This window comes from Bufo bufo, chromosome 11 (genome assembly GCF_905171765.1).
Source record: "Bufo bufo chromosome 11, aBufBuf1.1, whole genome shotgun sequence".
NCBI lineage: Eukaryota > Metazoa > Chordata > Amphibia > Anura > Bufonidae > Bufo > Bufo bufo.
The window spans coordinates 47,576,955-47,721,133 of record NC_053399.1 but is presented as its reverse complement, the minus strand read 5'-3'; the positions used below and the strand labels follow the sequence as shown (position 1 = coordinate 47,721,133).

Below are 144,179 nucleotides of genomic sequence, written 5' to 3'. Positions count from 1 at the left end.
TCACAGGTCCCTATTAAAACCGTATGTCCAACCCACTGTACCCTCCTCTTTGCCTCCTCCTCCGATTGTTGTTGATGGTAATCTTGAATTTCAGGTCTCTAGGATTGTGGATTCTCGCATTATCCGCAGTTCTCTCCAGTATCTCGTTCATTGGGAGGGTTATGGTCCTGAGGAGAGGATGTGGGTCCCAGTGGCGGACATTAAGGCCACTCGTCCTATCAGGGCTTTCCATAGGTCCCATCCTGAGAAGGTGGGCTCTGAGTGTCCGGAGTCCACTCGTAGAGGGAGGGTTACTGTCACCGCCAGCTCTCTGAGAAGCTCTGGCAGACGTTCTTCTGCACCTCTTGCATGATGTTCTTTGTTTTTGTTTCACTTTGTCATCTCTTTTCCTTCTCCCAGCTGTCATCTATTTACACTGATTGCCTCCCTTTATAATCCCTCCCATACTGCCTCACTTTGCGGTTTATACTACTTCCTGGATTGTGTTCACTGCTAGATGCTGCAACTGCTGGTTCCTCAGATAAGTCTTTTCCTTTATTTGTGTTTCCGTGCTGGCTTGATTCTAGGTGATCCTGACTCCCTCCGTATTAAGTGCAGGGAGCCGGTGGTCATGTCCCCTCACTATTATAGGGTTTTCAGGGGTCACACAGTCTAGGTACGAGGGCATGCAATTTTCTATCATAAAGATCTTTGCATGGGCAGAGCAGTCAGGGAGAGCTCTAGGGGTTTTATAGGGCTCACCCATATGTTCCTTAGTTTGAGATCAAGTCAGTCGGATGTTTATTTATAACTTCCAGTTTTCTGCTACACCATCCGTGACACCCTTGCTTTGTTACCAGAAAAAAATGAATTAAAATGGAAAATTTGCCTAAAAATTGAAATTCTGAAATTTCATCTCCATTTGCCAATAACTCTTGTGGAACACCTAAAAGGTTAACAAAGTTTGGAAAATCAGTTTTGAATACCTTGAGGGGAGTAGTTTCTAAAATGGGGTCATTTTTGGCTGGTTTCTATTATGTAAGCCTCACAAAGTGACTTCAGACCTGAACTGGTCCTTAACCACCTCCTGTCCGCCCATAGACTATAAACGTCCGGGAGGTGGTTCTCTATTTCTGAATGGACGTTCCAGAACATCCATTTAGAAACTGAAGCTGCACGCTAATCGTATAGCTGATGATCGGGTTGCCCGCTGTCAGTGACAACAGGGCAACCCAGAAAGAAGGCAGGGACAGTGCCCAGGTGTCACTGCCTTCTGAATCGCTGCATACACAGCGCTCACCGAGCGCTGTGTATGCAGAGCAGGAAGCGCTAAGCGCTTCCTGTTCCGGCCCGGCGGTCATGTGATCGCCGGGACCGGAGAGTGCAGGAGCTGTGTGAGGTCCTTCAGAGACCTCGATCAGCCCTGCACTGAGGCTGTACAGCCTCTCTGGGGGGGTGTATTTCTCCTGTAACTGGGGCTACTATGTCAGCCCCAGTTACAGGAGAAATCAACAGTGAAAAAAAAAAAAGTGAAGTAAATGTCCCCCAGAGGTCTTGTATGACCTTATGGGGGACGAAAAGTGTAAAATAAAAAATAAAGAAAGAAAGTGTCAAAAAAAAAAAAAAAAGGTTTCACATGTAAAAAAAAAAAGTAAGGAATAGAAAAAAATGTTAAAAATAGAAAAAATTAAATAAAATAGACATATTTGCTATTTCCGCATCCGTGATGGTCAGCTCTATAAATATATCACATGATCGACCCAGTCCGATAAGCACCATAAAAAAAATATATAATAACTGTCAAAAAAAGCTATTTTTGTCACCTTACATCACAAAAAGTGCAACACCAAGTGATCAAAAAGGCATTTTTTCCCACAAAATGGTACCAATAAAACCGTCACCTCATCCCACAAAAAATGAGCCCCTACGTAAGAAAATCTCTCAAAAAATAAAAAAAACTATAGCTCTCAGAACATGGACACATTAAAACATAATTTTTTTGTTTCAAAAATGCTATTATTGTGTAAAACTAAAATAAATAAGAAAAAGTATACATATTAGGTATCGCCACGTCCGTAACAATCTGCTCTATAAAAATGTCACTTGACCGAGCCCCTCAGGTGAACGCTGTAAGAATAAATAAATAAAAACTGTGCTAAAACAACCAATAAATGCCCCATAAAGTGTTATAATGAATGATAAAAAAATCATATGTACCCAAAAATAGTACCAAAAAAAAAAATTCGCACCTTATCCCCTAGTTTCCAAAATGGGGTCACTTCTTGGGAGTTTCCACTGTAAGGGTGCATCAGGGGATCTTCAAATGGGACATGGCATTCTTTTCTTCTGCGCCCTGCCGTGTGCCCATACAGCAGTTTATGACCACATGTGGGGTGTTTCTGTAAACCGCAGAATCTGGGTAATAAATATTGAGTTTTGTTTGGCTGTTAACTATCGATGTGTTAAAGAAACAATTGGATTAAAATTGAAATTTTAAAATTTGAGCTCCATTTTCCCTTAATTCTTGTGGAACGCCTAAAGGGTTAACAAAGTTAGTAAAATCAGTTTTAAGTAACTTAAGGGGTGTAGTTTCTACAATGGGGTCATTTATGGGGGTATCCACTATGTAGGCCCCACAAAGTGACTTCAGACCTGAACTGGTCCTTAAAAAGTGGGTTTTGGCAATTTTCTTAAAAATTTGAAGAATTGCTTCTAAATTTCTAAGCCTTCTAACGTCCTAAAAAAATTAAATTACATTTCCAAAATGATGCAAACATAAAGTAGACATATGGGGAATGTTAAGTAATAAATATTTTATGAGGTATCACTTTCTGTTTTAAAAGCAGAGAAATTGAAATTTAGAAAATTGCGAGTTTTTCAAAATTTTTGGTAAATTTGAGATTTTTTTATAAATAAAGGTGAAATATATTGACTCAAATTTATGACTATCATGAAGTACAATGTGTCACGAGAAAACAATCTCTGAATGACTTGAATAAGTAAAAGCGTTCCAAAGTCACTACCACATAAAGTGCAAAATTAGGCCTGGTCAGGAAGGGGGCAAATGGCCCAGATGGGAAGTGGTTAAAAAGTGGGTTTTGGAAAATTTCTGAAAAATTTCAAGATTTGCTTTTAAACTTCTAAGCCTTGTAACGTCCCCAAAAAATAAAATAGCATTCCCAAAATGATCCACACATGAAGTAGACATATGGGAAATGTAAATCAATAACTATTTTTGGAGGTATTACTATGTATTATAGAAGTAGTGAAATTGAAACTTGGAAATTTGCTTATTTTTCTAAATTTTTGGTAAACTTGGTATTTTTTTATAAATAAATTTTTTTTTTTTTTTACTCCATTTTACCAGTGTCATGAAGTACAATACTGTATGTGACGAAAAAACAATCTCAGAATGGCCTGGATAAGTAAAAGCGTTTTAAAGTTATTCACACATAAAGTGACACTGGTCAGATTTGCAAAAATTGGCCTGGTCCTTAAGGTGAAAATGAGCCCGGTCCTTAAGGGGTTAAATACACACCTACACACATGTACACACATATACACATATACATACACACATATGCGTGTATATACATATAAACATACATACACACACACATACACATGTGCATCCATCCACATCCGTGTGACCACATACAGAAATTTTCCATGTGGAGTGGATAGAACAAATGGCATGAGATAATTATATGGAATATGAGCAATATGTTTATAAAATAATCTTGCTAATTGTATTAAGTCCCCGTGGGCTAAGCGTATCTAATTGGTATATCCAATATACTTCTCTTTTTTGTAAATATTCAAAGCGATTGAACAGATTTTCTGGTATGAAGTCCATAGGGGTGATTTTTATCTCATGTTTATCTTTTTTGGGGGTGGACGCACAATGTCTAGAAACACCATGCTTCAAGTATTGTCTTCAGATATTATATCTGTGCTGGTTAACACGACAGTGGAGAACTTGTATAATGCGGCCCACGTATTGTAAGCCACACCCACATTTGATAAGATATATCACATAGCTGGAGTGGCATATGAGATGGTGTTTTATTGGGAATGTCGTACCATTATGGTTAGAAGTGAAAGAAATTTGTTTATGTATAATGATTTACAGCATAAACAATTTTTGGCTCCGCATCTATAGCTCTCTTTTTCTATAAAGCGATTATGTATACTCTCCCCTTTTATTTTGGTATGTTGTTTTGGTTTACTCGAGGCTAGTATGTTTTTTATAGTAGGTGCGCGCCTATATGTCATTTTCGGAGTGGTGGCAAGATATTTGGCTACGTGCAGGTCCTGTAGGAGGACATGCCAATATTTCTCGAGACTTTTTTGTATTCGTCTATTAGATGTATTGTACTGGGTAATAAACCGGACTTCTTCTATTGATTCTTGAGGTTTAGTAGTTGTTGCTAGGCGTTCCTCCTGTGACTGTATGCTACTCTTTTTTATGACCTTTTTCACAAGTTGTTTGGGGTAATTTTTATCTTTAAACCTATTTTCCAGGATCTTTGTCTGTTGTTTAAAGAGGACCTTTCACTAGAATAAAAAATGTAAACTAATCATACAGACCTTGAGAGCGGCGCCCAGGGATCTCCCTGCACTTACTGTTATCCCTGTGCGCCGCTCCGTTCTCCCGGTACAGGCTCCGGTATCTTCATATGTTCGGCTCCACCCAGTTGAGCCTGCCGGTGTCTCCTTCTCCCAGGCTGTAGCGCTGGCCAATCGCAGCGCTCAGCTCATAGCCTGAGAGGTTTTTTTTTCTCTCAGGCTATGAGCTGAGCGCTGCGATTGGCCAGCACTACAGCCTGGGAGAGAGAGACGCCGGCAGGCTCAACTGGGTGGAGCCTAACTATGAAGATACTGGAGCCTATACCGGGAGAACGGAGCGGCGCCCAGGTATAACAGTAAGTGCAGGGATACCCCCGGAGCGCTGCTCTCCATGTCTGTATGCTTAGTTTAGATTTTTTATTCTAGTGAAAGGTCCTCTTTAAAGTCTATATTGTCCGTACAGTTCCGACTGATCCTTTTACATTGACTGTAGGGTATGCTTTGTAGCCATTTTTTATAGTGAAAGCTTGAATAATGGATATAACTGTTGGTATCTACTGTTTTTTTAAAAATATGTTTTTGTGATCAGCTGGTTATTTCGGCAAGTGTTAACAATATCCAAAAATTCTATTTAAACTTTGTTATAATTTGGGGTGAAGGAGATCCCCCAATCTGTTTTGTTTAATGACTCGCAGAAGGTTTTGGACGTTTCTTCATTACCGTCCCAGATGATAAACAAGTCATCAATATACCTTTTGTAGTATTTGATTTGGAATATATGGTGATTTAGAATAAATTTTTCTTCAAATTTTCCCATAAATATATTAACAAAGGCCGGCGCCACTCGTGCATGCCTCGTCATAAATTATACAAATCTAATTCCACTGCAGAGGGGGAAATTAAGTCAAGTGTAAAAACCTGGTATTAGTAAATGTGTCCCTCTGACTTTACCATGCCTCGTGGTCAGACCCATGTCGCCATGAATCCTAAGGCCTCGTTCACACAGAGTTCATTGATTCCGGAGCAGAAACTTCATCTGAATCAGCCTGGAAAAACTCCTCAAAGGTGCTTCCCATTGGTGACCATTTACTAAGCCAGGCTTCTTACACCAGTCTTAGATTTCCCTCTGCGCTGCCGTAAGATCCGTCTTATTTCTGACGAGGCCTAAGTTAGGCGCATCTGTGGCAGTCCGTGTATCTGAAGTAAAAAAAAATAAGCCAGCCCCTGGCTCCGCCCCATCATGCCCAACTGGCGTACACGGCGCTAAACCGGCGGTGCGACACAATCATGTGGCATGGCTGGGCAGAAAGGGGGACTTGTGACATGTCTAAAAGTGTCACAAGTTCCTTAGTAAATGTGTTTCTAATGAGGAATTGCGACTATCATGAGGCATTGTAGCTGGCCTAAGGTGTATTGGTGGTGATAAGGGACAATGTGGCTGCCATAGGGACATTAATAGGTGTCATTAGGATATTTTGGCTGCGGTAAGGGACACTGGGGTCATTTACACAGACCAGCTTTTCACACTTACCAACATCTCAGTTGGTAAAATTGGGGCATATAAGTCCCACCCCCGGGAATGCTCTGGGCAGCGCAAATTTTGACGCGAATGCGTCTTCGTAGGGATTGCCATGGAGGATCTGTGGAAATCTCTCGCATGTTTATCACACCTCTTTTCTTCTGCTTTTTCAGGTGTATATTTCTATGTGAGAAGGTGACTGCTCCAGCCAGCAGTAATAAAGGAAGATGAGAGGACAGGTAATTATTATTACTATTAATTACTGATTATTTTCAGGCTAGTTTCTAGCTCTGCACTTTCAGAGGAGTGTCCAATTTTTTGGCAGCAGCTATTTACTGGTCATCAAAAAATGGCCATATGAATATTTCCATAGACTTTAATTGGTTCTAAGAACAGCCATCACATGGCCGTCATGTGAATGTAGCTTGAAGATAGTTCTTGATGACATTGGCTGTATGTTTGGTGTAGTTGTCCTGCTGCAAAAAAAAGGTACATTCTTAATACTTCTATTTTTGAAAGCATTCTTACTTTGCAGCATTTTTCCCACAGCTGCCTAAAGCTTTTGCACAATACTGTATGTTACCACACTTAGTATGGTAAGTTAAGAAAAATTTGATTTGGCTGCTTCACCGAATTTCACAAAGAAATATTTTTTTTCTCCACTGTATTCTCTGAGGAAAATAAACTGTCAGATGAAATGCAGAATGTAAAAGTAAATTCCCCATTAAAAGTGCCCTGTCTGACCCAGGAGGAACTACAGTGGCGTCTTAAAAAGATTAAAATAGACAAATCGCCAGGGCCAGATGGCATACACCCCTGTATCCTAAGAGAATTAAGTAATGTCATAGCCAGACCCTTATTTCTGATATTTAAGGACTCTATACTGACAGGGAGTGTTCCACAGGATTGGCGCATAGCAATGTGGTGCCAATATTCAACTATAGGCTGGTAAGTTTAACATCTGTTGTGGGTAAACTGTTTGAAGGTTTTCTAAGAGACGCTATCTTGGAGTACCTCAATGAAAATAAGCAAATAAAGCCATATCAGCATGGCTTCATGAGGGATTGGTCATGTCAAACGAATTTAATCAGTTTCTATGAGGAGGTAAGTTCTAGACTTGACCGTGGCAAATCAATGGATGTCATATATCTGGACTTCTCCAAAGCATTTGACACTGTACCACATAAAAGGTTAGTATATAAAATGAGAATGCTCGGACTGGGAGAAAACGTCTGTATGTGGGTAAGTAACTGGCTTAGTAATAGAAAACAGAGGGTGGTTATTAATGGTACACACTCAGATTGGGTCACTGTCACTAGCGGAGTACCTCAGGGGTCAGTATTAGGCCCTATCCTCTTCAATATATTTATTAATGATCTTGTAAAAGGCTTGCACAATAAAATATAATTTTTTGCAGATGACACTAAACTGTGTAAAGTAATTAACAAGGAAGAGGACAGTATACGGCTACAGAGGGATCTGGATAAATCAGAGGATTGGGCAGAGAAGTGTCAGATGAGGTTTAACACTAACAAATGTAAGGTTATGCACATGGGAAGGAATTATGCAATTCCTGTACATACTAAGTGGTAAAACACTGGGTAAGGGTCCATTCACACGTCCGTTTTGGTGTTCCGCATCCGTTCCGATTAAAAACGGAACGTTATGCGGATCCATTCATTTTCAATGGAATCCGCAAATAATCGGAGAGCACTCATGGTGCTCTCCGATTCCGTGATTCCGTTCCGTGGGTTCCGTTATTCGGATCCTGGAAAAAAATATACCCTGTCCTACTATTTGTCCGATTTTGCGTTCCGTCATCCCATTCTAGTCAATGGATCCGTCAAAAAATCGGATGACATGCTAAAAGCATCCTCATGTCGTCCAGATTTTCGGATCCGCAAAAAACAGGAACGTTTATCTGGAAAGGTAAAAATACTGACGTGTGAATGCACCCTAACACTGACATGGAAAAGGACCTAGGAATTTTAGTGAACAGCAAACTAAGCAGTAAAAACCAGTGTCAGGCAGCTGCTGCCAAGGCCAATAAGATAATGGATTGCATCAAAAGGGGCATAGCTTCCCATGATGAAAACATAGTCCTACCACTTTAAAAATCACTGATCAGACTACACATGGAGTACTGTGTACAGTTCTGGGCTCCTGTGAACAAGGCAGACATAGCAGAGCTGGAGAGGGTCCAGAGGAGGGCAACTTAAGTAATAACTGGAATGGATGGACTACAGTACCCTGAAAAATGATTTAAAATTAGGATAATTCACTTTAGAACAAAGACAACTGAGGGGAGATCTAATAACTATGTATAAATATATCAGGGGACAGTACAGGACTGTGACAAGTAGTGATGGACAAACATCGGCCAGGACGGTTCGCGAACGCAATCAAATGTTCGTGAACCGCAAGTTTGCGGCGGGACCCATTCACTTTAATGGCAGACGAACCTGAAAAATCTTCAGCTCATATTTGCAGCCAGCAAACACTTACTAGAAGTACACAAATAGTCCCACAACATGGACAGTGACATACCAGAGGGGGTATTCCCACAAAAAATATGTATTTTAATCAGGGGCCATTTTTATGCGTATTAAAGGGAAATTCTCAAAAATGTGCCCTGCTGGAGCCTAGAAAAAATTTATTTCCTATCGGTTTGATGTATACAAATGTGCAGCACTCCACGTTTTTGTATCCTGCAGAGTCTATTTTTAAAAAAATGCATACGTTAACGTAAATTTTATTTCTACCATGGAACTGTATGGTGAACGGACTCCACAATCCAGCATCAGTCTGAGGCATCTGTTAATGCATACATTTTTGGTATGCATTAAATGGATGGCAAAAATAGGATGTAAACCCAGCCCTAGTGTCAGAATAAGCACCAGTACACATCGGAGCAGCGGGGAGGGGAGGCCGCCATGTACTGACAGAGCGCTAACTGGTCTTGGTGGTCAGGGATGAGGACTGTGTTTCCCAAGGATCATTTTCTAGTGGGAAATACAGGGCACAGTATAATACACTAGAATCTATATAATATAAAGATATTAGCCCTACCCCCGAATGATAATACAATTAGGGGGTCATTTATTATATAGAAATACGTCTATGTTAGGCGTATTTCTGACACAGATTGTGGCGCAAAGGTCCCGCTCATGCCAGGTCTAAACAAGGATGGCATGGGCAGGGAAAGGGATAAAGTTATGGCCATCCAGATATTGGATACCACAGCCATATATTGACCGGAAAACACCTCTACACAGTGACCGGATAACACCGCCATACCGTGACGGGATAAAAGAGTATAAGAGGGCACAGTACAGGGAATGACTAGGGGCACTGCACAGGGTGTGGTAAGAGGGCACAATGCAGGGTATAAGGGGGCATAGTACAGGGTGGGGGGCACAGTCACATGATCCTGTGATATTAGAAGGTCCTTATGGTGAATGGGGTTCATACACCACCATAATGAGAGGCAGAGGAGTGAGACAGGGGTGTTATTATGTGGCTAGAGATAAAAAAAATTAACTGTCGGCCAGTACAGACCCCAAAAATTAGCCAATAGGCATTAACCTGACAGCAAAGAACTTAGGATTCTGTGGCTGGAGGTACATTAGATGTTCACAGGATAAATATGTAACTGTCGGCCATTACAGGCCCCAAAAATGAGGCATTCAACGGACATAAAAGGGGGGGGGGGCAACTGGTTATTCACACCAGTAGAAATTATTTCTTCAAATAGTGTTTTTCACTCTGTGTAGATGCAGTAACGCAGCAAAACCGCAGACAAATGCTGCACTACCTAAATGCACTATATAGAAAGTACACTGCTCAAAAAAATAAAGGGAATACTTAAACAACACAATGTAACTCCAAGTCAATCACACTTCTGGGAAATCAAACTGTCCACTTAGGAAGCAACACTGAGTGACAATCAATTTCACATGCTGTTGTGCAAATGGGATAGACAACAGGTGGAAATTATAGGCAATTAGCAAGACACCCCCAATAAAGGAGTGGTTCTGCAGGTGGTGATCACAGACCACTTTTCAGTTCCTATGCTTCCTGGCTGATGTTTTGGTCACTTTTGAATGCTGGCGGTGCTTTCACTCTAGTGGTAGCATGAGACGGAGTCTACAACCCACACAAGTGGCTCAGGTAGTGCAGCTTATCCAGGATGGCACATCAATGCGAGCTGTGGCAAGAAGGTTTGCTGTGTCTGTCAGCGTAGTGTCCAGAGCATGGAGGCGCTACCAGGAGACAGGCCAGTACATCAGGAGACGTGGAGGAGGCCGTAGGAGGGCAACAACCCAGCAGCAGGACCGCTACCTCTGCCTTTGTGCAAGGAGGAACAGGAGGAGCACTGCCAGAGCCCTGCAAAATGACCTCCAGCAGGCCACAAATGTGCATGTGTCTGCTCAAACGGTCAGAAACAGACTCCATGAGGGTGATATGAGGGCCTGACGTCCACAGGTGGGGGTTGTGCTTACAGCCCAACACCGTGCAGGACGTTTGGCATTTGCCAGAGAACACCAAGATTGGCAAATTCGCCACTGGCGCCCTGTGCTCTTTACAGATGAAAGCAGGTTCACACTGAGCACATGTGACAGACGTGACAGAGTCTGGAGACGCCGCGGAGAACGTTCTGCTGCCTGCAACATCCTCCAGCATGACCGGTTTGGCATTGGGTCAGTAATGGTGTGGGGTGGCATTTCTTTGGAGGGCCGCACAGCGTAGCCTGACTGCCATTAGGTACCGAGATGAGATCCTCAGACCCCTTGTGAGACCATATGCTGGTGCGGTTGGCCCTGGGTTCCTCCTAATGCAAGACAATGCTAGACCTCATGTGGCTGAAGTGTGTCAGCAGTTCCTGCAAGACGAAGGCATTGATGCTATGGACTGGCCCGCCCGTTCCCCAGACCTGAATCCAATTGAGCACATCTGGGACATCATGTCTCGCTCTATCCACCAACGTCACGTTGCACCACAGACTGTCCAAGAGTTTGCAGATGCTTTAGTCCAGGTCTGGGAGGAGATCCCTCAGGAGACCGTCCACCACCTCATCAGGAGCATGCACAGGCGTTGTAGGGAGGTCATACAGGCATTTGGAGGCCACACACACTACTGAGCCTGTAGTGTGTTTTTCCACTTTAATTTTGAGTGTGACTCCAAATCCAGACCTCCATGGGTTGAAAAATTTGATTTCCATTTTGAATTTTTGTGTGATTTTGTTGTCAGCACATTCAACTATGTAAAGAACAAAGTATTTCAGAAGAATAATTAATTCAGATCTAGGATGTGTTATTTTTGTGTTCCCTTAATTTTTTGAGCAGTGTATATTATTGGTATATAGCACCCCTGCTTCAATCAGTTTTTTGGGGGGGCAACTAGTAAATCACACCAGTAGAAATTATTTGTTCCAATAGTGTTTGGCACTCTGTATAGCTGCAGTATCGCAGCATAACCGCACACAACTGCTGCACAATACAAATGCACTATAATATACTTTCTATGTTAGAAAGTATATTATAAGCATATCACACCCCTCAGTAAGTCACACCAATCGATAGCAGACCTATACCAGTCCTTAAAAGGACTTTTGTGGCCATATTAGCGAGTGTATTGTGTCCCTAACAGTCTGTCCCTGTTCCACACAGTAACCTCTCCCTACACTGGCAAAAGACTGAATGTAAAATGGCTCCCAGATCAGTTTTATTTATAAGGTAGGGGGTATGCCCATATGCTGAAACGTCTCAATTGGCTTTCCTGTACCACCTGATGGATATGTCATGGGTCAAAGTTCTTCACAATGTAAAAGAATATGGCGGGCCCGAATATCGCCATACGTTCGCCGAACAGCGAACTAGCAAAGTTCGCCTCAAAACGACCGCCGGGCGAACCGCAAGGCCATCTCTAGTGACAAGGTAACATCCTCTGCGTCTGGAGGAAAGAAGGTTTGTACACAAACATAGAAGAGGATTCTTTGCGGTAAGAACAGTGAGACTATGGAACTCTCTGCCTGAGGAGGTGGTGATGGTGATTTTACTAAAAGAGTTCAAGAGGGGCCTGGATGTATTTCTGGAGTGTAATAATATTACAGGCTATAGCTACTAGAGATGGGCCGTTGAACCATGGAGTTATTTTGATTGTCTGATTGGAGTCGGGAGCCCTTAAGTAGGGAAAATTTGCTTCTACCTCACAGTTTTTTCTTTTTCCTTCCTCTTGATCAACTTGCAGGATAACAGGCCAAACTGGATAGACAAATGTCTTTTTTCAGCCTTATAAACTATCATTAATTTCTAACGATAATTTGTTTTCCCTTAGTCCTAACAGCAGCACAGATGGGGTTAACTACCCCCCGTGGACTGGTAGGACCGGCGGAAGTTTAATGAGCCCAAGTACCAATAATAAACTTTACTTCCCTACAAAAGGAGGGAACCGCCCCCCAGCCCACTGTGTTTATAGCAAGAATAACTTTCCTAGGGTGGGATATTTGTGTGCTGCTGTTAGGACTAAGAGAAAAAAAATTATCGTTAGAAATTAACAATTCCCTTACATCCTACCAGCAACACAGATTGGGAGATAGCAAGAAGAACCCCTAGGGAGGGCCCTCATGCCTGGCAGAACTAAGAATAGTCTGCCCAAAGACCGAAAACTCAGCTACCCTGGCGTCCAGTCTGTAGTGGGAGATGAAGGTAGATTCAAAGCTCCAGGAGGCAGATTTACAGATTACATCCAGAGGAAGGAGACTTCTTTCAGCAAAAGAAGTAGAGACGGCCCTAGTGGAATGGGCCTTCACAAACTCTGGAAGATCCAATGCCTGGGAAACGAAGGACTCTCTTATGGCCTCCTTAATCCAGCGACTAATAGAAGTCTTGGACACCTTATGGCCTTTAAACTTACCGGCAAACAGGATAAAGAGTTTCTCATCTATCCTGAACTCCCTAGATCTATCCACATAGATCTGGAGGCATCTCGAGATATCCAACGGATGTTTGACTGGATCTCTGGAGGAGGTATAAAGAGAATACAAAACTGGCAATGAAATAACTTGGTTGATGTTTTGAAACGATGGAACCTTGGGCCTGAAGTATGCAAGAAATCTTAGGAGAACCCGGTCTTGTAGAAAAATAGTATAGGGTTCGTGGGCTGAGAAAGCTTGAAGCTCCGAGACTCTCTTGGCCAAGGTTACCGCCAGTAGGAAGACCAACTTCAACGTCACAAATTTCAAATCCACCTCCTCCAAGGGCTCAAAAGGGGGAGATGCTAACCCCTTGAGTACAACTGATAAATCCCACTGAGGGATGGGCTTCAGTACTGTAGGCTTCAATCTTTCAGCTCCTTTGAGGAAGCGTTTGATGAGGGGGTCCTGAGAATAGGATCTGTTGAGGCAGGCCGAAATGGCAGAAATCTGGACCTTCAGAGTAGATGGAGCAAGGCCTTTGTCAAGGCCATCCTGCAGGAATTAAAGTATCACAGAGAGGGGCGGATCTGCAAACGCCACCAGTTTAGAAGCACACCAAGACGAGAAGATCCTCATGATTCTGGAGTAGGCTTTTTTAGTAGAATCTGCTCTCGAATGTGACAATGTTCTCAGGACCGACTCTGAGAGCCCTTCTATTCTGGGAAGGGACTGAACAACCTCCAGGCTGTCAGGTTGAATTTGTGCAGATCTGAGCAGAGATGAGTGTCCCACGACACCAGGGTCTGCTGAGGGGGGAGCCTCCAATAATGCCCTCGACTCATCTGAATGAGTTGGGTAATCCAGGATCTCTTGGGCCAAAACGGTATGATGGCTATCACCGAGGCCTGATCCTGACGGATTTTCATCAATACCCTCGGTATACAGTACAGACCAAAAGTTTGGACACACCTTCTCATTCAAAGAGTTTTCTTTATTTTCATGACTATGAAGGCATCAAAACTATGAATTAACACATGTGGAATTATATACATAACAAACAAGTGTGAAACAACTGAAAATATGTCATATTCTAGGTTCTTCAAAGTAGCTACCTTTTGCTTTGATTACTGCTTTGCACACTCTTGGCATTCTCTTGATGAGCTTCAAGAGGTAGTCCCCTGAAATGGTCTTCCAACAGTCTTGAAGGAGTTCCCAGAGATGCTTAGCACTTGTTGGCCCTTTTGCCTTCACTCTGCGGTCCAGCTCACCCCAAACCATCTCGATTGGGTTCAGGTTCGGTGACTGTGGAGGCCAGGTCATCTGGTGCAGCACCTCATCACTCTCCTTCATGGTCAAATAGCCCTTACTTTTAAAGTTTTCCCAATTTTTGGGCTGACTGACTGACCTTCATTTCTTAAAGTAATGATGGCCACTCGTTTTTCTTTACTTAGCTGCTTTTTTCTTGCCATAATACAAATTCTAACAGTCTATTCAGTAGGACTATCAGCTGTGTATCCACCTGACTTCTCCTCAACGCAACTGATGGTCCCAACCCCATTTATAAGGCAAGAAATCCCACTTATTAAACCTGACAGGGCACACCTGTGAAGTGAAAACCATTTCAGGGGACTACCTCTTGAAGCTCATCAAGAGAATGCCAAGAGTGTGCAAAGCCGTAATCAAAGCAAAAGGTGGCTACTTTGAAGAACCTAGAATATGACATATTTTCAGTTGTTTCACACTTGTTTGTTATGTATATAATTCCACATGTGTTAATTCATAGTTTTGATGCCTTCAGTGTTAATCTACAATTTTCATAGTCATAAAAATAAAGAAAACTCTTTGAATGAGAAGTTGTGTCCAAACTTTTGGTCTGTACTGTATATGAAAAAAAAACACAGAAATATAGTGGCAAATATGGGGGAACTGCTCAAACCCTAAACACTGTAGCGTGTTTTTCATTGGGGGAGCAGTTCCACCGCATGTGGACCGCAGCAAACGACCATCCCCAGCAAAAAATGCGTACAATGGAGGATGCCGACGCGGTCCACATGCACCACAAAGGCATCCTACACAAAACGGAGCATTGTGCGGATGAAAATATAATTATATAAATCACAGAAAAAAATGCAAACGGATATGCCACTGACTATACTAGCTAGTCATACAAACAGATATTAAAAGCTGAGACTTTTGCCAATATATTCCTGTCAGGAACATATCGGAGCCCATCATGCACCACGTCACGGTCTCTCAGCATGGCAAGGGTCCTACCACTACGTTAACTATGGTGTGAACACGGTCTGAAGGTGATGAAATCCAGCTCACAGCCAAGCTTCCACACAACCACATAGCAGGACAACTAATGCAATGTGAGCAAAGCAAGACTGTAAGCCACACCCATATCAGACCGTGTGATGGAGGTTACCAGGTGCAAAGGAATGTTTAAATGCCAGATAAAGGCACATTCAATACATATAACAAAATCACAGAAATATAGTGGCAAATATGGGGGAACTGCTCAAACCCCAAACACTGTAGCGTGTTTTTCATTGGGGGAGCAGTCCCACCGCATGTGGACCGCAGCAAATTTCAGCTTTTAATATCTGCTTGTATGACTAGTTAGTATAGTCAGTGGCATATCAGTTTGGTGCATTTTTTTCTGTGATTTATATAATTATATTTTCATCCGCACAATACTCCGTTTTGTGTAGGATGCCTTTGTGGTGCATGTGGACCACGCCGGCATCCTCCATTGTACGCATTTTTTGCTGGGGATGGTCGTTTGCTGCGGTCCACATGCGGTGGGACTGCTCCCCCAATGAAAAACACGCTACAGTGTTTGGGGTTTGAGCAGTTCCCCCATATTTGCCACTATATTTCTGTGATTTTGTTTTATATGTATTGAATGTGCCTTCATCTGGCATTTAAACATTCCTTTGCACCTGGTAACCTCCTTCACACGGTCTGATATGGGTGTGGCTTACAGTCTTGCTTTGTTCACATTGCATTAGTTGTCCTGCTATGCGGTTGTGTGGAAGCTTGGCTGTGAGCTGGATTTCATCACCTTCAGACCCTTGCCATGCTGAGAGACCGTGACGTGGTGCATGATGGGCTCCAATATGTTCCTGACAGGAATATATTGGCAAAAGTCTCAGCTTTTAATATCTGCTTGTATGACTAGCTAGTATAGTCAGTGGCATATCCGTTTGGTGCATTTTTTTCTGTGATTAATACCCTCGGTATCATGGAAAACGAGGGAAGATGTAAGCCAGCCTGAACCTCCACGGTATTGACAGAGCATCTATCGCCAGGGGGTTGTCCTCCCTGTAGAGGGAGCAGAACCTCTCCACCTTGGCATTGAACCTCGTTGCCATGAGATCTACCTCTGGAAAACCCCACTTAAGGACTATCTGCCTGAACATCTCCGGATGCAAGGACCACTCCATCGTCGGTAGACCGCGACTCAGGCGATCCACGATCATATTGAGGGAACCTCGAATGTGGATGGCAGACAGGTGGGAAAGGTTCGACTCTGCCCACCGAAGAATCCTCCCGATCTCCGAAAGGAGGGGTAGAGATCTTGTGCCACCCCGCTTGTTGATGTACAGAACCGCAGTCATATTGTCTGACTGTACTTTCACCGCCATGCCCCAGATTCGGGGGGCGAAGTGAAGGAGGGCTAGCCGGATGGCTCGAATTTTGCGGAGATTGGAAGAGAGTAGCCGCTCCTGAGGAGACCAAGTCACCTGGACTGGGGAATCGTCTAGGTGAGCGCCCCAGCCTACTTGGGACGCGTCCGTTGTCAATATGACCCAGGATGGCTGGGTTATTGACTTCCCCCCCGGGAGATGGAACCACCATCTCAGGGAGCTTCGAGTTTGACAAGACCGGGAGCACTGGGAATCTAGCCCGGCAGGGCTGCCATCCCACCTGGAAAGGACCTCCGACTGTAAAGGGTGGAGGTGCCACAGAGCCCAAGGGACTGCATCCACAGCCGCTGACATGAGCCCCAACATCTTCATGAGAGTCCAGATTGGAACTCGACGAGGAACAGATAAGAACCTTGCCAGGTCCTGAATCCGAGTTCTTCTTTCTGGAGTCAACTGGAGGGACATCCCAACGGAGTCGACTATAAATCCTAGGTAGGTTACTGAAGTCGACCGGCTCACGTTCGACTTCTGCCAGTTGATGATCCACCCTAGGCGGACCAGAAAGGAGATGGCAATATGAAGATGTTGGAAAGGACTGGAACCGAAGAGGCCTTTAGGAGCCAATCGTCCAGATAAGGAATTATGGTCCGTCCCTGAAGTCTCAAAGCTGCCACCACCGAAACCACTACCTTGATGAAGGCGAGAGGCGCAGAAGAGACCCCGAAGAGTAAGGCGACGAACTGGAGGTGCCTGCGGACCCCCGAGACCTGGACCGCGATCCTTAGATACTTCCTGGAAGCAGAATGGATCAGGATGTGAAGATACGCATCCTTGAGGTCCAGAGTTGCCATCACGTCTCCAGAATTGAGAACGTGAACCACTGACCTGATAGTTTCCATACAAAACTTTGCCTTCTTTATATATCGATTGAAAAATCTGAAATCCATAATCCTCCGGAGATGATGTCCAGATTTTTTGGGGACTAGAAAAACCGGAGAATAATTCCCTAAGCCCCGTTCTCCTGCCGGAACCTCCTCCAGTGCGCCCTTGAGAATGTAGTCCTTAATGTAGGACTCCAGAATTGCCTGCTTGGCAGGTTGTAAGCGCTGGTTGGGGATGAATCTGTCTGGGGGAGGAGATTTGAGACTGATTAGGTAGCCCTCAGATATGACCTTTAGGACCCAAAGGTCTAGAACTTCCTGGGCCCAAATTTCCTTGAAGTGGGCCAAACGCCCCCCGACAGGTACAAGGGGGCAAGGGATCTAAAATACTTCTGGAAGGACGGCAGGAGTAGCGGGGGTTAACCAAGAGCCTCGGGGAGGCCCATAGTCAGGAGGGCTTTGCCTCCTTGGCTCCTCTGCGAGGGCGCTTTGAATTTCTTCGCTGTGCCCCCCAGTCTCTACGCGATCTTTGGAGCTGGCCAGACCTACCGCCACGGTCTTGCCTGCCCCACCCCCGAAAGGGCTGCTGGGGGAGACTTTTGCCTTTCTTATAGGAGAGGCTCTCCATGATTTTATCTAATTCTGAGCCGAACAAGCGGTCCAGCTCAAAGGGGAGACCGCACAGGTTATATTTGGAAGCATTGTCAGCGACCCATGGTTTGAGCCATAATTGCCTGCGGGCTGCTGACACAGGGCCATGGATTTGGCCGCCAATTTTAATTGTAATTGTGCGGTGTCGCACAGAAAATCCATCGCTAGATTAGCGGTCTTGAAAGCGGCCAAGATGTCATCACGCGAGATTCTCTGATCGACATCCGTCTGGATCTGGTTTAGGCGGGCCCGGAGAAAGGAAGAAACCTCAGTGGCCGCAATAGCGGTAGATGCGGAAGCTGCAGCTGCAGAATAGCTTCTTCTTAAAGTGCACTCTGACCTCCTATCAAGGGCGTCTTGCAGATAGACCCATCGTTTTCTGGCACTAGAGTGTGCCTGGTCAATTTGGCAATAGCCATGGCCACCTTGGGAATGGAACCCCACGATTCCATCAAGGATTTCGCCATGGGAAACATGGTCTTGAATTTTTTGATCAAGACTGGACCCTTCTCAGGCCTTTTCCATTCCATCCGCATGACGGAAAGAAGGGTCTCATCCGCCTTAAAGACACGCTGTGCACAACTGGCGGGATTGACTCCCCAGCGTCAACATCCTGGTCCCCCGACCTGATGGACTTTAACAACTTCTGTGTTTTTTCTGGGGGGAAAAAACACGAGGTTAACTCCTCTTCGTCCAAAGAGGAAGAGACCAATGAAATGGCTGCGGGTCTTTCGACGGGCACGGAGGTATCCATAGGTGCCTGGGTGGGCGCAGGAAGCCTTTCGTCTAATAGGTTTACGACGCCCTTAATGGATTCATCCACGTATCCTTTAACCCACGCATACATCTCTTGCATGGTGGGTTCAGTAGATTGTTGGGGCCTACGACAACCTTCGCATCTGGAATAGGGGCAATTCTCGTCCAGGAGAGCGCTGCAGTCGAAACAGGCCAGATGTTTCCTCTTCGAAACCGATTTCCCGGAATCCAGGTCTCTAGGTGAAGCCATAGTTGTAAAGAATTAAGAATTAGTAAATTCTGCCACCAGTAAAAGAATACCAGAAAAAAACGTAAGCAGAGGCCCACCGAGGGAAGCGAACCGGTAGTAGCAATGGAAACTGAGTACAATGTACTAGATAGGCTCTGGGAGCTAGCTTGGAGAGAAGCGTGTGCTGCCAGAGGAAGAGCATGAGAACAGAAGCTCCTTAAATAGGTGAGGCTCCGCCCCCTTGGACGGAGATCCCGCCCCTGGAAGGATCTACCTTGATCCTTATAACATAATATTTTAACTACTTAATACAGTAATCCCCCTCCCTCCCCAATCCCCCGAAGTCAGGGGGCCAAGTATGCGGGCGCAGAGGAAGCAAAAGCTTCCCAGAGCGGAGAAACGCCGCAGGCCGAGGACCTGAAGTGACGCCAGAGAGGCTGACGTCACTTCCGGAAGATGGCGGCCCCCACGGATACACGGCAGAGCGCCGAACCGCTGCACAGACAGAGGAGGGAGGTAAAGGAAAAAAAACAGCCCTGCAAAAAGATAGCCAGGCTTGAGCAAATATAAGAGAAATACTGCCGAAGCCAGCAGTATAAAAGAATACATGCTTCCCCCCTAAAAACCAACAGAGAAAAGGGGGGAACCGCCTTTTGTAGGGGAGTAAAATTTATTATTGGTACTTGGGCTCATTAAACTCCCGCCGGTCCTACCAGTCCACGGGGGTAGTTAACCTTATCTGTGCTGCTGGTAGGACATAAGGGAATGTTATGTTATAAACTATGTTAATTAGATTCATGACAAATTACTTCATCACAAGGCACATTTCTTGCTATGTAGCAGGCACAATGACTGGGAACAGCAATCTCGTCCCTATTATTGCGTCCCTCAGATGCCGCGTTCATCACTGATCGTGACATCTGAGGCTACCATTTAGGCCTTTCAGGGGTTAATCAGGGTAAAAAGAAAATAAAACCTCACCTTATCCATTTGCATGCGAAGATGCTATCACGCCTATCTTGACTGGGCGTGGTTGATTTCTATCACTGAAGACGTCAGCGAGCCGGTGTGGTGATGTCATATCTCACCCCATGCGCAAATGGATGAGGTGAGTATGTATTTTTTTGTTTTTACCACAATTTTAGCTGGGGAGTGCACGTGCGCCATATGGGCAGGCTGAAAAGGCCTATCTGGCAAGCCCGGCACCACATGGAGCTCTGTTGGCTGGATTCACTGCTGGAGGGCAGAGGAGGGACAGCACCAGCAGAGTGATAAGTGGAATGGCGCCTGAAGACACACGACAACAGAGGGTACGGGTCGCCGACATACAAGTGAACACAACAGCAAAAATCTCTCCTGTCTGGGACTCCAAGACCATATCTCGAGAGACTGTGGCCATTGAGATTCATTTGCAGATCTTTCGGGGGAATGATAGAATAATCATTCCCCCCTAAACCCTCTGGTTTAGGAAAAAAAGTTTACATTTACTGTGGAACTAGCATGACATGGTGAAAAGGAGGGCACATGTAAGAGTTCTGTTCGTTCCACAGTTAATGTGAATTTTTTTTTCTTGAACTGGAGGGTTGCTTTAAGACTAGGTTCACATCACTGATGCTGGTCCAGTATTGAAAAAAAAAAAAACATGAACTGGATCTAACACCAGCAGCGCCCAACTGATCCCATTGACTGTAATGGGGTTCATCAGGTTTCTGTTATGGTTTTCTTGATTCTAGTAAACAAAATACTTCTGCATGCAGCACTATTTTATCAATTTTTTCCAGGAATCTGCAACAGAGGCTTCAGATTGAGCCTAACCTTATTTACCCATACAATGACAACGGACCAATTCTGCTGTTTTTAGAGGGTCTAGTCAATGATCTTGATGTATATTGGCTTTTCCCAACTTCCCCAGACAGCATTATATTGGTAGAAAGGAGCATTTTGGATAACATCATAGGTCCCAACCATCTTGGATCCGGTGGGACAGTCCCATTTTTTCACTGCTGTCCCACCGCCCTGGGTGGTTGCCTGCATGTCCAGCTATGCCAGCCTTGCCCTTAGTAAGAGTGCTCTGCTAATGGCTGATGACAGGCATTTGCAAGAGCCAAAAGACCTGGGGGACATCACCATCATGTGATCAGTGGTGATGAAGGACCTGTAATGACATCACCATCATGTGATCAGTGCAGAAAGAGTGGAACTCAGCAGTGGAGAGGGAACAGGTGAATACGTCCTGTGACATGCACTCATTTTTGCGGTGTGGACCGTCGGTTGCGGATCGCGGACCCCATTTATTTAGCTATGCGTTTTGAGGGCGAAGGGGCTTTTTTCGTTAGGCAAATTAATTTGCCCTTTGTTCTAGAAACTTTTTTACTTTACATACCTGTCTGAAGAGCTAAATAAAGAACTTTTTTGCTTCACACCTGTCTGAAGAGCCTTTCAGTGTAGTGTGCTGATAACCGGGACCTGTTCTATTCTTATTTAGTAATTTTTATTGAAATAAAGTTTTTCTTAAAATACAGCCGTTGAAGTGTGTACAATTCCTTATGTTATCAATCATATACTCCATATAGAAGTGTTAATATCACAGTATTTTATCAGCATTATACAGCAGTAAATACAGAAACGGAGAAGTCCAAAAATCAGAATTACAAAGTAGATCCTCTAAGACAAATACCCCCCCCCCCCCCCCCAACCATAACCATACGGAGAGACCACCACACTTTACCCCCAACTGGCAACAAGAGACAGTATGTTATGATAGGCATTTCGGAAGGGCAATACTGCATGTAAGATTCTGTGGAGGAAATCACAATGTGCTGCATCAGCTGCCCTGTCAGTGTCAATTGTCCCCTCAGACAATCCCTCGTTAGAGCCACAGAAGCCTGACCAGGGACTGGGAACCAACCCTGCCATACTGACATGAATTTACCTGGGCATCTTCTTTTTTTGTATACTCCTCTTTCAAATCGTAGAACAGTATTTAGCCGGTTTATATACTCCTGGATAGTGGGGGATTCTCCTGTATCCAGTGCTTGGCAATTAAGACCCTAGCCTGAAAGAGCATTCTTTGGATACTCAGGGATTTCTTATCATCCATTCCCAATGAGTTTAATATGCCCATTACACAGATTTTGGTATCTTTAGGTACCTGTATTTGGGTTGTCTGTGTTATGATCTTGACTATCTCTTCCCAATACTCCCCTAATTTCGAACATTCCCAGAACATATGTATTAATGATGTCTCAGTCCCTCCACAGCAGGGGCAGGTTGAGTCTAGTCGCAAACCTATCTTAAATATAAATTTGGGGGTTCTATATACTCTGTGAATCAGATATAACTGGGATAATCTTTGAGATTCACTAAGCGTGAGACTAGGGGTCAAGGCCAGAACATCATCCCACTGCTCCTGGGAAATTCTACCCACGTCTTGCCCCCACTTTCTCTTAACAGGTAGGGGGTCCGATATAGTACATTTCTGAAATAGGTGTTTATACAGCATAGATATCAGTCCCCTAGCGGTACTACCACCTAATAACTGTTTCACTATAGGAGGGGAGATGGACAGTTGCAAACCATCCTTAAATTGCTCCTGAAAAGCATGTCTTAATTGTAGATATTGGAAAAATATGGTTCTAGGTAGTCCAAATTCCTCCTGTAGCTCCGTAAAAGATTTTATTACCCCCTGTGATTGAATTTGACATAAAAATAAGATCCCTTTGTCTTCCCAAGGGGAAAAGCCCTCCAATCTGAACAGTTCCAGTAGTTGAGGATTATGCCATAAAAACGTATAATCGTTAAACCTGTCGTCGCAAATTCTACGACACAACTTCTTCTTTTGTGTGGCTCCAAATCAGTTAGAATTATAAGTATGAGCTCATACAGCTTTCTCAATGAGACCAATGCAGGCTGGTATCATGGAAAATATCTCTCTTTATTACAGTTACATACACTTATATAGGCAACATGAGGTAGACAAAAGAGTGGTCCTAGATGAAAGTTTATTGGCTCTGTGACAAAAAGGGAGTAGTTTACTAACTTTATTCCTGAGTTGATTGGCACATTTGAAACTAGCAACTTAACTCCTCCTTTCTTTCACTAATGATCTTAGGACAAAGAAAATGTACATGAGGCTCCTAATTGAGTTTTTGCCATCTAGTGGAGACAAATGTGTACTACAGGAGAAATCGAATCTTGTCTCTCACAAATCCCTCCTTTTTGCGGTAAATAGATACAAGATGAATAAGCAATGTGAGGTACTCTCCCAACGCCCTAAACGGCGAAGAGCTGGACTTTCCTTATTGCTTCACCAGGTCCCCCCAACTCCCTTTCGGGTTTGCCTTCATCTGGTTCTATTTATTCCGCAACTATCAACAAGATTTCATTTGTTTTAGGACGGAATCGCGTTCCTCAAAGAGGTTCTCCAAATAATCTTTAGGTTTGTCAGTTTCACAATGCATGTACATGGTTGTTGCAGGTGTGGTTGAATTGAACATTTTAAAAACAATTTTTCTAAAACAAGGAATCACACAACACCCTATTAATGCCAATACCACAAGTACTACCACCAGTGTCATTAACATATTGGCTAACACATTAGACCAGTTCCCAAACCACTGTTCTAGCCATGAATTAATGGGGTTGTTGATTCCAGAGTTTTCCTCTAGTTCATTCGATAAAGAAGTCAGTCCATTCAAAGCCTTTGTGATGCTTCCGTCAGGGGCAGTGTTGTTCGGAATGAAGGTGCAGCAGGAACTTCCGATCATCTTGCAGACGCCTCCTTTTTCCGCTAGGATCATGTCGAGGGCCAGTCGATTCTGTAACGCCATCACCGATGAAGAGCTCAGTTGTTCCGATATTCCTTTTACTGCATCTCGGGTATAATTTACGAATCTCTGTTGATTATAATACAAATAGTTAATCCATCCTACATTTTTATTTACGCCAATTATGGGAAGTATTGATTCGAAACCAGCAGCTATCTGGTTTCTAGCCTTGAATTCATCAGGAACTCCTCTAGGGACTCCTATAGCATCTATGTATACATGAGAATCAAAAGATGTAGGGAGTGACCTCCTTAGCCGTGACCGGACATTGGTTTGCTTACTGACTTGATCCCACTCAAGAGTCGAAAATAGAACAAATGGCATCAGCACCTTAATCAAGGTACATTGGCCAATCCATTCCATTCTTATCCTGGGTCGGAGCTTCATGTCTCCACACAACCACCAGATATCCGAATGTTGATAACCTTGGTGGACAAACCATTTGTCAGGGTAAGCATCAGAGTCACTACTTGTCTCATTTAGATAGATGTTATAGGAACAATATCCTGGAGGGAAAACACCAATGTCTTTGCCTGTATGGTTACGATTGAAACAGGTATAATTTCCAGGGTATGGCGTTATACCGAAACCCATATGATCTTTATCATGAACAATAGGATAGAGTAATTCTAATGTCCTGCAGCGGGAGGTGTCATTACTGGGAATGGTTTCAGTGTACATCTTAAGGATGCACTTGAAACCCTCAGGATCGGTAACCTCACTCAAAGGGAAAGGTACCGTACCCAAATGAGGTCGAGCTGCAGCACATGCTATGCAGTTGGATCGCTTCTGGGATAGAACCGTATAGCGGATCCATTCTAGCCATACATTTGTGTCTGAAAACCCTGTCTCTAAGGCCATTTTGTCAATCATGGGTGAAGCTGTAGGAGATGTAATTGCATTCTGATTCCCTTGTATTAATATTGTTCTAAATATGGAATTTGAGATTTGATCTGACTGTGCATTTTCCCCTGTACAATATAAAATGAACAGTAAGACATGAAAAGATATTACGGCCCTTGCAGTCATTCCAGCACTTGAGGTTCTGGTACTTTTTTGCAGTGTGATGCGTGGACCCAATTAGGCTTTCCTTCCAACTTGACAGCAGTGGCGGTGGTTAACAGTAATTGATGTGGACCCTCAAATCGTGGTTCTAGAACTTTCCGCACGTGTCGTTTCACCACTACCCAATCTCCTGGTTGTAGAGAATGAGTTGCCTCTATGCTGTCTGTATCTGGAAGAGAAGCAAAAACTTGGGAATACACATTAGACAGTCTGTTTGTAAGACAGATAACGTACTTTGAAAGAATATTATGCTGCATCTGGAGTTGTTGTGGAAAATAGAGTCCTAGTCTAGGGGCATTCCCAAAGAGGTTAGGTTAGGTGTATACCGGACGGAGAAGAGTGCCAAGGGTAGACACTCTGTCCATGGCTTTTTCAGTGCAGCCATGGCCTTCTGTATTTTTGATTTAATTGTGCCGTTGAGTCGCTCTACTCTACCGCTGCTTTGTGGGTGATAAGCAGTATGGAAGGCTTGTTCAATACCCAGGGCTCCCATAATTTCACGCATGACCTCCCCTGTAAAGTGAGAACCTTGGTCACTCTCAATTGTTTCTGGGACCCCATACCAGCAAACTATCTCATTCAGAAGTTTCTTGGCTGTGTTTTGTGCAGTGGCTTTGGCCACAGGATAGGCCTCTGGCCACCCTGAAAACAGATCTACACATACCAAGACGTATTCTAGGGTCCCCACTTTGGGTAGTTGGATGTAATCTATTTGCAGTCTTTGGAAGGGAAAATCGGGCCTGGGAGTGTGCCTCAAAGGTGTTTTTACCGTCCTTCCTATGTTGTGATGTGCACAAATCATACAAGCCTGAGTGAATTTGGCTGCAGTTACACTGAATCCTGGGCATACCAGTGATTATTAACAAGAGCAGTCATGGCAGTTTTGGACAGGTGAGTATTCCCATGAGTGGCCTGGGCTGTGACTGGGAACAAAGCATGGGGCAAACACAGCTTTCCTCTAAGTTGCCATGTTCCTTTTGGGGTCATCACAGCTCCTTTCTCTATCCATACTGCCTTTTCCTCTTTGGTTGCTTGAGACTGTAAGGTTTTAAATGTTTCATCGTTGACTGGCAGGGAGATTTGTTGTTGTACTGCTGCTATCCCTACAGGATCATCTCTGGGTTTCTGTGCAGCAGCTTTTGCTGCCAGATCAGCTCGATGATTTCCCCGAGCTTCAAGAGTTTTTCCTGACGAATGGCCTTTAATTTTCATAATGGCCACCCTCGTTGGCAACAGCAGAGCATCCATTAGGGCTTTCACCCCTTTGCCATTTTTAATTGGCTTGCCATTTGCTGTAAGGAAGTCTCTAGCCTTCCAAATTGGACCATAATCATGGGTGATCCCAAAAGCATACCTGGAATCTGTATAGATGTTTGCAATTTTTCCCTCCGCATACCTGCAGGCCTCTTCCAAAGCCTTAAGTTCAGCTTCCTGTGCAGACATGTGAGAGGGCAGTGATTCCGCTTTGATCGTATCGTGCTGACTGACAACTGCATACCCCGTATAAAACTTCCCTTGGACACCATACCGCGATCCATCCACAAAGAGCTCTAAATCTGGGTTTCCTAAGGGAGTATCTACCACGTGATCAAACCCTGCTGTCTCTTGGGACATTAATTGGAGACAGTCGTGTTTATCTTCCAGGTCAGGAAGATATTCGGCTAGATGACTCATACTACTACTCCCTCCCCCCTCCAGAGGCAGCAGAGTAGCTGGATTCAAAGTTGTGCACCTTTTGATGGTGACATTTGGTGGCATAAGTAGTGCACATTCTAGTCTAAGGTGTCTGGCAGTGGACAGGTATTTAGGCTGTACTTGTGTTAGAATGGCCGAGATGTCATGAGGGACAAAAACAGTGATTGGATAATTGAGCACAATCTCAGAGCTTTTGTCAAGCATGAGTTGTACAGCCACTACCGCACAGACACAAGATGGCGCTCCTCTAGCCACTGGATCAAGTCTGGCAGAGTAATACGCCACTGGACCAGCCCTAGCTTGTGTGAGAACAGCTGAAGCATGGCCAAGACATTCAGTGCAATAAAGTCTGAAATCTTTATTGTAGTCCGGTAGACCCAATGCTGGTGTGGAACTGATGACTAGTTTTAATGTATGGAAGTTCTCCACGGCCTTATCTGTCAATAAAAAAGGAAGAGAGGTGAGACAATCCTACAAGGGTTGCAGAAGAGCAGAGGCATTTCTGATCCAAGGCCTACAGTATGAGACTAGACCCAAATAAATTCTCAGAGCCCCCACAGTAGTAGGCAAAGGAATTTGTTCAATAGCAGTTATACGGTCTGGGGTGAGATGTCTAATCCCAGCAGATATACAGTGCCCTAGAAAGGTGACAGTGGTACAACAAAATTGAAGCTTCTTGCGGGAAGCTTTACAGCCATTTTCAGCCAGGAAGGTGAGAAGAGACAACGAAGTTTGTTTACACACCTCCTCTCCCGGGCAGCAAAGAAGTAAATCATCTATATATTGGAGTAAGACAACTCCTTCAGATGGAATGGGCCAATCTGCTAAAACCTGGGCTAAGGCAGTACTGTACATACTGGGGGAATTATGGGCACCTTGTGGTAAGACCGTCCAGGTGTATTGCTTCCTGTCATGTGTGAAAGCAAAAAGATATCTGCAATCCGGATGTAACGGAACTGAGAAAAATGCATTTGCAAGATCCACCACAGTGAAATGGGTAGCACTGTGGGGAATCTGTGCTAACAACATATGTGGATTTGGTACCACAGGGGTATTAAAAACTGTAGCCTCATTAACAGCCCTAAGATCATGTACCATTCTATACTGCACTGGCTGACCTTTTTCCCCCCTTTTCTTAATGGGGTACAAGGGAGTGTTACATGGAGAGGTGGTTTCAATTAGTACCCCATTACTGACAAAATCATGTACTATTTTGGTGATGGCATCCGTTTGTGGTATACTTAGGGGATACTGTGCCTTTCGAGGTAAAGGAGCACCAGGTTTACGTTCTATCATCATTGGAGGGACAGATAAATGGCCAACATCTGTAGGTCCGGAGGCCCACAGATGTGCAGGTAATTGTTGCAGCAGAAGGGACACGCCCTCTTCAGAGAGTGTAGACACGTACATGTGGAATGGATTATAATCACAGGCTGCTAAGAGACATATATCCTCTTCTCCTAGTTTGCCTTGTAACTTCACAGTACAATCAGGAAGATATGTTATCTGCGCATATATTCTCTGCAACACATCTGCTCCTAGCAAATTAACAGGGGCGGTGTCACTGACTAAGAGGCGACTTAGCATTTGTTGGTTTGGGGCAAATGCAATTTGTATTGGCTTTGTGAGAGGAGTAGGAACCTCATTACCATCTACTCCTACACATGGAATACTATCCTTAGACATGAGGGATCTTTTTACATGTTTGCTGCGAATAACAGTTTTGGCTGCTCCAGTGTCAATCAAAAAGGGGATGGGCTCCCCCCCATTGATTGCCAAGGAGACAACTGGGGCAGGCCCTAAGGTTTGAATTTTTAATAGGGACACAGCATTTGACTCTGGATTGCCAACTCCCTATGGGCGTCGCATTTGAGGGGGCTGAGCTCTCTCCTCCTCTTCCTCCTCCCATGGGTTAGGAGTTTGGCAATCCTGCATAAAGTGCCCCACCTTGCCACAGTTATAACATCTTAAGCGATACCTTGGGTTCCTTTCCCCTTTTTGGGGAAAGTGCTGGTATGCGGCCACACCTGCCTTCGGTCTTTTGTTCAATTCAGCTTCTACCCCCTTTGCTACTTGTAACAAAATGGAGGGCTGTATAGTTCTCCATTCAGGCCTAGCTGATACCAGACCCTTGCGAATGCTTTCCCTAAGACCATCCACAAAAGCAGCACTCAAAATTCTCTCATGCATGTCTGAAGTATACTCAAAGCCCAAATCCACCCATCTTTGCTGGAGTCTAGTGTAAAATTTCTCTACACTTTCCGTTTTATCCTGATGCATATCCGACAACGTAACAGACTGATCACCTAATCGTTTTCTCCCCCATTCCGTAAATCTTACTATGTATCGCTCACCGGACAACAAAGTAGTATCATCTCCCTCATAACATCCCACTGCAGAGGCTATAATCTGAGAAAAGGAGTCACCAGCTTTACACTGGACTAAATCATCTAAATCCCTCCAGCAACATGAGAAAGCTTTCCGTATCTTCGCTAAGTCTCTACAGAATGGCATGGGTAAGTCCTCTGGATTGGGGATTCTACTCATCATGGCCAGCCTCTCACTAGGGGACCAAGGGCGATACACAGGCTCATCAGGGATGTCATTTGGACCTCTGAGAGGAGCAGCTCCAGGGTTAAGGTACCTGGGCGTACGATAGAATAGATTAGGTCGAGGTGGATTTGGCGTAGATGATATAACAGGGGAAACTGGGTGCATCAGATTTCGCATATCCAACAATGATGCTGGATACCCCATACTTTCCTGTCATAGAAATCCACTCAAGTCTGAAGTCGGACTTAAAATGGGTGCATTCCTAGATTGAGTAGACTGGTCTGGAATATTTCTAGTAGGCATCATAGGGGCAATCACTGCAGGTACATTTTTAACTGATGGGACATACAATTGGGAAGGGTTATTGGCAGACATCACTGGATATAATCCAGTGTTGGGAACTATGATAGGAATTGTGTCCTGTCTTTGAGATCCACAGACAACACACATGCTATTCGTTTCAGCATTCCTGTGCCTGCACACACACCCCCATCCCCCATAAGGAGGCGGTTGATGTTCTATGGAAAGAGTTTTGGGGGAGGGGGAAGGGATAGAGGGAGCAGAAGGCACAGTGGGTGGTGCTGATAAGCACATTCCAGCACATGGTGTAGAGGAGGGGCTGACACAAGGAGCAATAGTATTGTTTGTTGGACCACAAGACCCAGGATTACTTACAACAGAGGTGGTGGGGGAAGGGATGCCGCATGGCAAACTGTCCTGTTCTTTGTTCCTTACCACACCCAAATCCTCCATTTTACTATACCAATATTGTCCATTCTTCTCAATTTCTTTTAACTTTCCATCAGTCACATCTGCAGACAACTTCCACCATAACTCTGCTTGCACCAGCCTATTATTATCTCTCAGCCAACCTTTCTTTTCTTGTAATATATTTTTCCATAAACTTTCATCTAATCTTCCAGTTTCATGCATACCAATTGCCTGCATGAACGATTTTAACTTAGTTACTGAAACTTTTCCTTCTCTTTCTCTCATCAACTGAGCTGCTGTTAACATCTTTTCACTCTGTCCTGCAACATTAGAATTTCCCATTATTGTAGTTACACGAAGATCAAACAATTGCTATTTATCAAACCCGCAAACTTAAGCGTAGTTGCACAAAGCTCAAACAGTATCCGATTACTATAAGTAATCGCTATCGAACCCACAAACTTAAGCGCAGTTGCACAAAGCTCAAATGATATAATAGTATTGAGCCCACAATCTCTCAAAGTGAAGACCCCTAGTCAATTCACCGGGATACAAAATCTTAATAACTTCCAATTGCCTATGACAATTGGTGTTAACCCTTTCCTCCAGATTCTCGTCAGAATCTTGGCTGGGATCCAATTCTACGTCACAGGATATCCGACTCAGCTGTCTAACAACTTCCGTTTAGTTTCAGCATGTTCCACCACACAAAGAAGGAATATTTCAACAGGTTCTTTCTAACGGACAGATCAGCTATAATTTGAACCCTTATATCGTGATAACACCAATTCAACTCTTGAGAAAACACTTGGGCAAAAGACTCAGAGGAGGTTGTAAGAATAAAAGCTTCTTACCTTGCTGCAGCTTATGCCTCGTCTGATGGTTTTACGCAAGTCCTCTCCTGGCGTTTGAATCAGAAGTTACGCAAGCTGTCTGTCCCTGTTCGGGCGCCAATTTGTCGTCGCAAATTCTACGACACAACTTCTTCTTTTGTGTGGCTCCAAATCAGTTAGAATTATAAGTATGAGCTCATACAGCTTTCTCAATGAGACCAATGCAGGCTGGTATCATGGAAAATATCTCTCTTTATTACAGTTACATACACTTATATAGGCAACATGAGGTAGACAAAAGGGTGGTCCTAGATGAAAGTTTATTGGCTCTGTGACAAAAAGGGAGTAGTTTACTAACTTTATTCCTGAGTTGATTGGCACATTTGAAACTAGCAACTTAACTCCTCCTTTCTTTCACTAATGATCTTAGGACAAAGAAAATGTACATGAGGCTCCTAATTGAGTTTTTGCCATCTAGTGGAGACAAATGTGTACTACAGGAGAAATCGAATCTTGTCTCTCACAAACCCCACCAGACCTGTTAATTCCTTAAATTTCGACCAGACTTTTGTTATTAATGTGATTGTAGGGCATTTCCCAGCGCAAGACTGCAGTCTTCCCAGTTCCGCCAATGTAATAGGTGTTTTCTGTTTCATGATTACGGAGGCAATTCTGGCAGAGGGGCCTAGCTGTACCTGTCGTCCCCATCCTCTAAAGTGCTGTAGCTGTGCAGCCATGAAGTACAGCCATAGGTTTGGGATGGAAAGACCACCTTCCTCTATACTTTTTATTTTTTTGTAAATTCTTTATTTATCATTTTTCATTTAGCACATAAAGGTGTACATGACAAGTTAACATGTCCTAACATAGTGAGTATCCAGTATCTTGACATAAGACATGCCATATTTCTCAGACCCCAACAGGGGCAAAAGTTTGCCTAAACATAGAATATACATATAAACAATTATGTAATGGTAACCATAACTCTTCTCGCTGAGTTTCGCTGACGTCACCTGATTCCAAGACCTGCTATCCACCACTGGCAAGAATAAGGGGAAAAACAAAGAGAGGGGGGGGGGGGTCCATGTCGCCATCCGGACCACCACTTACACCACTCTCTTGTGCGATTTAGCCAGAGCAAGAACGTAACTATCATTACATGTGAGACACATTAAGTATGATGACTAGATGCATTCCATTTTCCCCATATTTTCAGGTATCTGTCATGTGACCTGTTTAGCCAGCTAGACATCTCCTCAAATTGGGATACCTGGTTGACCTTAGCCCTCCACTCCTGTACCGTAGGGGGGTTTACATCCAGCCAATGCAACGGAATCAAAGATTTAGCTGCCGCAATGAGGTGTGTTACCAGATTTTTTTTGGAAGGGGAATATTGGCTGGTTGATTTGGAAAATACTACCATTTCTAGTGAGATCTGGAAGTCTTGTGTGGTAAATTTTTTTACCTCTGTGGTGATCCCCCTCCAGTATGACTCTATCAAAGGGCAGTTCCACCAGATATGAGATAAGGAACCAGAATCGCCCCCACATCTCCAACACCTCTGAGTGCGTGCCAGCCCCCTAGTGTAGAGAAATTTCGGTGTTCTGTACCACCTAGTAATTAATTTGAAGTGATTTTCCTGTAGGCATACACATTGCGAAAAACCATGCAAAGCCTCCAGTATTTTCTTCGTCTCACGCTCCGTTAGCACGATCTTCTATTATTTTGCCCACTGTAGTAAATAGGGTGGTTTTAAGGTCTCCCCCTGATCTCCCGTCAGAGGAAAGAGCTCAGAGACTTTCCTCTGTTTGACTATAGGAGTGCATATCAGTTTCTCAAATTCTGTCAAAGGTCTCTGAAAAGCGTACTTTTTCCTAACACTCCCGCACACAGACCGCACCGGATCATTGTCAAAAACATTGTTGTTGCCTGTTTAGGTACATCAGGTAGGACTTTGGTCAAAGTAGCTTCTAGGTCTGTGAGGACCTCTCTAGCACTGGTTTGCTCCAATACTTTCCACACTGTGGAGGTTTCCTGACATTTTGCACTTAATAAATCAGGAAGTAGGGACCCTGGCATCAGCGGAGATAAATTTGGGGCTAGTTTCCCCCCCAAGAGCTTCCATATGTTACATACCCCTCGAAGCATGGGGTCTAGGCCTGGTAGATCCCTATTATGTTTGTTCGGAAGCCACACATAACTTAGGAATGATGGGCCTACACTATATTCACTTATGTCCCTGACATCTCTTTGTCTCTTAGGTTCTACTAACTCCAACCACCTATTCAGCTGTATGGCTTGATAAAATCAGGCCACATCCGGTAAGCCTAGGCCTCCCTTGTTTTTACAACGCATGAGGACCCTATATGGAATACAAGGCCTCTTCCCTTTCCATACGTATCTAGAGAACAACTTCTTTATATCGGTAAAGAACTTAGCGGGGATGTCTATAGGGACCATTTGCATCATATATAAAATCTTGGGTAGTATGTAGGCTTTTAGAACATTTTTCCTGCCCATCCAGGAAAGGACTGGGAGGTTGTATTTCTGTAGTAGATGCTTTACACTCTCCACTAGAGGGGTATAATTATGTCTAAAAAGGTCCTCCAAGAACCTTGTTATCAAGATCCCAAGGTATTTTATGGGGCCTTTAGACCAGTGGAAGGGGAGAGAAGCTTTTAGAGAGTTCACCTGATCTTCAGGTAGAGTGATATTTAAGATTTCCGATTTGGTGTGATTCAACTTAAAGTCTGAGACCTCACTAAATGCCTCTAGCTTATTTTCCAGGACACCTAAGCCTTGTACTGGATTGGTTATTAGAAATAATAAGTCGTCTGCAAAGGCTGTGCACTTCAATTCTCGGCTTCCATATCTAATTCCAGATATTTATTTTGTTTGTCTAACTGACTGTAATAAAGCTTCTGCTACTAAAATAAATAAGGAGAGGGACAGGGGGCACCCTGTCTAGTCCCGTTTGAAATTTCAAATATTTGGGAAAGCGTTCCATTAACTTTTAGTCTTGTGTGGGGCTGGTCATAATGGGTAAAGATTGACCTGATGAATTGACCAGGTATGTTAAACTTCTCTAGGACTTGACTCATGAAGCCCCAGTTAACTCTTTCTCAGCATCAATACTCAGGAGGACTAGAGGTATCTTCCTTGTGTGTGCTATGTGTATTGAGTGGAAAACTCTATGGGAATTGTCTTTCCCCTTCCTCCCTTTGACAAAACCGGATTGTTTGCATTGTATTAAGGAAGGTAGGACCTTACTTAATCTAGTGGGCAGTATTTTCGCCCAGATCTTTAAATCCAAGTTTAGCAATGAGATTGGCCTACAGGGAGTGCAGAATTATTAGGCAAGTTGTATTTTTGAGGATTAATTTTATTATTGAACAACAACCATGTTCTCAATGAACCCCAAAAAACTCATTAATATCAAAGCTGAATATTTTTGGAAGTAGTTTTTAGTTTGTTTTTAGTTTTAGCTATTTTAGGGGGATATCTGTGTGTGCAGGTGACTATTACTGTGCATAATTATTAGGCAACTTAACAAAAAACAAATATATACCCATTTCAATTATTTATTTTTACCAGTGAAACCAATATAACATCTCAACATTCACAAATATACATTTCTGACATTCAAAAACAAAACAAAAACAAATCAGTGACCAATATAGCCACCTTTCTTTGCAAGGACACTCAAAAGCCTGCCATCCATGGATTCTGTCAGTGTTTTGATCTGTTCACCATCAACATTGCGTGCAGCAGCAACCACAGCCTCCCAGACACTGTTCAGAGAGGTGTACTGTTTTCCCTCCTTGTAAATCTCACATTTGATGATGGACCACAGGTTCTCAATGGGGTTCAGATCAGGTGAACAAGGAGGCCATGTCATTAGATTTTCTTCTTTTATACCCTTTCTTGCCAGCCACGCTGTGGAGTACTTGGACGCGTGTGATGGAGCATTGTCCTGCATGAAAATCATGTTTTTCTTGAAGGATGCAGACTTCTTCCTGTACCACTGCTTGAAGAAGTTGTCTTCCAGAAACTGGCAGTAGGACTGGGAGTTGAGCTTGACTCCATCCTCAACCCGAAAAGGCCCCACAAGCTCATCTTTGATGATACCAGCCCAAACCAGTACTCCACCTCCACCTTGCTGGCGTCTGAGTCGGACTGGAGCTCTCTGCCCTTTACCAATCCAGCCACGGGCCCATCCATCTGGCCCATCAAGACTCACTCTCATTTCATCAGTCCATAAAACCTTAGAAAAATCAGTCTTGAGATATTTCTTGGCCCAGTCTTGACTTTACAGCTTGTGTGTCTTGTTCAGTGGTGGTCGTCTTTCAGCCTTTCTTACCTTGGCCATGTCTCTGAGTATTGCACACCTTGTGCTTTTGGGCACTCCAGTGATGTTGCAGCTCTGAAATATGGCCAAACTGGTGGCAAGTGGCATCTTGGCAGCTGCACGCTTGACTTTTCTCAGTTCATGGGCAGTTATTTTGCGCCTTGGTTTTTCCACACGCTTCTTGCGACCCTGTTGACTATTTTGAAGGAAACGCTTGATTGTTCGATGATCACGCTTCAGAAGCTTTGCAATTTTAAGAGTGCTGCATCCCTCTGCAAGATATCTCACTATTTTTGACTTTTCTGAGCCTGTCAAGTCCTTCCTTTGACCCATTTTGCCAAAAGAAAGGAAGTTGCCTAATAATTATGCACACCTAATATAGGGTGTTGATGTCATTAGACCACACCCCTTCTCATTACAGAGATGCACATCACCTAATATGCTTAATTGGTAGTAGGCTTTCGAGCCTATACAGCTTGGAGTAAGACAACATGCATAAAGAGGATGATGTGGTCAAAATACTCATTTGCCTAATAATTCTGCACGCAGTGTATAACTTCCACATTGTTGTGGATCCTTACCCTCTTTGTGTATTAACGTCGAGTGTGATTCCTGTGTCTGTCTGGGGAGCGACTCACCTTGCAACAGCACATTGCATACCTCCGCAAGTCTAGGAATAAGAATCTCCTGGTACTTTTTATAATAGATAAGGGGTAACCCGTCGGGGCTCGGGCTTTTGCCTTGCGGGAAGCTTTGGATTATCTGCTTTATTTCAGCAGAAGTGACTGAAGCAGTCAGATAGGTGGTCATATCAGGCGAAACCTCGGCAGTCTGAGTGCCTCAAGAAATTTGACAGTGTTCTGCTGATCTCTCTGTTCTTGACTTTCCCCTTGATTCAGGTCATACAAGGCTGTATAAAATTCCTGAAACGCTCTGGCTATTTCTGGCGTGTCTGTCCGCATTGTACCATCTGATCCCTGTATCTTAGTGATGTGTAACGGATCTCCTGGCACCCTGACCGGGTACCTCCGTCGAATGATGCTCCTAGTGCTTCCCGAGGACTCCAAGCACTCCACTTGACACCGTAAGTGCAGCAGACCCCACGAACCGCCGAAGCTTGGTTGAGGTCTCACTGTCTCCTACCCACCCTGGACCTAGGACAAGGCTCCAGGCTCCAGTGGGTGAACCTCTCCTAAATCCAGAGAGCAGGAGTTATAGCCAGGGGAGTATACAGCGTATAGCAATCCCCATACACATGAGACGAGGCTCTATGTTGAATGTAAAACAGGAACTCTTTATTGAACACACAAGCATTGACTTATACACATTTTCCAACAAGGTTACCACCTCCGTGGACCTGGTTGGGAACTGAGGACATGACCTAGCAGCCAATCCTTTACAGCTTTACAGTTTAAACACTCCCATACAAAATCCTCCCCTCTGCCTGTGATACAATTACCTTACACAATGGGTTTATGTAATTATCACAGGCAGGAGAATACATAGTTTTAAACAATGTCTTCTGTCCTGGAGACAACGGAGGAGTAATTCAATTATCTCTCAGGACAAAGGGAAATGGCCAATACACACGTGGGGACAATAGGACAGACATCACTATTCAAATATACAATGTCCCAACCATTACAGTAAATATAGACATTTAACATATCCCCAGATGGCTTGGATCTGAGTGCTCAATATATCCAAACAGCGCTCAGATGCCACAAACACAGTCAAATCGCCATGGTGTTCAAGTTTAGCATGGGCCGATGAGAGGGTCCATAATCCTGGGGCAAGAGGCTGGCAACCAGGCCTCTCCAGCATTCAGTGGCGAGGTTGGTTTCGCCACAACACCTCTCACTTTTTTAAGTAGCGAGGTCATCATTTTGCCTTCCTTATCTCCATGAGCATAAATTTTGTGCTGAAAGTACAGCATCTGCTTAGTTATTTTCTGTTGGAGTAATTTTCGCAACTGAACCCTCAACTCTATGAGTTCCCCTTGAAAAGGCCTGCTATTCGATTGTTTGTTTTGTTTGTTTAGTACTTCTACGGAGGCAATCTGCGCTAGCAGAGAGTCAACTGCTTTTTGTTGATCTATCTTAGCCTTGGTGCCTATAGCGATAAATACCCCCCTAATTAATGCCTAATGGGCTTCCCATATAACCAGTTGTTTAGTGTGTGCAGGAGTGTTATTCTCAAATTTACAAAAAGTGCAACACCAAGTGATAAAAAAAAGGCATATGTCCCAGAAAATGGTACCAATAAAACCATCACCTCATCCCGCAAAAAATGAGCCCTTACATAAGAAAATAATTTAAAGAATAAAAAAAAACTATAGCTCTCAGAACATGGACACATTAAAACATATTTTTTTTGTTTCAAAAATGCTATTATTGTGTTAAAGTTAAATAATTAAAAAAAGTATACATATTAGGTATCGCCACGTCCGTAACAACCAGCTCTATAAAAATATCACATGACCTAACCCCTCGGGTGAACACCGTAAAAATAAATAAATAAAAACTGTGCAAAAACAACCAATTTTTGGTCACCTTGCCCCATAAAGTGTTATAATGAATGCTATTATTGTGTAAAACTAAAATAAATAAGAAAAAGTATACATATTAGGTATCGCCACGTCCGTAACAATCTGCTCTATAAAAATGTCACTTGACCGAACCCCTCAGGTGAACGGTGTAAAAATAAATAAATACTGTGCTAAAACAACCAATAAATGCCCCATAAAGTGTTATAATGAATGATAAAAAAAAATCATATGTACCCAAAAATAGTACCAATAAAACTGGCACCTTATCCCCAAGTTTCCAAAATGGGGTCACTTTTTGGGAGTTTCTACTGTAAGGGTGCATCAGGGGGGCTTCAAATGGGACATGGCATCTAAAAACCAGTTCAGCAAAATCTGCCATGTGGCGCACCTTTTCTTCTGCCGTGTGCCCTTACATCAGTTTACAACCACATTTGGTGTGTTTCTGTAAAGCAAAGAATCAGGGTAATAAATATTACGTTTTGTTTGGCTGTTAACCCTCGGTGTGTTAAAGAAAAAAATGGATTAAAATGGAAAATCTGCCCAAAAAGTGAAATTTTAAATTTTTATTTCCATTTCCTTTAATTCTTGTGGAACACCTAAAGCGTTAACAAAGTTTGTAAAATGTGTTTTAACCCCTTAAGGACACAGCCTTATTACACCTTAGGACCAGGCCATTTTTTGCAAATCTGACCAGTGTCACTTTAAGTGCTGATAACTTTAAAACGCTTTGACTTATCCAGGCCGTTCTGAGAATATGTTTTTTCGTCACATATTGTACTTCATGACACTGGTAAAATGAAGTCAAAAAAATTATTTTTTTTGCACCAAAAAATACCTAATTTAACAAAAATTTAGAAAAATTTGCAAATTTCAAAGTTTCAGTTTCTCTACTTCTGTAATACATAGTAATACCCCTAAAAATTGTGATGACTTTACATTCCCCATTTGTCTACTTCATGTTTGAATTATTTTGGGAATGATATTTTATTTTTTGGGGATGTTACAAGGCTTAGAAGTTTAGAAGCAAATCTTGAAATTTTTCAGAAATTTACAAAAACCCAATTTTTAGGGACCACTACAGCTCTGAAGTCACTTTGCGAGGCTTACATAATAGAAACCACCCAAAAATGACCCCATTCTATAAACTACACCCCTCAAGGTATTCAAAACTGATTTTACAAACTTTGTTAACCCTTTAGGTGTTGCACAAGAGTTATTGGCAAATGGGGATGAAATTTGAGAATTTCATTTCTTTGCCGAATTTTCCATTTTAACCCATTGTTTCTACTAACAAAGCAAGGGTTAACAGCCAAACAAGACTGTATCTTTATTGCCCTGACTCTGCCGTTTACAGAAACACCCCATATGTGGCCGTAAACTACTGTACGGCCACACAGCGGGGCGTAGAGTGAAAGGTGCGCCATATGGTTTTTGGAAGGCAGGTTTTGCTGGACTGGTTTTTTGACACCATGTCCCATTTGAAGCCCCCCTGATGCAACCCTAGAGTAGAAACTCCATAAAAGTGACCCCATCTAAGAAACTAAACCCCTCAAGGTATTCAAAACTGATTTTACAAAGTTTGTTAACCCTTTAGGTGTTGCACAAGATTTAATGGAAAATAGAGATACAATTTCAAAATTTCACTTTTTTGGCAGATTTTCCATTTTAATATTTTTTTTCCAGTTACAAAGCAAGGGTTAACAGCCAAACAAAACTCATTATTTATGGCCCTGATTCTGTAGTTTACAGAAACACCCCATATCTGGTCATAAACTGCTGTACGGGCACACGGCAGGGCGCAGAAGGAAAGGAATGCCATACGGTTTTTTGAAGGCAGATTTTGCTGGACAGTTTTTTTTGACACCATGTCCCATTTGAAGCCCCCCTGATGCACCCCTAGAGTAGAAACTTCAAAAAAGTGACCCCATTTTAGAAACTACGGGATAGGGTGGCAGTTTTGTTGGTACTAGTTTAGGGTACATATGATTTTTGGTTGCTCTATATTACACTTTTTGTGCGGCAAGGTAACAAGAAATAGCTTTTTTGGCATTTTTTTTTTTGTTATTTACAACATTCATCTGACAGGTTAGATCATGTGGTAATTTTATAGAGCAGGTTGTCACGGACGCGGCGATACCTAATATGTATACAATTTTTTTTATTTATGTAAGTTTTACACAATGAATTAATTTTTAAAACAAAAAAAAGTTTTAGTGTCTCCATAGTCTAAGAGCCATAGTTTTTTCAGTTTTTGGGCGATTATCTTAAGTAGGGTCTCATTTTTTGCGGGATGAGATGACGGTTTTATTGGCACTATTTTGGGGTGCATATGACTTTTTGATCGCTTGCTATTACACTTTTTGTGACGTAAGATGACAAAAAAAAGCTTTTTTTACACTTTTTTTTTATGGTGGTCATCTGAGGGGTTAGGTCATGTGATATTTTTATAAAGCCAGTCGATACGGACGCGGCGATGCCTAATATGTATACTTTTTTTTTATTTATGTAAGTTTTTCACAATGATTTCATTTTTGAAACAAAAAAAATCATGTTTTAGTGTTTCCATAGTCTAAGAGCCAAGGGTTTTTCAGTTTTGGGGCGATTATCTTGGGTAGGGTATGATTTTTGCGGGATGAGATGACGGTTTGATTGTTACAATTTTGGCGTACATACGACTTTTTTGATCACTTTTATTACCTTTTTTGGGAAGTAAGGTAGGCAAAATTTCAATTTCATCATAGTTTTTTTTTTTTTTTATGGCGTTCACCGTTCGGGTAAAGTAACATGACCGTTTTATAGATCAGGTCGTTACGGACGCGGCGATACCAAACATGTGTAGGGAATTTTATTTTTTTCATTTTTAATCAGTGATAAATGTGTTTTTTGATTTTTACTTTTTTTCACTTTCTTTTTGACCCAGACCCACTTGGTTCTTGAAGATCCAGTGGGTCTGATGTCTGTATAATACAGTACAATATATATTGTACCGTACTGTATTTTACACTTTGTCTGAACAGATCTATGCCTTTTAGCACAGATCTGTTCAGCACCATGGACAGCAGCTGAGAAGGCGTCCTGTTGCCATGGGAACCTTCCCCGTCTGCTCAGTAGTGGTCAGAACTTCGCAGACGGGGAAGGGTAAGGACGGGGCTGTTGGGGGGCTGTCGGGGGGCTGTCTGGGGGCTCTCTCCCTCTCCATCGGGGGGCTGCAAAGGCACAGCAGCCCCCCGATGGGAGAGGGAGGGAGCTCCCTACGCTGTTAACCTTTTCCATACAGCGGTCCGTACGGACCGCGGTATGGAAAGGGTTAAACGGCTGACATCGCAGCACAGATGTCAGCCGTTTATACCAGGGTGCCAGCAATGGCAGTTCTTCGGGAGGTGAATCAGGAGGTGGCGTTTCGCGTTGGTCGCTGGCTGGTTTGGAATCCTCTGCATCTGGTCCATGGTTTGGTCTTCAGGGCGTCTTGTCTGTAACTCGGTCGATTAGACATCAGGAACATCTCACTCCTGCGTATAGAAGGAATGGAAACAAAAAAACATAAGTACATGTCCTATTTCCTTTCGCCCGGATCCAATGGAAAACCAGTGAGCCCCAAGACCTCCCAAAGCTTTAAAAAGGATTCCGACCCTCACTAGTCATAGCTCCGCCTCTGCCCTGCTCCTGTCAGTATGGGCCTGACCCTTGTCAATGGTGTCTGCTAGCCAGGCATAACCATACCACATCTACGGTCGCTTAGCTGCCCGGACACCCATATAGGATTAACAAGCGAGGAGCAGGAGCCAGAGCTAATATTAAACCTATAGCTGATATTACCCTCTAGGAATGTATCGTTATGTGCTGTCAACAAATGTCTCCTTGTGGCCCTGGCTAGTTTGAGGTGCGTTTCCCTACCTAAAAATAAAACGAAACAAATAAACAAAAGTGATACTCTTCATTCTTTGACTTAGTTGAGTAGCTTCTTGCAATGACTGGTGTGGATCCAGTTGCCTCGTCCCTCGAACTTCAGAGAGGTTGGAGTCATCAGCAGCACCTGGAATGGCCCAAGATATCTCGGCTCTAGTCCCGTCCTCGGATGTTTCTTTAGCACGACCCAATCACCTGGTTGACTAGAATGAACACTGGTTATTGAGTCTGGGTCCGGGAGAAACTCCCGAACTCTGTGGTGGACATCGGGTGATAACCCGTGGGGCGGCCTGGGGGCATACCTGATGGAATAAAAGGGTTACAGCTGAACATTCAGGCCATGGATCGGCCGTGATTTTTACCTTCTTTGCAAAAATCTGACCCAAGTACCGTCAAAGAAAAGGCAGTCGTGATGGTTCTCAACGTAATTCCCTACTAGGTTAGAAATTGATTGACAGTTGAGAGGTTAGAATGGTTAGTAAAAAGTTTGAAGATTGTTGTTTTCTGCACCACTTTCCCCCCTTCTCATCGTCCTTAAAACCAGGACGAAGAGAAGCTGGATTCAACATGGTGCATCGTCTCAAGGTTAGATGGAGAGATGAGGGAGGGATGAGAGAGAGAGAGAGAAAGAGAAAAGCGCTTCTATTGGACTCCATAGTTTTAGTTGGACGGGAGTACATGACAGTGTTAGTTCGCACTGTCTGGGACTTTTGAATGCCCTGTTGTTGGAGGTCGATGGATTCGTGCAGCCACAGTTCTGCTTTAGATTAGATTTCCCTACACCCATGCTCGAGCCTTCTAAAAGTAGGTGCGTCCACCTACAGTGTCCTGCGACACATGCCTGGACAGCTGGTACTCCCCTTCGTTCGCCTCTGAGTTGCCCTAGGAATTCTGGCACCGACACACGGACTCTGTTCACCCTAGTTAGACCTCAGGAAAAGGATTAGCAGCGTGAGGAAAAGGGCTCTCGCCGACACATAGCGGCCCTCAGAGTCTCCTAATGAGATATACCAGCCTCGGTTTTGGCTCTGAATAGTGACCTGACCACAGGATAGGGCTTCCAATTGACCTGGAGTGGAATGTGCACACAGGAAACACACAGTACTCCTGGGAAAAAAGGGGTGCACAGAGAACACACAGTACCTTCTGTGGGGATGGGGTACACACAGAACACACAGTACCTTCTGTGGGGACGAGGGGCACACAGGAAACACACAGTACTCCCGTGGGGGAAGGATCAACAGAGAACACACAGTACCAGCTGTTGGGACGAGGGGCGCACAGGAAACACACAGTACTCCTGTGGGGAAAGGGGTTACTCACACAGCTATTGGTATGCCCGGGTGATATATACCACCTTGTGTCTCTTAAAAAAAACAACTCACTTTCCTTTGCCGATATGATTCTATATAGTCAAGCTGAACAGCACACAAAGCCCTTTTTGCAGTGACTTATCAAAAACCTCTCGCTCAGCAGCAACCCTTGAATTCAGACAGTAGTTCCCACACAATATCACAAGACCCCCAGTAACTAAAGAAAGGTCTCCCAACCAAATATACAGAGAACAGAAAGAGAGAGACAGAGAGAAAAAGGAGAGGGGAAAAGAGCAGGAAAAAGAGAGGGAAAGAGAGAGAAAAAGAGATGGAAAACGAGAGGGAAAGAGAGGGAAAAAGAGAGGGAAAAAGAGAGGGAAAGAGAGAGGGAAAGAGAGAGGGAAAGAGAGAGGGAAAGAGAGAGGGAAAGAGAGAGAGAGAGAGAGAGAGAGAGAGAAAAAGAGAGGCAAAGAGAGAGAGAGAGAGAGAGAGAGAGAGAGAGAAAAATATGTTCCCGAACAGTTTTTAACAATACTAAAGTTAGGGCACAACCAAACTAATCACAGACATAACAAACCCCCTGTTTAGATACTGATGGCAATATCTGCCTTCTGTGTGTTAAACTATAACCACCCGACCTTACACACAAAGCTCTCTGTTGGATCTCTCACCATAGATCCTTTGTCCCAGCAGGGCAATGAACAGCCCTTTACGGTTGAGAAACCTGCACAGCAGTTATGCAAATATGCAATAACAAGTATCTGGGCAGATATTATTGGAAAAACATCAACCACATACTAGTGTGAATTTGACCCAGCTAGTGGTGCGTTATTTCTACTTCTGCTTTCGTTTTCTTTTAAAATACTTTTCCTTGACCATCTCATCTGGAACCAGTCCAAAAAGGGTGAGCACGATATCAGCCTTAGCCCCAAGCGGTGGCAGCGGTTTAATACCATCACAGTGGACTGACCTATTGGTGCGTTATTACTGACGCTTCTGTTGAATACACCGGCGCGGCTTTGTTACATCAATTTCCGCTACTTCGATCGGCGCAGGTGGACGACATCATCGACCAGCAAACCATTCTCTGGTAGGATCACGTGAGACACCGCGAAGAACAAGCCGAGTGACTACCTCGTGGCAGGAGGTAGGAAACCAACACCAGTTGAAAGGGGGTCTAACCGCAATATTAAGCAATATTCGGTTGCTGAGACCACTTACCAGCGACCGCAAACCGAACAGCTGCTGAACAATTTATGTTCAGATCACCGGCAAACTAACAGATAACCATCCGAACATTAGAGACATCTAATTACAATACGTAGCAGACGGACACCATATAGCAAAGTAAGAGGTCACATTTGGAGTACTCCTGTCATTTAGGTATATGCGAGAGCTCCGTATTTTAAGTACCTATGTATATACGCTGATATGTTGACATGCAACTAGGATATGTGTAATATTGTATTGGGTAAATAAATACATTTTAATAAATGCAAAAATACTGTGAGCCAGTCTGACAGTTTTTTACGAATTTACTTGGTTTTCAGTTGGTAACTGAAAGACTGGGCTCCAGTAGGTTGCTGGTGCAGCTTCTCTACATTGTTAGATTGCTCTACTCTACTGTGGGGTGCTGTATAGTGTGGGGTGCTATACTGCATACTGTGTGGTGCTGTATACTATAGGGTGCTATACTGCATACTGTGGGTTGCTGTATACTATAGGGTGCTATACTGCATACTGTGGCGTGCTGGGGTGCACTGTAACACTAGGGTGAGCCGAGCCCTGGTCTCCTTCCTGCATGGCGGTGCCCACTTCCAGCCTGAGCCCAGCTGCCCAGAGCACTGATCCTGAGCCGCTGGAGTCTTCAGAACTGGAAGTATTTACAGTCATTCACTGTACTCTACCAGATGTGTGGATTTTTTGTGTGTGTGTTGTGGTGGAGGGCGTGATTGCCTGCTAAGGTGTGGGAAGGCGGGATCCAGGGGGCCCAAGTAAGTTTTTGCCCAGGGTCCAATCAATATTAAAGACAGCCCTGAGAACATGTACAGCACATGTCCATGGAACACGGACGTGTGAATGAGGCTTAACTGTTTAAGTACCACATCGGACTAGCTATGCATGTTTTTGCAATGCAGATCTATAGCCCTAACTATAAAAATGTTATGGGGGTTAGAATATGGCACTGAAAAGAAAAAATACATATTTTCAAAGTTGTTTTTTTCCCCAGTATTAAAACAGAAGAAAAACTGTAAATATGTGGTATAGCCATAATTGTACTGACCTGGAGAATGAAGAGCAGAAGTCAGTTTTACCACATAGTGAACGCTGTAAAAACAAAACCCATAAAACTATGGAGGAATTGCATTTTTTTTCCAATTCCACCCTTTTTGGAATTATTTTCCAGTTTCCCACTACATTCTATACAAAATTAAATGGTGCCATTAGAAAGTACAATTTGTTCCGCAAAAAACAAGCCCTCATATAGCTATATGAATGGAAAAATAAAAACGTTATAGCTTGGGAAAGCAAGGGAATGAAAAATGAAAATGCAAAAATTGGAAAATTGCTCCATCAGGAAAGGGTTAAAACCAAACTTTACCAAATATTGATGAATTTTAATATTATTAACCTCCATTATAGACTCAATATCAAGTATAGATATTGCTTTTTACCAAATTCTTACTAAATAAAAACTGTCATCCTGGTGCCACCCCAACACTGTACCTGCCGTGCTGCCCAATGCCCCAAAAAATACACTGCAGAAAAAAATAGTACCCCCAGTAGTAATAATACATCTTTAGTGCCCCCATTAATTAGAATATCTCCTATAATGCCGTATTTGCAGCCCAAATATTCATTTTTCTTTCCTGTCTTCACGGAGCCATAACTTATTTTTATTTTTTCCGAATGAGAGCTTGCTGTTGTACCTTTTAATGCCACCATTTAAAATGGCATACAATGTAGTAGGAAGCGGGAAAATGGTGTGGAGTTGGGAAAAAAATGCAATTTTTTCTCCAAATTTTACAGGTTTTGTCCCAACAGCGTTCCCTATGTGGTATAACTGACCTGTGGCCTTCATTCACTGCATCAGTACGATTACAAAGATACCACAACTTTGGGAAAAAATATTATTTTTTTACATCGTCATAATCTTACCCCCATAACTTTTTTAAGCCTCATGCAGATGTCAGTGTTTCACGGACATGTGCTGTACGTGTTCTCCACGGACAGCACACGTCCCTATTCATTTTAATGTGTGTATTCACACATCAGTGCTTCAGCACGGTCCGTGGGTCCGTTTTTTAAAATCCATCACGCCCATTATAGTGTATGGGTCCGTGAAAACCACGGATGCCATCTGTGTTGCATCCGTGTTTATTCTTACCCCCATAACTTTTTTAAGCCTCATGCAGATGTCAGTGTTTTACGGACATGTGCTGTACGTGTTCTCCACGGACAGCACACGTCCCTATTCATTTTAATGTGTGTATTCACACATCAGTGCTTCAGCACAATCCGTGGGTCCGTTTTTTAAAATCCATCACGCCCATTATAGTGTATGGGTCCGTGAAAACCATGGATGCCATTCGTGTTGCATCCGTGTTTCACGGATCATTAACAAGAGATTCTTTGAAAATAATTTTTCAGCTGTCGAGTGTTAGTGAAACACGGATGCAACACGGACAGCAAAAAACGGACCCACGGACCCAACACGGATCTGTCATGGGAGAAAACACGGATTGAACACGATCCATGTTACCACTGATCCAAAACTGATACGGACTTCTGCATGAGGCATTATAGTTATGTCTACTGAGCTGTGTTTGGGCTCATTGATACCATTTTGGAGTGTGTGTGACTTTTTGATCACATTTTATAAAAAAAAATTGGAGTAAGTGAAACAATGAAAAAATGGCGAGTCAGCCATTTTGATTTTTTTTACGTTACGCCATTCACTGTACGGGATAAATATTTTTATATATTAATAATGCGGGTGTTTTTGGATGCCGTAATGCCCATGATTTGATGTTTATTTTTTTTATTGTATATGTATTTATTTTTTTTATTCTAGGGAAAGGGAGGGGTGATTTAAGTTAATATTTTTTTATTTTTGTAATATCTCTTAAAACTTTTTTTTACATTTTTTTAGCCCTTTTGGAGGTTACAATATGCAGTATTCAGATTTATTTTTGCATGATACACTGGGTCTCTTCATAGAGTCTCTGCGCATTAGAACAAAGGAACAGTTTCCCTGAACAAAGCATGGAGGAGACGGTCCTAACCTGGAAGTGCATGCTTAACCACGGCATCTAAATGATTAAATGCCTGCAATCAGCATTATTGCCAGTCGCAGACATTAGCCCCGGGCCTCTGGTGTTTGAAACAGCAAAGACCTGCATGGTGTGGTGCCCACTGCACTCATGAGCGCCATATATTAAAATCCTCCTGAGGTATTCTAAGGGTTAATAATGCCCTATAGCACCTCCAGCAACAATAATGACCCCATAGAGCCCCCAATATTAATAATGCCTCTATAGTGCCTTCAGTAACAATAATGCCCCCATATTTTGCCCCTATAGTTCCCCTACCAATAATAATGCCCCCAGCAATAATAATGCTCCTTATATTAATGCCCCCTGTATTGCCTTGACCAACATTAATAACCCCTATTATACCCTAGCAATAATAATGCCCCCTACAATGCCTCAACAATAATAATGCCACCTATTGCACCCCCAGTGCCCCTATAATGCACTCGGTATTAAATACTATGGACACTTTTGCATTGTACTTATTTTGAGCTAAAAATCATTTTTTTAATTAGTCTTTATTAGAAATGTTCAGCCCAGCCTTGAGATTCTCTAGTACCAAACTCTGTGTTTTAAACTGTTTCCCATCAGGCAACTCAGCTTATGGCTCCTTATTTCTGATCTCCTGACATCATAAATACTCATTATAGCTCAATTCTTATCAATTCTTATCTTACTGATAAGAATATGGTTTAAATAAGTGTTTATGAGCTGTTGGTAGTTCCCAGATAAGGGATACACATAGCCTGCAGATAACAGCTCAAGGGAATGTAAGATGCTCACAACTAGGCAAAGTTAACCCTTTATGACAAAAATGCTGAACATTTTGACTAAAGACCAACTGAAAAAAATATTTGCCCAAAATCAGTAAAATTATATCATAAAAAGTGCCCCCAGAGGTGTTCATACCTATTAAAAATGCCCTCTATACTGCCTCCCAGTAATGCCTCCAGTAATAGACGTGTCCCCATAGTGCCCCCTTTAATGCCCTATAGTGTCCTCAGTAATGCCCCCTTTGGTCCTCAAGTGGCCAGGTGGAAAAAAAAAAACTACTACTCACCAAGGTCCGGTTACCCGATGCAAAGCAGGCTGTAGGCCTCTTCTGGCCTGAGATGCCTCCGTCTTGGCACAAGCAGTCGAAATTACGTCATTGTGTCTGCATCTCGGGGCAGGTGGTCTTGATGATGTCATCACGTCACCACTGCTTGCACCATTCTACTGCTATATAGGCTTCAGGCTTAGTAGCCTAAGGCCTATGAGGGTGAATGGCAGGAAACAAGGCCATCGGCGACAGTGCCCCGCTGCGATATTCAATTGAATGGCTGCCCAGAGGACAGCAGTACAGTTGAATCCAGAGGGGTACCTGCTGCCACCAGCCGTGTACATAAGTACCTGGTGCTTCCAGTGTTAATTAGGAATGACAACATCAGGATGTTATGTAGCCATCTGGCGACCGTGAGGAGGGCTTCGACTGACCATAAGGAATTGTACTTGTAGGTTCAATGGCCAATCCATCCCTAACTGGTCCACACTCAGGCACCACTTGCAATCAATCTAATCTAGCAGGAGAGAAAGTTCCCCAGCATCATCTCTGATTGGTTCCTGGCAGTAGAAGTCAACATTCTCTGTTAATGTCACCTGAAGATGCCAGGTGTCTGGAAAAACATGGTGTCTGAAGCACTAGATTTCCTTTTTACATTTTACTACCATCTCTGCATTTTATGTTGACTTGTACAGGTATTTGTTGGTTGTTTATTGGACCCATACATTCTGTTAATCTGAGGGGGTCACCTGGACTGGACCCTCTCTCCTGTGATCATAAATGAATGTCGTATCGAAGGACAGCCCATCAATGTAATATTCTAAGAAACTCCTTTAAAGTGTACCTAAACTTTCAATTTAACTTTATTACACATATTGTACATGTGATAAAAAAACCTATTTGTAATATACTTTATTTTATATTTTACTTAGAAAAATAGGCACTTGAATTTCAGTTCCCTATTCTGCTTTGGAAGCCATACACCGCTGTGATCCGGTGTATGGATTTGCCTGTGGCCGCACTGAGCATTGTACAGGCTGGAGCATACATCGCTGCTCCTGCCTGTACCAGCACTGTTTGCACATCAGTACAAGCTATTAGTACAGTGGAGCAAGAGCAGAACGCGTGCAGAGCATTAGTGTCACGACCGCTACCCCAGCAGCAGTCGTGTCGCACCAGACGGAGGGGAAGGGGGACCCTTATCTACGGATGGGAAATAGAATGGCCACCCCTGACAACCCTAAGCTGGCACCTGTCTGCCCTGATACCCTAGACGGGGTGTGAACCCGTGCGGCGAGCAGGAGGCCTAAACCCTCAGTCGCCCTAACACTGGACCGGGGAAAGGCCGATGGGAGCGCTAGTCACCATCACTCACGTCTAGGAAAACAACAGGGGAAGACAACAACAAACAAACAGCAGAGATAGACTTATCCAGTCACGAGCAGAGAAGGCGATCCCAAACACGACAGTCCACGCCGGACAAGAGCTCCACAGCAACACCATCAAACGATCTCCTTCCAAGGTCAGAGTAGCACTGGAAGTAAGGACTATATCTGGCAATGACTGCAAGTGAAACTGAAACTAATATAGTAGCTGGGAGTGGCAGACAGGACTCACCTGAGAAGGATGCCTACAAACTCCCAGTCAGGACAAAAAGGTTCACAAGGCAAAACCCAGATGACATACCCTGAACCACGGAGCAAACTCACAAGCTATCGCGAGTAGCAAGTCGCTGCGACCTTCTCCTCCCAGACCTGTCTGGATCAGTCACAGTCGTGACAGTACCCCCCTTTCTACGAGGGGCCCCTGAACCCTCAAGACCAGGCCTCTCCGGATGGGAGCTATGAAAAGCCCGAATGAGTCTGTCCGCTTTTATCTCTGATGCTGGAACCCACATTCTCTCTTCGGAACCATAACCTTTCCAGTGCACCAGGTACTGAAGAGAGCGGCGAACATATCGTGAATCAACAATTTTTTCTACCTGAAACTCAAGACTGCCATCAACAACCACCGGTGGAGGCGGTAGTGGCAATGGTTCAGGAGGTTCTACATATCTCTTAATCAGAGATCTGTGGAAGACATTATGGATCCTTAGAGTCTGAGGTAGCTCCAGACGAAAAGCCACCGGGTTAATGATCTTAATTACCCTATAAGGACCAATAAATCTCGGACCCAATTTCCACGAGGGAACCTTCAACTTGATATTTCTGGTAGACAACCACACCAAGTCATTCACCCCAAGGTCCGGACCTTCAGAGCGCTTCCTATCAGCCGCACGTTTGTATCTACCACCAATTCTCTTCAAACTTTCTTGCACACTCTGCCACACTGAAGAAAGTGAAGACGCAAATCGTTCCTCCTCGGGAATCCCAGACGGCCCCCCTCACTAAAACGTACAAAACTGAGGATGGAAACCATACGCACCAAAAAATGGTGACTTATCGGTGGATTCTTGACGACGATTATTAATGGCAAACTCAGCTAACGGTAAATAAGATGACCATTCCTCCTGATTTTCGGAAACAAAGCATCTCAAATATGTCTCTAGGTTTTGATTGGTACGTTCAGTCTGACCGTTGGACTGTGGATGGAAAGATGAAGAAAACGACAGATGAACCCCTAAACGAGAACAAAAAGCTTTCCAAAATTTAGAAACGAATTGGGTACCACGATCCGAAACAATATCGGAAGGGACCCCGTGAAGCTTCACGATGTGGTCAATAAAAACCTGAGCCAGTGTGTTAGCATTAGGCAATGCGGCAAGAGCAATAAAGTGCACCATTTTACTGAATCTGTCAACAACTACCAGAATAACAGTCTTCCCCGCTGATACTGGTAGATCCGTAATGAAATCCATTGACAGGTGCGTCCAAGGCCTGTTGGGGATGGCCAGAGGTAAAAGACGCCCTGCCGGACGAGTATGATCTACCTTAGAACGAGCACAGGTAGCACACGCAGACACAAAATTCAACACCTAATGGCGCCATTTAGGCCACCAGAACCAACGAGACACTAACTCAGAGGTTGCCCTACTACCTGGGTGTCCTGCCAGTGTGGAGTTATGGTGTTCTTTTAGTATCTCCAGTCGTAAATTTTCTGGCACAAACAGTTTACCCGAGGGGCAGGAGGCCAGGGCGTCCCCCTGAGCTTCCAACACCCTCCCCTCCAAACCTGAGTGTAATGCAGAGACCACCACCCCCTTTTGCAAAATGGGCTCTGGTACCTCAACATCACCCCCTCCAGGAAAACTTTGAGACAATGCATCCACCTTAGTATTTTTTGCCCCCGGGCGATAGGTTATTACAAAATTAAACCTAGTAAAAAATAACGACCACCGAGCCTGTCTAGGGGTGAGACGTTTAGCAGACTCCAGATATAATAAGTTTTTGTGATCAGTAATCACCGTGACGGGATGAACCGCCCCCTCCAAAAAATTACGCCACTCCTCAAAAGCCAACTTAATAGCCAAAAGTTCCCTGTTGCCAATATCATAGTTCCTTTCTGCAGTAGACAATTTCTTCGAAAAGAAAGCACACGGACGCCATTCACCAGGGGACGGGCCCTGAGATAGTACCGCTCCCACCCCCACCTCTGATGCGTCAACCTCTACAATAAAAGGAAGCGAGACATCTGGGTGTACGAGAATAGGGGCCGAGGTGAATCTCTCCTTCAGAGACGCAAAGGCAGTTTTGGCTGCATGTGACCATTTGGAAAAATCGGATCCCTTTCGGGTCATGTCCGTCAGTGGTTTGACCACCAAGGAATAGTTCTTTATAAACTTTCTATAAAAATTGGCAAACCCCAGGAAGCATTGCAATGCCTTCAGGTTCTCAGGCAGATCCCAGTCTATAATCGCCCGGACTTTCTCTGGATCCATGCGGAAACCTGAATCTGACAACACATACCCCAGAAATGGCAGTTCTTTTACGGCGAACACACATTTTTCTAACTTAGCAAACAATTTGTTGGCCCTTAATATCTGCAGCACTTGTCTCACATGGATCTTATGTGTATCCAGAGCCGGGGAATAGACCAGGATGTCATCAAGATATATCACAACAAATCTCCCGATAAGGTGACTAAAAATATCGCTGACAAAATGTTGGAATACCGCAGGCGCATTAGTAAGACCAAATGGCATGACCAGATTTTCATAATGCCCTTCCGGAGTATTAAAAGCCGTCTTCCACTCATCCCAGGTTATAGGCTCCTCTGAGATCCATTTTGGAGAACCATTTAGCACCAGCAACCTGATTAAAGAGGTCGGGAATGAGAGGAAGAGGATAGGGATCTCGGATAGTTATCCGGTTTAATTCCCGGAAATCCAGGCAAGGACGTAGGCCCCCATCTTTCTTTTTAACGAAAAAGAACCCTGCAGCCACAGGTGAAGAAGAGGGTCTGATGTGTCCCTTAGCCAAACTCTCCGAAATATAATCTTTCATAGCCTTCCTCTCCGGGCCGGAAAGATTGTATAACCGGGTTTTAGGTAGTTTTGCCCCAGGTAATAAATTAATCGGGCAATCATATGGACGATGAGGTGGTAACCCCTGACAACCCTTCTCAGAGAACACATCCATAAAATCTGACAGAAAGGCAGGTAAAGATGTTACAGAGAGTGTAGAGCACCTACTACTCAAGCAGTTGTCCTTACAACGTTCACTCCACTCCACAATCTCCCCGGCCTGCCAATCCACCACTGGATTGTGAGTCACCAGCCAGGGAAGCCCCAATACTATAGGAGCCGGAAGACCGTCCAGGACATAACAAGAGATATGCTCTTTATGGAGGTCCCCTAACTGCAGATGGATATTATGGATGATCTGAGTTAACTCTCTCTGAGTAAGAGGGGAGGAGTCGATGGCAAAAACAGGAATAGTTCTGCATACCGGTTCCGGAGTAAAACCCAGAGCCTGAGCAAACCGTGAATCCACCAAGTTGACCCCCGCCCCACTGTCCAAAAAGACGGAACAGATCTCAGTTTTATTGCCCGCCTCAACGGTAGCGGACAACAAAAACTGAGACATGCGTATGGAGGAAACGAATACGCCCAGACTGTTCTCCTCCGCACAATCTGGGGACTCTAGTTTTCCGGCGGCTCCTTTGTTTGTGGTCTCTTGGGTTCTGAGGGACAAACCTTTACAAAATGACCCCTCCCCCCACAACGAAAACAAACCTCTGACCTACGGCGGAATTTAGGAGGATTCACCCGTCTAGTGGCGCCCCATATTTGCATTGGTTCGACTGGACCATAACAGACCGATCCCTGCCCTATAGAGGCCTCCGTAAAATTTAATAGTCTCTCCCTGAGTCTTCTGTCGATTCTTATGGACAGAGACATAGCAGCCTCAAGAGACCCAGGGACCTCGTATACTGCCAGCGCATCTTTTAATTTTTCAGACAACCCCTGGCAGAACTGACTCCTAAGGGCCGAGTCGTTCCATAACGTATCAGTAGCCCACCTACGGAATTCGGAACAATATAGTTCAGCAGACCGGTTCTCTTGCCGAAGTCTACGTAGCTTAGACTCAGCCAGTGAGACCCTGTCCGGGTCATCATATATGAGACCCAGGGCTTCAAAAAACACCTCCACTGATCGTAAGGCCGGAGAGTCTGATGGTAGGGAGAAAGCCCAAGCCTGCGGATCTCCTTGCAGGAGAGAAATTACAATGCCCACCCGTTGTTCCTCACCGCCGGAGGACCTAGGGCGTAACCTGAAGAACAACTTGCAAGCTTCTCTGAAGGTTACAAATTGGTCTCTCCCTCCTGAGAACCTATCAGGTAAAGCCACTTTTGGCTCAGGAGTACCTTGGTTTCCCGTAGCAACGGTGGAACCCAAGGATTGCTGCTGCAGCACTGTTGCTTTTAATCCTGCCACTTCAAGGGATAATCCCTGTAATTGTTTCGCCAAAACCGAAACCGGATCCATAGTGGAACAGACAAAATACAAAGCAAAACAGCAAGCAAAAAAGAAAAAAGAAAAATGAAATGTCACTTTTTTTTATTTTTTATTTTTAAAAAGGCCAGATATACTGTCACGACCGCTACCCCAGCAGCAGTCGTGTCGCACCAGACGGAGGGGAAGGGGGACACTTATCTACGGATGGGAAATAGAATGGCCACCCCTGACAACCCTAAGCTGGCACCTGTCTGCCCTGATACCCTAGACGGGGTGTGAGCCCGTGCGGCGAGCAGGAGGCCTAAACCCTCAGTCGCCCTAACACTGGACTGGGGAAAGGCCGATGGGAGCGCTAGTCACCATCACTCACGTCTAGGAAAACAACAGGGGAAGACAACAACAAACAAACAGCAGAGATAGACTTATCCAGTCACGAGCAGAGAAGGCGATCCCAAACATGACAGTCCACGCCGGACAAGAGCTCCACAGCAACACCATCAAACGATCTCCTTCCAAGGTCAGAGTAGCACTGGAAGTAAGGACTATATCTGGCAATGACTGCAAGTGAAACTGAAACTAATATAGTAGCTGGGAGTGGCAGACAGGACTCACCTGAGAAGGATGCCTACAAACTCCCAGTCAGGACAAAAAGGTTCACAAGGCAAAACCCAGATGACATACCCTGAACCACGGAGCAAACTCACAAGCTATCGCGAGTAGCAAGTCGCTGCGACCTTCTCCTCCCAGACCTGTCTGGATCAGTCACAGTCGTGACAATTAGCTCCATAGCACATCGCACTCTTGCCTGTGCCCGCTCTGCTAAAGCTTCAAATTCTAAGGATTTCAACATCCAGCTGGTGGAGGTGATGGGTCAAACACCTCCAGGTATTACGATCATAGTCTTTGAAAACTTCCAGACACATCTATGCCAAGCTTGAGAAGAGCAGAAATATATGCTCTGGCCTGTACAGTGCTCAGTGCGGCCGTAGGAAATCTGTAAATAAATGCACAAATATGTTTTTATCACATGTACAATTGGTTTAATAAAGTGAAAGTTATAGAGTTATTCCCATCTTGAACATTGGGAGCATATCACTAGGATAGGTGCGGGACCCACAGCTATACTTAGAACGGAGCCCGCAAAGTGCCAGAGGGCGCACTGCGCATGCACGGCCATCCTCCATTCATTTCTATGGGAGCACTGGCTCGGCTATTTACGTAAGCCCTTAGAAATGAATGGAGGGCAGCTACGCATGCGCGGTGCACCCTCCTGCATTTTTCAGGCTGCAGACTTCAGGTACAACTCATTTAGCTGTTACTTACAGAAGTTCTCTGATGACTCTGCAATAATAGGCCTCATCACAGACAAGGATGACATGAAGTACAGAGAATTGACCCAGGAATTTGTGGATTGGTGCCAGCGGAACCACCTTAGGATCATTGCTGGAAAGTACATAGATGGTGGTGGACTTCCGCAAGCACAGACATCCCCCTAAACCAGTGGACATCCAGGGGACAGACATTGAAATACTCAACACTTATAAGTACCTGGGTGTGCTCTTCAATAATAAGCTGGACTGGGCAGATAACATGGATGCACTATAGAGAAAGGGTCACAGCAGGCTCTACCTGCCTAGGATGCTAAGAGATTTTTGAGTGCAGAGGGCACTTCTTAGGACATCAGCCATCTTCATCGGAGTGGCCTGCTGGGGTAGCAGCATCTCAACCAGGGAAGAGCCTTAACAAACTGAAGGGACAGCTCTGTCCTAGGTAGCCCCTAGACCCAGTGCAGGTGGTAGATTAGAGATTGGGTAGTACGATCAGCGACCGACTGCCTCACCCCAAGTGTGAGAAGGAGCGCTATCAGAAGTAATTATTTTCTGCTGCTGTTAGGCTGTACAACCAAGACTGACCCAAGTAGAGATAGACTGCACTCATCGCCTACCGGGCTCCTGTGGATATCTTTCCATCCAGACACTGAATTTTTTTTAAGCTGTGATAACTATATCCCTTTACTTTTTATATGTACCCTGTGCTGTGATGCTTTTATTTTGGAGTTTTTGTACTCTCTGTGCTGCTTTAACACTGTGAATTTCCCCACTGTGGGACTATTAAAGGATTATGTTATCTTATAAGGTGTGTTGTCATAGGGCTAATTGGACCAATGCTACAGATTCACAGCAGTTACCCATTGAGTGTTGTTGGCATACGTCGGTGTTGTGTACATTTTATACTTTTGGAGCCTAAATAGGAGCTGAGAATGTTTTAATTTGGAAGTTTAGAACAATTCTAGCTACACGGTCAGTACTAAGCGTGTAGCTATACCATTTCTGTCCAGCGATGACAAGACTGGGAATGTGTCTGCTATTAATAGGAATGGTGTATGAAGGCTTGCATGCTGTATCATATTACAGGCTAATGTTCCTACAGATTGCTTGGCGGTGTCCTAAATTACATCTTACAAAAATTACGTTAGGAACTCATATTGTCGACTTCCTTTGATGTACAAAGTAGTTATTTAAGTATATTGTCAATAGCTTTATATTATTGTATCATTATAGGACAAAAATATATAGGGTGGGCCCCGAAAAACAGAACCCTGTTTTCCTTGTGTGGTTTTTACAGAAATATTGAAGCATTATGGGGGTCATTTACTATCAGAAACATGTATTTTGTGCTGCTGGCGGCAGTAGTTTGCGATTGACTGTGGTAGTTGTCTCTGTTGGGGTGGTATAATGTCCTACAATATTGTATTGCTAGCCCCACCTACTTGTGTTGGCGCTGCCTTCCATCAATTTGGACCCTACTACAAAACGGGGCCGCTTTTAGTTCCCAGTCCACCCCTGAAGGCGCTGGATACACTGAAGTTATGTAGAGGCTGGCGTCTCTTTATAACTTCGGCGGATCCACCGCCAGCTAAAGGGCTTATTAAGACCGGCATCTAAAACGCCGGTCTTAATAAATCACCCCCTATGTACTTACATGTTAAAGGAAATGAGGGAAGTGGGACGGATCCGTTTGACTTACACTTAGACTTTTTTTTGACAGATTAAATGCAGACGGATCTATTCTGAACGGATACCAGTGTTTGCATTATAGGTGCGGATCCGTCTGTGCAGATACCAGACGGATCCGCACCTAAACGCAGGTGTGAAAGTAGCCTTACCATGGTCACGAACTCCTTCTGCAGCACCACAAGTTCCATATTCCAGACAGAAATTTCAATTTGCCATTCAGTTTGGGTACTGTCTGGGGATTAGTTTCATAAACCTTAACCTTTAGGTAACCCCACAGATAAACGTCCCACGGTGTTATAAGAGGGTGTGCACACTGATGCAACCACATTATTTTAGTAATTTTTAGTTTTTTCTTCCCTCTACCTAAAAGATTTCAGTTTGTTTTTCAATTGAGTTGTACAGTTTATAGGTCACATTAAATGTGGACAAAGTTCTGAAATGATTTATCTTTGTCTCACTTTTTTACAGCACAGAAACCTGACATTTTAACAGGGATGTGTAGACTTTTTATATCCACTGTATAATCATTGATTAACACCAGCTATCTGTCTTAAACCCCCTTTGTTTACGTCAGTAAAAAGGCTTGTTGGTGGTCACTAAGGAGTTAATTCTTACACAGCTGACACTACATGTGACTTCAGGTGAGGCAATTTCAGTACACAACATTTTCGGGTCAATTTCCTCTGGCTTCTTCTAATCCTCCCTTGCATGTCTACAACAATGGCTAGTGTCTAAAAATGTGTCTTAGTTTTTTAATCACCCATGGATCCTGTTTTTTTATTTATTTTTTATTACTTGCATCCACACCAAACCATGTATGCACCGTTTTGCTGGAATGGTAAGGTCCGCAAACTGACCAGAAAAATTAGTCCTGCATTTTTTGTGAGTGAGCCTGTGTGTACTTGACGGGCAGAGAGGGGTACAGTGGGCCTCATTAATTTCTTAAAAAGAATCTGCCACCACAATTCTGCACTATTATCTGCAATAATACAAGAGTATTACTGCAGATAAGGAGTCCAGATCACCATTTATTTCTTACTGCCCTCATTCCCCCGCTGTCAGCTTTTAAAGTTGCTCTGAAAAACTAATTCAGGACCGCCGTGCTGACATAATGGAGAGAACTCCTGTGCGCATGCACAGCAGTCCTGACAATGTACTTCAGCACAGCTCTGAGTGCTGACAGCAGAGGAACGGTAGCAATCTGGGCTTCTTATATGCCGTTCTACTCTTGTATTACTGCAGATAATAGTCCAAGATCATGGTGACAGATTTTTCTTTAAAGAGGACCTATCACCTCTCCTGACATGCTTGTTTTAATAGCTATTTACATTCACCATGTAATAATTCTGGAGCATCTATTCTTATATCTGTATGTTGGACCATTCCTTTATTATTCCTGCTAGAAGTTATGAATGAATTGCTAGCAGGCTGCAGTAAGGGTACAGAGGGGTGGTGACAAATTGCACAGACTCACTCTATCCAATCGCTACTGCCATTTTCAGACTGTGCAAGTACACCCCCCAACTGGTTACCACCCCTCTGTACCCTTACTGCAGACTGCTAGCCATTTATTCATAACTTCTAGTAGAAATAACAGAGGAATGGCACAACATACAGACATAAGAATAGATGTTCCAGAATTGTTATTACATGGGGAATGCATGAAGCTATTAGGCATGTCAGGAAAGGTGAAAGGTCTTCTTCAAACTGCTCTGCTAAAATAAAATGTATCTCTGACTGGTTGCAATGGACAACAAATACAGTTTCACAGTAATGCTGTACTTATATTGCCCAATTGTGGGGCAGATTATTGTGAACAAACCTTACTATGAACATCGGTTGCTAATAATCTGCCCTTGTAAATGTGCCGTCAATCACAGAGCAAAACACTTGTTCATCTGGTGAAATGGTCATTTATGTGGCATATTGAAGAGGACATTTCACTAGAATAAAACATCTAAACTAACTATACAGACATGGAGAGCTGCGCACAAGGATCTCCCTGCACTTACTGTTATACCTGGGCGCCGCTCCGTTCGCCCAGTATAGGCTCCGGTATCTTCATAGTTAGGCTCCACCCAGGGGAACCTGCCGGGGTCTCCTTCTCCCATGCTGTAGCGCTGGCCAATCGCAGCGCTCAGCTCATAGCCTGAGAGAAAAAAAAGCCTCTCGGGCTATGAGCTGAGCGCTGCAATTGGCCAGCGCTACAGCCTGGGAGAAGGAGACGCCGGCAGGTTCCCCTGGGTGGAGCCTAACTATGAAGATACCGGAGCCTATACCGGGCGAACGGAGCGGCGCCCAGGTATAATAGTAAGTGCAGGGAGATCCCTGGGCGCCGCTCTCCATGTCTGTATAGTTAGTTTAGATGTTTTATTCTAGTGAAAGGTCCTCTTTAAATCATTGTTTCTAGGCAGCAGATCGTGCTGTGTGAACAATGGCTCTGTATGAGGACGAGCAATGGCAGTAGTGATTGCTTGTGCTCATACAGTGGAGGTGATCCTTAATTTAAATACAGCTCTTCGCCTCCACTGAAGAGAAGGCAATTATCAGGAAGGAATAGTCACTTCCTGATCATTGCCTGCTCAGTTGGGCAGTCTAAATGTGCCTTAAGGCAAGCTATATATATTATTACATTATAAGCATTATCCTGTGCAAATGCGTTAGTGAACTTACTCACACGTTAGTGAATCACGGATGTGTGCTGTCCGTGTTCTCCGAAGAAAGCACACGTACCCATTGATTTTAATGTCTCTATTCACACATCTGTGAATTACCACAGTCCATGGTTAGTTTACGGAAACATGTCCTATTTTTGTCCATGCTCACTGATCCCTCATGCCCATTATAGTCTTTGGGCTAATAAAAAAATCACAGATACATCATGGATGGCATCTTTGCTAAAAAAAAAAAAAAGCTGAGGCATTGTCAATGGAATATGGATAACACGTGGAGGGCAAAAAATGGACACATGGACCAAACATGGATCCTACATGGAAATCTTAACGGATGAACCACTGACCAACTTGTCATGGGTCTCATCATGGACGTGTGAATGAGGCCTCACTGTCGGTGGCTGTTCATAAAAACTACTTTGTGATACACCAGTCTTTGTGTATAGACTGTTTAGTACCTTTATAAGGAGTAACAAAATAGGTATGGTATGAAAGACACATAAATGACAAAGCATCACCCTAGAATACAGCTTCTGCGTAATAACAGGTTTTATTATTTTTATTATTTGGCACAAAATTCCACAAAATATTGCTGTGGTTTAATAACTGATGTCTGGAGACGATACTCTCATAAACAGTCTTTGGCGTTGTCTCTGATAACACTGAAATCTCTGAGTAAAGGAAGTATAAAGGCACATGTTTGGTCTAATATAAATACCAATAATGCACAACAATATTCAAGGCTATTTTATGTTTCTACCAGGGGCGTAGCTATAGGGGGTGCAGAGGTAGCAGTCGCTACCGGGCCCAGGAGCCTGAGGGGCCCAAAGTCCCTTGTGCTGCATAAGAAGACACCAGCATTATAGAAAGTACATGCTGGTCAAGTTACACCTCTGGCTGGAGGGAAGGGGTTAAGGTCAAGAATTTGACATTGGGGGTGTCGTTAAAATGTTTTCCTTGGGCAGCACAAAGGCTATGTGCTTCCCTGCCCCTGGCCACAAAGCACTGAGGGAAGGGGGGCCCAAGCTGAACTCTTGCACTAGGGCCCATGAGCCTCTAGCTACGCCCCAGGTTATTTTTACATATGTCGTCATTATTTGTATATTATCTATTGATTTTTGATCACTGGCTGTTTACTCTAACATTTTTTGTCTAAAAGGTCCTTTGTTCATCCCTGAAGTAAATTTGATAACAGTATGTATAATCACAAAAAAACTTTTTCTGCATGTCCTAGCAATGTCCTTAAATGTCCGAGAGGGGAATACCCCTTTAAAAGTCAACACTGATATTAAAAACACCATTTTAACAGAAATTTTATGGGGCGGTCTGCTTTGTGCAACCCCCTTTTTAGAAGGGTCCCTCAAAAATAAGAAGATCACAGGGTGCCACCCCTCTCACAGCGAAAACCTGACAGCCAATTTTCAGGGTTGCTCATTGAAATCAATAGGTTGTCTGTCTATTAGATGGGCCTGTCTGGACCTCCAGAGCGAGGTCTGCACAAGGCTTACATTCTGGGTTGTAACTGCTCTGGCTAGTAATAGAGGAAAGACACAAAATACCCCTAATAGGGCCTTTCTAATCTAAACAATTAATTTAACATCATTTTATTCCTAGGTCCAAAATTCAGCTCAATTAATGTAATATATAATTATAATATATTAAATGATGCATCTTTATAGGGTTCAGAACTTTTCTGCTGTGTGAAAACCTTTTGTGCAGATTTCTTTACATGAGGACCGAGTACTAGCTCTCAGTACTCACAGTACTATCACAGGGAGACTGTGCCTTTAGAAAGACTAGTACAGGCCAAACATGAAGTTCTCTAACTTCAAGTCTATAATTTCAATTAGTAATAATTTGTCACGAGTGTATTACTGTAGTGCAGCGGCGGCATAAAGCGCACGGCATCATAGCAACCAATGACGCTGTGCGCTCCTGCTGTCAGCAGGATGCCAGGCCGGGATACCACGGACCGCTCACGGCCATGTGTATTCGGCCTAAAGGGGTTGTCCCATGAAAAACATTCTGCAATTTTTAAACCAGCGCCTGGCTTTCAATACTTTTGTAAGTTCAAATAATTAAAAATTCTGTATAGCCAGTGAATTTAATGAAATCTATCTGTATAGCGCCACCTGCTGTTTGCTCTTTTTCTAATATCTCTGTCCACCTCACTGAGGTGGACGCACATGCTCAGGTCCATCCTTCAACTGCCACCATCTGCAGCAGACAGGACACCCACCCCTGAGAAAGGGCACGCTCTCCGAGCTGTCAGCTCGAAATAAATCTAGCAGAGCATTTGGAACAATGAATGTGGAGATCTCTGGATCCATGTGATGTACAGGGCTGGTTCTAGCTTTGTTAGAAAGAGATTGTCATGTACTATATGATGTCTGATTTGTCTAATTTTTCACATTCATTGTGGGATAACCCCTTCAAATATACTCCACCAATATAAATGTGTGTGTATATACTGTGTGTGTGTGTGTGTATATATATATATATATATATATATATATATATATATATAATTAATTAGTGGGCGGGGCTCCATTTTTATGATTCAAAGCACCAAATCGCCTGTATACACGTTAAAGGGGGTGGCTCATGAAAACAACGCCATTTAATAAAAAAATATGGTGTATTAACCAACTGATAGCAGCAGTTCCTGCTTATCTATCCCGCAGTTGTAAGCTATTGTTACTGTGGGAATGCTGCATTTAGGCATAAGGCATACATCTCCACTTTTACTGCAGGAAAAACGTAGAATTACATAATGGCCATTTCTGTGAATGGTCGTCGATGTAATGCTTACATTTATAGGGTCTGTCAGAACGGCCCTCTGTTCTGGGACATAGAGGAGGGGTCCTAAACAGAGGATCCCCCTCTATGAGGTCTATATGCTGACTAAGGAAAATGGACAGGGTTGCCGCCATGAGACAACGACATTAAAGAATAAAATTCTGGTGGCACGCAGCCATCACTAGGGGGAATATAGTAGCATATTACACACCCAACTCAATTATAAAAACTGTTTGCAGAAAGCTTGTGCGCTTCCCCTAGAGGTGGCTGCAGGCAGATAGGATTTTATATTTTAATTTAAAACAGAATGTTAGACCTAGAAACGACATGCTGTTAAAAAAGTACATTAAGTTTAAGACCAGTCACAGACGAGTGAGTTCAGTGCGAGAAACTCGCTGCGTGTATCCATGCGATTTCTCGTTCTGGCCTCGCTCCTCTGACAGGATTGAACAGCATTATAATGATTTATAATGCTGTGTGACCCTGCGAGACCTGAAATCTATTGAATTAACACTGACATAATGCTGTTAGTGTAATTCAGTATATTCCAAGTCTCTCAGAATCACACAGCATTATAAAAATCAGTATAATGCTGTGCGATCTTGTCGGAGGAGCAGAGTTCAAAACGGCAACTCGCACTGACACGCTGCGAGTTTCTCGCACTGAACTCGCTCGGCTGTGACTGGCTTAAGGCAGAGGATCCTAATTTAAATCATACATTAGGCTTAATTTACACTTGCATTTTACAGCTCATTTTTAGCTTCTGTTTTTGTTTTTTTTTAAAGAAAAGTATAAAGACATCCAAATTAACTGAAAGCGCTATCCTTTGCCAGGATCAATTCCAAGGCTGTATGAACAAACCCTTAATGCTTTTCCATTAAGTTTGACTATGGTTGTACTTTTGTTAGTTCTTCACTTCATCTCTCAAGCACCAAAATGGTTTATTCAGTTCATAGAGGTAAAAGGAAATTGAAAAGAAAATCAATAAATTAAAAAAAAAACTTCCTATAGTCATAACAGGAACTGCTACTTAAATATTGTAAGCTTCCAAAATACAAGAATTTCCTTCATTTTAATGGAACTCCTTCCAATGAAGTAACCACGTTCCCTCCTAGTTTATCTGCCAGGTTGGATCGGTCTTTAATATCATCCATGCCATTCACTTGCCACTCGTGTTTGATACCTAAAAATAATAAATACATGTTAGATAAAAATCTATATGATACATAAAATGTACATATTAGGGCTCTTTCACACTTGCGTTATTGTCTTCCGGCATAGAGTTCCGTCGTCGGGGCTCTATGCCGGAAGAATCCTGATCAGAATTATCCTAATGCATTCTGAATGGAGAGAAATCCGTTCAGGATGCATTAGGATGTCTTCAGTTCCGGAACGGAACGTTTGTTGGCCGGAGAAAATACCGCAGCATGCTGCGCTTTTTGCTCCGGCCAAAAATCCGGAACACTTGCCGCAAGGCCGGATCCGGAATTAATGCCCATTGGAAGGCATTGATCCGGATCCGGCCTTAAGCTAAACGTCGTTTCGGCGCATTGCCGGAGCCGACATTTAGCTTTTTCAGAGTGGTTACCATGGCTGCCGGGACGCTAAAGTCCTGGCAGCCATGGTAAAGTGTAGTGGGGAGCGGGGGAGCAGTATACTTACCGTCCGTGCGGCTCCCCGGGCGCTCCAGAGTGACGTCAGGGCGCCCCAAGCGCATGGATCACGTGATCGCATGGATCACGTCATCCATGAGCATGGGGCGCTCTGACGTCATTCTGGAGCGCCCCGAGAGCCGCACGGACTGTAAGTATACCGCTCCCCTGCTCCCCGCTCCTACTATGGCAACCAGGACTTTAATAGCGTCCTGGGTGCCATAGTAACACTGAAAGCATTTGGAAGACGGTTCCGTCTTCAAATGCTTTCAGTACACTTGCGTTTTTCCGGATCCGGCGGGCACCTCCGGCAACGGAAGTGCATGCCGGATCCCAACAACGCAAGTGTGAAAGAGGCCTAAACTGGACACGTTTCTGATAAAAATGTCTTTAAAGGCTATGAGGGAGACTTATCCAAACTGGTGCAAAGGAAAACTGGTTAAATACCCATAGCAACCAATCAGATTGATCCTTTCATTTTCCAAAGGAGCGCTGAAAAATAAACGGTGTAATCTGATTAGTTGGTATGCCAGTTTCCTTTGCACTAGTCTTAATAAATCTCCCCCTATAAGTTCACTTTTGAAAGCACTTTTTAATACTGCTCCAATGCAATTGAAATACTAAAATGATGCATCTCTGCAGACAGTTTTTCTTAAAAGGAACCTGTCATTGCTGTTACTGTTCCGCTGGAGTCCTTCTAATCGTTTCATGCTTTTCACACTCTCCAAACAGCTTGTTATGTTCAGAAATCGCTCTATAAAGTTTTCCTGCTAATGAGTATTGACATATAATCGGCTCCTGCTCCCGGCCACCTCTTCCCTGTCCACTTGTCTTTGATTGGCATTCCTGTCTCCTCATCTGAAATACTGCGCATGCACCTTGCTCTTAGTATGTGCCAGCTTCTTTGCATGTCTGCACGTCATCTAGGGTCATATTTCACCAGAACATTCTTCTCCTCCCAGGAAAGAAGACCAATGACATTTAAGCCCTGATTTATCAAGTCTGGCATGTGTTATGCCTACGGCCCCACCCTCACAATGCCCTCACTTCCCCCGCTTGCTTCCTTTTTTGTACACTTTGCGAGGGGGTGCAAAATACAGATTTGTGACTTTTCTGTGGGGAATGATAAAATACCCCTTTAGCCCCTGACAGTGCCTGATGTCTTCTATAGGTAAATTTCTTCATATAGTCAAACACTATAGCATCCATAGCAGTTGCCAATACTGGCCTCTCAGTCTCTATTGGGCCCAGCCTGGCACACATGGAGGAGGCACAATAATAGAGGATGTGCAGTATTACTTCTAGTGTATGAAGTGTATTCCTCCAAAAAATAAGCTTATTCCTACAAGTGTTGTGCCAGAAAGGAGAAGGGGCGAGTGGACCACTAATAAGATGTCCGTCTATAATGGAAGCCGCAGGTCTGTAGAGTCCTGTATGTGCTTTGTCTCCTGTCCTTCACATGATTTTCTTCAGCTGTTAATCAGCTCCACCCTTATCTGTTTTTCTTACCCCTTCCACGGCTGTCCTGACATTTGAGGGTGCGATGGATTAACCTTGGTCGATATTGAACACTCCTATAAAAGCTCATTCCAGATAATCAGTCCATCTAAAGGTGTCGTAGACCACCCTACTAACTAGTGAAATGCTCATTCAATGGGTGAAGTGATCAGAGTTGCGGACACCTCAATCATCATTCCCAGGCAGCAGATCGTGCGGTCTAATCAGCGGTCTGCTGCCCAGGAGAAATGATTATGTATGAGGACAAGCAATAGCAGCAACGAGTGCTCTTCCCGATACTATGGAGGTGATAGGTGCATGTAAACATTTTTTTATATTTTTTTTTTACTTTTTTTATAGGCTCACAAGGGGACTCCAATCAATTATTAGATTGCCATTTCTATTCAGTAATGGTATTTTATCCATTACTGAATACAAAAATCTGTATATTTCAAAGCAGTGCTGCTTCCTGCAGGTCTGCATTGGAATATACCAGTAACAGGCCAGAAGCCTATATGGGTACTAATATTAATTGTAATAATATTGTATATAATATTATCAAATACTTATATTTGACCAACGCATCTGAGTGGGTTTAATGTCTGCGATTGGCATTATCACAGACATTAGCCCCGGGTGTCTGTTGTGTGAAAGAGCAGACGCCTCGCCAGCTTTGGTACTTGCTCTGGAGTGGGTGCCATCTTTAAAGACTTGCCTTCCGCCGTACATGTATGGCAGCAGTCAGGAAGGGGTCAAAATGGACAATAAATCAGCAAATATTAACCCTTGACACAACAGAAAGTCAGTATTTTAGTCAGCATGATCAGCCCTACCAGGTTTAATAGGGTCAATCATGCTGACAGATGCTCCTTAAGGGGACCCTTAAGTGAAAGAGAAAATACTGAGCATTAGCGGCTTGCTTTCCATTTACAGCCATTCGATTTTAATAAATAATAGAGAAAGCAAGTTCAAATACAAGTCATATTCATTTCAACTCAACTGCTGGTAATACACAAGTCAGAGCTTACAGTGTACGTCATCTACGCAACCAGCATAGCACAGCAAGCTATGATGTTTCCAAGTTAGGGCAACTGCATAGTTTTCTGTGCTACGCTGTTTGCATTGCTGGCATGCACTGCCTTGTGAGATAGGAAACAGTGGGGGGCCAGTCCCTCTGATATTTTCCTGCCACGTGAAGGACAAGGCTTAGTCATATTTCAGCTTATTAATCTACCCTTAAACTGTTAGCTTAAAATATATTTAAAGGGTAACTGTCGGGGCAGTGATACTGACCATTTTTGTAATATACTTTAATTACTGAAATCGTGCATTTCTATTAGAAAAATAACTCTAAAGTGGCCCATTTTGAGCCTTAACAGTGCTCGCTGTCTTTTGTTTACTTAACACAGTCAGTGTTCAGCACGTCTTCACAGTTTAAAGGCTATGCCCACCTCTGGGGCAATTTTTTATTATTGCATTGTACTCATTTTGAGCTTACACATTTTTTCAAGTGGTCTTTATTAAAAATGTTATGCCCTTTTCTCTGTACAGGGCTGAAATGCTCTAGTAGCAGGATCTTAATGTTCAATTTGTTCCATCAGGCAGCTCCTTATCGCTGATCTCTGACCTTATAAACACTCATTAAAGCTCAATTCTTATCTTACTGATAAGAATGTGGCTTAAACAAGTGTTTATGGCCTTTTAATAATTTAGAGATAAGGTTTCTTAGATGACCAGCATAAAATGAAAGTAGGAATCACACATCTATTAAAAAAAATTTAACACTTTGTGACAACCATTTTAGCTAGAAATTAGTAAAATGCAGTCATAAAAAAAATTACCCCCGAAGGTGTACATAGCCTTTAAACCCTTTGCGACCTCCGCTGAATATGTATGGCGGAGGTCGCGTCTTTAAACATGGCGCCCACTTGTGCATGCAGCGGGTGCCTTAGCTGCTGGAGGCGGAGAGGAGCCAAACTGATGCATTCTGAACGGATCCTTATCCATTCAGAATGCATTGGGGCTGAGCTGATCCGTTTTGGGCCGCTTGTAAGAGCCCTGAAACGGATCTCACAAGCAGACCCAGACGCGAGTGTGAAAGTAGACTTCGTTTCTCACCAAATATTCAAAATTAAAATCCTCATCTAATGACTAGCATGCCAGTACCTGGCAGACAATCTGCCTTTGATTCCCCTCTTAAAAAAAAAGCCATGCTATAGTACATACAAGCATTAGGAAAGAAGATTTCAATGTTAACCACTTCCCGACCGCCCACTGACTATAAACGTCCTGGGCGGTCGGGTTTATCTCTGATTTAGAACACTATTTCAGAGACAGCAGTGACGGCAGGGCACCCCAGAGAGAAGGCACAGACCGTTCCTGTGTGTCCCTGCCTTCTAGATTGCTGTATACACAGCGCTGAACGAGCGCTGTGTATACAAATCAGGAAGCGATGTGCTGCTTCCTGTCCCAACCCGGTGATCATGTGACTGCCGGGGGAGTGCAGTTGCTGCCGGGTCTTCCAGAAGACCTCGATCAGCTCTGCAGTGAGGCTGTACAGCGCTGTATAATGCTGTACAGCCTCTCTGGGGGGTGTATTTCCCCTGTAACTGGGGCTACTATGTCAGCTCCAGTTACAGGAGCAATGAATAGTAAAAATAAAAAAGTGAAGTTAAATGTCCCCCAGAGGTCTTATACGACCTTATGGGGGACACAAAGTATAAAATAAATAAAAAGAAAGTGTTTTATAAAAAAAAGTAAAAAAAAAAGTTTCACATGTAAAAAAATTACATTTCCCCAATTAAGTCATTTAAAAAATGTTAAAAATATAAAAAATAAAATAAAATAGACATATTTGGTATTGCCGCGTCCGTGATGGCCCGCTCTATAAAAATATCACATGATCTACCCCATCAGGTAAATGCCATAAAAAAAAAAATTAAGCCAAAACTGCTTTTTTTAGTCACCTGACCTCCCAAAAAACATAACATCAATCAAACAAAAAGTCGTATGTAGCCCGAAATGGTAGCAATAAAAACATCACCTCATCCCGCAAAAAATAAGCTCTCTCACAAGACCATAGCCAGAAAATTTTTAAAAAATATGGTACTAAGAAAATATGCAACACAAAAACATGATTTTTTTTTACCTAAAAATGTTCTTATTGTGTAAAACGTAAAAATAAAAAAATACAGACATATTTGGTATCGTTGTGTCTGTAACGATCTACAAAAAATATCATATGATCTACCCTATCAAATGAACGGTGTAAAAAGAAATTTGTAAAATGACACCAAACTGCTTTTTTGTGAGTTCACCTCCCAAAAAATGAGATAAAAAGCTACCAGAAAGCCAAATGTACCCCAAAATGGTGCCAATAAAAACTACAGCTTGTCCCACAAAAAATAAGCCCTCACACATATCAGTCAACAAAAAAATAAAAAAGTTATCGCTCTTAAAAACCATGACAGAAAATTCCATGTTAGAAAATCCAGATGTTGCTCCTTCCTTTCTGAGCCCTGGCATATCCCCAAATAACAGTTTATGACCACAATTGGGGTGTTACTGTATTCAGGAGAAAGTGGGTAGCAAATTGGGGGGGGGGATATTCTACTTTTATCTTTTGTGAAAAATAAAGTTTGGGTCTATAGGGCCATTTTCTTGTAAAAAAATATATGTAATTTTTCATTTTCACACCCAAGTATTAAAAATTCTATGAAACAGCTGTTGAGTGAAGTGCTCCCTACACCCCTTAAAAATTCCTTGGGTGGTGTAGTTTACAAAATGTGGTAACTTTTGGGGGGTTTTCACTGTGGGGTTACCTCAGGGCCTCTTCAAATTCAACATGGTGCCCAAAGACCATTTCAGCAAAATCTGCCCTACAAAAACCATATGGGGCTCCTTGCCTTCTGTGCTATGTCCTGTGCCCAAACAGCGGTATACGACCACATATGGGGTGTTTCTGTAAACTACAGAATCAGGGTAACTAATATTGAGACTTGTTTTGATGTTAACCCTTGATGTTTTACAGGAAAAAAAATGATTAAAATGGGAAATCTGCAAAAAAAGTGAAATTTTGAAATTTTCCCTCTATTTTTCTTTAATTCCTGTGGAATACTTAAAGGGTTAACAACATTTCTAAAACCAGTTTTGAATAGTTTTGAGGGGTGTAGTACCTAAAATGGGTGGTTTCTATTATGTGAGCTCCTCAAAAAGACTTCAGAACAGAACTGGTCCTTAAAAAATAGATTTGGGAAATTTTCTTAAAACATTCAAAAATTGCTTCTAAAATTCGAAACCATCTAACGTCCTAAAAAAATAAAATTACATTACCAAAATTATGCCAACATAAAGTAGACATATGGTGAATGTTAACCACTTCACATCTGGGCCATTCACATCCTGACCAGGCCTAATTTTGCAAATCTGACATATCTTACTTTATGTGGTAATAACTTTGGAACGCTTTTACTTATCCAAGCCATTCAGAGATTGTTTTCTCGTGACACATTGTACTTCATGATAGTCATAAATTTGAGTCAATATATTTCACCTTTATTTATGAAAAAATCCCAAATTTACCAAAAATTTGGAAAAATTAGCAATTTTCTAAATTTCAATTTCTCTGCTTTTAAAACAGAAAGTGATACCTCATTATTACTTACCATTCCCCATATGTCTACTTTATGTTGGCATCATTTTGAAAATGTCATTTTATTTTTTTAGGACGTTAGAAGGCTTCGAAATTTAGAAGCAATTCTTAAAAATTTTAAGAAAATTGCCAAAACCCACTTTTTTAAAACCAGTTCAGGTCTGAAGTCACTTTGTGGGGCCTACATAGTAGATACCCCCATAAATGACCCCATTGTAGAAACTACACCCCTCAAGTTACTTAAAACCAATTTTATAAACTTTGTTAACCCTTTAGGCGTTCTACAAGAATTAAAGGAAAATGTAGATCAAATTTTTAAATTTCACTTTTTGGGCAGATTTTCCATTTTAATCTAATTTTTTCTTTAACACATCGATGGTTAACAGCCAAACAAAACTCAATATTTATTACCAAGATTCTCCGGTTTACAGAAACACCCCACATGTGGTCATAAACTGCTATATGGGCACACGGCAGGGTGCAGAAGAAAAGGAGCGCCACATGGTTTTTAGATGCCATGTCCCATTTGAAGCCCCCCTGATGCACCCTTACAGTAGAAACTCCCAAGAAGTGACCCCATTTTGGAAACTAGGGGATAAGGCGCCAGTTTTATTGGTACTATTTTTGGGTACATATTATTTTTTGATCATTCATTATAACACTTTATGGGGCAAGGTGACCAAAAAATTAGTTGTTTTAGCACAGTATTTATTTAGTTTTACAGCATTCACCTGAGGGGTTCGGTCAAGTGACATTTTTATAGAGCAGATCATTGCGGATGTGGCGATACCTAATATGTATACTTTTTCTTATTTACTTAAGTTTTACACAATAATAGCATTTTTGAAACAAAAAAATTATGTTTTAATGTGTCCATGTTCTGAGAGCTATAGTTTTTTTATTTTTTGAGAGATTTTCTTATCTAGGGGCTCATTTTTTGCGGGATGAGGGGACGGTTTTATTGGTACCATTTTGTGGGACATACGCCTTTTTGATCACTTGGTGTTGCACTTTTTGTGATGTAAAGTGACAAAAATGGCTTTTTTTGACACAGTTTATTTATTTATTTTTATGGTGTTTATCGGACTGAGTCGATCATGTGATATATTTATAGAGCCGACCGTCACGGATGCGGCAATACCAAATATGTCTTTTTTTTTTCTTTCTATTTTTAACATTTTTATTTAATTCCTTACTTGTGGAATTTTTTTTTACATGTGAAACCTTTTTTTTTTACACTTTATTTTTTTATTTTACACTTTGCGTCCCCCATAAGGTCATACAAGACCTCTGGGGTACATTTAACTTCACTTTTCTTTCTTTTTTTTCCCACTGTTGATTTCTCCTGTAACTGGGGCTGACATAGTAGCCCCAGTTACAGGAGAAAGGCACCCCCCAGAGAGGCTGTACAGCGCAATACAGTCTCTGAAAGACCTCACAGCTCCTGCACTCACCCTTCTCCGGTGATCACATGCCCTGGAGACCATGATGATTGGTCTCCAGGTGAAAACAGCTACTGGGGGATCGCTGGTGGAGTGTAAATGTACTGATCTCCCTCTCCTTCCAGTGCTAATGAGAGGGAGACAGTACAAGCATTTCTGAGCCCGGTAACTGGAAATTACAGCGCTCACATGCTCTGGAGACTATGCTGATCGGTCTCCAGTGAAAAGAGCTACTGGGGGCTCGCTGGTGGAGTGTAAATGTACCGATCTCCCTCTTCTGCCAGCGCTAATGAGAGGGAGGCGGTACAAGCATTTCTGAGCGCTGTAACTGGAAATTACAGCGCTCACATGCAGGGCCGGACTGGCCTGCCGGGATACCGGGAAATTTCCCGGTAGGCCAGCAGGCCTGAGTGCCGCAAGGCCGCAGCCCTGGTGGCAAGTGGGGGCGGCCGGCGGCAGGGCACAGCAGCAGGAGATGAGCGCTTCCATTGTGGAAGCGCTCATCTCCATAGTCATCTGTATCGCCGTCTTCAGGACGGCGATGCAGATGTCCATGCTGCGACAGGGGATGGAGAGGTGTGTCCCCTCCTGTTCTTCTGATAGGCTGCCAGCCTAGTGCTGGCAGCCTATCAGAGGCCAGTGCAGGCGGCGCGATGACGTCATCGCGCCGCCTGAGCCGTATAGCGAGGGACACAGGCCGGAAGAGGCCTGCATCGCATCACTGGAGGTAAGTCTAGGTGTCTATTTTTTTTATTTTTATTATATAGGTACAATACTGGATCATGATGGGGGGGGCTACTGGCACATTATAACGGGGCTATTGGCACATGATATGGGGGCTATTGGCACATGATATGGGGGCTATTGGCACATGATATGGGGGCTATTTGCACATGATGTGCGGGGCTATTGGCACATGATATGGGGGCTATTGGCACATGATATGGGGGCTATTGGCACATGATATGGGGGTAATTGGCACATGATATGGGGTCTATTGGTACATGATATGGGGGCTATTGGCACATGATATGGGGGCTATTGGCACATGATATGGGGGATACTGGCACATGATATGGGGGCTATTGGCACATGATATGGGGGCTATTGGCACATGATATGGGGGCTATTGGCACATGATATGGGGGCTATTGGCACATGATATGGGGGCTATTGGCACATGATATGGGGGCTATTGGCACATGATATGGGGGCTATTGGCACATGATATGGGGGCTATTGGCACATGATATGGGGGCTATTGGCACATGATATGGGGATATTGGCACATGATATGGGGGCTACTGGCACATGATATGGGGGTTATTGGCACATGATATGGGGGCTATTGGCACATAAGGGGGGCTACTGGCACATGATAAGGGGCGGCTACTGGCATATAAGGGGGGGTTACTGGCACATAATAAGGGGGGGTTATTGGCACATAAGGGGGGCTACTGGCACATGATATGGGGGGGCTCTGGCTGCTGGCACATGATGGTGGGGGCTCTTATTACTGGCACATGATTGGGGCACATCTTACTGGCACATGATTGGGGGGCATCTATTGGGGCACATCTTACTGGCACATGATTTGGGGGTACTATAGGGGCATCTACTGAGGCTAAAAAGAAGGGGTATTTTATATGGGGGGCTCTGTATAGGGGCATTTTATACTGGGACATATGGTGGGGGGAAGGGGGGGAGGAGCACTATGGGGTCATCTATGGGGGCACTGAGAAGGGGTATTTTATATTGGCACATTATGAGAACATTAGCTCAACTGGGGGCACTACAAAGGGGTATGTTTTGCACATTATAAGGAGAATTATTTCTACTGGGGGGGGCGCATTATGGTGGGCTTTATTACTCCCCCATGGTATGAGCCCCCTAGTAGCAGCACCAGCCTCTCCCTGCTCTGCTATCCCTCTGCCCCTTCTCCAAATCCTTATTATGAAATCTTTCTCATTAGGATAAAACACAACATCAGCTCCGCCGAGCCCTCCAGCCAAGTGTTGAAGTGGTGTCCGAAATCCCCAAGAGTCAAGCCAAGTAATTGTAAGTTTTCATGTGAAATATGTTTGTTTGTAGTTGATCTTTATTATATGATCTTTTGTTTTGCAGCATATGGGTGAGATTTTATAACTATTTTTATTATTTGGTCGAAAGGCTGCCGTAGAATATCTAAAATAGCTGGTCAAGTAAAACGTTGCATGCAACAATCATTAAATAGGTGGCCAACAAAAAAGGGGCGCGTCAAAGGGCGTGGTAAAACACTGTCTGAGCATGCTGAGAGTTGTAGTTTTGCAACAGTTGGAGGCATCCTGGTTGGGAAAACACTGTGATAATATGAACAATGGGGGTTCTACAAAAGAGCTATCGTGGGGCAAAGTTCATATTCGTGTTTACACACGTGTTTTAAAATGAATGCTTTCTCCCATTATAAACAAGTAAATAATGACGCAATGCTGTGGGGCTGGTATGCAACTTTTTCCAGGGGTGGTTTTTATCCTCCAGTACGGCCCTGCTCACATGCCCCGGAGACTATGCTGATCGGTCTCCAGGGCTTACAGTTTAGCATTGCGATCACGATGCCTAGTTTAAATACCAATCTCCCTCTCTGACCGGCAGTAATGATAGGGAGATGGTACAAGCATTTGTGATCGCTCTGACTGCTTGTCAAAGCGATCAAAAGTCCGGAGACCAGGAAAAAAGGTCTCACGGTAAAGCTTCATATTCTTGGCTGTCAGGAGGGAGCTCAGTCACTGAGTTTCTATGTACAGGGGCGGAGCACAGGGAGGAAAGCTGCAGGACGTTTTTAGAACGTGCTTTCAGAAATAGAGATCCACCTCCCGGACGTTTATAGTCAATGGGCAGACGGGAGGTGGTTAATTAATGAGTATTTTATATGTGTCACTATCTGTCTCAAAAGCAGAGATATTCAAATTTAGAAAACAGTGAATTGTTTCAAATTTTCATTAACTTTTGGATTTTTTTATAAATAAAAGTCAAATATATTGACTTAAATTTACCATTAACATTATGTACAATGTGTCACAAGAAAACAATCTCTGAATGGCTTGGATAAGTAAAAGCATTCCAAAGTTTTTACCACATAAAGTGACACATGTCAGATTTGCAAAATTAGGCCAGGTCAGGAAGGGGGAAATGGCCTGGTCTAGAAGTGGTTAAATGGGTTCTCCAGGAATTAAAAAAACTAAAATACTAAAATACTTTTATATAATACATATATTCACAAATACCTTTCATTATTTAGAATGGCTTGTTTTGTCTAGGGAGCAACTATTAGGAGAAATAAAATGGCCGCCGTCCTTTTAGTGCACACAAAACCTGTCCTAATCACACAGGAGGACAAGTCACTTCACCACAATGAGCCATAGTGCTGCCTCATCCTCCTCTGTGCTCTGCTTGTCAGAAATCATGATCCTGAATACAGGTGAATCTCTGTGGCAATGGAGATTATGAGGAGACATGAGAGGAGGGTGAGATGAGGCTAATGAGCAGCAGCACTTGTTTACAGTCTCCATTACCACATTACCACAGCCTGTCTTATCCGTCCTCTCTGTACTTTGTCTCCTCATTAACTAAATTCCCTAGAGATTCAGCTAAAGTTCTTATCATCTGTATTCAGGATCATAATCCCTGACAAGTACAGAGGAGGAAGAGGAGGCAGCTCTTTACCTCAGTGTTGGAAAGTAACTTGTCCTCATGTGTGATCAGGACAGGTTTTGTGTGACCTAATGGGACAGCAGTCATTTTGTTTCCCCTGATGATTGCTCCCTAGACAAAACTAGCTATTATAAAAAATTAAAGGTGTTTGAGAATATATTTATAATAAAGTAATATTTAAGTATTTTCATTTTCTAAATTACCGGAGAACCCCTTTAAGGACTGCCACTTTTACCAATAACGGTCTTGTGAGATGGAAAAATACCTTGTTCAGGCTCAAGACTGTAAGGATGAAGATTATGTCCTCGAAGATATGAATCTACAGTCGTGGCCAAAAGTTTTGAGAATTACATAAATATTGGAAATTGGAAAAGTTGCTGCTTAAGTTTTTATAATAGCAATTTGCATATACTCCAGAATGTTATGAAGAGTGATCAGATGAATTGCATAGTCCTTCTTTGCCATGAAAATTAACTTAATCCTAAAAAAAACTTTCCACTTTCATTGCTGTCATTAAAGGACCTGCTGAGATCATTTCAGTAATTGTCTTGTTAACTCAGGTAAGAATATTGACGAGCACAAGGCTGGAGATCATTATGTCAGGCTGATTGGGTTAAAATGCCAGACTTGACATGTTAAAAGGAGGGTGATGCTTGAAATCATTGTTCTTCCATTGTTAACCATGGTGACCTGCAAAGAAACGCGTGCAGCCATCATTGCGTTTCATAAAAATGGCTTCACAGGCAAGGATATTGTGGCTACTAAGATTGCACCTCAATCAACAATTTATAGGATCATCAAGAACTTCAAGGAAAGAGGTTCAATTCTTGTTAAGAAGGCTTCAGGGCGTCCAAGAAAGTCCAGCAAGCGCCAGGATCGTCTCCTAAAGAGGATTCAGCTGCGGGATCGGAGTGCCACCAGTGCAGAGCTTGCTCAGGAATGGCAGCAGGCAGGTGTGAGCGCATCTGCACGCACAGTGAGGCGAAGACTTTTGGAAGATGGCCTGGTGTCAAGAAGGGCAGCAAAGAAGCCACTTCTCTAAAAAAAAAAACATCAGGGACAGATTGATCTTCTGCAGAAAGTTTGGTGAATGGACTGCTGAGGACTGGGGCAAAGTCATATTCTTCGATGAAGCCTCTTTCCGATTGTTTGGGGCCTCTGGAAAAAGGCTTGTCCGGAGAAGAAAAGGTGAGCGCTACCATCAGTCCTGTGTCATGCCAACAGTAAAGCATCCTGAGACCATTCATGTGTGGGGTTGCTTCTCATCCAAGGGAGTGGGCTCACTCACAATTTTGCCCAAAAACACAGCCATGAATAAAGAATGGTACCAAAACACCCTCCAACAGCAACTTCTTCCAACAATCCAACAACAGTTTGGTGAAGAACAATGCATTTTCCAGCACGATGGAGCACCGTGCCATAAGGCAAAAGTGATAACTAAGTGGCTCGGGGACCAAAACGTTGACATTTTAGGTCCATGGCCTGGAAACTCCCCAGATCTTAATCCCATTGAGAACTTGTGGTCAATCCTCAAGAGGCGGCTGGACAAACAAAAACCCACTAATTCTGACAAACTCCAAGAAGTGATTATGAAAGAATGGGTTGCTAATGCTATCAGTCAGGAATTGGCCCAGAAGTTGATTGAGAGCATGCCCAGTCGAATTGCAGAGGTCCTGAAAAAGAAGGGCCAACACTGCAAATACTGACTCTTTGCATAAATGTCATGTAATTGTCGATAAAAGCCTTTTAAACGTATGAAGTGCGTGTAATTATATTTCACTACATCACAGAAACAACTGAAACAAAGATCTAAAAGCAGTTTAGCAGCAAACTTTGTGAAAACTAATATTTGTGTCTTTCTCAAAACTTTTGGCCACGACTGTATATTATTCCAATCTCACTGGCTTTGCCTCCTTTATTGTACTGAGAGAAAACCACCAAGGCACCAAAAATAAAAATATTTAATGAAATAGATTAAGTCCAAAATTAAAAGTTTCTAATATCTAAAAAAATGTTTGAATAATCTAGTAATGAAGGTAAAGCGTCAGTATTCCACAAAGTGCAATTAGTGAAGAGTTTTTAAAAACATTTGATGGCCCAGCAGTAAAAATAAAAGGTAAGTGGTACCAGGGTTATCCATTCACAATTTTTGAGTTCCAGCTAAAAATTGGTAGATTCAACTCAGTAAACATACTATTGGCCTCATGAGTATTATTCAGTGGATTACATTTTCAAAAGTTCAATAAGCTTTTCAACTTATTAGGCATGGTAAATATTTTGGAAAAAATGTACTTTCGCTGTCAAACTAAATTCCTTTTCCCAGCCATTGACCTTTTTTGGAATGAGGAGAAATCTTGAAGACAACTCCACTTTGTGGAGTGACGGACAAATTTTGCATCATTGATTTAGAATTATTGTATTTTATGTGTTGCAAATGAGATGTAAAATATGAGTAAAATTTTATGAAGACATACTGTAACGGCAAAAGTTATTGTTTCTTGTTTAAACTTTATTTCAATCACATTTTGTTTGCTTTTAAAAGGGAAGCTGTTGTAAACCTCATGCAGAACTCGTTGTAAGCAAACAGTTATGGCAGAAATGCATAATTTGGTCAATATGATAGGTTGACCAGAAAATGCTACTGAATGCATACATACAGTGAGTGTTATGCTGCAAGTCCATTTGTCACCGCAAACATGATCATATTTCACAATATTCCTTGTTTAAGGGCTCATGCACACGACCATTGTTGTTTTCTGGTCCGCAAATTGCGGAACCCGCAAAACACAGATACCAGCCATGTGCATTACGGCCAGCCCAATACATCAGTCCTATCCTTGCATGTAATGTATGTAAAATCTATGTTAGAACTTAAAAAAATGCCATTGTCAACTTGTACGTGAACCTGGCCAAACAGCAATTTTTTTCTTACTTGGTTGACAATTTAAATTCACAGTTTTGTTTTATTTTTTTCGAATTTATCTTGTTCCTCTACTTTTTTTCAGATTCAATGGTTTATTTTGTGCAGTATAAGATGCAATTGCAATGAAGATTTTAAAATGGGTAAGAATTTTTTTTTTCTATTTGTTATTTAGGCCTTATGCACACAAATGTATTTTCTTTCCTTGTCTGTTCCGTTTTTTTTTTGCGGACATGTGGTCATATATAAGGAACCAACCAAAATTATTATGGGGTCGCCCATCTTACCTGAGCTGTTCTTAAAGAGGTTGTACGAGTTATGTAAAAAGAAAAAGTAAAGCACTGTAAATCTGTTACATAAGTTAAGCAAGTTTTAGGCAAAAAAATGTATATTTGCTCATTTCCCTAGTTCTGTTCCTTTGTTGACATGCAGTTGCAGAGCTGTTGGGGTGTGTAACAACCATTTCTGAGGTTTTCCTCATGAATATTTGTGGTTGTGAACAAAGACTGTCTTTCCTCTCCCCCTGCTCTGCAAAGGGAGTGAATACAAGTGCTGCCCTGTCTGCAGTCTGACTGCTGGGATGCTCATGTTGTATGTGTGGGACTACAAGTCCCAGCTGTACAGTACAATGACATTGCTGATACACACATGATCTTCCCCCTACCTATTCCTGTGCAATGCTCTGTAGCCACTTTCTCACAGCCAGCAAAAGAGTACAGAGGAAAGAACTCCTCCAGTCTCCAGCTCTGTGTTTGCAGGGTGAGGAGGGAGGGAAGATCTTGTGCACAGCCTTTGTCTCTTCACTGCCTGGAGAAAAGGAAACCCTGCAGCTGCTCAGTACCTTAGGTAGAGCCTCCAGCCCTGAGTCTGTGCTGCTTATAGTAGAAGGGGTTAAACTTTGCTGAAGAATCCAGTAGGAGGGGAGACACAGAGCAGACAGCTCAGCCAACAGACCAGGCAGTGCAGGGGGTGTGGCTTGTTGCTCCAACAGCACAGCTTTCAAGGTGACGTTCCGTGCATAGAGGCAGACCTGATCCCTCTAGCAGCCCAGGCTTGTGCACAGAACATCATCAAAGCAGGGAAAGGAGCTTACACCACAGGTCATGTAACATTCAGCTAACTAGGAGAACCGGGCCACTGTAGATGGAATAAGTGAATTAAAAACGCTTTACATTTGCTTAGTTAGAAATATACAAAGAACAAAAAAAAAATAACCTGGACAACCCCTTTAACACAATTTATAAAGCATAAAGACAATTGCTTTACGGCAGCCACTTGTGCCATAAACACAGAGGTCAGGAGGGGACCTCATTTGGAGAGTTTTCTAGGCATGCTCTGTGACCTGTGCAGAGGTCATTCTACAAGGAAAGAATAGATAAGCTTTGACAATCACCTATTGTGAATGGTGGATCCTGTCTTATCTATACACAGAGGTGATATAATTACAGGCAGGATTAAAATGACAGATAAGTAGGTAACTGCAGTAAAGTGATCTGTATTGATAAAGAAGTGGTGCCTATTATTAGGCTCAGTGTGAAAACTGCAGTATTTTATGTTTTTTTAATATTTTTTTATATATAGATATTGACATGGAAAATTAAAAACAACAATATCAAAAAATCTTTAAAAATGTGTTTAACATAAAAACATGATTTAAACAATTGGTTATTTTCTGGTGAAACATTCCCTTTAAGGCTTTGGCCCCAAAAGGCTGTGTGTGAAACCACCTTTAGGGTGCTTTAACACATACTTTTTGCTGACTTTTTTCCCCCACTTTTGTGTTTTTAGTGGCATTTTTGTACATACATTTTTGTAGTAAAAACAGCAGCTCCAGGTGGTAGCTAGTAGGCAAACACACTGCTTGCAAAAACTCCCAAATACTGTAAACATGGCAAAAAATGTCTGTGATTATTTCTGCCGTTTTTAACTGGTAAAAAACACCAGTGCAACAATCATGTATTTAGGGACCCTTAGCCTATAATCCCAGATGGGAGGATGGATTTATTAAGGCTGCTATATCATATGCCAGTTTTAATACGAAATGCTAAATGTACCACATTTATCAAGAGGAGCAGGCCTCTTAATAAATTTGACACGTGTTATGGTAATTTTTTTCTATGATTCCTAAGGTGGAATCTAACCAATTGTGATGCTCCAAATTATAATGTTCCCTCCAAGGGTAAGAGTGTATGACCGGTCATAAAAAGGACATAGACACTGAACATGTGAAATACCTCTGCTGCCTTCCCTCTAGAAGAGTTTTTTAATTTATAGGAAAAGCCCTGAGTATTTATATTTTACAATAGGGGTTTCAAATGAACCAATCAGAATATGCCAACTGTGGTAACCAGAACCTAGGTGTCTCCATAGCTTAGCATATGGAATCAATCATGATAAGGCAGTTAATTCCTTTGTCTAGACAGATACATACAATTGGTGTCTATATACAGTCTATACCAGATAGATGTACAGTACAGACCAAAAGTTTGGACACACCTTCTCATTCAAAGAGTTTTCTTTATTTTCATGACTATGAAGGCATCAAAACTATGAATTAACACATGTGGAATTATATACATAACAAACAAGTGTGAAAGAACAACTGAAAATATGTCATATTCTAGGTTCTTCAAAGTAGCTACCTTTTGCTTTGATTACTGCTTTGCACACTCTTGGCATTCTCTTGATGAGCTTCAAGAGGTAGTCCCCTGAAATGGTCTTCCAACAGTCTTGAAGGAGTTCCCAGAGATGCTTAGCACTTGTTGGCCCTTTTGCCTTCACTCTGCGGTCCAGCTCACCCCAAACCATCTCGATTTGGTTCAGGTCCGGTGACTGTGGAGGCCAGGTCATCTGGCGCAGCACCTCATCACTCTCCTTCATGGTCAAATAGCCCTTACTTTCAAAGTTTTCCCAATTTTTCGGCTGACTGACTGACCTTCATTTCTTAAAGTAATGATGGCCACTCATTTTTCTTTACTTAGCTTCATTTTTCTTGCCATAATACAAATTCTAACAGTCTATTCAGTAGGACTATCAGCTGTGTATCCACCTGACTTCTCCTCAAAGCAACTGATGGTCCCAACCCCATTTATAAGGCAAGAAATCCCACTTATTAAACCTGACAGGGCACACCTGTGAAGTGAAAACCATTTCAGGGGACTACCTCTTGAAGCTCATCAAGAGAATGCCAAGAGTGTGCAAAGCAGTAATCAAAGCAAAAGGTGGCTACTTTGAAGAACCTAGAATATGACATATTTTCAGTTGTTTCACCCTTGTTTGTTATGTATATAATTCCACATGTGTTAATTCATAGTTTTGATGCCTTCAGTGTGAATCTACAATTTTCATAGTCATGAAAATAAAGAAAACTCTTTGAATGAGAAGGTGTGTCCAAACTTTTGGTCTGTACTGTATATAAAAAGATTATACACTGCTGAAAAAAATAAAGGGAACACAAAAATGACACATCCTAGATCTGAGTTAATTAGATATTCTTCTGAAATACTTTGTTCTTTACATAGTTGAATGTGCTGACAACAAAATCACACAAAAATAAAAGAATGGAAATCAAATTTTTCAACCCATGGAGGTCTGGATTTGGAGTCACATTAAAAATTAAAGTGGAAAAACACACTACAGGCTGATCCAACTTTGATGTAATGTCCTTAAAACAAGTCAAAATGAGGCTCAGTAGTGTGTGTGGCCTCCACGTGCCTGTATGACCTCCCTACAACGCCTGTGCATGCTCCTGATGAGGTGGCGGACAGTCTCCTGAGGGATCTCCTCCCAGACCTGGACTAAAGCATCTACCAACTCCTGGACAGTCTGTGGTGCAACTTGACGTTGGTGGATAGAGCGAGACATGATGTCCGAGATGTGCTCAATTGGATTCAGTTCTGGGGAACGGGCGGGCCAGTCCATAGCATCAATGCCTTCGTCTTGCAGGAACTGCTGACACTCCAGCCACATGAGGTCTAGCATTGTCTTGCATTAGGAGGAACCCAGGGCCAACCGCACCAGCATATAGTCTCACAAGGGGTCTGAGGAGCTCATCTCGGTACCTAATGGCAGTCAGGCTACCTCTGGCGAGCACATGGAGGGCTGTGCGGCCCTCCAAAGAAATGCCACCCCACACCATCACCATGACCCAATGCCAAACCGGTCATGCTGGAGGATGTTGCAGGCAGCAGAACGTTCTCCACGGCGTCTCCAGACTCACGTCTGTCACATGTGCTCAGTGTGAACCTGCTTTCATCTGTGAAGAGCACAGGGCGCCAGTGACGAATTTGCCAATCTTGGTGTTCTCTGGCAAATGCCAAACGTCCTGCACGGTGTTGGGCTGTAAGCACAACCCCCACCTGTGGACGTCGGGCCCTCATATCACCCTCATGGAGTCTGTTTCTGACCGTTTGAGCAGACACATGCACATTTGTGGCCTGCTGGAGGTCATTTTGCAGGGCTCTGGCAGTGCTCCTCCTGTTCCTTCTTGCACAAAGGCGGAGGTAGCGGTCCTGCTGCTGGGTTGTTGCCCTCCTACGGCCTCCTCCACGTCTCCTGATGTACTGGCCTGTCTCCTGGTAGCGCCTCCATGCTCTGGACACTACGCTGACAGACACAGCAAACCTTCTTGCCACAGCTCGCATTGATGTGCCATCCTGGATAAGCTGCACTACCTGAGCCACTTGTGTGGGTTGTAGACTCCGTCTCATGCTACCACTAGAGTCAAGGCACCGCCAGCATTCAAAAGTGACCAAAACATCAGCCAGGAAGCATAGGAACTGAGAAGTGGTCTGTGGCTATCACCTGCAGAACCACTCCTTTATTGGGGGTGTCTTGCTAATTGCCTATAATTTCCACCTGTTGTCTATCCCATTTGCACAACAGCATGTGAAATTGATTGTCACTCAGTGTTGCTTCCTAAGTGGACAGTTTGATTTCACAGAAGTGTGATTGACTTGGAGTTACATTGTGTTGTTTAAGTGTTCCCTTTATTTTTTTGAGCAGTGTATATTATAATAATACAGAGGGGCCATTATATATAATAATAATAATAATAATAATAATAAAAAAACTCTGCAGAGACGAGACGCGGCTGAAAGAAGGTATCATGACGGTCCTATCTTTGAATGAAGACGTTGAGGAAAGTCTACATCACAGGAGATGTCACTGGATGGATGAGGTATGTAGTGCTGTACTTTTGCATGAGATATGTGGTGCTGTATATTTTGTAGTCAAGTATGTAATGTAGGGTTGGGGGGGGGGTGGATTAAGAATTTGGCCCACCCTGCCGCATCCTGGTCCCAGACTTCAGGTCACACTGTGCGTGTTCTGAATTTTGGGGCTTCACACCCATCTACAACATTATCTGTACTCAGAGAGTTATCACTGTTATCTGTGGTGTTACATAGGACTACTACATTATCTGTAAAAAGGGGCATGTCCACAGGTTGGGGGGGTGCAATACATGACTTGCCCCGGGTGCTGGCAACCCACGCTACGCCACTGATTCTACATACTCCACCTGGCAATAAACATTGAATCCCAATGATATGTTTGAGTTTGGGCATTTGGTATATCGAGCATCCAGTGGATTTAGCCATCTTCACACTAAAGGCACTAAAGCTATTTTAAGGGGTTTTCTGGGGCTTAAAGAGGTTGGCCACTTTCTGGTTACTGTTGACTAATGTATTTGTGCTGATGGAGGGTCATGTGACCAGGCAAATCACCTCTATATCATGTCTCCTCCATTCAATAGTTATGTTGCATAAACTTCTTGTATTTTATTTTGTTTAATCTATCCTGAAAAATTATTTTTAGCCACAGGCCAACGTTTCGGTCTAACCTAGACCTTGTTCACGGCCTTAGTTAATTTTAGCATATTGGATGCAGGATCCGAAAACGTTGGCCAGTGGCTAAAAATTATTTTTAAGGATGGATTAAACAAAATAAAATACTCCTTTTCACTAGAGGAGTACCATTCAATTCACTATACTATCCTCCATTCAGAAACACTGCACCTGCACTAAACTCCCAACAGAAATAGTACAGATGGCAGGTGCAGTGTATTTGAATAGAGGAGGCATCATATGGAGGTGATTTGCCTGGTCACATGACCCTCCATCAGTGGCCATCTTATGGGCAGGACCTCTGTGTGGACAGCACAAAAGACTAAATATGGAGGCATACCTTATAAAATGGTGCAGAATTTCAACACAGGCTATATTAGTAAGTGTCATATAATAATCTCACAAACAAATTGGTGAAAAAAAAACAGAAAGTGGCCAACCGCTTTAAATATTGATGAATTTGTCTTCAGAATCAATATCTAATCAGAAGTGGAACGGAGTCGAGGTGTCAATCTTGTGCGACATCTTGTCCACCCGTCACATGGCCTTTCTGCAGCCCAATCCAGTTCAATATCATACTTCATAATATACTGTATGTAGTGCTCTACCTGGTATACACTGAAGACCCCCACCGCCAAATCTGATGTGGATGATCTATCCTGAGGATAGGTCATCAATATTTAAGTCCTAACAACCACTTTAAGACTGATCTTATGTTACTATTTGTATCCTGGAAAAAAAAACTTGCTTGGTTAGATGGACAAACAGTATTATAGCCTACTTTAGTAACAAAAAGAGAACATATAGGAAGTACTATAGTACACACCTGTGAACTTCTTCTTAATTGCATCTTTTGAACTGGCATAAATCATCTTGCTTTTTAGAGGTGCATTGTCAGGTGCCCTAGAAAATAACATAAAAACCAAAAGCCAGGTGTTACAAAAAATAATTCACTGTATTACATAGAAACACGAACAGTGAGGTAATAGGTATATTAGCATACTGTTTATTTTCTTAATTAGCCTCTTCCCACCCAATGACGCACTATTATACCATGGTAAGAGGGTCATACCCCAAAAATCGTACAACAGTATACATGTTGAAGTGTTGGTTTGGGCACAGGAACTGTGCCCGTCTCATCACTTGAATGTGATGGCTATATAGTATTCTGTTAGCTCCAATCTTGGCCATTTAACCTCACTGCTGATGGTGACATCAAAATGGTTTGACAGAGGGAGAGAGTGTGCCAATGTTTTGCAGTGGCAATAAGGGGCCTAACCATGGCCCCTAGATCTGCCTTCAGAGGTATAGCCTAATAGGATGCATGACAGACATAATACACTGCAATACAGAAATAGAAATAAGTAGTATGTGATCAAGCTCCTATAAGTTAACGGTATAGTCTGGTTATTTCAAGTTATCTCGTATCCACAGGTTAGAGGAAATCCATTAGGTCAGTGTGGCTCTGAAGGCCTGGAGCCCCACAATCACGATATTGGAGACCCTGTGGGACCCCCTGAAATGAATGGAGCGGCAGGTCAAGCATGTGTAGTGCCGCTCTATTTATCTGTATGGGCCTGACGGAAATTGCCAAGCACTGTACTCCAGTCCCAAGCCACAGAGACTGCAAGCGGGGTTTGCTGAGTGTGGTATGTGTGCAAGAGTAGAGTAAAAGACAGGTAAGTGCATAGTTTAACACTGCGCCATAGTTAAACACAAAGACATAGAGACCAAGGTTTAGTAGATTTTCCTTGTTTTATAACAAGTTCCCGAAATAAAGGGTTTAAATTGAAATTCATATTTATTCTGTATTTTTATTCTTACTATTCATACCTAATTAAACATGTGCTCCATGGACAACGCTACTAAGTGTGTGTCCTGTGCAATGCATGCATGCCTTGAACAGCATTTGAGGGTGAATTAATATGCACTAGATACAAGCATGTTGCATATTTGGAAAACCCAGGTTTGTGCTGCTTGCAACACTCAAAGCCAGCACTCAAATCTGGAGAGAGGTGTAGACCTCACTGCACAAACACTGGCTGGGGCCGGTATTCCCTCTAAGCCTTGGCAGCTGCTGAGCGGGGTCGGCTTACAGATGGGCAATGCTTAGTCAAAGGTGGGCGATAGGACAATCAATCGTCGTATATAATTATATATGTACAGCTAGTATAAGTTATATATCTTCTTGTATATAGTGATATGTCTTCTTGTATATAGTGATAAGGACCATGCTGGCATAACCTGGGTATCTCCTGTATGTAATTATATATGTACAGCTGGTATAAGTTATACATCTTCTTGTATATAGTGATATGGACCATGCTGGTATAACCTGGGTATCTCCTGTATATAATTATATATGTACAGCTGGTATGTTATACATCTTATTGTATATAGTAATATGCACCATGATGGTATAACCTCAGTATCTCCTATATACAAATATATATGTACAGCTGATCTGTTAAGTTATACATCTTCTTGTATATAGTGATATGAACCATGTTGGTAAAACCTGGGCAAGTCGGCGTCTCCTGTATAATACAGGCGAATACCCAGGTTATACCAACATCATGGTCCATATAACTACAAGATGTATAACTTATACCAGCTATACAAGTCAGGTCCATAAATATTGGTACATTGACACAATTCTAAATTTTTTGGCTCTATACACCACCACAATGGATTTGAAATAAAACAAACAAGATGTGCTTTACCTGCAGACTGTCAGCTTTAATTTGAGGGTGTTTACATCCAAATCAGGTGAACGGTGCAGGAATTACAAGAGTTTGCATATGTGCCTCCCACTTGTTAAGGGACCAAAAGTAATGGGGCATAATAATAATCATACTTTCACTTTTTAATACTTGGTTGCAAATCCTTTGCAGTTAATTACAGCCTGAAGTCTGGAACGCATAGACATCACCAGACGCTGGGTTTCATCCCTGGTGATGCTCTGCCAGGCCTCTACTGCAACTGTCTTCAGTTCCTGCTTGTTCTTGGGGTATTTTCCCTTCAGTTTTGTCTTCAGCAAGTGAAATGCATGCTCAATCGGATTCAGGTCAGGTGATTGACTTGGTCATTGCATAACATTCCACTTCTTTCCCACGTCCGCAATTTCTTTCCGCATTTTGCGGAACGGAATTGCGGACCCATTCATTTCTATGGGGCAGCACGATGTGCTGTCCGGACACAGAATTGCGGACCCGCACTTCCGGGTCCGCAATTCCGTTCCCGAAAAAAAATAGAACATATCCTATTCTTGTCAATCTTGTCAATCACCTGACCTGAATCCGATGGAGCATGCTTTTCACTTGCTGAAGACAAAACTGAAGGGAAAATGCCCCAAGAACCAGCAGGAACTGAAGACAGTTGCAGTAGAGGCCTGGCAGAGCATCACCAGGGATGAAACCCAGCGTCTGGTGATGTCTATGCGTTCCAGACTTCAGCCTGTAATTGACTGCAAAGGATTTGCAACCAAGTATTAAAAAGTGAAAGTATGATTATTATTATGCCCCATTACTTTTGGTCCCTTAACAAGTGGGAGGCACATATGCAAACTGTTGTAATTCCTGCACCGTTCACCTGATTTGGATGTAAATACCCTCAAATTAAAGCTGTCAGTCTGCAGTTAAAGCACATCTTCTTCGTTTCATTTCAAATCCATTGTGGTGGTGTATAGAGCCAAAAATGTTAGAATTGTGTCGATGTCCCAATATTTATGGACCTGACTGTACATATATAATTTTGTACAGGAGAGGAGATGCCCAGGTTATACCATCATAGCCCATATCACTATATACAATGAGGGGGCAATCATTCTAGTGGTAGCAGGGAGAAACAATGCGTCCGGTGTAGTGCTGCTGAGTGCATTCTAACTCTTATTGCTAATGCTAAGGCGACAGCCTGACACTCCTCATACATTTACACTGAGCTGAAGGGAGAAGAAAAACATCACACTCATTAAAGACTCACTCTAGCCTCTAAGATGGCGCCGCCGCCTGCATGTTACCTCGCCCTGCTGCTGAGTGCTCAGTCCTCCTCTTCTGGTCGGAAAAAGAAGGTAGAGGCAGCAGTAGCGCGGCAATATGGGGTAGGCGGCACCCCACATAGCCGCATACAAAACTTCCTGTAGGAGTAAGATGTAGGAGAAATAAATGTGGTCATAGTAGAGACCTCAAGTCGCCAGGACTTTTAATGTAGTGTTCTCAGAAATATTAACAAATGCCACTAGTGTCACTAGAAAGATTGCCGGAGCTAAATAAGTTGTTCAAAAGCTGGTGCAAGAAAATAAGGGCTTGGGTTAATGGAGAACTAGGCTTACGTCTGTCGGCTACAGGCTCTACAGTAGGGACAGGCTGCTACTTAATAGGGAGGGTGCAGCTGTGCTGAAGGAACGAATGGTTAAATGACTGAAGGAGCTTTTAAACTAGGATAGAAATAAATATAATAAGGATGAGCTAATCGATTTGTTCTGAATTTCGCAATAAATTCTTCCACCAAACGAACCCAAAGCTTTTCAGGTTCGCTTTGCAAAAATCCATTTTACAGCATTGTTGGCAGATAAAACCACGAGGGAGGAAGAAGAAGGATGCTCACATGACCCTGGGAGGAAGTGGGAGGAAAAGCTTCCCTGATTGGCTCTCAGGCAGACAGCCTGAATCAGCCAATCATTGGAGCAGCAGGCCTGGAAATGCCCGAGCAGAGCGAGCAGAACGTCAATCTATGTTGATCTGTTAATGAGGGTGGATGAACCCCAGTGTCTGACAAAAACAAATTACACAGTATACATAGACACAGGCAAGCATCTCTTCTAGTGCAACAGGGATAGTGTTTGCAATGTGTGTTTTACAGTACAGAAAGGTATTTTCTGAAACTAGATTTTTGTACACACAGTAGTCAAATCTTACGCCAGCCTTTTCCTGCATCACTATATTAGTGTTGTAGGAGGGAATAATGTCTGACAGAAAACGATCTTAGACAGTATACAGAGTCACAAGCCAGCATCTCTTCTAGTGTAACAGGCTGATTAAGCCAATCATTGGGACAGCAGACAGGGAGATGTCTGTGCAGAGCATCATTCCGTATTGAGCTGTTAATGAGGGTGTATGGGTGTATGCAGTGTCTGACAGAAAATTATTTTACACAGCATTCAGAGGCACAAGCAAGCCTCTCTTCTAAGTCTGTCACCATGCCTTGGAGCCATGGGTCCCAGCATTCCTCTTGTTCCTCTTCCTCACAGCCCCAGAAAAGCCTTTAAGTGGCATCCTCTTTGTCTTCACTGCACCCTCCTACCGTGGCAACAAAACCCCACCACGCACTCCGACAGATAGTCAAGAGAGTCTCCCTATTGATGACTTGTGTGAGAGCAGTCAGTGTTTGCCATGAGGAGAAGGTATCGGGGGAGGCAGGGGACCACATGCATAGCTGTGTTGATGGTAGTGGTGGCGGTAGGGGCAGTGGTAGCTACTGTGGCACTCTGAACAAATAGAGAGCAGGGAATCGGAAAGAGGATCGGGGAGACCACCATGAGATATCACAGTCTGATAAATGTGGCAGAGAGGGCTAGGACTGTGATGATGATTGTGTGTTTGATAGGACCAGGAAGCCGGATTCGGGTGCTGAGAAAGAGACATCAGGGAAGAAGGGTGATGGCCGTGGTGGCAATAAAGAGCAGAGGCAATGTACGGCCAAAACCTCCTAAAGAACTGGCATGGCCAGATCTGCTTTTATTGTGGCCAGCTGGGAAAATGGTGATGCTGCTGATACTGTGGGCACAGGTTCAAGAAACCCTGAGCCACTCCCTTATGGTGGTTTTTCTCCACAAGGTCGGCACATGAGACTACAGCTGTGTACAAGACCTGCAGGATTAAAATTAGGGCTCTTTCACACTTGCATTGTCCGGATCCGGCGTGTACTCCATTTGTCGGAGGTGCCCGCCGGATCCGGAAAAACGCAAGTGAACTGAAAGCATTTGAAGACGGATCCGTCTTCAAAATGCGTTCAGTGTTACTATGGCACCCAGGACACTATTAAAGTCCTGGTTGCCATAGTAGTAGTGGGGAGCGGGGGAGCAGTATACTTACAGTCCGTGCGGCTCCCCGGGCGCTCCAGAATGACGTCAGAGCGCCCCATGCGCATGGATGACGTGATCCATGTGATCACGTCACCCATGCGCGTGGGGCACCCTGACGTTACTCTGAAGCACCCGGGGAGCCGCACGGACGGTAAGTATACTGCTCCCCCGCTCCCCACTGCACTTTACCATGGCTGCCAGGACTTTAGCGTCTTGGCAGCCATGGTAACCATTCAGAAAAAGCTAAACGTTGGATCCGGCAACGCGCCGAAACGACGTTTAGCTTAAGGCCGGATCCGGATTAATGCCTCTTAATGGGCATTAATTCCGGATCCGGCCTTGCGGCAAGTGTTCAGGATTTTCGGCTGGAGCAAAAAGCGCAGCATGCTGCGGTATTTTCTCCGGCCAAAAAACGTTCCGGTCCGGAACTGAAGACATCCTGAACGGATTTCTCTCCATTCAGAATGCATTAGGATAAAACTGATCAGGATTCTTCCGGCATAGAGCCCCGACGACGGAACTCTATGCCGGAAGAAAAGAACGCAAGTGTGAAAGAGCCCTAAGCTGTGGCCATTCAAACACAAACATAGGTACCAGGGCTCTACTGCAGCACATGAGGTGGCATCACCGGATCTTGTGGGAAAATACAACTGGCCAGCATTCTCAATCAGAACAAATCCTGCTCAGACTCCTCCTCATCCATAATGGAATATGTGACTATGGGGAAACTATTCTCAATCGGCAATTAGCTTATGTGAAAACTGAACTCCCATCTGGCCAAGTTGCTGGCAGTTCAGTTACTGCCATACCACTTAGTTGTGATAAATGTGGTGCACTTCCGTGCCTTTGTCTAAATAAAAAAAATTCTGGGGTGTAGTCCGAGAGGTGTGCTGAAACTCTTAGGGTACATGTACATGTTCAGGATTCGTGTGCGGAGAATCCGCACTGAAATCCGCAGGTGTTCGCAGGCAAATCTGTGCGATCAATCCGCATCAATTGGTGCGGATTTGCATGCGGATTTGCGTGCGGATTCGGTGTGGATTTTCCACAGGCGGATTTGGTGTGGATGTTCCCCATGCGGATTTTACTAAGTGAATGAAGAAAATCCGGTCAGGAAAAATAAAATAACTTGACATGCTGCAGATTTTAAAATCCGCACCGCAGGTCAAAATCCGTGCGGAAAAAATCTGCATCGTGTACATTGAGAATTTCAAATTCTCATAGAATACATGACCTACGGTGCAGATTTTCTGCACGCAAATCTGCATGGAAAATCTGCACGCAATCCTGATTGTGTGCATTTAGCCATAGCCAGACAAGCAAGGTTTCCACTATATGGATAATTTACCCCTCGTCAGTCTGCAAATGTGGTGCACTTCCAATTATTTTTTTCTGGGCTTTGTCCCGTGCAGCGTGGTAGCACTCTTGGCGTGTTATTTGGGCAGGCATTCTTACTCTGTTAATGCATAATTATTGGACGTTTGGTCTCCCTACAAACCACCGTTTTTTTCTCCATAACACCGTGTGTGTTTAAACACCACCTGTCCCGAACCGGGACAATTTTTTGACGCTTTGAAATATGAAAAAGCATAACAATGCAACTGCGTGGTGTGTTCATAAACACGCTAATAATTAATGTCATCGACCATACGTTTACCCATAGCTATGTAGGAAACATCTTTTCCTAAAAATTCTGAATCTTAGGAGATTAGAGGACAATAATTTCTAACAATTTAACATCTAACAATCAGGGCAATTAGAGCAAATTTAGTTTGGGTAGAATTGATTCATTCGGGTCCGGACAAAACCTTTTGAAAAATTCGGTAACCTGAGCTATTAAACTTTCAGTATATTTAGCCACAATGTTGAGCACTGTAAAAGGGGCAGAATTGCTGTTTTTCTTTCATCACACCATAAAAAAAAAAAAAAGGTATAGTCTATTTATAACTTGGTGTTAATGTTACTTTGAATGATAACGGGGCATTGTTCTAATTGTTGTAATATACTATTAATATGTTGAGAATTTTTTTTTATAAAATGTTTTGTTTTTATAAAAGGTATCAAAAGCAATCAAAAAGACTTTTGATAACTTATTATTTTTAACATAGTGCTATTAGAAAATAGACCTCATAGTAGTCTCACAAATGTCAAAGGAAAAAAAAGTTATGGCCCTCAGAAAATGGGTATAAAAGATCTACTTGAGTCCTGAAGAACCAATTTGACTGCATCCTTAAAGAGGTTTTCTGGTTTTAGGGGAAAAAATGTACTACACGTGCATGGGGGCACTAGTGTAACTTCTTGCACCAATTCATTTCCACGGCAGCAGTCTCTCCACTTTGGACAATCTTCACAGTTAGGACTAGTATTGTAGCTGCTATGCAACACTTGGTAACCACCATCAAAATGTTAGCCCCTGGTATTAGCAGACTAATTTGAAGCGTAATACAGTATGTGAACCAAAATATAACCTGTGTTGCATAAGTGCTACTGACAAGTAATGACCGTAAAGGAGAGTGAGCAGCATTGTAAAACACAGGTGGGTGCAGTGTTTCACAAGACCCGACTGAAAAGACATCAGTCAACCGGGATAATGAAGAAGCCGCAGCATTCCAATTATTCCAGTGAAGGTAGTTCTGAATTTATAATAAAAATGATGTTAAACAAGACATTGCTGTCAGTAAAGGATATTCTGTAACTAATATTGTCTAAATTAATATATAATCCCAGATGGAATAATTGGGTCTATTTAATTTTAGCTAAAAGATATCTAAACCGGTATATGGCAGTCTAAGTATATAGGACATCCAAGAAATAAAAAAAGGGTACAGAGACAGCACGTCCAATATTGCTATTATACTGTTTAGGTATAAGATGGAGCATCTGCAGTGTTGTTTACCACACCATTTTAAGGAATGTACCAGAAAATGAAGACGAGATCCTCTTTCTTGGACTCCTTGGTCTCATAAGTAGCATCATACAGTCCATATCGACAGTCGTCAAGTGGTAGAAGATTGACAAAGGTCCTGTAAGGGTCCTCAACTGTGTTTCCAACGTCTCCCACCAAGATTTGCTTGGCCTCCTCCACAATTATTTCCTTCTTATCAGGGCTCAGACAAAACAGTACAGCCTTCTTCCTTTTCTTTATCTCTTCAGGAGACTGAGCTTTTCTCACCTTCATCTGATTGAAAACTTTGATAACTTCATCATTTACTGTCACGCCAGATGCCTGTTTAAAACCAAAATATAAAATTAGATTTCCTCTTTGCTTAAATAATGAAACCTACATGTGCACAGGATTGTTCCTGCGTGCAAGTGCTCTGGAACTGCTGTTTGAAGACTAAATTCAGTCACTACAAAGAAAGGTAGGTAAATCCAGCACTTCTCAAAAATGCCTTATTTAAAGGGGTATTCGGGTTTTCTTGACTCCATTTATTTATTTAGATTTTTTTTTTAATATGCATTTATTTAAAATTTTGCATGCAGAGCTTTATTATATCCATGCAGTAGCCTCTCCCTAAAGAAAAAAAATGGTACGGCCCATTTTAGTCCTGTAAAATGCATCCATAGGAGAGCTGCATAGGACTAAACATGGCATCAGTCATGTGATCCATCATGTGACCCCCAGGTATCTAACAGATGAATAGTAGTGTATTGAGGAGCAAAACATGCAGGGGCATATTTACTAAGAACATGTATCACAGTCTTCATATTGGACAAATTTACTATTCTGGTGCATTGACCTTTGTAAATTTGGAGTATCATAAAAACTGCGCCAGATTTACACTATAATTATATCTGTGCACCAAAAATGTATCCATGTGCCAGAATTTTCTCTGTGTGCCAAAAAAATCTATGTTTAAGCTACCTATGAGTTGGCGTAGTTTCACAAAAAAAAGTACCAAAATTGTGGAACATTTTTTGGCACATGGAGGTGCATGTAGGTCAATGTGCATTTTAGTAGGAAATCTGTCTCACAGTATATAATATTACAACCTACAGCAGTATCTCATCACGTCTGTCAATGTCTGTGTTGAAACAGACTGTGTTTGTTTGTTTTTTACACTAAGTTTTATTAACAACATGACAGCATCACCTAGAGACAGGCAGCCATTTTACAACATCACCTAGAGACAGGCAGCTATGTAAATACACACAGTAACGTAGTTACTGCAATAACCACAATAAAAAATAATTATTCCAACTCTGTTCTTATTTACTTATTACATGAATGTGTCCTGTGTGCAGGACCAGCTCATGCATGTCGTGTAACACTGTTGCTTAATGAATGTTAGAGATTACATGATATGAAGAGTATCACATAACTGATGCCATGTTTCAGTTAGGCCATGGATATATTATATAGGACTGATACATGGGTTGTACCATTCTACTGCATATATGGGGTCAAATGTCTGATATAAGAAAGATATGCATGCAAAAATTGAAATATATGTATATTGCAAAACTTTATGACTTCCTATAAGTAATTGGTATGTCCCTTTAATTATAACATGGAAAAAAGTTAAAATATAACTGTTGTTTCAGTTTATTTTTAACAGTGTAATGACAGGGATGTGACACATTTTTGTAGTACTTAAAGATGACCTTTTATAGGTTCTGACATTACAATATCAATACCTGGCACTGTAGGGCATGTCATATCACTAATTTACTAGATGTCATATCACAATTTTTTTTTTTTACTAATACACTACTGCTTTGGAGCGCTATGCCCCTGTTCTGTTTTGGGCGATGGGCTGCGATCGTAAGGGCACAAGTACATAGTCAGGGACTGGGGTAGAGAAAAGAAGAGGCTGGAAGCCTCTGCATGTTACACACTGGCGTCTTCAGCGCTCAGTAGAACAGAAGACTAAAAACAGACTCTCCTTAACAATGCTCAGTAAGAGCTTTACTAAAAAAGACTCTTTATGCTCTATATACTCTGAAACGCGAAAGCAGACATTTTTTTTCCATGTTATAATAGAGTAGTATAGTAGTAGTAGTAGAGGTTTTGAAGGAGAACTGGATTTACCTACCTTTCTTTGAATGGCTAGGCCCAAAGATCTCTGCACTGCTCTGATCGGGAGACTTTGACATTTTGGGTGAGCATTCTTTTCCTCCTTTCATTCGTAAATCATTGTCAGACATTTTTGCGCTATGTACACTGAGTACACAGCGCAGTTCTCCTGATCGTCTAGCAGGGTGATAGCACAGGGAATTTTCCCATATATTTTTTCCTTTGCCTACCAGGTCTGCCCATCTTGTTTATACTCTATTCATTATCATGCCCCTGTATATTGTGTGCCAACTTACATTAATACACAAAAGAAAGGCACATCTCTACTCAGGACCTGAGAAAAATTATGTTTTATTATATGCAAATTATCTTCTAGGAGCAACGGGGGCGTTGCTGTTACCCCTAGAGGCTCTGCTCGAGCCCTCTGCACTTTAACAGCACCAGGCAGTGACAACATCATCACCTGGCCCTGTCAATCAAAGTGGAGAGGGCGCAGCAGTTGCAGAAAGAGAAGAGCCTTTCAGTGTAATGGTAACGTCTCTGTTGCTCCTAGAGGCTCATTTGCATATATTAAAACATAATTTTTCTCAGCGGGCACATGTGAACATGGGACCAACACAGATGCCTTGAGCTGCCAAGTGCACATGTAACAGGTCAGTCAGTGTCATAGGTACAAATCTGCTGACAGATTCCCTTTTATTTATATTTATAGCATAATACTGCCACACAATGCTAAATAATACTAACATGCAATTCCCCATTGAGCCCAGGAGCAATGGACCAACAGCACTTAAATGTTGATAACCCATCCTCAAGATGGGACATCAATATTAGATCAGTAGGTGTCCAACTTCTGGCACCCCCACCAATCAGCTGTTGGAAGGGGCTTGGTTTACAATGAAGAGGTCCAAGCACTGCAAACCCTTCTAACAGCTCATCGGCAGTGGTGCCAAACCCCTATCGATCTGATATTGATGACCTATTCAGTGGATTTTAAGTCCTGGAAACCCCTTTAACGCCTTCACCGTTTAGGCATTGTGTGACCAACAAAGGATGCCATGGAGTGAGAGTGAGCAGAGATCTTGAAAACTCTGCGGGATCAATACAGAAAGTATATTTAAAAATTATATAACTTTTCAAAATCTATTATACTTTATTATACAAAGAATAACATTTATTTGCTAAAACTGGAACACACATGTACCGGTAAATGAATGTGAATAGAAATATGTAGATGCCTGTTTGTGACACTATGTTCCCAGCTTTACTTTTCTGGCTCCTCTGACTTTCATATTGTTCTTTCGCCCACGTTTTATGCTGTCACAGTCTAGCTCCAGTTTTATTTTGGCTTCTTTGCACAACTTTATCTACTGGCTCCTCCAGTCAATCAGCTGATGGTAATATATCATGTTTGTTTAGCATTGGCTGACATACTAGCGTCTAAGCCATAGTACCCCCCTCTTGACAACCATTGCCAAATGAGAATCCACACACACTTCTAGCACATGGACAAGATTAGAGTAGCTCTTATAACATGTCTACTTGTTGCTGTGCTGTAGATTGAGTAAGTGAAATGTTTAAATATCTCTTTTGTGCTCTATTGCAAGCTGTGTACAGTCTGTATCATAGATACACATTTGGTATGAAACAGAATGGACACATTCACTTGATGTTTTACAAAGAGTTTGTTATACGAGTCTCCTCATACACTGGCAATGATGAGAGGTCCACACACGCAATGATGCAGATTTACTAATTGTATAGATGGTGTAAATGTAGACTGGAGTAACTAGTAAAAGTTACACCTTTGATTAAAGTGTTGTTTGCCCCCAGTGCATGTATAGTAAAAGAAAGGACAATTTGTATATAGTCTTTCTTAAAAATATCCTAGTATTTGATGTGTATGCACAGCTCCTATTCAGACTTATGTGCACCAAGATGATGTTTCTGCTACTCCATGGTTACAGACTACAAATATATATCACTAGACAAAAAGGTACTAGATCCAAGATACCATGATAAAGTACAGCCTTTATTGGAAATTCATGTTAAAAATATTTAATAAACTCACATAAGATACAGAGGGTGAACCAGTTTACAAAGTGTACATCACTAAATCTAATCAATCAATCAATCAATCAATCAATCAATCAATAGTAGTAAAGACAAATGCCTAAGGTAACACACTGCAGGGGGCCACTAGGATCCCTACATAGCACAAGTAGCAACACTGCTCACCCACCACTCCCGACGTGCATTTCGACAATGGCTTCACCTGGGAGTCTTCGACTACAAATACTGTATATGTGCAGTCACACTCCCCCCTCCTCTGACTCCTGCTTTCTGTTTTCAGAGCAAGAAGTAGCTGTCTGACAATAATTACTGACAGAAATATAAGTAATCCAAATGGACCCTCACAGTAGATCACAGTGAAAGAATTGTCCCTGTGCCATCGCTCTCACTATGCGGAAACATTGAAAAACATTCTTAACTAAATCTACAGTAAAAATACTGTAAATTGTCACATTATCTGCTATCAGTGGCCACATACAGTGGCGTAACTAAAAAAATGACTGGGCCCCACAGCTAATTTTTGAACAGACTAGCCCCCCTCCCCCCCTTTCTCCAACAACTTTCCAACTCCCACTCCAGTGGCTAGTCAGACAAGGCCCGGCAACAGATCCATCTGTTTCCCACAGTGTTACTGTATATCATGTCATTGTATAATACTGTTGAGGGGGCCCTGACAATAAAATCTTTTAGTTCTTCTCCTGGATGGGCTCCTTCTGAGTTCAGGCCCCAAAGCAGCCACTTCCCCTGCTACCCCTACAGCTACGCTCCTGGCCAGGGATAATCCTTCTATTTTGCCTACAATTCTGTATGTGTATTTGTCTTCTTTTTTTTTTATTACATCATTTTTATTGTAATTTATAGCTCAATAAAATACAGTTGGTATAACCAGTACAAGTAGTGTCTTCTTATGTTAACAATACAATCATAATAGAACTTCTACTACAAGTCCTATGAGCAATTACAGATGTAATTATGATAATTAATCCAACCCCCCCTCCATGACACCCTCCCTTTCTGTAGTTATACCCCCCTTCCACATGCCCCACCTCCCCTCCCCTCCCGCACTCCCATTCAAAGACTCCATAGCTTATCGAACTTATGAGGAAAGCCCCTTTTCAAGAATATCGCTTTCTCATACATCAGCATAGTATTAACCTTGCTTCGAAATTTCTCCACCCCTGGGGGGACAAGCCTGAATCCAATGTAGTGCTACAAGTTTCCTGGCTATGTATAAAAGCCTCCCTATTGCAATCCTACCCCCCTCGTCTATTCCAACCTCAGCCATGTATCCCAAAATGCATACTTTAGGCTCACGAAGAACTCGTATTGAGAAGACTCTCTGAATTAGATCCAAGACCCTCGTCCAAACCTCATCCAGGCTTGGGCATTGCCACAGCATGTGTAGTAAATCTGCTGGTTCTGTCTGGCATCCTGGGCATTTTGCATCTGCTCTGACGCCTATGCTATGTAAAAACACCGGAGTTTTGTAGACCCTGTGTATGATATACAACTGTGATAGTTTCCCGTGTTCATTTAAAGGGAACCTGTCATCAACTTTATGCTACCCATACTAACGGCAGCATAAAGTAGAGACAGGTGAGTTGATTTCAGAGGTCTGTCATTTAAAAAAAAACTAAGTCATTGCTGAGAACCAACATCACAATCATTGCAGACTTGGCATGGAAAACAGTCCTGGCCACCTGAGAAGAGTCCTGGTTATTCATGAAGTCCTGCCCACCTGCTGATGATTGACAGTCTTCTACCTAGTTCTCTCCCTTTCTCTCTAGGAGAGAACTGACAATCATCAGCAGATGGGTGAGAGTGCAGGAGATTATGAATAACCATGACTTTTCTCAGGTAGATTTGACTCTTTTCAAGGCCCAGTCTGCAATGATTATGATGTTGGTTCTCAGCAACCACTTACTTTCAGCTCATGAGTGACACACCGCAGAAATAAGCATTTCTGTCACTATTTTATGCTGCCCTCAGTGAGGTTAGCATAAAGTTGATGACAGGTTCCCTTTAAGGACGATTTTGGTACTGCCTCTAAGATGTCTTCCTATTGTTCCTTAGTTATCTCCCCTACATCTCTCTCCCATGCTTTCATTCTGGATAGTGGGTAAGATTCCAGAAACGTATCTAGGAGCATTTGGTATATTGTAGATATTATTCCTTTCTCGCTCATATCATTGGGGGACACAGGACAATGGGTACAGCTGCTGCCGCCACTAGGAGGCGACACTAGGCTGAAAAGTGTTCGCTCCTCCTGTGCTGGCTATACCCCATCTAGCCTGGAGATAGCATACCAGTTTTTTACTTAGTTTTATAGGAGGCAGACCTCCCTGCTTGCAGGGCAGCTTACACCAATCGCCAAGGGGGAACCCGCAGTCAAGCAGTGATGGAGGAGTCGGCCAAAATCTTGCAGTGGGCAGAGACACATGTACCAGCTCTATCGGCGGTCTACATTCCGGGAGTGGAGAATTGGACGGCAGATCTCCTCAGTGGGATGACCATGGACCCGGGAGAGTGGTCTCTGCACCCGGAGGTGTTCGACTCTATCTGTCTCCGTTGGGGCCAACCGGATGTGAACTTGATGGCATCCAGACTCAACCACAAACTCCCCACCTTCTTCTCTCGAACAAGAGATCCCCGGGCATGCGCCGTAGACGCACTGGTGGCACCATGGGACGGATTCTCTCTATTGTACGTATTCCTGCGCAGAATCAGGATGGACGGCTTCTCATTGGATTGGCCTCGTCGCACATGGTACACCGATATCATCCCTCCTCTAGGAGACACGCCGTGGCCTCTCCCGCTCAGAGTCGATTTTCTCTCTTAGGGACTTGTCTTCCACCAGCATTTAGAGTCGCTACGTTTGACGGCGTGGCTGTTGAAACCGCCATTCTGAAGCAGCAAGGTTTCCCTGACAAGGTTATCCACACCATGATTAAGGCCAGGAAACCAGCGTTGTCCAAAATTTATTATAGAACTTTGAGGTCTTTTCTGCGCTTCTGTGCGGAACGTAACCTTCCTCCACTACGTTTCTCTCTTCCCACTATCCTTTCCTTTCTGCAATCGGGTCTGGATTTGGGTCTTGCTCTTAGTTCTTTAAAGGGACAGGTGTCGGTGCGGTCAATTTTTTTCCAGCGTCCTCTAGCAAAACAGGCTCCGGTTAAGACCTTAATAACCTCCTTATCGTCCCCTTTGCCCTCTTGGGACTTGAACCTTGTCCTTGATTCCCTCCAATCTTCTCCATTTGAGCCTCTAGACGCAGTTTCCCTCCGTATTCTTTCCTGGAAGGTTGCATTCCTGGTGGCAATCACATCCATCAGGCACGTTTCGGAATTAGCAGCGCTTTCTTGTAAGGAGCCCTTTCTTATTCTGCACAAGGATAAGGCAGTGCTCCGCCCGATATCTTCTTTTCATCCATAGGTAGTCTCTGCCTTCCATGTCAACGGAGACATTGTTCTCTCTTCATTCTGCCCCTCTCCCTCACATCCTAGGGAGCGAGCTCTCCATCAGCTGGATTTGGTTCGTGCTCTGAGGATTTACTTATCCATTTCTAGTTCGTTCTGCCGTATGGACTCTCTATTCGTTATTCCTGAAGGTCCTCGCAAAGGCTTGGCAGCCTTCAAGGTGACGATTGCCAGGTAAATTTGTTTGCCAATTGCTGAGGAATAGTGCTCCCGGGGCAGGGCACCACCCCTCGGTATCATGGCCCACTCGACCAGGGCGGCGGGGGCTTCTTGTGCTCATTTCCACCATGCTTCCGCTTCACAGCTGTGTAAGGCAGCGACTTGGTCTTCCTTGCACACATTCACCAAGTTTTACCAGGTGCATACTTTTGCATCAGCGGACGCTGCTCTGGGCCGCAAGATCTTGCAGGCAGCAGTGTCTTAAGCTTCCGCGAGGATGTTTTCCATGGGCGTGTGGTTCTTCCCTCCCCGTGGACTGCTTTTGGAACGTCCCACGGTCCTGTCCCCCCAATGATACGAGCGGAATAACAAGATTTTTGTGGACTCTACTGTAAAATCTCTTTCTCGCTTAGTTCATTGGGAGACACAGCTCCCACCCATTGTTTTCTAATATTGCCGCAGGTGATAGTGGTTAGTTTGCCGGTAGGGTCCTCAGTTCGGATTCGGTCCTACTGGCATTAGTCATGTTATGGTTTGTTTCATGTATGTTTTTCTCCTACTCCTACTGCTTGGGCACAAACTGGTATGCTCTCTCAAGGCTGGAGGGGGTATAGCCAGCAGAGGAGGCGCTAACAGTTTTCAGCCTAGTGTCGCCTCCTAGTGGCAGCAGCAGCTATACCCATGGTTCTGTGTCCCCCAATAAACTAAGCGAGAAAGAGATTTTACAGATGAGTCCACAAAAATCTCATTTTTTTGTCCCCTCCCGAGCTTATTAAGTGAAGAGTGGCATCTCTAGAGCTCACGACACTACCAGTTTTAGACAGAGGTATATGCGTGGTCTTATTTGCAAATATTGGTAGAAGTTCTCTCTTGGTATATTGTAGACCTCCTGTATGCTCGCAAATGTTCTAGCTATATCCTTGTCTAATAAATGACCTATTCTAGTCACTCCTTTGTTTTGCCAACATTGGAATCCCTTCAGGGGTAAAAATTCAGGAAGCATACGATTGTGCCATAAGGGAGTATACTCTGTAGTGCCCATGATACCTCTCATTTGTTTGACCCTTTCCAATACTTTCCTTATGAGTCGTATTAGCGGAGTCCGTTCATCCACTAGTGGCACTCCTGACCCCTCCAGCAGCCACATAAGTTCTTTCCCTCCTAGCTTTTGTCGTAGTATCCGACCCATCATGTCACTTATGTCTGGATCTATTCAACCCCTGAAGTACTGACATTGTGCCGTCAGATAATATATCCACGGGTTAGGTAGTGCTAATCCCCCAGCCGATTTCGCATACTGTAATGTTTCCAGCTTAATTCTAGGATGAACCCGCCGCCACACCAGTTCCCTAAAAATAGAGTTGATTTTCTAGAACCTATCTATTGGTATCCATATCGAAGCATTATGTAATACATATAAAAGTTGAGGCATCAGTATCATCTTTAAGAGATTGACTCTTGCCACCACTGACAAAATCAACTTGCACCATGCCCTAGTCTTTTGTCGAAATTTAGAGAGTATTGGCGTTAAATTAAGCTCTTCAAAGTCTAACAGACTGGGTGAGATATTAATCCCCAAATATTTAATGCTGTTTACACATGGTATGTTTTTCTCTATAGCAGTCGCCGAGGAAGTCTGCCCATCCAGAAACATCAATGCTGATTTATGCCAGTTTATATTCAGACCTGACAATTTCCCAAAACGGCCAATCAGACACATAACTTCCGACAGAGATGCCGATGTGTTCCCTAGGAACAGCAAGGTGTCATCCGCATACATAGCTACTTTGTTGTGTATAAGGTCATAATGAAAGCCCTTTATTGTTGGGGAGCAACGCACTGCTGCTGCTAGTGGTTCAATCTCTATTGCGAATAACAAAGGGGACAGTGGACATCCCTGCCGGGTCCCTCTAGCTAACCTAAATATCGAGGATGCTACTCCATTGGCTCTAATACGCGCTCTTGGGTCTGAGTAGAGTACCTGCACCCACTTGATAAAACATTGTCCGAAGCCCATTTTGCGTAGTGTACACCATAAATACCTCCACTCCACACTCTCTAAGGCCTTTGCTGCATCAAGTGCTAACACTGCTCTATCACTACCATTATCTGCCCCAATCTGCAGACTGGTAGTGATAGAGCAGTGTTAGCGTCTGTTAATGGAAGTAGCTTTTTGGGGCATAAAGCCAGTCTGGTCCGGATGTATTATGGTTGATATCACTTTAGACGATCTCATCGCTATGAAATAGGCCTATATGAGTCTGGTAGCGTGTTTTGGTATTACCACTATAAGTGCTTCCTGCATTGATGCAGGAAGAGTGCCCACCTCTAGAGAATATTGAAAGACCTTCAGCAACTCTGGGAGCAACACCCCTTGAAACCTTTTATATATCTCCACAGGGAGTCCATCTGTGCCTGGAGATTTATCTTTGGCCATGCTTTTCAGAGCTTCGTCAAGTTCGTCTAAGCTTATCGGGCCTTTTAACGATGCTCTTGCTTCTGGAGTTAGTTTGGGCAAGTCAATCCCTTCCAAGAAGTCCACTATCTCATCTTCTGAGCATGAAATCTTAGATGTATATAAGGAGTTGTAGAAGCCCTACAGAGTATCTAGTATTTCCACAGTACCTGTCCTCCTCTGTCCTTGAGAATCCACTAACTCTGTTATACATGCTGATCCTTGCTGCACTTTTGAAATAATTGATAATAAATGCCCTACTCTTTCCCCTTCTTCAAAGGTGCTTAAAAAAAATCTTTCTGTCTGCCACTTGGAGCAAGTGGTATCTCAGATTTTCCTGCGCTTCTTTTAACTGTATACTAGACAGCACTGAAGGAACTAGCACAAATGCTGACTCTTCCTCTTTAACCTTCTTGTGCATACGAGTATCCGCCTCCCTCGATTTTGATCTATGCCTACAAATAAACTGGATTAATATCCCTCTCAGGAAGCTTTTCATGGTGTCCCATATCACGCGCCTAGATACCGTCCCTGCATTAAAAAGAAAATACTCCCTCAATATCTTTCATATCACCCAAGACCTGCAACCAAAAAGCGTTGCATCTCCGCATCCTGACTCCCGGCCTAGTGTGGAGACAGGGATATTTCAATCTTCAGGGGAGAATGATCTGATATGGATCTAGGTAAGTATTCGGAAAATTGTACTAATGGGTACATACAGCTATTAGCTAGGGCCAGGTCGATTCTTGATAAAGGAAAGTATGTGGAATAACTACATGAATATGCGCGCTCTGCCGGGTGCTGTAACCTCCAGACATCCAACAGCCCCACTTCTGTCATTATGTTATGTAGAGAGGAGGGGCCCATTACTAATCTTATAGGAACCACCGAGAACGGAGGGGGAACATAAACCACCACCAAAATCATTCGCACACCATCTAGAATACAGTATAAACATACAGTGGGATGCGAAAGTTTGGGCAACCTTGTTAATCGTCATGATTTTCCTGTATAAATCGTTGGTTGTTACGATATAAAATGTCAGTTAAATATATCATATAGGAGACACACACAGTGATATTTGAGAAGTGAAATGAAGTTTATTGGATTTACAGAAAGTGTGCTATAATTGTTTAAACAAAATTAGGCAGGTGCATAAATTTGGGCACCACAAAAAAGAAATGAAATCAATATTTAGTAGATCCTCCTTTTGGAGAAATTACAGCCTCTAAACGCTTCCTGTTGGTTCCAATGAGAGTCTGGATTCTGGTTGAAGGTATTTTGGACCATTCCTCTTTACAAAACATCTTTAGTTCATTCAGGTTTGATGGCTTCCGAGCATGGACAGCTCTCTTTAAGTCACACCACAGATTTTCAATTATATTCAGGTCTGGGGACTGACAGGGCCGTCTTTTCGAATGGGCACGCTGGGCAGTTGCCCGGGGGCCCCACTTGCCTGGGGGCCCGCCTGCCCAGTGAACCCACCAGCCAACTTCCCAACCGTCATTTAGCAGCGTTGCCGCCAGGGCCGTCTTTACCAAGGGGCAAAAGGGGCAGCTGCCCTGGGCCCAGTTGCTCCTGGGGGGGCCCAAGGCAGCTGCCTCTTGAGCCCTGCTAGCTACTGCCCCGGGTGTCAGGCTGTCGGCTACACAGGCATCATGATCGTACTGTGTTAATGATCTTAATTCTAGGACCTTAATGAGTTTTGATCTAGGACCTTAATGACATCATTACCATGTGACCAGTAACCTAGCAATTACTGGTCACATGGCTATGAAGTCATCACAGGTCCTATCAGGAGTGTTGCAGAAGTTAACTGTGGAGCTTTTCTGTGTAAAGATTACATCAGAAAAAGGTGACATGGGGTTGTTATTTTAATATACTGTAAACTACTGTATAGTGGGGTGCTGTGTACTGTGTGGGGGGCTGTATACTGTGTGGGGGCCTGTATACTGTGTGGTGGGCTGTATATTGTGTGGTGGGCTATATATTGTGTAATGGGCTGTATATTGTGTGGTGGGCTGTATACTGTGTGTGGGGGGGGGGGGTGGCCTGTATACTGTGTGGTGGGCTGTATAGTGTGGGGGGCCTGTATAGTGTGGGGGGCCTGTATAGTGTGGGGGGGGGCTGTATAGTGGGGGGAGTGCTATACTGCTGTACTGTATAGTGTGGGGGGCTGTATACTGTGGGTGCGGTATAGTGTAGAGTGCTGTACTGTATAGTGTGGGGGGCTGTATCGTGTATAGTTTGGGGTGCTGTATACAGTGAGGTGCTGTATAGTGTGGGGGTCTATACTGCTCTACTATATACTGTGGGGTACTGTATAGTGTGGGGTGCTAAACTGCATACTGTGTGGTGCTGTATACTATAGGGTGCTATACTGCATACTGTGTGGTGCTGTATACTATAGGGTGCTATACTGCATACTGTGTGGTGCTGTATACTATAGGGTGCTATACTGCATACTGTGTGGTGCTGTATACTATAGGGTGCTATACTGCATACTGTGTGGTGCTGTATACTATAGGGTGCTATACTGCATACTGTGTGGTGCTGTATACTATAGGGTGCTATACTGCATACTGTGTGGTGCTGTATACTATAGGGTGCTATACTGCATACTGTGTGGTGCTGTATACTAGGGATCGACCGATTATCGGTTTGGCCGATATTATCGGCCGATATTGAGGTTTTTGAACGTTATCGGTATCGGCATCTATTTTGCCGATATACCGATAACGTATGGGGAACACAGAACGCGCTGCTGACAGCGCTCTCTGTGTTCCCTCCGCAGCACAGGGGAGAAGGAAGCAGTGTCTCCTCCCCCTGTGCTGCTGCTGCCGCTGCCGCCAATGAGGGGATAGAACATAAGAGGAGGGGAGGGGCTGTGGCCGCTGCGCCACCAATGAAGATAAGCCTTTCATTCATTCATATACAGGAGGCGGGAGCTGGCTGCAGAATCACATAGCCGGCTCCCGACCTCTATGAGCAATAGCTGCGGTCCGCGGTAGTTAACTCCTCAGGTGCCGCGGATCGCAGCTACCGCTGATAGAGGTCGGGAGCCGGCTATGTGATTCTGCAGCCAGCTCCCGCCTCCTGTATATGAATGATCGATAGACTTATCTTCATTGGTGGCGCAGTGCGCCCCCCCAAGCCCCCCAGTATTAATCATTGGTGGCGCAGTGCGCCCCCCACCCCCATCCCAATCCCGGCCAATAGTAAAAACATTGGTGGCGCAGTGCGCCCCCCCCCACCCAGTATTAATCATTGGTGGCAGTGGCCACAGGATCCCCTCTCCCCTGCTCCTCCGATCGGAGCCCCAGCTGTGTAAGCCTGGGGCTCCGATCGGTTGCCATGGCAGCCAGGACGCTATTGAAGCCCTGGCTGCCATGTTCAGCTCCATGCTGCTGTGTGCACAAAGCACAGAGCAGCAGGGACAGTGTGAGATCCTATTCACCCTGATAGAGATCTGTCAGGGTGAATGGGACAAGGGTTCTAGTCCCTAAGGGGGTTAAAAGTTAGTAAAAAAAAAAACACAAAAATATTAAGTATAAATGAAAAAGATTTAAAAAAAAAAAATACACATTAACAATAAACAAAAAAAATACACATTAACAATAAACATATTAATTTTCAGCAGATTTGTGTAGGAATTTTTTTTTTTCTCAAAAATGAAAATTCCCAGAATATCGGTATAAATTATCGGCTATCGGCCTGAAAGTTCACAAATTATCGGTATCGGTATCGGCCCTAAAAAATCAATATCGGTCGATCCCTACTGTATACTATAGGGTGCTATACTGCATACTGTGTGGTGCTGTATACTATAGGGTGCTATACTGCATACTTGGGGGTTTACATCCACTTTAATCATACAACTAAAAAAACGAAATAAATATAGATATATATATAAATGTACACACACTCTGGTGCTGGTGGGTAATGCTGGTGTGGGTACTGCTGGTGCTGGTGGGTATTAATGTTGGAGTGGCGTGTGTACTGCCTGGGTACTCTACATTGTGACATCACAAAAAAAAAAAATGTTTGGGTTTACATCCACTTTAAGTTATTAGTGCCCCTCAAGTTTTGACTGTAATATCTTATGTGTCCCCCTTATATAGCAATCTTAGAGTTGCCACTCGTTCGAGGAAGTGTAAAAAAGGTGAGGAAAAATAAAGTTTATTACGTGTTGGTGAAAATAACCTTTAGTGCAGAAATGAAACGTAATGTTTTGAGTGGAGCACAGAAGAGGAAAAAGGCTGCAGAGGAGAAAGAGAAAATGTGCAAACTTCCAAAACTAACATCTTGGCTCAATCCAGGTGCAACGTCAGCCAGTAGTTCTGCTCCTCCAGATGTAGCATCCACATCTACATGCACTCCAATTCCAGCAGAAATACCAATGGTATCATTACCTGATCCTACTGCTGGGGAAAATCCACAAGAGGAAATGCCCAATAAATATCGCCTTATTGATAATTTGCATTTTTATTCTAGTGCGTGATTGTGTAGACAGGGCCCCAGTGCACTGTATTGCCCGGGGGCCTATAATGCTCTTAAGATGGCACTGGGGACTGAGATGGCCATTCCAGAACGTTGTACTTGTTCCTCTGCATAAATGCCTTAGTGGATTTTGAGCAGTGTTTAGGGTCGTTGTCTTGTTGAAAGATCCAGCCCCGGCGCAGCTTCAGCTTTGTCACTGATTCCTGGACATTGGTCTCCAGAATCTGCTGATACTGAGTGGAATCCATGCGTCCCTCAACTTTGACAAGATTCCCAGTCCCTGCACTAGCCACACAGCCCCACAGCATGATGGAACCACCACCATATTTTACTGTAGGTAGCAGGTGTTTTTCTTGGAATGCTGTGTTATTTTTCCTCCATGCATAACGCCCCTTGTTATGGCCAAATAACTAAATTTTAGTTTCATTAGTCCACAGCACCTTATTCCAAAATGAAGCTGGCTTGTCCAAATGTGCTTTAGCCCACCTCAAGCGGCACTTTTTGTGCTGTGGGCGGAGAAAAGGCTCCTCTGCATCACTCTCGCATACAGCATCTCCTTGTGTAAAGTGCGCCGAATGGTTGAACGATGCACAGTGACTCCATCTGCAGCAAGATGATGTTGTAGGTCTTTGGTGCTGGTCTGTGGGTTGACTCTGACTGTTCTCACCATCCGTCGCTTCTGTCTATCCGAGATTTTTCTTGCCACTTTGAGCCTTAACTTGAACTGAGCCTGTGGTCTTCCATTTCCTCAATATGTTCCTAACTGTGGAAACAGACGGCTGAAATCTCTGAGACAGCTTTCTGTATCCTTCCCCTAAACCATGATGGTGAACAATCTTTGTCTTCAGGTCATTTGAGAGTTGTTTTGAGACCCCCATGTTGCTACTCTTTAGAAAAAATTAAAAGAGGAGGGAAACTTACAATTGACCCCCTTAAATACTCTTTCTCATAATTGGATTCACCTGTGTATGTAGGTCAGGGGTTACTGAGCTTACCAAGCCAAATTGAGTTCCAAAAATTAGTTCTAAAGGTTTTGGAATCAATAAAATGACAACAGTGCCCAAATTTGTGCACCTGCCTAATTTTGTTTAAACAATTATAGCACACTTTCTAACACAATTATAGCACACTTATAGCACACTAAATCTAATAAACTTCATTTCACTTCTCAAATATCACTGTGTGTGTCTCCTATATGATATATTTAACTGACATTTTTTATCGTAACAACCAACGATTTATACAGGAAAATCATGACGATTAACAAGGTTGCCCAAACTTTCGCATCCCACTGTATGTGTAGAAAATGGTCTAAATGTAAGAGCTAGGAAGCTGTCTTACATTTAGGGTCTATTCACACGTCCGTGTGTGTTTTGTGGATCCACGAGTCCGTGGATCCGCAAAATAACGGACATCGTCAGTGTGCGTTCCGCATTTTGCGGACCGCACATCGCCGGCACTTAATAGAAAATGCCTATTCTTGTCCACAATTATAGGACATGTTCTATTTTTTTCGGGAACGGAATTGCGGCGGTCATACGTCAGCTATTAATTTTATGGGTATTGAGCGCGTCACAAAACCACTTCGGGGGCGGGGGGGGGATTGGGATAGACGTATCCTCCAACAAGAGTGTTGGTGGATCTTCAAACTCAACACCTCCCACCCCCATGGCCTGAATGAGCAGTTACATTTTGGATGCTTTTTGTGACTTTACCACTCCCTCCATAGAAATAAATAGGTTATCTCCATCTGAACTATTATGACAATAATCATTTCATTTTCATTTGGGTTGATTGTTCCCCTATCCTGGCAGGTATGTTCCGATCCCTGCCATAAATGTCCCTTCTGTCATATACTGGGGGTTTCTTTAACTAGGTTTCCCCATAAATTTAGGGTGGGAATGTAGTAGCCGTGGGTTCTGTAATCTAATTCATCCCAACAGCTCCACCCCCCCCCCCTTCCCCCTACATTAGCCTGGTGCTTTACAGGCAAAATATACGGTGGTTGCTTAAGCTGTTGTGCCTGTACATATTCTCCCAACAGCTCTCCAACTACCTACTAGCCTGGCGTTCTACAGTCAGCCTTGGCGGCGCAGTAACGTCTTTACGTCACTGAGGCTGCGCTCACCATGGGCAGCCCTGGCACCGATCGGCCGCATGCGCCTGCGCACTGTTTCTGAGCGCCGCACCTTCGATGGCCCGATCATGTGATATGGTCCGATCACGTGGGCCTGCGTCATACAGAGCGCACGTGCATGGGCCAACTCTCCTTCCCTTTTGAAATACAGCCCGCTTGTCAGTGCCTGTCAGGCCTGCACGATGATGGCGGCACGGTAAACCTCTGTGCCCACGACCCTGGACATCTGCAACACGCTGTTCCAGGAGTATTGTGAGTACCAGCCCTCACTCATTACTTAGTGGGCAGTGTGGGATCTCTATTCTAATGGGTCGCCCATTTGTTTATATGTTTTGCAGGTGTATCATACTACATGCCTCATTTGAACATTCCTCTACCTTGCACTGCATTGAGGGGCTTTGACATAAGTACCCCCTTCTTTCTTTTGTTTATAGCAGGTAGATAAGCAGGAGCTATGTAATACTAAGCCCCATGTCCCCTAACGATTCATGGGGTCTTATGGTTATATTTAGCAGCCTTGTGATATGTTGGGCTGATGAAACGCGTTGGGACACGCTAACATATTGCGGCTATTTATTGTAGCATAATTTTCCCTTGCCTTGATAATACTACGAGTCCAGTCTCTGGTAACCCTGTTTTAGGGCTTCATAGGGACTCCTTATCAGGGCAAGGTTCCGGACGGGGCCACCCCTTGCGGGGCACGGACCCCGTGTTAGGTCACCAGGGCCAAATAGGCCAAGTAGGGCCGTACAAGGGAAAGTTTCTCTTTCTTTGAGGCCATACTACTACTACATCTGACCGAAGTCACGGATGCCTCTATCACCATCCGGTATTGACAAGCCCTCTGTGTGTGACCACCTAATTCACCAACACACCATACGTTGTGAACAAGTGAGGTCTCAACAAAACCGTTAAGACCATTCAGTTTTTTTAGCGTCCCCAGAGTTCCGTTACCCCCTGTTTGGGACTGGGACATAGGGACCCCACGCCCGGTCCTCTATGTGCCTATACCAATGAGCACTTAGGCCTAGGGAGGACTGCACCTAGCCTGGTGTGTTGCCATATTGGTATCACACCAATTTAGGTCCTACACATATGTGTCTATTTCTTGTTTGTAAGGGGTTTTATACTCTCTGTCTAGGGAGAATTTATATATATTAAAAGCTAAGTTTTAACTTGTCACTGCTCCCCTTTAGCATTGTTTTGATTTTGAGCAGATTTTGAGCAGTATCCTGGAGAACTGCACACGCAGTCACCTATCCTGGGAAGACAACCAATTTTTTTCTTGTGGACCCGGAAGTCTGGATCCGCAATTTCGGATCTGGGCAGCACATCGTGCTGCCCCATAGAAATGAATGGGTCCGCAATTCCGTTCCGCAAAATGCGGAACTAAATTGCGGACATGTGAATGGACCCTTAGAAGCGGTGGTGGATCGGCCAAAGTTAGGTAGAGGCCTGTGCCTCTACATAACTTCGTCAGATCCACCAACAGTCCAGGGCCTTATTAAGACCGGCGTGTAAAACGCTAGTCCTAATAAATGTGTCGTATAGGGACTTGCTCCTTTTGATAGAACAAAAATTGTGCAATGGTTTCAGTTGCCTTCACATGAATTCGCTATCATCATTAATTGTGTGTAAAAAAATAAATAGTTTTGTTTTTCAGTGCATGAGATTGTGTCTTGTTTGGTAGAGGACATATATTTAGAATGACATTCTCAAGGAATTTAATGATTTCATTCTCCATATCTGGAGGGATTATCAGTTAGCAGTTTAGAACATAATGAAACTCTTAGTCATAATACAGTTAGGGCTCGTTCATACGAACGTGCGATGCCCGTTGCCGTACTTTTGTGGATCTGCAATACACGGGCACCGTTCCGTGGCCATTCTGCATTCATTTCAATGGGTCCGCAAATCTGGAGATGCGGATCGGTGCGGAATGGAAGAACGGAACAGAACACTACGGAAGCACTACTGAGTGCTTTCTGGGGTTCCGTTCCGTGCTTCCGCACCGCAAAAAGATAGAACTTGCTCTATCTTTTTGCGGAACGGAAGGATCGCAGACCCATTCAAGTGAATGGGTCTGCGATCCCCATGTGCCTGCCCCACGGATGGTGGCGACCGCAATTTGCAGTCCACAGCACGGGCTTCACACGTTCGAGCCCTTATACTGGGATTATTAAAAGGGTTTTCCAGGTGTTTGATTCCCTTTCCTCCAGCTAGTTCCACAGCCCCATCATTTATGTAGATACAGTAGCCTCTGCATTTGGAATGCTGTGACTTGTATTGCAGTTTCCTTCCATTCACTTGAATGGCAATGAGCTGCAGTATCAGGCAAATCTATACTTCTATATGTTTGGTGCCTGTAAATAATGAAAGGGCCATGATGATTTACAGAGATCTCAGGGTTCAGACTCCACCAATCAAACAAGGATAGGTCATCAATATTTAATTCAAGGAAAGCTCTTTAAAGGAATTTTCCAGGTTGTAGATACTAACGCATTACAATGTTTTGCACTCGCGTGGAAAAATCGCGCATTTTCCTGTGACGCACCCGCATCTTATCTGGGCCAAAAACATGACGCCCGTGTGAAAGAGGCCTTAGACTGCCATAGCAATCAACTAAAACCCTGCAATTCTGGAGGAGAGAGGGAGCACCCTCTCTGTGTCTAACCCCTCAGATGCTGCCAGTCACAGATTGCAGCATCTAAAATGTTAAAAGACTGGGATGAAAGTTATTTCTGATCTTGGTAATTGTTGCCAGGCACCTGGCATGTATGAAGGTTTAGCTTGTAAGTCTGCTCCCTACACCCCTCACACTCCTCAAATGTACAGGTATATCCAGGATGATAAAGCAGTTAAACACATTTAAATTTTTCTGGCCAGCTAGCCACCAACCGAAGATGGAAGAGATCCGGTCATCTGTAAGATTACTAAAACACTGTCAGGGTCATGCAGAAAATCCAACAAATAGTGGGGAAGCTATATTTTTTTGCTTACTTTTATATGTAAGTCGGAGGCCGTACATTTCAGTGCTGTACAGAGACAGATCTCCGTACAGCATTAGGCCTCTTTCCCACGGGCGTGTGGGGAGAGACATTTTTTTCTTCAGATATTTTTTTTTTTCTTTCACATTTAACTCATAATAAAATTCTGTATCCTTAATAAGCTAATAAATATTGCTGGTTTCTTTATGTTTCAAAAACGATTTATTGGTTTGATAGCAGAGATGGAGAAAATGTACATGGTATATAAAACAGTACCAAATAAGTGAACTTAGATCTCCAGTAGTATTGAACAATTATTAAATATAGTTTAAAGAAATATGTATTAACAAAACATAACATATGCAGATCAGCAAGAACCTAGCCTACATCATCAGTTATCAGTTACATGAATGAAGTAGTACCAGCTCTCGCGACTCTCCCAGTCAGAAGAAATTTGAAGAATAAGGGAAAGGAGGGCCGGAGGGGGGGGGGGGGGGGGGGGGGGCTGGGGGTTGCAGGCAAATATTTCAGGTACTAAAACAAATATTTAGAGAGAGAAGAAATACTGTAAGTTTGGAGAGTTGCCACAGTTTAAGCAGGGATTCCAAATTTGTGAGCATCGTTCCCTGGTATCATTCAAAGTGGCATTTAATTTTTCGTAACCGCTGATACCGAAAGTGAGGGAGGCTGCCACCTTGACGCGACATGAATCCTGGCAGACATCAGAATATATTGCAAAAGTTTATAGGCAGCATTGTTAAATGTCGGCGGTTTAAGGCTTAGCAAATATACAGGAGCCGACAAGGGGAGATCCTTCTTAAACACCTCAAATAATCCTCTCTTAATGTTGGTCCAGAAGTGTCTCACTATGGGACAAGTCCACCAGACATGGAGAGCGTTACCGGTTTCAGGCAACCTCTTAAACATAAAAGTGAGACCATTGGGTAAATTGTGTGTAATCTAGTAGGTACCATAAAAACTCTGTGAAGTATCTTTAATGAGGTTTCCATTAGGGTAACTTGCCAACTTCCCTTACTGATCCTCGTAAAACACACATGCCATTGTTCCAAAGTGAGGGTCTCTCCCAAATCCACCTCCCAACTGTGCATGAAAGCCAACTTGGTATCAGAAAGTGGTGAATTCAAAATAGAGTAAAGAAAGGACAGAGTACCCCTCTCCAAAGCTCCTATATTTGCAGAGCCTTTCAAACATTGTGAAGTCTATTGTGCAGTTTGTTGAGACCATGAGAACATGAGTTTAGAGTTGATTAAGAAGTCACCAACAGAACGTAGCTTAGCATGTTTCCACCAAACGAACGATGTTGGTGATAACCCAGAAGGAAAAAGGGGGTTTCCAAATAGGGAGCATTCACGAGATTGGGCTTTGTAATTTATATTTAAATCGGACTTTCCTCCATAATTGCAACATAAGGTAGGGAATTTTCGCTGAGGAGTCAACTATCCCCACGAAGATCAGGTGACCAAATGAATGCTAATGAAGTGACTGGCATCAATAAAATCTGATTCAAGTAGAGCCCACGGATTAAGGAGCAAATGGAAAGATACTAATTGTGATAGTCTGGCTGCTAGATAGTATTTATACAGATGTGGGACTGAGAGTCCACCCATCCTCTTATGTAAGTGCATAATAGACCTGGAAATTCGAGATCCCTGATACGCTCACAAAAAACTGAAGATTTCATTCAGTAAGGATTTAAGGGCGGAATCCATAACTGGTACAGCAAGGGAACGAAAATAATACATGACGGGGTATTGGTTATTACCCGCTCGCCCCTCATGATCAGTCACCTACTAACCCTTGACTCACTTACCACAAGCCCCAACCTTCTAAACTGGCCCCGTCAGAACCCCAATAAGACACGGACACCAAGTTGGATTATATCGGCCACAGCAGCCGTTTATTGAAAACATATACATGAATAATTAACCTTTTATTTCCCACAAAACATCCCCATAAGATATAACCAACTTAATTCACCTGAGTAACACGGGGGAGGTCCTGGAAGCCCCAAACCTCGGAATTTTCCCAGTATCCTTTTTGAGCCGACTTGCCCCCAGCCGTTAAGCACCAGCTCAGAGGCACCACTGACGGCTCGCCCAAATTCCGCCACAACCGACCACCAGCCATAGGAGTCCAGCCCCAACCGTGGGGCCCTCCCATCCTCGTCACCTGAATCTCTCCAACTTCAAGGACCTCCCACCGCCACAGCCGCCGTGACAAAATAAATAACATTTTATTTTACTTATTCATTACACGATCACCCCACTCCGTCCCCTCCCCAACCCCCCCCATCTGACCCAGGCTCTGGAACCTGAACAACAAGGGTGGGTGGGTGGGAGCTCCGTTCTATCCACAAAATGGCCTCCTTCATCCCGGGCCCTCACCTATTTAACCCCTCGTTCCACCGCCCCCATAACTTAAACTGACCAATCCCTCCCCAGGGGCTCCCTCAAACCAGCCCCCCGTCATGGTCGCCTCCCCCCAAGGCTGCGCCCCCAGTCCGGCTCTGTCTTGACGGGGTATTGGTTATTACCCGCTCGCCCCTCATGATCAGTCACCTACTAACCCTTGACTCACTTACCACAAGCCCCAACCTTCTAAACTGGCCCCGTCAGAACCCCAATAAGACACGGACACCAAGTTGGATTATATCGGCCACAGCAGCCGTTTATTGAAAACATATACATGAATAATTAACCTTTTATTTCCCACAAAACATCCCCATAAGATATAACCAACTTAATTCACCTGAGTAACACGGGGGAGGTCCTGGAAGCCCCAAACCTCGGAATTTTCCCAGTATCCTTTTTGAGCCGACTTGCCCCCAGCCGTTAAGCACCAGCTCAGAGGCACCACTGACGGCTCGCCCAAATTCCGCCACAACCGACCACCAGCCATAGGAGTCCAGCCCCAACCGTGGGGCCCTCCCATCCTCGTCACCTGAATCTCTCCAACTTCAAGGACCTCCCACCGCCATGAACGCCCATGCTTGACACCTTAAGCATGTGCGTCCCTCCACATCCGCAAAGCTGTCTCAATGCCTTCCTGTATTGCCAGACACCACATGTCAATCCCCACTGCGTTCAAATGAACGCCGTCAGACCGCCAAAAAGCTCCAACCCCTTTTTCCAGCTCGGTATGCCGCACTACCACTGCCCCATTCCTTGCCATAAACCGCCCTATTGCCCGGTTAGCTTTTATCCTAGCCTTGTTTATCCCTTCCACTGAACGCGCCCCCCTCCACACCTTGCGGGGAACAATGTCCGACCAAACGGAAATAAGACCCGGGAACAGCGCCCACAACCGGAGTAGATCGAATTTAACGTCCTTCACCAACTCCCGCAACGGCCGCGCCCCCAAATCGTTGCCCCCCACGTGTAACACCAACACATCCGGCACCCTATCCAACCTCACAAACTTGTGGACCTCAGGTAGCACGCCCCCCCACACCATACCCCTACGCCCCAACCATCTTACCACCGCCACCGACCGGTCAATCCCCAACTGTTGTCCATCCGGCCGAACCGCTGCCCGGATGGCTCCCCAGAAAACATAGGAGTGACCCATTATCCAGATCAGCGCTGGGTCCGAACCTGCAACGAAATAACAATAACAAAAGCATACCGTGCGGGATGAGACAGAATACAATGCAATATCACAACCGATCTAGACGAATATATGATCTAAAGCGAATCGATTCCCACCTTCCTATCCGCATGATCACATCCTGCCCCAATCCGCGTCTGGCCGCCTCCGTCGCAGCCCCAATTCTGAAAGAATGGCTAGAGTAACCCCCAAGCGCTAAGCCCAACTGCCCTAGACACCGCTTGAAGACCGCCGTGAACTGGAAACGGGAAAGGAAAGACCCGTCCGCATGCACTAAGAGAGGGGAATTCATCCCCACCACCGCGACCCCGTACTCCCTCAAGCAACATACCGGACACATTGCGCAACCCGGGACCGCAAACAAAACAACCTTCCGACCTCTCCCTTCCACATCAGTTTTTGACCGCCTAATACGAAACTCCACCCTGTCCTGAAAAAGGTCTACATCATCCCTAAACAAACCACCCTGTTTCTTAACCGACGGAGAAACCAACTCGCCCAAACGCAAGGCCCCAAAAAATGCCAGCGAAAAAGCCAACCGAAACAAACGTAACTCCCACGGCGAGGCACAAACGTCGACTAGTTGATCCCCCAGCCTCAACAGCAAAGCAAAAGACACCGGCCTACGGTCATCCTGCACTGACTGAGAACGCCGCCAACCCTTCAAAGCCCTCACCACCAGAAAAGACTTGGTGACGTCTGGCAGATTCCTAAGACGAAAACCGAAAGCCAATCCTGAAACACAACTATTAATCCTAGCGACAGACCACCCCTCCTCTCTACAATGCCCAATGAACAATAGCAAGGGAATCTCAAAGTCATCCGACACAACAGCCAACCTGGCCTTCCAATCCTCCCAGCATTGCCATGCCCTATCATATGTGTCCCACGTACCGGGTGCAAGTGAAGCCCGTATGAGACCCGCTACGGTGTCTCCAGAAGTTCCCACAGGCCACTCGGGCAGTCCAGCCCGCGCTCCTCTGCCCCCGGGGCCAGCTGGCGGAAACGCTCCCACTGTGAACGAGAGAGAGCATCAGCAATACAGTTATCAACCCCTGGTACATGTACTGCTACCACCCAAGCATTGAGTGACAAGCACTCCAGCACCAGCCTCTGTAACAGACGCACCACCAACGGTGAAGAAGCTGACAACCCGTTAATCGCTTGCACCACCCCCAAGTTGTCACAATGGAAACGAACCTTCTTGTTCCTAAACTCCTCCCCCCATAACATTACTGCCACCACAATGGGGAACAATTCCAGCAACGCTAAATTCTTGACCCAGCCTCTCTCCACCCAGGTATCAGGCCAACCCCCCGCACACCACTGCCCCCCACAATAGACCCCGAAACCGCCTCCCCCTGCCGCGTCAGAGAAAAGGTCAAAATCAAATGAGTCTACCGCCTCACCCATAAACAGACCTCTGCCATTATAACACTCCAGAAACGATGCCCAAACTTGCAAATCCGCCCTAAGCTCCTTCCCCAATCTAATAAAATGGTGCGGCGCCGCCACCCCCGCCGTTGCCGCCGCCAAACGCCTACTAAATACCCTACCCATGGGGATAATCCTACAGGCGAAATTCAGCTTCCCCAGGAGTGACTGTAGGCTCCGCAATTGGATTTTCTGCAGTCGCCTCGCCCTGTCGACCTCCATTTTCAAGTCCTCAACCTTGTCCAAGGGCAGCCTACATTCCATCCTCACTGAGTCAATCACTATGCCTAGGAAGCTCAATTCCGTGGTCGGCCCCACCGTTTTCCCTGCCGCCAAGGGAACCCCAAAAGAATCAAACAACGCCTCCATCGTGTGCAACAGCAAAGAGCACACCCTGGATCCCGGGGGGCCAATACATAAGAAATCATCCAGATAGTGAATAAGTGATTCACATCCGGAGGAATCCACTACCGCCCATTCTAGAAAAGAACTGAACTTCTCAAAATACGCGCAGGACAACGAACACCCCATTGGCAAACAACGATCAACAAAAAACTTACCCTCCCAAAAACATCCCAACAAATGCAGGCTCTCTGGGTGCACCGGCAACAACCTAAAAGCTGACTCAATATCTGTTTTCGCCATCAACGCACCCCTCCCAAACTTCCTAACCCACTTCACTGCCGCATCAAACGAGGTATAGACTACCGAGCACAGCGTCGGGTCAATACCATCGTTGACCGACGATCCCTTAGGAAAGGATAGATGTTGAATCAGGCGAAACGTATTCGCCTCCTTCTTTGGGACCACCCCCAGAGGCGACACACGCAGGTTCTGCAAAGGTGGTTCCAAAAACGGGCCAGCCATCCTTCCAAGTCTAACTTCCTTCTCTAACTTTTTTGTCACCACATCAGGGTGCTCCCTAGCCGACTGCAAATTCTTCTTAAGCAACACAGGCCCCGAAGGAACAAACGGAATTTTAAACCCCCCCAAAAAACCTTCCCGCAACAATTGCGCAGCCTCCCTATCCGGATATCTAGCGAGAAACCGGTCCATCTCTCCCAGCCGCACTGGCGTCTCCCCCTTTTCCAGAACTCTCACCCCCCTTCTGTCTTGCCCCTCTAAAACAGCGCGTGGCTCCGTGAGACCCACCACAGGTGGAGCATTCGTGCTTAAATTTGCACTTGGCTCCAAATTTACACCCCCCTTCATTGAATAAAAAACACAACCCCTTCGCAGATGCTGCCGCGAATCCGGATTGTCCCCCTGCCCCTGATTCACTCCGAAAGGGCTGACCCGACCGAACCGGCGCCGTCACTTTGAGCCACAAAGCGATATCCTTGTGGTCCCATTTGATGCTAGGGCGTACCGCCTTCCGCTGCCTAAACTGTTCGTCGTAACGCAGCCAGGCCATACCCCCATACACCCGGTAAGCTTCCCCAATAGCATCGAGGTAACAAAAAAGCGCGGAGCAGCACTCCGGCGCCTTCTCCCCTATCACACTGGCCAATATCGCGAACGCCTGCAACCAGTTTGGGAACGTCCGCGGTATCAGGCGGTGCCTACGCTTCTCCTCGTCCTCCCTCTTACCCTCATCCTTCCGCGCCCTATCCAAATTGAACCTGTCCAAAGGGAGTAAGGAAAATATATCCACATACTCCCCTTTCCAAATGCGCTCCCTAACCTCCTGCTTCAAATGTGCCCCCAACGGGCCTTCGAAACAAACATAAACTTCCCCCTTAGCCCTATCGTCTAACCGCATTCCATCCTCCTGATCAGACCCACCTACCTGCGTCTGAACGGACGCCGAAGTCCCACATGAAACCACCGTGGGTGCACTCGAAGCTGGCGGCCCCCCAGCGACCGCCCCCACACCCCACGCCGGCAATGGCCCTGACGCTACCGCCCCGCCGACGCCACCCCCCAAGCCCCCCACCGGTAACACGGGATTCCCTGCCGCCCCCAAATTTGCTAACAACCCCACCAAACCCCCCAAGAGCTGGCCCAGTCCCTTACTCAAATCCGACTGAGACCCCCCAGCCCCCCCAGACACTAACTGACATAAAGGTCCCCAAGGTGCCTCACCTGGCTGCCTGGGTGCTGTGACCCCATCAGCCGAAGGTCCTGACTCCCGCCGCTCGGTCCTCTGAGACGGTCCTGGCACAGCGAGCTCCCACGGATGTCCCCTGGCCGGGCTGGGGCCAGGGACGCGATCTTCCGGATCTTCTCTGGAAACGACTTGCCCAGCGACGACCTCCTCCTCGACTTGCCTGGCCGCCGAGGGCCTGCTGCCAAGGTCCGCAGCAGCCCCGCGCCCTCTGGAACACTGCTCTGGCTGAGGGGCCTCATCCACATCAGGATCCTGGAGAGAGCCCGCCGTTCCTGGTCCCGACCACAAGGTGGCGCTGCTGCGCTGCTGAAGAGGCCTACTGAGGCCTGCCTGAGGGCTCCGCCTCCTGGCTGGATTCCTTCCACGTCTGGACGCCCGGGAAGGAGCTGCACCCGGCGCCTGCAGGCGTGAAGGGTCCTGAAAAGCAGGGCTCCGTCTGCGGCGCTGAGCCCTAGGGGAGGCCATATCTGGGCTGAGGCGCGCCGGCGGCCGGGCCCGCCGCGGCCGGGATGCCCGTGGCTGAGGCGAAGCGGGAGCCTCAGCCGCCCCTCTGAGCAGCTGCTGGACCTGCTCCTGGAGCCAGCCGGGTCCCCGAGCAGCTGCTGCCGACCTGAGATCCGACAGGAGTGATTCCACGTCCATGATAAATGTAAGTGCGCACGGAGTGTAGGTGTATACAGCTCCGTTCTATCCACAAAATGGCCTCCTTCATCCCGGGCCCTCACCTATTTAACCCCTCGTTCCACCGCCCCCATAACTTAAACTGACCAATCCCTCCCCAGGGGCTCCCTCAAACCAGCCCCCCGTCATGGTCGCCTCCCCCCAAGGCTGCGCCCCCAGTCCGGCTCTGTCTATATCCGAGGCAGGGTAACCATTTTAATAGTGTGTATTCTGCCTATCCACAAGAGAGTAGGACATTTCCAGGTATGCAGTTCCTGGCAGAGTTTAGGGATGAGATTGGCTTAATTCCATTTAAACGTGGTATCAAGAGTTTTCGGTAGATTAATCCCTAAAGAAGAAAAATAATATTCCCTGTTTTTAAAACCGAAGTTGAATCTGATTAAGTCTCGGACTGAACAGGGGGTGTTACAGTGTAAAATCTCTGATTTAGCAGTATTGATCTGCAGGCCAGAGAAATTACCAAATAAATTATCTAATAAATTAGGTAATGTTGTTAAGGGGTGTGTAATAGTAAGGGGCATATCATCTGCAAAGAGACTTACTTTGTATTCGCGGGGACCAATCTTTACCTCTCTTATATTTGGATTGGTACAGATCATTATGGCCAGCGGTTCAATAGCCAAAGCGAAAAGAGCAGGGGAGAGGGGGAAACCCTGACGTGTGCCTCGACTGATATAAATAGTTTGTATAGAATGCAAAAAGACTCCCGATATACCCGAAGCAGTCATAACCTGGTATAGGTAAGACCAAGAGAGGTTATCAAAAGACTTTTCGATTTCCACGGCTTAGTGAGAGAGGCTGAGATTTTGTATTAGCCCACTGTATGACATTACACACCTTCCTTGCCAACCCGGGATAAACCCTACTTGATCAGAGTGAATTAAAGCACAGAGGTAGCCATTAAGGTGTTTAGGTAGTATAGAAGTAAAAAGCTTACGGTCTACATTGAGAAAGGGGATAGGATGATAATTTGCAGGATTTGAGTTGTCTTTATCAGGTTTAGGGATTACTGTAATTAAGGCAGTCAGCATATCTGAAGGCAGCGCGCCCCCTTGGAGGATATGATTTCATAAACTTTTAAACTGAGGTGCCAAAATATCCTTAAACTTTTTGAAATATAAAGCTGAAAAGCCATCAGGTCCTGACCTGTGGCGTGCCTAGGTTGTTTGGCACCCGGGGCGGGTCCTTTCTCTGGCCCCTTCCCAGTACTTGAAAAAAATCATACCCCCTCACAGTAGTATTGCCCTCATTCTACAACCTTCACAGTAGTTTTGTACAGATGTGTGCCCCCTCACAGTAGTTATACATACAGGCACATTTGTTTCTATATTTGCAAATTTTTGTAAATATAGAAACAAATGTGCCTGTATGTATGCCTAGGGTCTATAAGTGTAGAAAAATTCAGTAGTTATGCCCAGCCCACATTGCACCCCCTTAAAGTACTTATCCCTTCATTGTGCCCTTTCACAGTAGTTATGTCCTCTCTGCCCCTTTCACAGTAATAATGCCCTCTCTCTGCCACTTTCAAAGTAGTAATGCCCTATCTGTGCCCCTTTAAAGTTGTAATACCCTCCTTGTGCCCCCTTCATAGTAATAATCCCCATTGTGCCTCCTTCATAGTAATAATCCCCATTGTGCTTCTTCACAGAAATAATCCCCATTGTGCCCCTTCACAGTAATAATGTCCCTTAATAGTAGTAATGCCCATTGTACCTCTTCACAGTAATAATGCCCATTGTGTCCCCTTAATAGTAATAATTCCTATTGTGCCCCTTCACAGTAATAATGCCCGTTGTCCCCTCTTAATAGTAGTAATGCCCTCTGTGGCCCCTCCATAGTAGAAATCCCCATTGTGCCCCCTTAATAGTAGTAATGCCCTCTGTGCTGTTAATGCCCATTGTGCCCCCTTTACAGTAATAATGCCTTCTGTGTCCCCTCCAGAGTAGAAATGCCCATTGTGCCTGCTCCAAAGTAGAAATGCCCATTGTGCCCCCTTCATAGTAATAATCCCCATTGTGGCCCCCTTCATAGTAATAATCCCCATTGTGCCCCCCTTCACAGTAATAATCCCCATTGTGCCCCCTTCACAGTAATAATCCCTATTGTGCCCCCTTCATAGTAAAAATCCCCATTGTGCCCCTTCACAGTAATAATCCCCATTATGCCCCCTTCACAGTAATAATCCCTGTTGTGCCCCCTTAATAGTAATAATTCCTATTGTGCCCCTTCACAGTAATAATGCCCGTTGTCCCCTCTTAATAGTAGTAATGCCCTCTTGTGCGCTGCCAGCCTGAAGAAGGGGAGGAGCGCGAGGAGGATTCGTTCTGACATAATAATTCCTATTGTGCCCCTTCACAGTAATAATGCCCGTTGTCCCCTCTTAATAGTAGTAATGCCCTCTGTGGCCCCTCCATAGTAGAAATCCCCATTGTGCCCCCTTAATAGTAGTAATGCCCTCTGTGCTGTTAATGCCCATTGTGCCCCCTTTACAGTAATAATGCCTTCTGTGTCCCCTCCAGAGTAGAAATGCCCATTGTGCCCGCTCCAAAGTAGAAATGCCCATTGTGCCCCCTTCATAGTAATAATCCCCATTGTGGCCCCCTTCATAGTAATAATCCCCATTGTGCCCCCTTCACAGTAATAATCCCCATTGTGCCCCTTCACAGTAATAATCCCTATTGTGCCCCCTTCATAGTAAAAATCCACATTGTGCCCCCTTCATAGTAAAAATCCACATTGTGCCCCCTTCACAGTAATAATCCCCATTATGCCCCTTCACAGTAATAATCCCCATTGTGCCCCCTTCACAGTAATAATCCCCATTGTGCCCCCTTCACAGTAATAATCCCTATTGTGCCCCCTTCATAGTAATAATCCCCATTGTGCCCCCTTCACAGTAATAATCCCCATTGTGCCCCCTTCATAGTAATAATCCCTATTGTGCCCCCTTCATAGTAATAATCCCCATTGTGCCCCTTCACAGTAATAACCCCCAATTGTGCCACCTTCACAGTAATAATCCCCATTGTGCCACCTTCATAGTAATAATCCCCATTGTGTCCCCTTCACATTAGCAATGCCCATTGTGCTCCCTCCAGAGTGGAAATGCCCATTGTGCCCCCTCCAGAGTAGAAATGCCCATTGTGCCCCCTCCAGAGTAGAAATGCCCATTGTGCCCCCTCCAGAGTAGAAATGCACATTATGCCCCCTCCAGAGTAGAAATGCCTATTGTGCCCCCTTCACTTTAGCAATGCCTATTGTGCCCCCTTCACTTTAGCAATGCCTATTGTGCCCCCTCCATAATAGAAATGTCAATTGTGCCCCCTCTGTGTTAAAAAAAAAAAAAAAAAAAAAAGAACTCCTCACCTTGTCCCATTCCTGATGCTTACAGTTCTCTCTTCCCTGCAGACACAGATCGCTCTGCAGCACTGTGTGGGAGGAGCCTATGCAGATTCCTGGGCTGCAGGCTCCGCCAACACATGTCGGCAGCGTGATCTGTGTCTGCAGGCTGAATAGTGGAGCAGGGAGAAGTCTCCCTGCTTCACTATTTTGTGCGCTGCCAGCCTGAAGAAGGGGAGGAGCGCGAGGAGGATTCGTTCTGACACACAATGTAAGTCAATGGGGACGGATCAGTTTTCTATGACACAATCTGGCACAATAGAAAACGGATCCGTCCTCCATTGACTTTCAATGGAGTTCAAGACGGATCCGTCTTGGCTATGTTACAGATAATATAAACTGATCCGTTCTGAACGGATGCAGACGGTTGTATTATCTGAACAGATCCGTCTGTGCAGATCCATGAGGGATCCACACCAAACGCAAGTTTAAAGGTAGCCTTAGAAGTGACCTGCCCCTTGGCATCTCTAATCTGATATACGGTGTTAAGACGTTGTCAGGCCCGAAATCTGGCTGCTAGCATTTTATCTGGTTTATTGGCTAATTTGTAAAACTTTGCCTGGGTCCATCTCAGGGCATTCTCAGTGCGGTGCAGAAGGGTTGCATCAAGCTAAGGCCGAATGCACACGGCCGTGTTCCGCGGCCCGTGGTATGCCGGGCTGGATTCCTGTTCAGAGCAGGAGCGCACGACGTCATTGGTTGCTATGACGCTGCGCGCTTCATGTTGCCGCTGCACTACAGTAATGCACTCGTATAGTGTATTACTGTACAGCAGCGGCGACATGAAGCGCACGGCGTCACAGCAACCACTGACGCCGTGTGCTCCTGCTCTGAACAGGAATCCAGCCCAGCATACCACGGACCGCTCTCGGCCGCGGAACACGGCCATGTGCATTCGACCTAAGGCTTAGTTTCCCTAATAGCTTTAACGAGATACAGGGAGGGTTGCCTCTGATTAGCAAGTTCTAAACGGAACAGTTTAAACTCGAGGTCTGACTGAACCTTAGAATGTTCCCTCTTCAATCTAGATGCTTCAGCTATGATGACCCATCGAATGACTGCTTTATGTGCAGCCTAATTAACTGCAGGGGTGGTTTCTTTATAATCATATATTGTGGCTGTGAATAAGGCTACTTTCACACTAGCGTTTTTGATGGATCGGGCAGGGTTCAGCAAAAACGCTTCTGTTACTGATAATACAACCATCTGCATCCGTTATGAATGGATCCGGTTGTATTATCTTTAACATAGCCAAGACAGATCAGTCATTAACTCCATTGAAAGTCAATGCAGGACGGATCTATTTTCTATTGTGTCAGAGAAAACTGATCTGTCCCCATTGACTTGCATTGGGGGTCATGATTGATCCGTCTTTCTCCGTATCTCAAGATGGAAAGCAAACTACAACATGCTGCTGTTTGCTCTCCGGTATGAGAAAAGAAACGGAATGCATTCCGTTCTGTTCAGTTGCGTTTTGTCCCCATTGACAATGAATTGGGACAAAACAGAAGTGTTTTTTTTCCGATATTGAGACCCTATGATGGATAGTGTGAAAGTAGCCTAAACCAGTAATAGGTTGTAATTATTATTATTATTAAATACTATGTATTATAATATCGCCTTTTATTACAGGTTAAATGAGAGAAAAAAATAACAGATTTATTTTTAACACATCTCTCCTGGGAATTGAATTTAAAGGAAGTCTGTCACCTCCATATGGCCATATACAGTGCTTACATGACTCTGTAGCACACCTATACAGGATTGTAACGGTACCTTTGTTCTTTTCTTTAGACTTGCACCAGTAGGAAAAATGAAGTTTAAATCATATGCAAATGAGGGCTCGCAAGTGCCCAGGGGCGGCGTTCAGTGTGTAGGTGCCCAGGCTGCTCTGCCTTCTTTTCACTTTACTCCTCCCCGGTCTCTGCCTTTGCCCGCCCTCCAAGTCTCTTGCCTCATCGATAGGGCAAAGGAAGAGGCTGGGGAGGAGTAAAGTGAAAAGAGGGCAGAGCAGCCTGGGCTCCTACACACTGAACGCCGCCCCTGGGCACTTGCGAGCCCTCATTTGCATATGAATTAAACTTCGTTTTTCCTGCTGGTGCAAGTCTAAAGAAAAGAACAAAGGTACCGTTACAATCCTGTATAGGTGTGCTACAGAGCCATGTAAGCACTGTATATGGCCATATGGAGGTGACAGACTGCCTTTAAAGGGACACTGACAGGCCAAATCAGCATATATAGTTAGATATATGACATTACAGGTCTTATACAGTCTTTTAAAAGCATATAAGTATCCCCCCTATCCACCTTATAAAGAGTGAAATATAAAGTTTTATAACCTGCTTGTCCGGTCACCAATCTGCCCAAGGGGCGGCGTTTCATGTGAAAATGCGCCCAGCCAGCCTTCCCAACTGCCGTTCTGAAGCCCCGCCCAGCTCATCAATATTCACTTCGCTGAGCGGCGGCTAGAACTCTCCCCAGTCCCGATCCTGCGCATGGGCAATTCAATTGTCTATAATTAACCCCTTTGACGATGTGAGTGAGCAGAGCTCTGAAGCGCTGCTCTGAACAGTGCATGGCTGAGGCTGAGGCTGCAGCTGCCTCGAAGACGCAGGCAGGCTGTGTGTGTACGCAGGCGCGATCTAACCACGGCGGGGCACAGGCGCAGAAGATTGGGCATGAGCGATGCCCGGACAATTGAATTGCCCATGCGCAGGATCGGGACTGGGGAGAGTTCTAGCCGCCGCCCAGCGAAGTGAATATTGATGAGCTGGGCGGGGCTTCAGAACGGCAGTTGGGAAGGCTGGCTGGGCGCATTTTCACATGAAACGCCGCCCCTTGGGCAGATTAGTGACCGGACAAGCAGGTTATAAAACTTTATATTTCGCTCTTTATAAGGTGGACAGGGGGGATACTTATATGCTTTTAAAAGACTGTATAAGACCTGTAATGTCATATATCTAACTATATATGCTGATTTGGCCTGTCAGTGTCCCTTTAAGATCTTTACATACAGCTATAGCCTTTCTACATAGAGATGGTTTTTCTATGTTAAGAAAGACAACACATATTACTGGTGTCTTTATAATCATATATTCTGCCTGTGAATAAAGTAGAAATATGTATATTAGCTTTCTGATCATATCGCAATGTGGTAAAGCTATAGTACATAGTATATATGATATGTAGATGCAAGGACACAGCTCTAGAACACAACTCTGCTAGCAGCATGCTAACGTCTAGCCCTGTAAATCAAGGGAAGGGGGTGTTACAAAGCAGTGCTCAAAGGGTTCAGCACTGCCCCATGGTGCTCAATCTTGTTTATTTGCATATGAATACATTCACAGATATCTTCACAGCTGTTTAACATACAGACAAAAGAAAGGTATTGTTTTAACCACCTCAGCCCCCAGTGCTTAAACACCCTGAAAGACCAGGCCACTTTTTACACTTCTGACCTACACTACTTTCACCATTTATTGCTCGGTCATGCAACTTACCACCCAAATGAATTTTACCTCCTTTTCTTCTCACTAATAGAGCTTTCATTTGGTGGTATTTCATTGCTGCTGACATTTTTACTTTTTTTGTTATTAATCGAAATTTAACGATTTTTTTGCAAAAAAATGACATTTTTCACTTTCAGTTGTAAAATTTTGCAAAAAAAACGACATCCATATAGAAATTTTGCTCTAAATTTATAGTTCTACATGTCTTTGATAAAAAAAAAATGTTTGGGTAAAAAAAAAATGGTTTGGGTAAAAGTTATAGCGTTTACAAACTATGGTACAAAAATGTGAATTTCCGCTTTTTGAAGCAGCTCTGACTTTCTGAGCACCTGTCATGTTTCCTGAGGTTCTATAATGCCCAGACAGTACAAACACCCCACAAATGACCCCATTTCTGAAAGTACACACACTAAGGTATTCACTGATGGGCATAGTGAGTTCATAGAACTTTTTATTTTTTGTCACAAGTTAGCGGAAAATTATGATTTTTTTTTTTTTTTTTTCTTACAAAGTCTCATATTCCACTAACTTGTGACAAAAAATAAAAAGTTCTATGAACTCACTATGCCCATCAGCGAATACCTTGGGGTCTCTTCTTTCCAAAATGGGGTCACTTGTGGGGAAGTTATACTGCCCTGGCATTCTAGGGGCCCAAATGTGTGGTAAGGAGTTTGAAATCAAATTCTGTAAAAAATGACCAGTGAAATCCGAAAGGTGCTCTTTGGAATATGGGCCCCTTTGCCCACCTAGGCTGCAAAAAAGTGTCACACATCTGGTATCTCCGTACTCAGGAGAAGGTGGGGAATGTGTTTTGGGGTGTCATTTTATATATACCCATGCTGGGTGAGAGAAATATCTTGGCAAAAGACAACTTTTCCCATTTTTTTATACAAAGTTGTCATTTGACCAAGATATTTATCTCACCCAGCATGGGTATATGTAAAAAGACACCCCAAAACACATTCCTCAACTTCTCCTGAGTACGGGGATACCAGATGTGTGACACTTTTTTGCAGCCTAGGTGGGCAAAGGGGCCCATATTCCAAAGAGCACCTTTCGGATTTCACTCCTCATTTTTTCCTGAATTTGATTTCAAACTCCTTACCACACATTTGGGCCCCTAGAATACCAGGGCAGTATAACTACCCCACAAGTGACCCCATTTTGGAAAGAAGACACCCCAAGGTATTCCGTGAGGGGCATGGCGAGTTCCTAGAATTTTTTATTTTTTGTCACAAGTTAGTGGAAAATGATGATTTTTTTTTTTATTTTTTTTTTTCATACAAAGTCTCATATTCCACAAACTTGTGACAAAAAATAAAAACTTCCATGAACTCACTATGCCCATCAGCGAATACCTTGGGGTCTCTTCTTTCCAAAATGGGGTCACTTGTGGGGTAGTTATACTGCCCTGGCATTCTAGGGGCCCAAATGTGTGGTAAGTAGGTAAATGACCTGTGAAATCCGAAAGGTGCTCTTTGGAATGTGGGCCCCTTTGCCCACCTAGGCTGCAAAAAAGTGTCACACATCTGGTATCTCTGTATTCAGGAGAAGTTGAGGAATGTGTTTTGGGGTGTCTTTTTACATATACCCATGCTGGGTGAGATAAATATCTTGGTCAAATGCCAACTTTGTATAAAAAAATGGGAAAAGTTGTCTTTTGCCAAGATATTTCTCTCACCCAGCATGGGTATATGTAAAATGACACCCCAAAACACATTCCCCAACTTCTCCCGATTACGGAGATACCAGATGTGTGACACTTTTTTGCAGCCTAGGTGGGCAAAGGGGCCCATATTCAAAAGAGCACCTTTCGGATTTCACAGGTCATTTTTTACAGAATTTGATTTCAAACTCCTTACCACACATTTGGGCCCCTAGAATGCCAGGGCAGTATAACTACCCCACAAGTGACCCCATTTTGGAAAGAAGAGACCCCAAGGTATTCGCTGATGGGCATAGTGAGTTCATGGAACTTTTTATTTTTTGTCACAAGTTAGTGGAATATGAGACTTTGTATGAAAAAAAAAAAAAAAAAAAAATCATCATTTTCCACTAACTTGTGACAAAAAATAAAAAATTCTAGGAACTCGCCATGCCCCTCACGGAATACCTTGGGGTGTCTTCTTTCCAAAATGGGGTCACTTGTGGGGTAGTTATACTGCCCTGGCATTTTCCAGGGGCCCTAATGTGTGGTAAGTAGGTAAATGACCTGTGAAATCCTAAAGGTGCTCTTTGGAATATGGGCCCCTTTGCCCACCTAGGCTGCAAAAAAGTGTCACACATGTGGTATCGCCGTATTCAGGAGAAGTTGGGGAATGTGTTTTGGGGTGTCATTTTACATATACCCATGCTGGGTGAGAGAAATATCTTGGCAAAAGACAACTTTTCCCATTTTTTTATACAAAGTTGGCATTTGACCAAGATATTTCTCTCACCCAGCATGGGTATATGTAAAATGACACCCCAAAACACATTCCCCAACTTCTCCTGAGTACGGCGATACCAGATGTGTGACACTTTTTTGCAGCCTAGATGCGCAAAGGTGCCCAAATTCCTTTTAGGAGGGCATTTTTAGACATTTGGATACCAGACTTCTTCTCACGCTTTGGGGCCCCTAGAATGCCAGAGCAGTATAAATACCCCACATGTGACCCCATTTTGGAAAGAAGACACCCCAAGGTATTCAATGAGGGGCATGGCGAGTTCATAGAAATTTTTTTTTTTGGCACAAGTTAGCGGAAATTGATATTTTTAATTTTTTTCTCACAAAGTCTCCCGTTCCGCTAACTTGGGACAAAAATTTCAATCTTTCATGGACTCAATATGCCCCTCACGGAATACCTGGGGGTGTCTTCTTTCCGAAATGGGGTCACATGTGGGGTATTTATACTGCCCTGGCATTCTAGGGGCCCTAAAGCGTGAGAAGAAGTCTGGAATATAAATGTCTAAAAAATTTTACGCATTTGGATTCCGTGAGGGGTATGGTGAGTTCATGTGAGATTTTATTTTTTGACACAAGTTAGTGGAATATGAGACTTTGTAAGAAAAAAAAAAAAAATTCTGCTAACTTGGGCCAAAAAAATATCTGAATGGAGCCTTACAGAGGGGTGATCAATGACAGGGGGGTGATCAATGACAGGGGGGTGATCAATGACAGGGGGGGTGATCAATGACAGGGGGGTTGATCAATGACAGGGGGGTGATCAGGGAGTCTATATGGGGTGATCACCACAGTCATTGATCACGCCCCTGTAAGGCTTCATTCAGACGTCCGGATGCGTTTTGCGGATCCGATCCATCTATCAGTGCATCCGTAAAAATCATGCGGACATCTGAATGGAGCTTTACAGGGGGGTAATCAGGGAGTCTATATGGGGTGATCACCACAGTCATTGATCACTCCCCTGTAAGGCTTCATTCAGACGTCCGGATGCGTTTTGCGGATCCGATCCATCTATCAGTGGATCCGTAAAAATCATGCGGACATCTGAATGGAGCTTTACAGGGGGGTGATCAATGACAGGGGGGTGATCAGGGAGTCTATATGGGGTGATCACCACAGTCATTGATCATGCCCCTGTAAGGCTTCATTCAGACGTCCGGATGCGTTTTGCGGATCGGATCCATCTATCAGTGCATCCGTAAAAATCATGCGGACATCTGAATGGAGCTTTACAGGGGGGTGATCAATGACAGGGGGGTGATCAGGGAGTCTATATGGGGTGATCACCACAGTCATTGATCACGCCCCTGTAAGGCTTCATTCAGACGTCCGGATGCGTTTTGCGGATCGGATCCATCTATCAGTGCATCCGTAAAAATCATGCGGACATCTGAATGGAGCTTTACAGGGGGGTGATCAGGGAGTCTATATGGGGTGATCACCACAGTCATTGATCACGCCCCTGTAAGGCTTCATTCAGACGTCCGGATGCGTTTTGCGGATCGGATCCATCTATCAGTGCATCCGTAAAAATCATGCGGACATCTGAATGGAGCTTTACAGGGGGTTGATCAATGACAGGGGTGTAATCAATGACAGGGGGGGTGATCAGGGAGTCTATATGGGGTGATAACCACAGTCATTGATCACGCCCCTGTAAGGCTTCATTCAGACGTCCGGATGCGTTTTGCGGATCCGATCCATCTATCAGTGGATCCGTAAAAATCATGCGGACATCTGAATGGAGCTTTACAGGGGGGTAATCAATGACAGGGGGGTGATCAATGACAGGGGGGTGATCAGGGAGTCTATATGGGGTGATCAGGGGTGATCAGGGGCTAATAAGGGGTTAATAAGTGACGGGGGGGGGGTGTAGTGTAGTGTAGTGGTGCTTGGTGGGACTTTACTGAGCTACCTGTGTCCTCTGGTGGTCGATCCAAACAAAGGGGACCACCAGAGGACCAGGTAGCAGGTATATTAGACGCTGTTATCAAAACAGCGTCTAATATACCTGTTAGGGGTTAAAAAAAACACATCTCCAGCCTGCCAGCGAACGATCGCCGCTGGCAGGCTGGAGATCAACTCTCTTACCTTCCGTTCCTGTGAGCGCGCGCGCCTGTGTGCGCGCGTTCACAGGAAATCTCGCCCATCGCGAGATGACGCATATATGCGTGACTCTGCGCAGGGCTGCCACCTCCGGAACGCGATCCTGCGTTAGGCGGTCCGGAGGTGGTTAATCAGCATAATGAGCCCTATCAGAAAATATGCCTCGTTTATTATGGTTGATCATGCTGACAGAGCCTCTTTAATTTACATTTTCTTGAATGCAAAATCTATATATATATATATATATAAAGAAGGACATACTGTATATATGTATGTATGTATATTCTGCGATCACTCAAAAACGCAACCATCGATTTCAACGAAACTTGGTATACACATCCTTTGCTACCAGGAAAGAAATCTTTGTGGGGGTCTCAGCTCTCTAGGACGTACCGTTCCTGAGATATTCCCAAAAAATGACCTGCATTAGTCAATACAAGCCTGCAAGTCTTTCTCTTAATATACCAACTACCATACACACGGTCACATGTCCCTTATCAGCCAATAGAAGCTCGCAGTCTCCACATACACACAGTTTTATTCCAGGTTTTCATAACAACCCAGCCATTTTTCTTCACTGCTGTAGGTCATCTTTAGGCTAGGGCTACACGACAACATGTGTCACGCGACAATAAGTCGCATGACACATAGGGCACAACTACACTGCTACATGTGTCACGCGACAATTTTTATAATGATAGGCTATTGTGTTGCACTGCGAAATGTGACATGCTGCGACTGCGACGCGACAGTCGCAGAAAAATCTATCTTGGATGGATTTTTGGCGACTGTCGTGTCGCAGCATGTCACATGTCGCAGTGCAACACCATAGCCTATCATTATAAAAATTGTCACGCGACACATGTCATTGTGTAGCCCTAGCATTAAAGGGGCAGGGCGCTGTGGAGATCACTGTTAAAGAGGCATTCACTGTGGAGGTCACTGTTAAAGTGGCGGACACTGTGGAGGTCACTGTTAAGGGAGCAGGGTACTGTGAGGTCACTGTTAAGGGAGCGGGGTACTGTGGAGGTCACTGTTAAGGGGGCAGGCCCCTGAGGAGGTCACTGTCAAGGGAGTGGGGTGCTGTGAAACTCACTGTTGAAGGGGCGGGCTGCTGTGAAGGTCAAAGTTAAGAGGATGGGCTGCTGTAGAGGTCCCATTTTAAAGTGGCGGGGCACTGTGGGGGGTCAGTGTTAAGGGGTTGGGGATTTTGGAGATCACTGTTAAAGGGGAGGGGTGCTGTAGAGGTCCCTGTTATAGGGGAAACTGTTGATATCTTTTAACGACACACACAAACATTAAAGGGAACCTGTCACCGGGATTTTGTGTCTAGCAACCCATGTCCTCAGCTCTATACACAAAATCCCGGTGACAGGTTCCCTTTAACCCCTTAAGGACCAGGCCATTCTTTGCAAATCTGACCAGTGTCATTTTATGTGTGAATAACTTTAAAACGCTTTTACTTATCCAGGCCATTCTGAAATAGTTTTTTCGTCACATATTGTACTTCATGACACTGGTAAAATGGAGTAAAAAAATTAATTTTGATTTATAAAAAAATACCAAATTTACCCCAAAAAAATTAAAATGTGCAAATTTCCAAATTTCTATTTCTCTACTTTTATAATAGATAGTAATAACTCCAAAAATAGTTATTATTTTACATTCCCCATATGTCTACTTCATGTTTGGATCATTTTTGGAATGCCATTTTATTTTTTGAGGACGTTACAAGGCTTAGAAATTTAGAGGCAAATCTTGAAATTTTTCAGCAAATTTCTAAAACCGACTTTTTCAGGACCAGTTCAGGTCTGAAGTCACTTTGTGAGACTTACATAATAGAAACCACCCAAAAATGACCCCATTTTACAAACTACACATGTATTCAAAACTGTTTTTAAAAAATGTGTGTTCTACAAGAATTAATGGAAAATAGAGATAAAATTTCAAAATTTCACTTTTTTGGCAGATTTTCCATTTAAATCCATTTTTTTCCAGTTACAAAGCAAGGGTTAACAGCCAAACAAAACTCAATATTTATGGCCCTGATTCTGTAGTTTACAGAAACACCTCATATGTGGTCATAAACTGCTGTACAGGCACACGGCAGGGCGCAGAAGGAAAGGAATGCCATACGGTTTTTGGAAGGCAGATTTTGCTGGACTGTTTTTTTGACACCATGTCCCATTTGAAGCCCCCTGATGCACCCCTAGAGTAGAAACTCCCAAAAGTGACCCCATTTTGGAAACTACGGGATAGGGTGGCAGTTTTGTTGGTACTATTTTAGGGTACATATGATTTTTGGTTGCTCTATATTATTCTTTTTGTGAGGCAAGGTAACAAGAAATAGCTGTTTTGGCGCCGTTTTTATTTTTTATTTACAACATTCATCTGACAGGTTAGATCATGTGGTATTTTTATAGAGCAGGTTGTAACGGACGCAACAATACCAAATATGACAACTTTTTTTGGTCATTTGTTTCAGTTTTACATAACAAAGCATTAAAAAAATATATGATTCTTTAGTATCTCCACATTCTGAAAGCCATAGTTTTATTTATTTTTGGGAGACTGTCTTGTGTAGGGGCTCATTTTTTTTTGGGATGAGATGACGGTTTGATTGGCACTATTTTTGGGTGCGGATGACTTTTTGATCGCTTGCTATTACACTTTTTGTGTTTCAGGATCTGCAGTTCAGAGCATGGACACTCTCTTTTCCCCTTCTTTTCTGGATGCTATGGCCTATGTGCCTGTATCTCCTTACCCCCTCCTTCACATTGACATGTCTGTGCAAGCCACCATTTTCCTACCAAACTTTAGCTCAGAACTTTCCTTAGGCACATAACAGAGTGCTTATGACCACTCTACATTCCAGAAGCGGTGGCCGTTTTTGCACATTATAGGAAAAAGCTCCGGCCTCTTGGGTGGCCGGGACAGCGCATACTTCGGTGCTTTTTCCTATAGTGTGCAAGCACGACCATCGTTGCTGCATTGCAGGGTGGTCGTAACCCCTGGAAACAAGCAGTGTATAATGTGATGGAAAAATTATTCAAGCCAGCAAATGAGGCCATATAGACAATCACCAGACATTAAATGAGTAAGTGCCTTGTATTTTTTTCTACATGATGAATGCCATTTGCTGACGTGAGACAACCCCTTTAACCTCTGCAGTGCTCAGTAAGGGGGCTAACAAGAAGGGAAAGGTTGGAGTATTACAGTATGCTGGATAGGACTAATATACTATATGACCCACAGGGTTTTGTCTGTAGTCTAATCATGGGGCACACAGCTTTCTTTATGACATGCATCTATAAAATGGTCGGTATTTGTAATGAACACTTTTTGCAAAGTCTGATTTATTTTTTCAATGGTTCCAGGGTACATGTGGCCTTTAAGTGTTTTTAGAACCATGTCCATAAGGAATAAAAAAAAAAAAAATCTACATCTCCTAAAAATAGGCTCCTGGTGGTCTAGTGTATTTATGTCAGAAAATGTAGTGTTAGGCTCCATTCAGACGTCCGTAGAATGTGTCCGCACCCGTTCCGCAATTATCCTAAACGGGTGCGGACCCATTCATTCTCTATGGGGCAGGAATGGATGCGGACAGCACACAGTGTGCTGTCCGCATCCGCATTTCTGGAGCGCGGCCCTGAACTTCCGGTCTGCGGCTCCGGAAAAAATAGAACATGCCCTATTCTTGTCCGCAATAGCTGACAAGAATAGGCAGTTTTATGGGGGTGCCGGCCGGGTGTATTGCGGATCCGCAATACACCACAGACGTGTGAATGGACCCTTACAAAGAGGAGGTCATTGAAGAAACAATAGGGGGAAGAAAAGGTATTTGCACGTCTCATGGCCATCCATATGGATGATTTGTACTTAGTAAATCTCAATCCCTTCGCTATAGATAGAATACTATGTTTACTCATAGGCTACATTCACACGTGATGATTTCATGGTAGTTTTTCTACTGGGGTTTCTTGCTGCACCGCCATATGTGCAGTGTCACTCATCATTCACACACTGTAACCTGAATCATGAAACGCCAACATCCCGGCTTAGATGCTTGTATTCCCCTAATGGACAGACACAGGAGGGGATACAAAAATGAGAAATATTTAATCTATTCTTATCCTGCTGTTTGAATCCGATTCTGGCTTTGACTCAAAATGTGCATCAAAACACTGCCCCCAGGGACGGTCAGCCCCCCAAAAACTGTCCAGTAGCTCAATATTCTGGGCTTGTGTGTCACTGAAAACCATAAGTCAGTCAACTATGTGGCCTCACTAGTACCGCTCCTCATGAGTACAGACATTACATTAGTTATATAACATTGTAATAGGAATGGGTGCAGTCCACATAACATGATATCATAGAGCTGCTTCTGCTTGTTAACAGGCTTGCATTTTTTCATTGGTCCTGGCTTAGTAAATCCTCCCCCTTTTGAATGCAGCAATTGTTTCCCAGGAATATAGCTGGCATCTGTGCTGACCAATCCATGCAGAGAGTGAGGATGGCACTCTTGGTTGCGCTCTCTTTTGGTCAGACCTTTCTTCCTGTGTTGTCGGAGTGCAACCACCGGGTCTCCATGGTGGTCACCGAGCAACTGTGGATCCATATTGTTTTATTGCACAATAGGTAACAGAAAAATCTGATATGTACAGTATGTCATCAGTTATGCCGCTATATGCAGCAATGGAAGTTAATGGGGCAGGGTGTACAGGAGCAGGAGTCATGTGTGTTGGTTGCATCATTTATATACATCCATATAGTGATATATGAAGGGCAGTCTTTACATATACTGTATTGTCCTCCTGTAGAGAGACAAGGGGCACCATAACTATGTATAGAGCTCTATAGTGAGAAATGGAGCACCAGAAGTGTACATATACTGTATGTAATGACTGTGCTCCTCATATCACAACAGGGCTGTATATAAAGTGATGGTGCTCTATATTTGACTGTAGAGCTGTTTATAGGGTTTGGGATTCTACCCTATTCTGTTAAAGGGGATTCCATTATATGATCCATTCCATTGGCTATGTGTGTTGGCCCTGCCTGCTGCCAATTTACTGTATACCCACCTACAACACGGAGCTACTTTGTGATTATTTTTATTTTTTAGGGCCACTTCAAGTTTCCAGTAGACCCCTGACTGCTGCAAAGACTGATCCCAGCCATTAGGGGGGTTTTCAATAAGAGGGCGGAGAGGTGCCCTGCCTGCATGATCACCCTACACTGAAATGAATGGGAGATACAGAAATAGCCAAGGAAGGCCGCATTCACAAAACTGTGTCACGGTCCACACCACAATGCAGGGTGCACACGGCTGGTGCCCGTGTTTGGCGGATCCGCGGTTTGCAGTCCGCAAAACAGACACGGTTGTGTGAATACAGCCGAAAAGCCACTTTGTTCTCAAGATTGGTGGAAGTCCCAGCATTTGGACCCTACTAATCACATATTATTATTATTGCAACATATTTTAGCAGGAAAACCATTGCTGTATGAACAAAGGTATTGCCAGTTTCTTTACCAGTGCTAGCTGACTGTAAGGCCTCTTTCACACGGGCGTTGCGGGAAAATGTGCGGGTGCGTTGCGGGAACACCCGCGATTTTTCCGCGCAAGTGCAAAACATTGTAATGCGTTTTGCACTCGCGCGAGAAAAATCGCACATGTTTGGTACCCAAACCCGAACTTCTTCACAGAAGTTCGGGCTTGGGATCGGTGTTCTGTAGATTGTATTATTTCCCCTTATAACATGGTTATAAGGGAAAATAATAGCATTCGGAATACAGAATGCATAGTAAAACAGCGCTGGAGGGGTTAAAAAAACATCACAGGATCACCATGGTAAAAGATCATGTGATGTACCATGTGATGACCGGAGTGACGACATCACAGGTCCTTGAACTATAATTAATGCTCACCACAGGTCCTGTTCAGTAAAGGGGACAGAAGCAGATGCCGGCTACGCGATCAAGTGGATTAAGGTGAGTTAAATGATTTTATTTATTTTTTTAACCCCTCCAGCGCTGTTTTACTATGCATTCTGTATTCCGAATGCTATTATTTTCCCTTATAACCATGTTATAAGGGAAAATAATAATGATTGGGTCTCCATCCCGATCGTCTCCTAGCAACCATGCGTGAAAATCGCACCGCATCCGCACTTGCTTGCGGATGCTTGCGATTTTCACGCAACCCCATTCATTTCTATGGGGCATGCGTTACGTGAAAAACGCACAAAGAGGAGCATGCTGCGATTTTCACGCAACACACAAGTGATGCGTGAAAATCACCGCTCATGTGAACAGCCCCATAGAAATGAATAGGTCAGTATTCAGTGCGGGTGCAATGTGTTCACCTCCCGCATCGCATCCGCGCGGAATACTCGCTCGTGTGAAAGGGGCCTTATGGAACGAGCGTCCATTTATGTATGTGTAAGTCATGAGTATGTCCTGTAGAACTGTACGGAAAATGCACACTGCGGATTCCATCTAATTCCTCTTACACAGATATTAATATTAGTCTATATACATCCATAGTAAAATTCCAGCATAGCAGATGACACTAAACTGTGTAAAGTAATTTACACTGAAGAGGACAGTATACAGCTACAGGGGGATCTGGATAGATTGGAGGCTTGGGCAGATAAGTGGCAGATGAGGTTTAACAGTGGCAGATGAGGTTTAACACTGACAAATGTAAAGTTATGCACATGGGAAGGAATAATGCAAGTTACCCGTACATACTAAATGATAAAACACTCGGTAAGACTGACATGGAAAAGGATCTAGGAATTTTAATAAACAGCAAACTAAGCTGCAAAAACCCAGTGTCAGGCAGCTGCTGCCAAGGCCAATAAGATAATGGGTTGCATCAGAAGGGGCATAGATAAGAACATAGTCCTACCACTTTACAAATCGCTAGTCAGACCACACATGGAGTACTGTGTACAGTTCTGGGGTCCTGTAAACAAGGCAGACATAGCAGAGCTGGAGAAGGTCCAGAGGAGGGCAACTAAAGTAATAACTGGAATGGGGCAACTACAGTACACTGAAAGATTATCAACATTAGGGTTATTCACTTTGGAAAGAAGACGACTGAGGGGAGATCTAATTACTATGTATAAATATATCAGGGGTCAGTACAGAGATCTATCCCATCATCTATTTATCCCCAGGACTGTGACTGTGACGAGGGGACACAAACATAGAAGAGGATTCTTTACGGTAAGAGCAGTGAGACTATAGAACTCTCTGCCTGAGGAAGTGGTGATGGTGAGTACAATAAAGGAATTCAAGAGGATGTATTTTTGGAGTGTAATAATATTACAGGCTATAGCTACTGGAGAGGGGTCGTTGATCCAGGGAGTTATTCTGATTGCCTGATTGGAGTCGGGAAGGAATTTTTTATTCCCCTAAAGTGGTGAAAATTGGCTTCTACCTCACAGGTTGTTTTTTTTTGCCTTCCTCTGGATCAACTTGCAGGATAACAGGCCGAACTGGATGGACAAATGTCTTTTTTCGGCCTTATGTACTATGTTGCTATGTTACTCTGTTACTATGTTACCTTTTGTAGATTTAATCAACCCCTAGGGCACGGAACAGGTAAAAGAGTCCTTTGGTAGCAAAACAATTATAAATGAAGTTCCAGCACTGCAAAGTAATTGTTGTGTCGCTTGTCTCTTTATTCGTGGTAGCAAAATTACAGCAAACCTCACACACTTCAGACACTTAGTCCTTAGACATAACTGAAAAAAATATATATATATACATCCACCATAGTACAATGTGTATTTAACACAGCAAGCAAGCGGAAAACAATCTCACTAACGTGTTATATCACACTCAGTTATACATACATATCTGTCTAAATTATAAGATTTATGTGCATTGAAGCCAAGTATTATACCATAAGCCTCACATCCAGGAGAAAGGAATTGACCGTCCCCTCTCTCTGTCTATGCCACCTGTCAAACAATAACTATGGTAAGGATTATTCTCCATTGCTTGACCTTTTAAGGCATTCTCGGGTATGCTGGAGTCATTGTGAGAGCAATACTCATACGACGGTCTCTTCATACACTGAATCAAGTCAACTTCACAAACTAATATTAGTTTAAGACAAGATGAATTTCAAAGTAGAATAAATAATAGCAACTGTATTAGTGCAGGCGACACCTAGAAGAAAATATCTATGGTTACAGTAACTGATGGGGGAGGTGGACCAAGAAAATGTCAACTTCTAAAAGTTGCCCCCCTATAACAGAACTGGAACAGCAGAAGCTTTCACGATTATAGAATGTGATATTTTTATTATAATATTTATACAATCTTCAAAGAAAGTCATGAGGAAATTCCTAATCCCTGCAACACCAGAAATACATTTGACGTCACCTATGCATGTAGGATGTTTCTATAAATGGAGGTAAAATTACTTTGGATCGCTTCAAAACTTATCATCTTGACAGATGGAATTTAATTTTTATTTTTATGAAAAATAAACAGCTCTTAAAGAATAAAGAAAATAAAGAGTAAGACATTGTTGAGTTTCTTACCATGCTGGGCTTTGTGTAGGGAGAGCTCTAGGTATTCGGGGCTTGCTCCTAATTCCAAACTTGCCAAGAACTCCAGTAAATGAGGCAGAGGGTAGAGTGTCAGACAACTGCAGTAAAGAAGAGATGGCCAGGAAAGGAGAGCAGAAATGAAACGCAGAGAGTCACGATATAAGGACAGGCTAAGGGAAGAGTGGGAAAGGCAAAGAGAGGGGTAGCCTGATGAACTACAGTGTAATATAGTTCAGAGGAGGGTGGGTCATTGGAGAAGGCAGGCAGCCAGTCACTCAATGCCCTGCTCATGCTCATAGCCCACATGCTGTACTGACAGCTGCACTGTGCCTAGGTCATCTACACCAAGACACACTTAACTCTTCACCGCCTGGTTATAGTTGGAAAAGCATACCTAAAAATTGTAGAATTCAGCACCCTGCACAGTCCAGAATACAAATCTTTGTAGCTCAGGCGTTGTAGGATGGCTCACTCTTTATTAAATAGGCATTATCCCAAAAAACTTTTGTTAACACCCACTTAAAAACATCTAGGGTTATGTTCACACAACCAGTGGATATTTACTTCATTTTTTAGCATGTGGGTTTTTGCCATGGATCTGCACAAAAAACCGCATGGACACAACATACAGAGCTGCTGCTTCTATTTTCCACATGGGAAAGAAAAGCAAGTGCTGCTTTCCATTGAAATGAATGGCTGTTTTGAGGGGGTTTTTTGTAGCTCATTTTGAGGCGGAAACTCCAAAATCAGCGCCAAAAAAACTATGTTCACTGGCCCCCAAACAGGATTTGTAACAACTCCTGGACTCACGGTATGGCCACACATGATGCATATACTGCAAAAGCAGAATTATGTTTAGAAAACCTGCAGCAGAAAAGTGACTGAAATTTTAAAGCTCTCATCCACACTACAGATATTTTCCCCACACATAACTTGACCTGCGATGCAAATTTTAGATACACAGCATGTCCGTTTATGCTGCAAATTTCACCATTGCACAGTGTGAAATCTGCGGCTTTTCCGCAGCAAAAGGTTGAGCAAGATTAGAAAATAGTTTTTTTTTTTCGGAAACGGCACCGCTCTTGTATGAGTTGTATGTAGTACTGCGGCTCATCCCTATTTGAGTAAATGGGGCTAAGACCCAGTGCCACACTCAGTGCCACAGCCAGTGGACGAGAGCGGTAGGGGTGCACCTAGCCTTTCTGCTGCCTGAGGCGAAAACTGAAACTGCGCCCCTCCATGCCAATTTCTTAACCTAACCCCTTTACCACAATGAAAGCACTCATTGCCCATGGCCCTTCTGCTGCCCCCTCATGCCCCTTCCTGGTGCTGCCTGAGGTGATCGCCTCACCTGGCCTCATTGGTGGTGCACCCCTGGAGAGCGGTGCTGTTGCGGGAGGGGAAGCATATCTGTTTCATTCCGGACTACCCCTTTAAATTTAGAGTTGTTTTTGAATCTCAGTGTCTCAACATGATCACTAAGTAGTAGGTTGTTGCAATAATAACACATGATTGACAATTTCCTCATCGCCTCAGTCTTGATCATGCTGCCATAGCTATGAACAAACACATTCTGTATTTCCAGAATGTACACATCCAGAGACATATCTAATCCCAATGAAGAAACGTATAATGCAATAAGCTGATCAATGCGTGTCTTGAATCGTCTGCCCCCTGCCTGATGTTACCCTGGATTAAATAAAGCTGAATATCCTGACTACACACTGGTGAGTGCCGCTACTTTCTTTTGATCTACATTACCTCGTACTTGCATCGCACTTGCATAGCTGAGCACCACCGCTGTGTGTGTCCTCTCCAGCCACGTACAGCACTGGATCTTAGTGCGCCTAGCCGCTGTGATTGGTGCCGCCCCCTACCTCATTTGTTACAAGTATAATGCAATAAACCACTGAACTGCACATGGCTTACACTTCCTAGTAGTAATTTATGGCCCTAAATAGTGTCATTTAGGCCTCATGCACACGACCGTTTATGTGGCTTTTTGCGGCTTGGGTGCGGACCCATTCACTTCAATGGGGCCGCAAAAGATGCGGACAGCATCCTTTGCTCCGTTCTGTGGCCCCGCAAAAAAAATATAGCATGTCCTATTCTTGTCCATTTTGCGGACAAGAATAGGCATTTCTACAATGGGCCATCCGTTCCGCAAATTGCGAAAGGCACACGGGCGGCTTCCGTTTTTTGCGGATACGCGGTTTGCGGACCGCAAAAAACGGCACGGTCGTGTGCATGAAGCCTTACTCATGATATATTCTTTATACCTATACACCTATGCTATATATTTAACCCATCAATGACTAGGCCTGAAAACTTTTGCGATTTAGCGCGTGTGTTGGTTTGACAGTCCTGATTTTTTTATTTTGTTGGACTACCAAAATATTTTTTATAATTCTTTATCTATATAGTGGTGTTACTGTCATGCCCTGCTCAGGTCATGTGCGGAGGTCTGCTAGGTTAGCTGCACATGTGTAGCCTTTTGTTATTGTTTTGGATTGGAGCTGTATCCGCCTCCCTTCAGGTGCTCTGGGTGGGGTCATTGGTAAGAGTTTAAATTACGCCCACTCCCAGTGTCCTGTGCGGGTTATAGCTTCTGTCTGGCTCTGAGGAAGGAAGGAAGGATTGGCTGTTCCTGCTCAGCAAAAGATAAGTTGGTTTTGTTTTATTGTGGTTGTCTGTCTAGGCTGTTAGAGAGACGCCTGCCCCCCTCCAGGTCCTGAGGGAGCAGGCTGCCTCTTTCCCTCTTTCACCATCTTAGGGATTCTAGGGAATCTTCAGCCCAGGCACGAGGACACATTCATTCCCACCTTCAGGGTCTGAATGTGGGCATAGAAGTCTAGGGAGAGCTGGTAGGGATTTGTCAGGAGGTGACCCCTTTCCCCAGCTTCTTGCCTAGACACTTGTTTGTTATATCCTGTGTATCTTGTATCGCTCTCCCTGATAGATTTGCAGGGGGTGTGGATGACTTTATCAGCTTTAAAGAGTCATGCAAGTTGTATTTTAGGCTG

General features: G+C 43.9%; 1 protein-coding gene across 2 annotated transcripts; it reads right to left on the bottom strand.

Moving 5' to 3' along the window:
• Positions 1-63,005: 63,005 nt before the first annotated feature.
• CFL2 (cofilin 2) lies at positions 63,006-141,372 on the bottom strand. Of its 2 annotated transcripts, none has more exons than XM_040412570.1 (4): positions 141,148-141,372; positions 93,389-93,696; positions 85,215-85,291; positions 63,006-63,873 (listed from the first exon to the last, which is right to left on the bottom strand). In XM_040412570.1, the coding sequence occupies exons 1-4, from the start codon at positions 141,148-141,150 to the stop codon at positions 63,758-63,760; spliced, it is 504 nt and encodes a 167-aa protein (XP_040268504.1). In that variant the 5' UTR covers positions 141,151-141,372; the 3' UTR covers positions 63,006-63,757. The 2 variants fall into 2 exon arrangements, with proteins under 2 accessions (XP_040268504.1, XP_040268505.1); XM_040412571.1 differs by lacking the exon at positions 141,148-141,372 and adding an exon at positions 95,507-95,544.
• Positions 141,373-144,179: the final 2,807 nt, after the last annotated feature.

Bases quoted from the DNA above. Each gene is read 5' to 3' on its own strand.
- CFL2 (XM_040412570.1), bottom strand. The intron at 85,292-93,388 runs GTACATTCCTTA...GTTATTTTCTAG, and splicing joins GATCTCGTCTTCATTTTCTG to GGCACCTGACAATGCACCTC. The intron at 63,874-85,214 runs GTGTGTACTATA...TATTATTTTTAG, and splicing joins AATTAAGAAGAAGTTCACAG to GTATCAAACACGAGTGGCAA.